Source organism: Lithobates pipiens, unplaced genomic scaffold (genome assembly GCF_037356315.1).
Source record: "Lithobates pipiens isolate NorthernLeopardFrog02 unplaced genomic scaffold, aLitPip1_a1.2 Scaffold_10, whole genome shotgun sequence".
Classification (NCBI taxonomy): Eukaryota; Metazoa; Chordata; class Amphibia; order Anura; family Ranidae; genus Lithobates; species Lithobates pipiens.
Window position 1 is genome coordinate 66568539 of NW_027507686.1, and position 144179 is coordinate 66712717.

Sequence of the window (144179 nt, forward strand, 5' to 3'; positions counted from 1 at the left end):
TGAATGTTTTGAACGCTACCATGAACTAGTTGAGTTTTAGAGTAGGGTACAGCATTGCACAGGCTAGGCACACGTTCACAGGGTCTCCCAAGATGCCATCGCATTTTGAGAGACCCAAACCGCTGGAACCGTTACAACAGAAGTGTTAAAGTTACATAAAAAAGTGTTTAAAAAAAAAAAAAAAAAAAAGTAAAAAAAACAAAAAACCAAAAAAAATATAAAATAAAAAAACCAAAAATAGTTGTCGTTTTATTGTTCTCTCTCTCTCTATTCTCTCTCTATTGTTCTGCTCCTTTGTACTGTATTCTATTCTGCAATGTTTTATTGTTAACCATTTTTTGTTTTCAGGTACGCCATTCAGCTGTAGCGTGGATTTATTTATCTTGACAGCAACAGCGTTTGCTCCCACGATACGTAAAGCCACGACTCCAGCGCTGTCGGAGGTGATTTCACCACCACAGTTAAAAAAAGAGCATATATGCCGAAGCATGGGGGCATAAGGGGTGGAGGAGCGATCTGCTCCTACCTTTTGCGGGAGGATGCCCCCATGCTTCGGCATATATATATTTTAGGCACAGATTGTGTTAAATGTGTTATTTTTTGCGATTTTTTTTGTATTTGCTTTGCAGGTATGGTAAGTCCTACTGTTATACTGTAATGTTACTTTGTTTTATTGTTAACCATCATTTGCTTAGCAGGTACGCCATTCTGCTGCAGAGCGGATTTATTTATCTTGACAGCAACAGCGTTTGCTCCCATGATACATAAAGCCGCGACTCTAGCACTGTCGGGGGTGATTTCACCACCACAGTTAAAAAAGAGCATATATGCCGAAGCATGGGGGCATAAGGGGTGGAGGAGCGATCTGCTCCTACCTTTTGCGGGAGGATGCCCCCATGCTTCGGCATATATAAATGGTGCATGTATGCCCACCATTAGAAAGTGGGTGGATGAAGGGTGGTATCTAATGGTGGGCATACCCACCGATCAATATTTTTTTTTCGTTCAGCCCACAGGCTGCATGAAAAAAAAATTACAATATATGCCCAACCAGTTCCAGCAACATACTGGTATGTTGCGGGACTTTGAGTGCTTATACCAGAATGATGCCTGCAGGTTTAGGTATCATCTTGGTATCATTCTTTTCAGCCAGCGGTCGGCTTTTATGTAAAAGTAATCCTAGCGGCTAATTAGCCTCTAGACTACTTTTACAAGCAGTGGGAGGGAATGTCCCCCCCCCCCGCACCATCTTCCATGGTTTTCTCAGGCTCTCCTGTCCCAACAGGGAACCTGAGAATGCAGCCGGTGGTTCCGCCAGCTGACCATAGAGCTGATCAGAGACCAGAATGGCTCCAATCATCTCTATGGCCTAAGACACCGGAAGCTACAAACATTTCATGACTTAGATTTTGCGGGATGTAAACAGCGCCATTGGGAAATTGGGAAAGCATTTTATCACACCGATCTTGGTGTGGTCAGATGCTTTGAGGACAGAGGAGAGATCTAGGGTCTGATAGACCCTAATTTTTAAAAAAAGAGTACCTGTCACTATCTATTGCAATCATAGGGGATATTTACATTCCCTGAGATAACAATAAAAATCATAAAAAATATATATAAATGAAAGGAACAGTTTAAAAATAAAATAAAAAAGCAAAATAAATAATAAAAAAAAATTAATAAAAAAAAACACCCCTGTACCCCCCTGCTAAGGCGCAACGTGGAACGCAAGCGTTGGTCTGGTGGCATATGTAAACAGCAATTGCACCATGCATGTGAGGTATCACCACGAAGGTCAGATCGAGGGTACTAATTTTAGCAGTAGACCTCCTCCGTAAATCTAAAGTGGTCACCTGTAAAGGCATTTAAAGGCTTTTAAAAATGTACGTAGTTTGTCGCCGCTGCACGTTTCTGCGCAATTTTAAAGCATGTCATGTTTGGTATCCATGTACTCGGCCTAAGATCATATTTTTTATTTCATCAAACATTTGGGCAATATAGTGATTTTTAGTGCATTAAAATAAAAAAAAGTGTGTTTTTTCCCCCAAAAATGCGTTTGAAAAATCGCTGCGCAAATACCGTGTGAAAAAAAAAAATGAAAAACCCACCATTTTAATCGGTAGGGCTTTTGCTTTAAAAAAACACTTCATGTTTGGGGGTTCAAAGTAATTTTCTTGCAAAAAAAAATATTTTTTCATGTAAACAAAAAGTGTCAGAAAGGGCTTTTTCTTCAAGTGGTTAGAAGAGTGGGTGATGTGTGACATAAGCTTCTAAATGTTGTGCATAAAATGCCAGGACAGTTCAAAACCCCCCCAAATGACCCCATTTTAGAAAGTAGACACCCCAAGCTATTTGCTGAGAGGCATGTCGAGTCCATGGAATATTTTATATTTTGACAAAAGTTGTGGAAAAAATACATTATTATTATTTTTTTTTTTTTTTTTGCACAAAGTTGTCATTAAATGATATATTGCTCAAACATGCCATGGTTATATGTAAAATTACACCCCAAAATACATTCTGTTGCTTCTCCTGAGTACGGGGATACCACAAGTGTGAGACCTTTTGGGAGCCTAACCGCGTACGGTACCCCAAAATCCAAGCACCACCTTCAGGATTTCTAAGGGTGTAAATTTTAGATTTCATTCCTCACTGCCTATCACAGTTTCGGAGGCCATGGAATGCCCAGATAGCACAAAATCCCCCCAAGTGACCCCATTTTGGAAAGGAGACACCCCAAGCTATTTGCCGAGAGGTATGGTTAGTATTTTGCAGACCTTCATTTTTGTCACAAAGTTTTGAAAATTGAAAAAAAGAAAAAAAATATACATTATTTTTTTTTTTCTTCATTTTCAAAAACAAATGAGAGCTGCAAAATACTCACCATGCCTCTCGGCAAATAGCTTGGGGTGTCTACTTTCCAAAATGGGGTCATTTTGGGGGGTTTTGTGCTATTTTGGCATTTTATGGCCTTCAAAACTGTGATAGGTAGTGAGGTGTAAAATCAAAAATTTACCCCCTTAGAAATCCTGAAGGCGGTTCTTGGTTTTCGGGGCCCCGTACGCGACTAGGCTCCCAAAAAGTCCCACATATGTGGTATCCCCGTACTCAGGAGAAGCAGCAGAATTTATTTTGGGGTGTCATTTCACATATGTCCCTGGCATGTGTGAGCAATATATCATTTAGTGACAACTTTGTGAAAAAAAAATAAAAAAAAATAAAAGTTTGTAATTTTCCCGCAACTTGTGGCAAAATATAAAATATTCCATGGACTCAACATGCCTCTCAGCAAATAGCTTGGGGTGTCTACTTTCTAAAATGGGGTCATTTGTGGGGGTTTTGTGCCATCTTGGCATTTTATGGCCTTCAAAACTGTAATAGGTAGTGAGAAGTGAAATCAAAGATTTACGCCCTTAGAAAGCCTGAAGGCGGTTCTTGGCTTTCGGGGCCCCGTACGCACCTAGGCTCCCAAAAAATCCCACACATGTGGTATCCCTGTACTCAGGAGAAGCAGCAGAATTTATTTTGGGGTGTCATTTTACATATGCCCATGGCATGCGTGACTAATATATCATTTAGTGACAACTTTGTGAAAAAAAAAATAAAAAAAAAAAAGTTTGTAATTTTCCCGCAACTTGCGGCAAAATATAAAATATTCCATGGACTCAACATGCCTCTCAGCAAATAGCTTGGGGTGTCTACTTTCTAAAATGGGGTCATTTGTGGGGGTTTTGTGCCATCTTGGCATTTTATGGCCTTCAAAACTGTAATAGGTAGTGAGGCGTGAAATCAAAGATTTACGCCCTTAGAAAGCCTGAAGGCGGTGCTTGGCTTTTGGGGCCCCGTACGCAGCTAGGCTCCCAAAAAGTCCCACATATGTGGTATCCCCGTACTCAGGAGAAGCAGCAGAATTTATTTTGGGGTGTAATTTCACATATGCCCATGGCATGCGTGAGCAATATATCATTTAGTGACAACTTTGTGAAAAAAAAAAATAAAAAAAAAAAAGTTTGTAACTTTCCCGCAACTTGCGGCAAAATATAAAATATTCCATGGACTCAACATGCCTCTCAGCAAATAGCTTGGGGTGTCTACTTTCTAAAATGGGGTCATTTGTGGGGGTTTTGTGCCATCTTGGCATTTTATGGCCTTCAAAACTGTAATAGGTAGTGAGGCGTGAAATTAAAAATGTATGCCCTTAGAAAGCCTGAAGGCGGTGCTTGGTTTTCGGGGCCCCGTACGCGGCTAGGCTCCCAAAAAGTCCCACATATGTGGTATCCCCGTACTCAGGAGAAGCAGCAGAATTTATTTTGGGGTGTAATTTCACATATGCCCATAGCATGTGTGAGCAATATATCATTTAGTGACAACTTTGTGAAAAATTTATAAAGTTTGTCATTTTCCCGCAACTTGTGGCAAAATATAAAATATTCCATGGACTCAACATGCCTCTCAGCAAATAGCTTGGGGTGTCTACTTTCTAAAATGGGGTCATTTGTGGGGGTTTTGTGCCATCTTGGCATTTTATGGCCTTCAAAACTGTGATAGGTAGTGAGGAGTAAAATGACATATGTATGCCCTTAGAAATCCTGAAGGCGGTGCTTGGCTTTCGGGGCCCCGTACGCGGCTAGGCTTCCAAAAAGTCGACCACATGTGGTATCCCCGTACTCAGGAGAAGCAGCAGAATGTATTTTGGGGTACAATTCCACATATAACCATGGCATGTGTGAGCAATATATCATTTAGTGACAACTTTGTGTAAAAAAAAAAAAAAATTTTTTTTTTTGTCATTATTCAATCGCTTGCGGCAAAAAAATAAAATATTCAATGGGCTCAACATGCCTCTTATCAATTTCCTTAGGGTGTCTACTTTCCAAAATGGGGTCATTTGGGGGGGTTTTGTACTGCCCTGCCATTTTAGCACCTCAAGAAATGAGATAGGCAGTCATAAAATAAAAGCTGCGTAAATTCCAGAAAACGTACCTTAGTTTGTAGATGTGACAACTTTTGCGCAAACCAATAAATATACAATTATTGACTTTTTTTTTACCAAAGACATGTGGCTGAATACATTTTGGCCTAAATGTATGACTAAAATTGAGTTTATTGGATTTTTCTAATAACAAAAAGTAGAAAATATCATTTTTTTTCAAAATTTGCGGTCTTTTTACGTTTATATCGCAAAAAATAAAAATCGCAGAATCAGTCAAATACCTTTAAAAGAAAGCTCTATTTGTGGGAAGAAAAGGACGCAAATTTCGTTTGGGTACAACATTGCATGACCGCGCAATTACCAGTTAAAGCAGCGCAGTGCCAAAGTGTAAAAAGACCTCTGGTCATTTACCAGCAAAATGGTCCGGTCTTAAAGTGGTTAAAGAAGTAAAGTCCAAAAATTAGGAATCTTTGTTCATCTGGATCTTCTGAAGATGATATCAATTTCTATACAGATGAACTGTCCTCTCCAATTTTCTCATGAATATATCGGTATATAGGTCCAATCCAGGTATTATGTCACATCAAGAAGAATTGTCCAAATATGAGGAATCTTCATCATCATGTCTGTCCACCCCTGTAAGGGGACGCAGCAGTTGGACAAACACAGTCCAGGTCCTAATTTGACAGGTGTGCAGGCGTGGATGAGTGGCCCTGAATGCACACAAATTAGGACCCGTGGCTGTGTTCCCCGACTGCCCGGCTGCTCAGTCCCATAGCGTAACATAGGCAGACTGCACACAGCTGCAGGCTGGGTGGACATCACAATATCTTTAGATGGTTTTCAGCTTAAAACTACTTGTCTTGTTTTCTTCATCATCTGGGTCCTCTGAAGATTACATCAATGTCTTTGGAAGGTTGACAAGCATGCTCACAAGCTGTCAATGTTTATGAATCCAGGCATGTATATTTTCCTTCCTGGAATGTCCAGTGCCTTTACATCTATCGCTGATGGAGGAAGGCGAGAGTGCATTTCCAAGTCCATGTTCAAGGGCTGCAAAAAAAGAAAAAACAAATGTGAGATTCTGTATTCATAGATATCTAACCTGAGTAAACATCAGGATATTTTTGCCTAGGGGTAGTGGAATAAGGTGTAATAATTTATTCTTTGCTTTGGACAGCCTCCATCTGTGCAACCGGTTCCTCACAGTCACATGCTTACCTCCTCACATATAATGTAGGACTGATAGGCCTATATTGTACATGATGATTACAGAGAGGTTAGGGTTAGATCCCCCTTTCTCTGCCCCTAGAGTTTACAAGCAATAAACCCTTAGATTGCAGGGTGGGGATGGTGTTTGCCTACTGCAAGTTTTGTTTTTTGTTTTTATTGGGCATTAACATTGACCAACATCCGGAATACAACCTAGAACCTTCTTTTAATTTCCATGCAGTGGGAGAGCAGATAGGATACAAATCTAGAAGCAAACTACATGTCTAGTCCATACCTTCCACCACATCATGATGGCTGAAGTCACATGTTGTAGACATTCTAGAGATTGTATTATGTACCATTGTACTCCTCACCTCCAGCTGTGCACCATTGGGGTTTATTTACTAAATCTGGAGAGTGCAGAATCTGGTGAAGCTCTGCATGGAAACCAATCAGCTGCCATTTTTTTGTCAAAGCTTTATCAAACAAGCTGAATGTTAGAAACTGATTGGCTACCATACACAGATGCACCAGATTTTGCACTTTCCAGTTTTAGTAACTCAACCCCATTTTGCCTGATGCATAGAAAGTTTCATTTTTATTTCCTTCTCTCATAGAAAATGAAATATTGACTGATTAGTCTCTGAGGTTTACCTGCAGGCTCCGATATGTCTGTGCCCCTACATTAGCTGTAAGGACACAGCAATTCTCCTTTCAGTGTGTAACAATCTTCTTTTCAAATCCTCATCCTATAAAGATTTGTGTACTTACTGCGCTTACTGAGAAAGGAGGGGGTCCTTTCCCTTGTTGCAGCGACTTCCATTCAATGGGCCTTATGAACGGATGGCATCTTACGTCTCTGCCGACTCCAAGCCTCTTGTTCGGACATTTGCATAGCAGCTATAAAAGAGAAATTAAGAGTTATTTTGAGTTAATTTTGCACTTTTAGTAGAAAAAAAATATATATATCCAAGTACAGGTGCTGGATGTCTGTCTGCTGAAGTGCTGATCAGCTGAGTGATTGTACATGGATGGAATTCATATTATATTCCAGCACAACAAATGAGTACACAATATACTGTACCACCATTAGATCACGTCTAACTCCCTGAGCTCTTTAGATTGGCAGTGACACTTCAAGTGGAATTACAGCCACACAAACAGGGAGGGGATTAGATTTTTTTTAAAGATTTTTTTTTCTTCTCATTAACATAATTTATCAGCACAGGGCGATAAAAGCAGTTTGATGAATGGGGTTGGAAAGGGTTAGAACCTCCCTGTTAGGTTGTGGTTGCTTTCTGTGTACCCCCTTTCTGTGTCCCCAGGACAGGATATGAAACAAAATTTCCCCAACAGGGTCACAGACAACATTAAAATGACAGCAAGTGATTTAATCCTCCCCACTATGTACAAAACAATAGTAATAGTAGGAGTTCTGCTTTAATAACCTCATACAAAGTGCACATCAAGTGATTGACCCCATGTGGCATCTTCTGAGCCCTCAGCCCCAGGATGAAGTATTACCATTAGATCTTCACCGTGGGATGAAGAAACCGAACTACTCAACAGTCCAGCTGACAACCAGACTTGGCAACACCCCCACATTATACCCCTAAAGCAGCAGCAGTAGGCCTAGAAACCTTCCGTGTGCCTCTTCAGATTTAGAAAATGTCTTGTACTTACTCCTTCTATGAAGTCCTCCAGGTGTGGGTCCATGTCCGGGGGGTAAACAGGATTTTTGAAGTTCCCAGCTGTCCTGTATACCTGTGTGGTATGGTTACAGAATGGCACAGTGCCTGTAGCCATCATATATATCACAACCCCCATTGAAAGTCGGGTTCAAACTGGTAGAATGCGCCGTTTATAACCTGCCAATCAGAGAAGAGAAATCACTTACTTAGTTCCTACAAACTTACATTCCTTTTATAGGGGAAACAATAATATATATTCATTGAACATGTATTCTAAGGGAGGCATTTAAAAGCAGCAGTACGTCCTTACTATGGCAATAGCGCTTTTTTTACCACTTGCCATCCAGCGTATAATAATATGACAGCTGCAAGGTGGATCTCTCATCCTGGGCAGCCATCATATGACGTCCCCAGCTTCCTGGCCATCTAGGGGACGATTGCTTGTCACAGAGCAGCGATGTGGATCTGTGTGTGTAAACACACAGACCCATATCATGTCAGGGGAGGGGTCGACAGATTGTGTGTTCCTTATATATAGGAACACAGATCGTCACCTCCCCCAGTCAGTCCCCTCCCCCCACCATTAGAATCACTCCCTAGGTAACACATTTAACCCCTTGATTGCCCCCTAGTGTTAACATCTTCCCTGCCAGTGACATTTATATAGTAATGTTTATAGCACTGATCGCTGTATAATTGTCAAGGGTCCCAAAATAGTGTCAAAGGTGTCCAATTTGTCAGCCGCAATATCACAGTCCTGACAAAAATAGCAGATGGTCGACATAACTAGTAGAAAAAAAAAAAAATGCCATAAATCTATCCCCTATTTTGTAGGTGCTATAACTTTTGCGCAAACGAATCAATATATGCTTATTGTGATTTTTTACCAAAAATATGTAGAAGAATACAGATTGGCCTAAACAGATGAAGAAATTTGTTTGTTTTTTAAATTATTAAATTATTATTTATTATAGCAAAAAGTAAAACGTATTGGGGGTTATTTACGAAAGGCAAATCCAAAGGGCACTTGAAATTGCACTGAATGTGCACTTGGAAGTGCAGTCGCTGTAGATCCGATGGGGACATGCAAGGAAAATAAAAAAACAGCATTTTTAGCTTGCACATAATTGGATGATAACATCAGCAGAGCTTTCCCTCATTTCAGATCTACCCCTCAGATTTACAGCGACTGCACTTCCAAGTGCACTTTGCATTTGTAGTTTGCACTTGTAGTGCAAAGTGGATTTGCCTTTCTAAATAAATAACCCCAGTTGTGTTTTTTTTTCAAAATTGTTGCTCTTTTTTTGCTTATAGCGCAAAAAATAAAGACCACAGAGGAGATCAAATACCACCAAAAAAAAGCTCTATTTGTGGGGGGAAAATTATCAAAATTTCTTATGGGTACAGTGTTGCATGGCTGCACAATTTTCATTAAAAATGTTACAGCGCTGAAAGTTGAAAATTGATCTGGGCAGGAAGGGGGTGAAAATCCCCTGTATTGAAGTGGTTAATAAATATGACATTTATAAAGCACAGTGGTGGAATTGGGACTTTGAATGCTATTACAGGGAATGGATGTTGACATAAAAAATAAAAAAAACTTGAAGGAGAGTCTAGTCTTGTGACTCACCCTAATCAAATCAGAGTTCTCTTTGCTATGTTAAGTATACAGAATTTTGTAGAATACCACAGCTTCTACACAGTGGCATGCATTTTATGAATGGTCCTAAATTCTGCAGAATGTAACAGAGAGCAGGTAGTGAGATCTGCTCTCCAGTAAAAATCATTATAACATTAACCTTGATGTAGTTTTTTTACATTCTTATATGTTCACTATTTCATATGTCCATTATAGAGCTTGTAGCTAGGCTCGCTTTAAGCAAGAGGAATAGCAAAGAACAACCACTGTGCCCAACAGCTAACCAGGAGGCAGAGCCGGTATACGCAATAGCAACCCCCCCCCCCCCATGGACATATATTAACAAATTAAGTATCAGAGGGATAGTGAATGGATTATGATATACTGAATAGATGAGATCTAGTGATGGGTAAACAGAGCGTGACTTACTTCTGTGGCCATGTATCCAATTGTTCCGGGTATGCCATCACCTTTGTATCATCAAACAGATTCATTACTGCCACTCCATAATCTACCATGCGGACATAAACTTTGTTGTCCAGTAGGATGTTGTTTCCCTTGATGTCTCTGTGAACGATGACACGCTTGTGGAGGAACTCCAATCAACAAGTTATTTCCGCCGCAATGAATCTATAAAAGAGAAAAAAAATTGATTCTGAAGGAATTACTTTTTACAGTCATTAGATTTAAGTAGAAACATTATCCATGGGCAGGGGGAGGGGGTACTTGGCTCTATCCCATTACCGGTCCCACCTTTGAGGTTATTTAGGTTATGTTAGAGTTCTGGGGCACCCGCTTACCATTTCTGGTTTTACCAGATGCGAGATTCCGGAGTCTCCTGGGAGAACCTATTGGTAGGATCCAGGCCTTAAACATCCTTGTGACAGCAATAGGCATGTGACAGAATACGCCCCCTTTTTAACTAATGACATCACCAGGCTTCTAACTCACTCCCTGGTTATCTCTCCTCTCGACTACTGCAACTCCCTCCTAATTTGATTACCTTTACATAGACTATCCCCCCTTCAATCCATATTGAATGTTCATGCAAGACTCATCCACCTTACCAACCATTCAGTGTTCTCCACCCCTCTCTTTCCTCCACTGGCTTCCACTCACCCAATTAATAAAATTCAAAGTACTAACAATAATTACAAAGCCATACATAACTCTGCGCCCAGCTACATCACTAACCTAGTCCCAAAATACCAACCAAGCTGCTCTCTTTGGTCCTCCCAAGACCTCCTGCTCTCTAGCTCCCTTGTCTCCTCCTCCCTTGCTCACCTCCAGGATTTCTCCAGAGCTCCTCCTATCCTTTGGAACTCCCTACTCCAATCTGTCTGGCTGTCCCCTAATCAATCCATCTTTAGAAAATCCCTGAAAAAACCTTCTCTTTAAAGAAGCCTATCCTGATTCTAACTAACACTGTTTTACTTCCTCCATCAGCTCATCCCCCACAGCTATTAACTTTTGTATCAATTGACCCTCCCTTTTTAGGTTGTAAGCTCTAATGAGCAGGGCCCTCTGATTCCTCTTGTACCAAATTGTAATGTAACTGTAATGTATGCCTTTATTTTGTTAAGCGCTGCGCAAACTGTTAGCGCTATATAAAACCTGTACAATAAAAAATAATAATAATATAGTGTCTACAATCTTTTTGGAAAAAAAAATACATGAAAAAAGACTGAAAAAAAAACAAAAAAAAACATATATTTTTTTCAGTATAAAACATATGCAATAAAAATTATTTATTCCACGTGTAATATCTAATGTGGAATGGGAGACTACACCTCGGGAGTCCATCACAGCAATGACATAGGATGATACCTGCTGTGCTTTGGTAAGCATGGTCCCATGGTCTCTCCCTCTTCAAAAAACATTGTTGCAGGAAGAAACGCTTGATTTCAGTTAGCTGCAGAGACAGCTGGTGCAATAAAGATTGTGATGCCGACCAAGCAGATTTTGGGCAGAGGAGACAGGGGAAGCATCCGGCTACATCTGCTGCCTGACCACGCCCCCCCCCCCATGAATTTCTTTACTAAAAGCAAGCATTTTACTGAATTAAATTGATTCATTCAGTTTGTTTTGTTGTGATTAGTTGTGATTGGCCCAGTCTGTACTATGTGATCACTGTGCGCAATCACAGCTAGCAACACAATTGTACACAATGAATGGTTTAATAGGAAGCCATCCATCATCTGTCATGTGACCTGCTGTGATTGGTTATAGCGGCCACATGGTACCGACAGTGGACCGGTACAGTGATCAGTCAGCTGTGTCTGGTAGACACAGTCGGTGAGAGATCACGCGATCAAGTCCGTTCAAGCTTGGCTTGCATACACACAGTCACACAAAAGTTCTCTGAACTTTCGACCGTAAAGAACGGGGTGACGTACAACACTACGACAAGCCTAGAAAATTAAGTTCAATGCTTCCGAGCGTGCGTCAAATTGTTTCCGAGCATGCGTAGGAATTTTGCGGGTTGGAATTTGTACAGACGATCGGAATTTCCGATCAGAACTTTTTCTGACCGAAAAATTGAGAACATGCTCTCAATCTTTTGCTGGCCTAAATTCCGCCAGCAAAAGTCCGATGGAGCATACACACGATCGCATTTTCCGACCAAAGGCTCTCATCAGACTTTTGCTGGTGGAATTTACGATCGTGTGTACAGGGCATAACGCAGGAATACTCTGCAGAACAAACGATTCAGGCAACATGGAGGGTTGGAAACCATAGTTTGCCATAAATGGGGACAATCGGGAAGCAGAATTCAAGGCACTATTGTGAGCAAATTCTACCCACGGTAATAAGTCTGACCACTTGTTATGATGGTCAGAAATATAGCAACGTAGGAATTGCTCCAAGAACTGATTGGCTCGTTCTGCAGCCCCATTAGACTGCGGGTGATACGCAGAGGAGAAATCAAGCTGAATTCCCAACTGTGCACAAAAGGCTCGCCAGAACCGGGACACAAACTGACTACCTTGTCCAAGACAATCACCTTGGGTAGCCCATGTAAACGAAAGATCTCCTGGGCAAAAATGGAAGCCAGTACCTTAGAACTTGTGGAATGCTTGTGGAATACAGTGGAAGTGGAATACAATGACACATTTTTGAGAACCTGTCAATCACCATAAAGATAACTGTGTTGCCTTGGGAGTTGGGTAACTTCACAATGAAATCCATAGACAGGTGAGTCCAGGGAGTCTCTCCATTGGGTATGGGTTGTAGGAGTCCCACTGGAAGGTGTCGTGGAGTCCTACTCTGAGCAAGCACGGAACAGGCAGCTACGGAGGTGGTTACATCAGCACGTAGACTAGGCCACCAGAATTGTTGGGCAAAGGCCCAAAAGAGTTGATCCTTCCTCTGGCCAACAGCCTTGGGAGAATGTTAAATCTGGAGCACGGCAGTACGGAGACTCTCTGGGACAAAGCAGCAGTCACAAGGTTTCTCAGGAGGAGCATGTACCTGAGCAACAAGAATTTTGTCACCCAAAGGAGAAGTGAGACTGGTGCATACTGTAGCCAGAATACGATCAGGAGGAATTACAGGAACCTTAACAACTCCATTTTGGAAGTGGAGGAAAAGTGTTGTGACAAAGCGTCAGCCCTTACATTCTTAGTACCAGGTAAGAATGAGACAATGTAATTGAAACTTGACAATAAAAGAGCCCATCGCACCCTCCTGAGAGAGAGACATTTAGCCTCAGACAAGAATGTGAGATTCTTATGGTCAGTAAAAATGAGAACCGGCACAGTGGTACCTTCGAGATATCTCCATTGTTTTAGGGCTAAAATGATCGCTAACACTAACTCTGTCACCAATCTCGTAATTGCACTCCGCAGGTGACAATTTCTTGGAAAAGTAGCCACAAGGATGTATAACGCTCTCAGAGGTAGGATGTTGAGACAGAAGGGAGCACTAACTCCAGTCTCAGACGCATCAACCTCAAGGATAAAAGGTAACGTAGGATCAGGATGTGCCAACACAGGAGCAGAAACAAAGGCAGCCTTGAGACTCTCAAAGGCCTTAATGGACTCCGGAGACCAAACTCTGTGGGTTACCGTTCTTTCTGGTCATATCAGTCAGAGGCTTGACCAGAGATGAGAAGTTATGAATAAACTTCCGATAATAGTTGGCAAAGGCAAGGTAACGCTGCAGAGGACGTAAACACACGGGTTGGGGCCACTGAAGGACCTGTCCATAATGGAATTCGCACTTCTCCAATTTACAATAGAGATTGTTCTCTCTTAGTTTCTGAAGCACACGACAGACATCTGTGTGGTGGCTCTCCAGGGACGATATGAAGATATTGTCAAGATAAACCACCACACATAATTGCAACAAATTTTGGAGGACATTGTAATAAATTCTGGGAAAACTGCCGGGGCGTTACAAAGGCCAAAAGGCATTACGAGGTACTCATAATGGCCTGTTCTGGTATTAAACGTAGTTTTCCACTCGTCGCTCTCCTTAATCCACACAATATTGTATGTCCCTCTTGGATCAAGCTTCCTAAAAAACATTGATCCCTTGAGGCGGCCAAATAACTCCATAATCAACAGAATCGGATAGGCATTCTTAATCGTGAAGTGGTTGGGACCCCTCTAATCAATACAAGGTCTCAGTTCACCACTCTTCTTCTTCACAAAGAAGAAACCAGCACCAGCAGGAGATGAGGATTTGCGGATGAAACCTCGAGAAAGTGCCAGAAGGAATGTCAGCCAAGCAAGTCTTTAACAGGAACGCAGGAGATAGTCTTTGTGTTGTTGACCAAGATGAAGGCAGAGATCCTCTGGGCTGGATGGCTTAAGTAGGCAGGGCTGACAAGCAGGATATCATCAACAGGTGAGTAACTGTGGAGATATAGCAGCTGGCCATTAGCCCACAGCTGAGCGGCCAGCTCAGAGAAGGAAGGGCTGAGCCCAGCCCTGACACAAGGATAAATCTAACATGCAAAGTTATCCACATAGTGGCAGCCAAGCAATGTATAGTGAAACTTGCCTACTATATATATGTCACCAAAAGGTAAGCTGCACCCACTCCTGGGGCCTGATGTTATGCCAGGGATGCCACCAAACAAACGAGGGACCTGCAGCATGGATTTGGGGCAACCTGAAAGTGACCTTTCCACTTTTCCTTTCCACTTTTTTCCACTTTTCCTTTCCTTTTTTCTCTCCCTCCTTTTGTGCATAGTTTTTATATAATTCATGTGTATGGGATTACTATTACACACTATGCACAGTATATTATACTATATATTATTTATATATTCTCTTGTCTCTAATGTTATTTCTTTATTATTTTAATGTTGTATTTATACGGGAAATTTAAGGTCCCGATGAAGCAGATTTTTCTGTGAAAATTGTCGACCTACACATCATGAATCTGCCATACCATAAATCCTTCACTTCCCTAAGACCCCTTTCACACTGGGACACTTTGCAGGCACTATAGCTCTAAAAATAGAGCCTGCAAAGTGCCCTGAAATAGCCACTGCTGTGTCTCCAGTGGGAAAGCCCCGAGGGCTTTCACACTGGAGCAGTGCACTGGCAGGATGCTAAAAAAGTATTTTTGCATCTTTGGTGTGTATACCGCTCCTCCACCGGTCCTGCCCACTGAAATCAATGGGGCAGCGCGGCTATACCGCCAGCAAAGTGCTGCTGCAGCGGGTGATTTTAACCCTTTTTCGGTCACTAGCGCCGGTTAAAAGTGCTGTGCTAGCGGCCGAATACCTCCGCAAACATGACGGTAAAGCGCTGCTAAAAATACCGCTTTACCGTCGACGTGTCCTGCCCCAGTGTGATAGGGGCCTTTGTGGAAGACAATTGGTAGAATTGATGTCCTTGTAAAAGTCATGTTTTTTTTAAGATGAGGCTTTAAACTGAATGTAATAAGGACATGTAGATTTTTTAACATATTTTGGCATATTTAGCCTTGTCTATGTGCTGAGCTATGTTGCCACTCAGTGTGGCTGGTGGAAACACAGGCCTATTTCTGAGCAATAGCTGATTTGTGAGCCTGTAGAAATAAACTGTTCCACATAGAGCTTGTCTCCAGCTGACTGAAAGTGCTACACATAAACTACTAATATGTGATATTTCAAAATTACCTAACTATGAATAATTATGAGTAATAAAAACATGAATCCTGTACTGAGAGAAATACACATGCTTCCATTAAGGAAAACTTAACTGAAAATGCCAGTTGATTGGCTGTTTCTAGCTCTAGTACTGTCAGTGACTTGGAGCTAGCATGCTCATATCAGGAAAGTCAAAGTGAACTCTTGATTTGCATAACTGTTCTGGTTAAGTGACTAATAAAGTATTGAAACCATTACATCTAACTAACAGCCAGACAATGAGCATTTTCAGAAGAAGAGTTTAGCAATGATAGCCTCCATACTTCCTCAGTACAGGATTGACTTAAAGAGAGTGCTAAGTTAAAAAAGAAGTGTGAGACTTAAAAAAAAACAGACTTGCATACTCACCCATGTGGCTGCAGCATCGGTCCAATGTTGAAGCAGTCCCTTCCAGCCTCTAAGACTAAGAACCGAGTGATCACATGACCACTGATTCCTCATTTCTCGATCTTCAGTGAGCAAATAGTTGTGACTGTCATCAGGTCTCTGCTCTGCCCCTCCAGCTCTCAATGGAGTACTGGGCTGTGGATGGGTTGGCTCAGGCTTTTGCTGAGAGACTTAGCCAGCTGCCACTCAGGCATCTGGGTGGATCCCAACACTATTGTCGGGATCCTTGCAAAGCCTAGACCCGCTCTTTGACATCAGCCGACAGTGAGCTTTAGCCTGCTGTCATCTGAATCCAGGTCACACAGGGGTGCAGAACAAAGTGCACTCCTGTGACCCACATGAGATGTATGGCCAGAAAAATCTTTGATCATAGTTCTTCTTTAAAAACTTTGGTTGGACAATAATACCATGTCAGCATAAACACCATTTACTAAAATATCAGTAGTTTAAAGCAGTTGGCTATTGAACAAATTGCAACCCCATATTTAAATTGTACTACATATAATATCTAAAATCCTATAATTCTTTAATTAACAGCTGCAATATCCAATTAGGTTCATAGAGGAATTCTTCGCATTGACTGGTGAAATTGGAGAATCAGAGACCAGAAAATAATTGCAGTGAACTAAATCTGCATATCTGATTGAATCTTATTTTAGGCAATGGGGGCTTTTGATATTTTATTCAGCACTACAAGTTTAGGAAAATTTCAGTGGCAGGTTGAGACTCCAGTAATAAATAATTGCACGTTCAGATAGTGTAATTTCACATTTTAATGTAGCTACATAGCATGGTGGACACTATATGAGAACCATGGGTTAGCATAAAAATATATATATATTTTTTTCTCAATCAAAGGTTTTTTTGAAGCATATTCAGTGTTACAATAAAGAATATAAAAATAGAAGTTCTTAATAACAAAGAAAGTAATGATATTGGTATAAGTACAATTCTTGCAGATATATAGAGTCTGAATAATGACATAGTAAATGCTAGATTGTGAAGTTTACAGTTAACATCAGAGTCAGTAACACTAAATATGGAATGGTATTCTCGACAAGATTGTCAGGATTAGCGTATATCGGATTGAGGAAGTTAGAAAATGGGAGGGGGGGCCCGTATTGCACCAAATTTCTTGGTTGCATTAACTTATTCAGACCTCATTCATTTATGACCTTATAGTAATCTTGGAAATTGATAGGAGTGGGTATTTCATTGGGTGAGTGATTGGTATTCAGGCGATAGAGTGAATATCAACCAGGGTTGCCATGTTTTATTGAAGTTTAAGCTGTTTTCTCTCTTCATGGCCACAATTTCTTCCATTTTAAAAATATATTGTATTCTATTTAACCAATCCTTGACTCCTGAGACTTTCGTAGATTTCCAGTAAATGGGTATGAGAGTTTTGGCGGCAGTAAGTAGGTGTCGTGAGAGTTATTCAAACAAGCAGCTGCATTTAGTTCTAGTTTGGTATCCGTGATATGTTTTATCCAGGTTATAATTTCGTCCCAATAGGCAAGGATGGGTGGGCACTCCCACCAGATGTGCAGGAAGGATCCGATGTGAGACCTACAACGCCACAATGTGTCCGAGGCTGAGTGGTACCATCTCCCGGCCCTCTGTGGCATTACGTACCATTGCGTAAAGATTTTGTAGGATATTTCCTGATATCTAGAGCTCAAAGAGCATTTGTGTGTCATAATACACGCCTTTTCCCATTGCTTCTCAGAAATCTTAATTTTGAGATCTTGTTCCCATTTCCTCTTATGTTTATAATTATCTGCATGTGGCATCTGGTTCAGCCAAGCGTATGCAAGAGATGTGGTATTCGATGCCTGTGATCCCTTGAGGCATAGGGACTCTAAGTGCGTCAATGGAAGGTGGTATTGAGATTTGTGTTTGCCATTGATCAGGAAGTCCTTCAGTTGTGTATAGAACCAAAAGCCGGGAAATGATTCACCCACCTCGGAGCGGAGCGTTGCAAATGACTTAATGTTCGGGCCATTCATGCAATGCGAGGTGAGAAGGTCCCGTGGTATATTATGCTGCAGACCTGGCGTAAAATCAGGATCGTTAGCGATGGGTGTCAGTGGCCCCGGTATGGAGGCAATTTTATATGGGCCTACTATTTTGTGCCAAATATGGATTGTATTTGCAATTAGTGGGTGGTTTATTTGTTTGTTTGTCTTGGAGTGAAGGGTCCATGGATAGAAGAGGATTTGGTATGGGTATAGGTTGTTTTCCAATTGAACCCAATCTTTATTTGGGCCATGGCAGTGCCAGTCTATCAATCTGGTGATATGCAAAGCCTGATGATATTTTTTGAAATCTGGTAATCCTACACCCCCTCTGTTTTTGGGTAATGTTAGGAGACGGAAATTGATTCTTGGTTTTTTGTCTGCCCAGAGAAAGTTTCTTTGTACCATGAGGAGTTTTGTGAAGAAGGTTCCTGGGATTCTAATGGGTAGGGCGTTAAACAGATAGAGGAGTCTGGGGAGTATTGTCATCTTTAGGATTGAAAGTCTACCGAACCACAAGAACATTTTTGGGGACCACCTACATAGGTCTTTCGTTATTGCGACTAGTAAAGGCTTATAATTAGTGTTATATAATGAGTCAAGGCTGTTTGTTAAGTATATCCCTAGATATTTAAGTGTATTTTGTTCCCACTTATAAGGGTAGTTATCTTTTAACACTGTTAGCTGTTCTTGGGGCAGGGTGAGATTAAGTGCTTCAGATTTTGATTGGTTTACTTTAAAGTTAGAGATGTATGCAAAAGTTTCAAAAATGTTATGGAGATTAGGTATGGAGATACGGGGATTAGATACGAAGAACAAGAGATCATCCGCGTATGCGGCTATTTTGTATTCCCTGTTGTTTACTGTGAATCCTTTTATATCATTGTTTAACCACTTTCAGACCGGACCATTTTGCTGGTCAATGACCAGAGGTCTTTTTACAATTTGGCACTGCGCTGCTTTAACTGGTAATTGCGCGGTCATGCAATGTTGTACCCAAACAAAATTTGTGTCCTTTTTTCCCCACAAATAGAGCTTTCTTTTAAAGGTATTTGACTGACTCTGCAATTTTTATTTTTTGCGATATAAACGTAAAAAGACCGCAAATTTTGAAAAAAAATGATATTTTCTACTTTTTGTTATTAGAAAAATCCAATAAACTCAATTTTAGTCATACATTTAGGCCAAAATGTATTCAGCCACATGTCTTTGGTAAAAAAAAAGTCAATAACTGTATATTTATTGGTTTGCGCAAAAGTTGTCACATCTACAAACTAAGGTACGTTTTCTGGAATTTACGCAGCTTTTAGTTTATGACTGCCTATCTCATTTCTTGAGGTGCTAAAATGGCAGGGCAGTACAAAACCCCCCCAAATGACCCCATTTTGGAAAGTAGATACCCTAAGAAAATTGATAAGAGGCATGTTGAGCCCATTGAACATTTTATTTTTTTGCCTCAAGTGATTGAATAATGACAAAAAAAAAATTTTTTTTTTTTTTACACAAAGTTGTCACTAAATGATATATTGCTCACACATGCCATGGTTATATGTGGAATTGTACCCCAAAATACATTCTGCTGCTTCTCCTGAGTACGGGGATACCACATGTGGTCGACTTTTTGGAAGCCTAGCTACGTACGGGGCCCCGAAAGCCAAGCACCGCCTTCAGGATTTCTAAGGGCATACATTTGTAATTTCACTCCTCGCCACCTATCACAGTTTTGAAGGCCATAAAATGCCAATATGGCACAAAACCCCCACAAATGACCCCATTTTAGAAAGTAGACACCCCAAGCTATTTGCTGAGAGGCATGTTGAGTCCATGGAATATTTTATATTTGGCACAAGTTGCGGGAAAATTACAAACTTTTATTTATTTTTATTTTTTTTTCACAAAGTTGTCACTAAATGATATATTGCTCACACATGCTATGGGCATATGTGAAATGACACCCCAAAATAAGTTCTGCTGCTTCTCCTGAGTACGCGGATACCACATATGTGGGACTTTTTGGGAGCCTAGCCGCGTACGGGGCCCCGAAAACCAAGCACCGCCTTCAGGCTTTCTAAGGACGTAAATTTTTGACTTCACTCCTCACTACCTATTACAGTTTTGAAGGCCATAAAATGCCAAGATGGCACAAAACCCCCACAAATGACCCCATTTTAGAAAGTAGACACCCCAAGCTATTTGCTGAGAAGCATGTTGAGTCCATAGAATATTTTATATTTTGCCACAAGTTGCGGGAAAATTACAAACTTTTTTTTTTTTTTTTTTTTCACAAAGTTGTCACTAAATGATATATTGCTCACGCATGCCATGGGCATATGTGAAATGACACCCCAAAATAAATTCTGCTGCTTCTCCTGAGTACGGGGATACCACATATGTGGGACTTTTTGGGAGCCTAGCCGCGTATGGGGCCCCGAAAACCAAGCACCGCCTTCAGGCTTTCTAAGGGCGTAAATTTTTGACTTCACTCCTCACTACCTATTACAGTTTTGAAGGCCATAAAATGCCAAGATGGCACAAACCCCCCCAAATGACCCCATTTTGGAAAGTAGACACCCCTAAATTTAGGGGTACACTAGTGAGACTAGGTAATAAATGGCGGGTGCCCTGAAACTATAAAAAAAAACTAACCAACCAGCGTCACCTGTAACAGTTATATGGTGATCACTGGTGAAAGGGTTAACTAGGGGGCAATCAGGGGGCTTTATGCGGTAGTATATGGGGGTCCCTGGCGCTATAAAAAAGCTGCGGCGAACCTAAATACCTACCTGCCTAACTAGCGTCACCTGTGACACTAATACAGCGATCAGAAAAACGATCGCTTATTAGACTGGGTTCACACTGGAGCGATGCGGGAACGCCACAAATCCGCGGCGGGTTCCCGCATCGCATGCCTCCCGGCGGCAGTTCACACTGCCCTATGAGAACTGCTGGGAGTGTCAGTGAAATGTTAATGACACCCCCAGATCAGTTCGCATATCGCAGTGCGATCTGCAAACTCAGATCGCATGGTGTGAACACCCATGCGATCCGATTCTGCTGCGGACCAAAAAAAGGGTCCCGTGCGAATTTGCGGCGGGTGCGGCGCAAATTCAGCCATACTATCTGTATGGCTGAACTCGAATCGCACAGAGATCGGATGTGATTTGCACTGCATTGCGGTGCGAATCACATCCGTTCTCATAAACCGCTGCAATGTGAACCCAGCCTTAGTGACACTGGCGACGGGGGGTGATCACGGGGTTAAACCTTTATTGGGGGGGTTAGGGGGGTACCTTAGAACTAAAGGGGGCTAACCCTAACTGCCCTAACAGTTATTACAGTCACAAATGACACCCGCCGGGTGATCAGGGGGTTAAACCTTTATTAGGTAATAAATGGCGGGTTCCCTGAAACTATAAAAAAAATAACTAACCAACCAGCGTCACCTGTAACAGTTATATGGTGATCACTGGTGAAAGGGTTAACTAGGGGGCAATCAGGGGGCTTTATGCGGTAGTATATGGGGGTCCCTGGCGCTATAAAAAGCTGCGGCGAACCTAAATACCTACCTGCCTAACTAGCGTCACCTGTGACACTAATACAGCGATCAGAAAAACGATCGCTTATTAGGCTGGGTTCACACTGGAGCGATGCGGGAACGCTACGAATCCACGGCGGGTTCCCGCATCGCATGCCTCCCGGCGGCAGTTCACACTGCCCTATGCGAACTGCTGGGAGTGTCAGTGAAATGTTAATGACACCCCCAGATCAGTTCGCATATCGCAGTGCGATCTGCAAACTCGGATCGCATGGTGTGAACACCCATGCGATCCGATTCTGCTGCGGACCAAAAAAAGGGTCCCGTGCGAATTTGCGGCGGGTGCGGCGCGAATTCAGCCATACTATCTGTATGGCTGAACTCGAATCGCACAGAGGTCGGATGTGATTTGCACTGCATTGCGGTGCGAATCACATCCGTTCTCATAAACTGCTGCAATGTGAACCCAGCCCTAGTGACACTGGCGACGGGGGGTGATCACGGGGTTAAACCTTTATTGGGGGGGTTAGGGGGGTACCTTAGAACTAAAGGGGGCTAACCCTAACTGCCCTAACAGTTATTACAGTCACAAATGACACCAATGCAAAAAAAAAAAAAATGCAATTGGTGTCACTGTGACTGGGGGGGCAGGGGTAATTGGGGGGGTGATCGGGGGGTGAAGGGGGGGTGTGAGTGTGCCTGGCATGTTCTACTGTGTAGTGTCGTGTTGGTGCAACTCACCGATCCTCTCTCCTCGGTGCTGGAATGAAAAATACCGACACGGAGGAGAGATTACATCACTTCCTCTGCCTGTGTTTACATTACAGGAGAGGAAGTGATGCAATGCTTCACTTCCATTCGTCAGGAGTGATCGCGAGGGGGTGGCCATGAATGAATGGCCGCCCCCTCATCCCGGATCGCTCCTGAACGGATACCGACCGCCGCTGGCACTGGGGGGGGGCCCGAGCGGGCCCCCCACCCGCGGGAAGGCAGGGACGTACAGGTACGCCCATATGCCTGCCCGTGCCATTCTGTCGACGTATATCGTCGTGCGGCGGTCGGCAAGTGGTTAAGTTAATTGTCCTTATTAGGGGTTCCAGTGCTATAATAAAGAGTAGGGGGGAAAGGGGACAGCCTTGGCGCGTGCCGTTGTGGATTCTTAGGGGTTCAGAGAGAGTATTATTCACTTTAATTTTTGCTTGGGGATTATGATAGAGGGCAGAGATCCATGTTAGCATGTTTTCATTTAAACCAATGTGGGTACATGTGGACAACATGTAATCCCAAGAGACTCTATCAAAAGCCTTTTCAGCGTCAGTGGAGAGTAGTATTCCTTGGGTTTTAGAGTTTTGGCCAAAGTGAATTAGGTTTAGGGCTTTCATAATGTTATCGCGGGCTTCTCTACCTGGCATAAACCCAACCTGTTCAGGGCCAATAATCTTTGTTAGAAGGGGTTTTAGTCTGTTAGCCAGTATTTTGGCAAGGAGTTTGAGGTCAATATTTAGGAGTGAGATAGGCCTAAAGTTTTTGCAATCTGTATGATACTGGTCGGGTTTGGGGATTACAGCTATGTGTGCCATGAGGAAGGAGTCAGAATTGGTTTTGTTCTTTGCGAGATAATTAAAGGTGGATTGAAGGGGTTTTGCAAGCAGGTGAGTATAAGTTTTGTAGTACTGTGAGGTAAAGCCGTCAGGGCCCAGGCTCTTCCCCGTTTTTAAATCTGATATTGCTTCGGTGATCTCAATTATGGATATGGGTTCTTCTAGTTTGTTTGAGTCCCTTGCTGATAAGGAGGGGATTTTGCTGTCCTCTAAGAAGGATTGAATTATGTCCTGTTTTAGTTGCGTTAGGTGGGGTGGCTTATGCTGAGATGGGAGGTTATACAATTTGGAGTAAAATTTATGGAAGATGTCTGCGATTTCTTGGGATTTATGTGTTGGTGTTCCTTCCTTGTTTTTAATGGCATGAATGTGACCGGATATTGTTGTGTCTTTCAAAGCTTTGGCTAATTATTTTCCACTTTTGTCTCCATGTTCGTAAAATATGTTTTTTTTAAAGAAAGGGGATCTTTTGATTTTTAAATCTAGAATAAGTCTCAGGGATAATCTGCTTTGTGTCAATTTTTCCTCCAGTACGATTGATTGAGATTGTTGGTATTGTAGCTCCAGAGTGGCAATTTGCTGGGTTAGTGTTTCAATTTCTCTTTCCCTTTCTCTCTTTTTCATGGCTCCCCACTTTATAAGTTCGCCTCTTATAACTGCTTTGTGTGCCTCCCAATTGTTTAGTGGGTTTCTGTCGGTGTCGGGATTGTTGCTGAAGTAGGTGTTTATAGCACTGTGTATTTCATATTTTATTGCTTGGTCGGTGAGAAGCGCTGCATTGAGTCTCCAATTAAAGGAGGTTTGATGAGGTGCATCTAGTTTCAATGAGATGGCAGTGGGTGCGTGGTCAGAGAGGGCTATAATGCCGATCTCAGCTGAGGTTAGCTTGTCAAGGTCTCTTTGTGAGATAAAGATAAGTTTAATTCTTGAGTATCTTTTATGTGGAGTAGAGTAAAATGTGAAATCTTTCTCCGTAGGGTGTGTGGATCTCCATGTATCGATCAGTGTTAGAGATTGTAGTAGGAATTTGATTCTTGAGGATCTTATAGGTGACGAATGTGTGTCCTGTGGAAGTGTCTTTAAGTGGGGAGAGAGGGATGTTGAAATCTCCTCCTAGGATGATGCAGCCTTCTGCGAACCATTTAAGCTCTTCTATTATTTTATTGCAGAATGTGATTTGGGCGGTGTTCGGGAAATACACATTTGCAAATGTGATAGGTGCACCTTCCCATGAGCCTTTGAGGAATATATATCGACCTTCTGGGTCAATAATCTGCTGTTTAAGTTCGAAGGGAGCATCTTTATTGATTAATATGTACACTCCTTATTAGGTCGTATAGACCTTATCAGTGAGTCTGGGGATGTTTTTGTCTTTAAAATGGGTTTCTTGAAGAATTGCGACATAGGGGGGGGGGGGGGGGGGGGTTGAGTTCTCTTAATAGCTTGGTGCTTTTCTCTGGTATGTTCAGGCCATTTACATTGTGGGAAATAATTGTTGGCATTTTCCCCAAAAAGGCGTACGCCATGATTGAGACTGGAGATTGGTGAGGTTAGGGACTTAAAGATCTAGATCAGTTAGATGTATTTGCAACCGGCTACAGTAAAGTGTGCTACGAGGGCGGGAGGGGGTTATAACCGAGGAAAAGGTTATGGTCAGTGGGGGGTACAGGGGGAAGGTATGGGGGAGGGGCGGTAGAGGGGATTTGGAAGGGAAGTAATAGAAGGGTTTAGGTACTCGCCAAGATGTTAAGTAGGATAGTTGTCTGCTACCCGTTTATAAATAGTGAATGAGTTTGGGATATACAGTTTGGAAGGATGAAGTAATACTTCCCCTCTTTTTTTCCTGTTTTTTCCTTCCTTTTGAGGAGGTAGTGGGAGACACGCAGGTGGCTCGGTGATAATAAAGGTATACAATATTGTCATATGTTTTGTAACAGTAGGAAATACTTTTGTGGGGGGGGCTTGTCAGGCTCCGAGGAGCCCAAGTGTACAGTTAGGTACAGATCAATTGTGCAGGATATGTCTGAGACCGTTTATACTGCTGTGTCATATATTGGGCATATATGATTGTCACTGTGTTAGAGGGAGGTATGTCTTAGAGTTTATTACTAAGCAGTTTATAAGATGCATAAACATTTCAACCATTCTATAACTTGTCATAAAAACATTAAACTTAAACATTAAACTTTACATTAGTCGCCAAAGTAGGCCAACTTTGACCCTTAACCCATAACATGAAATTGTCGAACGCCCGGATTTAAAAAAAAAAGGGGGGGGGGATAAGGAACCATGGTAGACATGAAACTGTTCTGTGTCCCTGGGCTGTTGGTTATCGAGACTCTAGGAAATAGAACATGTGGCTTGGGAAGCCAAAGAGGAGTGGACCACTGACATCAGTTAGGTCACCAGATGGTAGGGGTGAGGCGTGATTTCTTGGTTGTGAGAGGCCACAGCATTATAGGGTGTGAGCAGGCACCCGGTAGTCAGGGGAGAGTAGTGTTCTGCAACCATGGATAATTAAAAAAAAAAAGAAAAAAATGAAAATGTCTCAGTCCCCAGAGGTCTGGGTATTTGCACAACCCAACAGGTAGGCGCCCTCAGTGTTTGAGTTGAGAACCAGTACAGCGAATGAGAGGAGGGGCGGTCCACCTGTTTCTGGCTTCTTATTTCCATTTGTGTGCAAAGTAAAAATGTGTCTTGTTATATGTTGAGTATAGCCTTGTAGGCAGACAACGTTACTAACACTTTGAAGACTTCAAACAGAAGGCTTTCCGGAGTCTGTGCAAACCGATAGCATTCCAGGGGAGCAACGCCCATAACAGACTGTAAGCTACCTTGAGGCCATTGCTTTGGGGGTGAAATAAAAGAAAAGTTAGTACAAAACAGAGTGATCATGTTGGGTGCTGTCATAAGCAGCCCCACTATCATTCCAACATGTGGGTAGATCTAGTCTTGAGATGGGCCAAAGGTCACAAGTGTTTTTAATTGCCCAATGTAAGTATTTGGTTAGTAAGGTTGTCACTGGTTGTATCGCAAAATATTTAAATATCCTAAGGATTCCCTCGCTCTCGGGGTCCTAGTGGTTTTAGAGGAGGTTGGAGAATCAAAGCTGTTCCGTTCTGGCATGTTTTCCACGCTGGTAAGGGGATTGTGTGTGGGATGGTCCTGGAGAAAACTGGGGGTTGTTGATTTCAGGTGGAGTACGGAATTCGACGTACCAATCCGGTAGGTCTATTGGTGCAACCTGTAGTTCTTCACAAAATTTTAGCAGGTCATCGGGAACTCTCAGCAGGTGTTGTTTCCCCATGTAGTTTGCTTGTAGTGCAAAGGGGAATTTCCATCTGTAGTTGATACCTTTTTGTCTTAGCACTTCCAGTAGGGGTTTTAAAGCTCTTCTGTTTTTGAGTGTGATAGGTGAGAGGTCTTGGAAAAGTTGAATTGAAGCGTCTGCATACATGATCCGATCCTTAGATCTCGCTTTTTGAAGAATGTCTTCCTTCAGACCATAATTAGGCAGGCAGCATATGATATCTCTTGGGGGATTTCCGTCTTGTGCTCTGGGTTTGAGAGCCCTATGTGCTCTATCAAAGTCAATAGGGGACTGTTCAGGCCTCTCAATGAGGTTGTTGAAGATGGCAGTAAGAGCTGGTCTGATCTGGTCAGGGGGGACCGTTTTAGGCACACCCCTGACTCTGATGTTGTTTCGTCTGCTGCAGTTGTCTAGATCTTCGATTTGTCTGTTCATATCGATCAGATGTTGGGAATGTGAGTTTGCAATGTCATTCAGTCTGATCAGGGCTCTGTCCCTTCTTTTCCCTGCACGTTCCGATATCGCCATTTGTTCTGTTATTTTCAGCAATTCAGTTTTAATGTCTGTGATTGCGTCAGAGAGAGAGTTTTTAATGTCAGCTGCAATATCTGTCATGGTGGCATACGTTTGCGGTTGGTCAAGTTTGTTACCTGCGACCGAGTCTTCAGATGCTGGTAGTGAGACTTTGTCATCTTCTAAGTATTCCTCAATATTGTTCCTCTGTGGCGGGGCCATCTTAGGGGTTTTGTTGCTGCCGCTATATCTAAATTTGTTTAGGTTTCCAGGTGAGGGTTTCCTTTTAGGGGTCCCTAGAGAGCGGAGGGTATGATTGTGTGTGCTACTCCTCAGGTGTGTGGACATATTCTCCTTTGTCGGTCTGTTTTTAGTTCTCAGGCTCCTCGGATCACCGGGGTGTTGTTACATCACAGCCATGTACACTGCGTGTCAAGCCACGGCCTCCATAATTTTTAATGTGCCGTGCGATTAGCCACCTTGGTAGTGGTGGCAGGCTGCAGCTATAGGGAGAGGGTATACACTATCCTCAGGGCAGGACGGAGGTGGAGGGAATGTCCTGGGTCCTGTGAGAAGGCCGCCGTCTATGTGGCACCCTGGGGTTGGGTGAGGTGGTCCCCCCAGATGGCTCTGCTCCTTCCTTGCAGTAATAGGGTGGTAGTCAGTGAGTTAAGGATAGATTAAATTAAATATATGATGGTCAGGATATATTTAAGTGCTGCTAGGGTTGGGTGGAAGGGGAGTACCAAGATGGCCGCCGGCTATGGGGGGTAGACCGAAGCCTCGGACTATCCTGGGGGTTGCAGCCATTCAGGGGTTCCCTGCCCCTGATCAGGTATGGTCTTCCTGGTGAGGGGCAGAAGTGGGCTTCTCCGCTATCTCCCCGGAAGATTCCTGCTACGGTGGGTGAGTTAAATCTCCTATTCACCGCGTCCTGGGGATGAGGTCTGGTCCGCAGGCCTGGGGAGCAGTTCCGATCTGCGGACCTTCAGCGCATGCCGGTGGTGTCTGGCGGAGTTCCTTTGCCGCAAAATAGTGTAAGATGGGCAGCAGAGTCTGGTCCTTAGATCGCGGCCGCGGATGCTGTATGTGCCTGGCCGGGTTGTAGGCCGCAAGATGGCGCCGAGAGCTTTGTGTAGCGGGCCTCTCCGGGGTCACAGTGGCAGCGGGGGAGAGCTCTCAACGATGGTAAATGTTCGGGGTGTCCCTGAAGCTTCCCCCGGTCGTGGGTATCGTCTCCCATGGGAATTAAAGCAGGGATGGCGGTGGATTACTTAAGTCTGGTGTCATTTAATAAAGACATACCTTCAGAAAATTGAAAAAAATTTAGCTGGTACCAAAAAAGTGGAACTCCAACCAAAAGTTGACAGCTGTCATCAGACCAGGAGATGAAGGGAAATCTTTGAATAGAGACACCTGTTCTGGTAACAGATATCATTATGGGAGTCTTTGTGTGTTCCTATTTTGTGAAAACCAGTGTAAGTGTGTATGTGCCATACCTGTGGGATCCCCGTGGAAGCTGGAAGCTTGTAGTAGACATGGCTACTACAGTAATTGCATCTAGTTTCCAGGTCCCTCCCCTGCTGCTTACTGAACACAGGAAGTTGCTTACTTGGAGTGGATGCCATACAGAGAACACTTTGCATTTTCCCAATTAATGCAGTGTTCTCCGATTGAATGAGTTGACATCACCGCCCCACCTTACTATTTTGCTGGATCAGTAGTCCATGGAGGCCATCACCAAAGATCAGGTGAGTATAGCAGGAGCTGCTTTTTTCTTGTACATTACTGCCGTTGATCCGTTTTTTTTTCCAAGCCAAATCAGGTTTTAAGTAAATTGATTTATTAATATTAGCTAATATTATTTAAATAGGTTTTTATTCAATTTAAATTCTATTATCATTTTAAGTAAAAAGGGTGGATTGGCAGATCCAAATCTTGCCAACCAAAGCAGACTGGAAAAGGGAAAATAGGGAATTAGGCAAACTGCCAGTGGAAATGTTCAATTATTCTTTTATCTCTATTTGTATTAAATTAGCCTTTAAACTGACACAAAGATTTAGTAGACACATGGCACTCTGTATAATTGGTAAGCTTTGCATGTCTAAGCATTCTTAGGCTGTGTAAACCTGTCACATCTTAGGGCTCATGCTCACTGCAGCTCAAAAAAAATAAAAAGCTGCTTTTAAGGGCATTTCAACTTTTATTTCAGCTTGTAGAAGCTTGTGCTTTTTTTGTGCACATTTTTATTGAGCTTCTTCAAGCTCCTTTGAGTTTTTTTGAGAATAAGCGTTTTTTTTTTCACAAACCCTCCTAGATATTATTTTCTTAAAGGGGTTGTAAAGGTAAACATTTTTTCACCTTAATGCGTTCTATGCATTAGGGTGAAAAAAAATACCTGACAGTGCTGACCCCCCCAGCCCCCCTGGTTTACTTACCTGACCCCTCGAAAGTTCCGCGCTCGCCTTCCAACATCCTCTTCGCCGCTCAGCCTGGCTGTTGATTGGCTAGAGTGGATGGATTGAAAGCAGCGCAGCCATTGGCTCGCACTGCTGTCAATCACATCCAATGACGAGGCGCGCCGGGGGGTGGGGCTGAGTGATACAGTGAGCGACTATAGCAGCCGGCTGTATCACAGAAGCAAGCCCGCAAGTACTTCTCACCATGCGAGGGAGCTCGCATGAACGTGAGAAGTACTTGCGGGGGGAAGCAGAGACAGCCGCCGAGGGACCCCAGAAGAGCAGGTTTGGGCCACTCTGTGCAAAACGAGCTGCACAGTGGAGGAAAGTATAACATTTTTGTTATTTATTTACTGGAACAAATGTTTTTGTGTGTTTTCAAGCTTCCTTGAGCTCTTTTGAGCTGTTTTGAGCTCTTTGGGGCACTAGCTCCACTCAAAAATGCAAGTGGGGGGGAGGGTGGTTTGGTTCTGCCATATGCCTGAAAACACCTGAAAAAGGAATAGTGTGCATGGACACATTAGCTAACATGGAGGGGAGTTTCCAGACAGAAAAAAAGAGCTCAAAAGCCTGTAGGAGCCACTTCTTTTAGTAACTTTGAGCTGCAGTGTGCATGAACCATTTTCGTAGCCCTTCAGTGTAAATTACAGAGTGTTTTTAAGGGCTTGTGCATAGGACATTCATGGGATTCAGACTCTTGTCCCGGTCTGTCCGTGTCCCAGGAAAAATCACGCGAAATTGGTGTTGTCCCGGCAACCCCTCACCGGCCACAGCTCCCGGCTATGAAAACATGGCCGCGGGGATCTCCATGCGTCTAGCAGGTCTCTTCTGTGTGGAGAGGGGAGGGGCCTCTGATCCAGGCAGCTAATCGGCTTTTCTCTTCAGTGTACAAGCAGAGCAATTTACTTGTAGACTGCAGCTGATTAGCTTCCCCGGTCAGACCCCTCCCCTCTCCATTGTACACCTGCATAGAGACCTGCTAGATGTGTGGAGATCCCACGGGCACCACAGAGCTGCCACCCACTCTCCCTCAATTCTCAGTGAGCTGACAGCCAGAGGTGCAGGGGGGATGTGGAAATGCCTGGGGTAATGATGATCTGCTGGACATTCTATGTGTTGGGGGAGGGGGGTTACAGAGCACTGTGTTGGAGGTGCACCTCAAGTCCTGTACCATGTCTGCACCCTCTCACCCGCCATGTCTGCACCCTCTCACACGCCATGTCTGCACCCTCTCACTGTCTGAAACCATGAATCAGACCGAGACAGAAGTACAAATAAATCACACTTGCTTATTAAATAAAAATAAAAAGGTAAATAGAGTAAGCGTAGTCAAAGCACAGCCAGAGTCCAATAACCAGATTGGTAATCAGCAAGGCCAGAAATCAGGGATCCAAGTGTAGGAACAGCAAGCAGCATAAGGAGCCAGAAGGGATGTCAGCAAGCCAGTCTTTAAACAGGACTACAGGAGATGCTTTCTTGTGATGTGACCAAGGCGAAGGCAGAGATGAAGTGAGCTGGACAGCTTTAAGTAGGCAGGTCAGACGAGCAGGATCAGGAACATCTGGGTAACTGTGGAGAGAGATGAGAGCTGGCAATTAGCCGACAGCTGAGCAGCCAGCCCAGAGAAGGAAGGGCTAAGCCAGTCCTGACAGTACCCCCTCCTCAATGACCCCTCTCCCTCGGAGGGCCACCGGGCTTGAGGGGAAAATGTTGATGGAACTCGTGGAGGAGGACAGGAGCATGTACGTCTGAGGATGAAACCCAGGAGCGTTCCTCTGGACCGTACCCCTTCCAATGCACCAGGTACTGTATGCGCCTGCGGAACCTACGGGAGTCAACAATGGATTGTACCTCATACTCCTCATGGTTCTCAACCTGAATAGGGTGAGGACATGGCACCGAGGTGGTAAATCGGTTGCAGACCAACTGTTTCTATAAGGAAACATGACACATTTGAGATGCGCATACTAGGAGGAAGGTCCAACGCGTAAGCCACTGGGTTAATCCTGCGAAGGATACAGAAAGGCCCAATAAACCGAGGCACAAACTTCAGTGAGGGAACATGAAGTCAGAGGTTGCATGATGACAGCCTGACCCTGTCCCCAACCTGGTAGGAAGGTGCAGGCAGGCGTCTGCAGTCAGCATGTCTGTACCTATCATTAGCATGATGCAAAGCCTCCTGGACTTGTACCCAAGTGGAATGAAGACCACGGAGATGCTCCTCTAATGCAAGAATACTCTGAGGAACAAACGAGTTAGGCAACATGGAAGGTTGGAAACCATAATTCGACATTAAATGGAGACAATCGGGAGGCAGAATTCAAGGCACTATTGTGAGAAAACTCTGCCCATGGTAATAGGTCTGACCAGTTGTTATGGTCAGAAATATAGCAACGTAGGAATTGCCAGTTCCTTAGAGGTAGGCAACTTCTTAAGTGGAATACAATGACACATCTTTAAGAATTGGTCAACCACCATAAGGATAACAGTGTTGCCTTGTGAGTTGGGCAACTCCACAATGAAATGAATTGAGAGGTGGCTCCAGGGCCTCTCTCCATTGGGTATGGGTTGTAGGAGGCCCAAGATACGATCAGGAGGAATCACAGGAACCGGAACCGACTCCGACTTGGAAGTGGAGGAAAGTTGTTGTGACAAGGTATCATCCCTTACATTCTTAGTACCGGGTAAGAATGAGACAATGTAATTAAAACTCGACAAGAAAAGAGCCCATCGCGCCCTTCTGGGAGAGAGGCGCTTAGCCTCAGACAAGAATGTAAGATTCTTATGGTCAGTAAGAATAAGAACTGGCACAATAGTACCTCAAGGAGATGTCTCCATTCTTTCAGGACTAAAATGATTGCCAACAGCTCTCTTTCACCAAACTCATAATTGCACTTGCAGACAATTTCTTGGAAAAGTAGCCACACGGATGCATAGCGCTCTCAGAGTTGGTGCCGGAGGACTCCCGCGATTTTAGCGACGTCTTTGACAAAGGTCAAGCCGGTAGTTTGCCTCCACACCGGTCTTATGATTGCGCAATTGACCTTCAACCTGGTGCCATACCTCCTCGTGGCCGGGTTTACCCTTTGTCGGTCTTGGAGGATAGGGCCATGGAGGAGTATGTTGCAGACGCACTTTCTCGAGGTTTTATCCGCAAATCCTCATCTCCTGCTGGTGCTGGTTTCTTCTTTGTGAAGAAGAAGAGCGGTGAACTCAGACCTTGTATAGATTATAGGGGTCTCAATCGTGTCACGATTAAGAATGTCCACCCGATTCCATTGATTACAGAGTTATTTGACCACCTCAAGGGAGCAACGGTTTTCACAAAGCTTTAATTGAGAGGGGCATACAGTCTCATGCGCATTAAGGAGGGCAGCGAGTGGAAAACTGCGTTTAATACCAGAACAGGTCATTATGAGTACCTGGTAATGCCTTTTGGCCTTTATAACGTCCCGGCAGTTTTCCAGGAATTTATTAATGATGTCCTCCGAGATTTGTTGCAGTTATGTGTGGTGGTTTATCTCGATGATATCCTCATATTTTCCAAGTCCCTGGAGAGCCACCACACAGATGTCTGTTGTGTGCTTCAGAAACTAAGAGAGAACAATCTCTATTGTAAACTGGAGAAGTGCGAGTTCCATCATGAACAGGTTACATTCCTGGGCTATGTCATTTCCACTGCTGGTTCTCGATGGACCCAGAGGAACTTTCGCCAGTCCTACAGTGGCCTCGACCAGTGGGTTTACGTCCTCTGCAGCGTTTCCTGGGCTTTGCCAACTACTATCGGAAGTTTATTCGTAACTTCTCGTCTCTGGTCAAGCCCCTGACGGATATGACCAGTAAGGATCGGTAACCCACAGAGTTGGTCTCCGGAGTCCATTAAGGCCTTTGAGACTCTCAAGGCTGCCTTTGTTTCTGCTCCTGTGTTGGCACATCCTGATCCTACGTTGCCTTTTATCCTAGAAGTTGATGCTTCTGAGACTGGAGTTGGCACCCTTCTGTCTCAATGTCCTAACTCTGAGAGCGCTATGCATCCGTGTGGCTACTTTTCCAAGAAATTGTCTCCTGCTAAGTGCAATTATGAGTTTGGTGAAAGAGAGCTGTTGGCAATCATTTTAGTCCTAAAAGAATGGAGACATCTCCTTGAGGTACTATTGTGCCAGTTCTTATTCTTACTGACCATAAGAATCTTACATTCTTGTCTGAGGCTAAGCGACTCTCTCCCAGAAGGGCGCGATGAGCTCTTTTCTTGTCAAGTTTTAATTACATTGTCTCATTCTTACCCGGTACTAAGAATGTAAGGGCTGATGCCTTGTCACGACAATTTTCCTCCACTTCCAAGTTGGAGTCCGTTCCGGTTCCTGTGATTCCTCCTGATCATATCTTGGCTACGGTTCGCACCAGTCTTACTTCTCCTTTGGGTGACAAAATTCTTGCTGCTCAGGTCCAAGCTCCTCCTGAGAAACCTTGTGAGCGCTGCTTTGTCCCAGAGAGTCTCCATACTGCCATGCTCCAGACTTACCATTCTCCCAAGGCAGCTGGCCATCCTGGGAAGAATCAACTAATTTGGGCAATTTCCCAACAATTCTGGTGGCCTAGTCTACGGACTGATGTTACTGCCTTCGTAGCTGCCTGTTCCTTGTGTGCTCAGAGTAAGACTCCACGACACCTTCCTGTGGGCCTCCTACAACCCATACCCAATGGAGAGAGGTCCTGGACTCACCTGTCAATGGATTTCATTGTGGAGTTGCCCAACTCCCAAGGCAACACTGTTATCCTTAAGGTGGTTGACCGGTTCTCAAAGATGTGTCATTGTATTCCACTTAAGAAGTTGCCTACTTCTAAGGAACTGGCTTCCATTTTTGCTCTGGAAATCTTTTGCTTACATGGGCTACCCAAGGTAATTGTCTCGGACAGGGCTAGACAGTTTGTCTCTCCGTTCTGGCGACCCTTTTGTGCACAGTTGAGAATCCAGCTTGCTTTCTCTTCTGCGTATCACCCACAGTCTAATGGAGCCACAGAGCGAGCCAATCAGTCCTTGGAGCAATTCCTACGTTGCTATATTTCTGACCACCATAACAACTGGTCAGACCTATTATCATGGGCAGAGTTTGCTCACAATAGTGTCTTGAATTCTGCCTCCCGATTGTCTCCATTTATGGGGAATTATGGTTTCCAACCTTCCATGTTGCCTGACTCGTTTGTTCCGCAGAGTATTCCTGCATTAGAGGAGCATCTCCGTGGTCTTTGTTCCACTTGGGTACAAGTCCAGGAGGCTTTTTCGTCATGCTAATGATAGGTACAGACTCCATGCTGACCGCAGATGCCAGACGCCAAAGCTATGCATTGACTACGCTTTCTCTATTTACCTTTTTATTTTTATTTAATAAACAAGTGTGATTTAAGTCTGATTCATGGTTTCTGACACCGAGACAGAAGTACAAATAAACCACACTTGTTTATTAAATAAAAAGGTAAATATAGTAAGCGTAGTCAAAGCATAGCCAGAGTCCAGTAACCGGATCGAGTAGTCAGCCAGGCCAGAGTTCAATAACCAGATCGGGTAATCAGTCATACCAGAAGTGAGGGATCCAAGTAGAGGAACAGCAAGCGAGATAAGGAGCCAGAAGGGATGTCAGCCAGCCAGTCTTTAAGCAGGACTACAGGAGATGGTTTCTTGTGATGTGACCAAGGCGAAGGCAGAGATGAAGTTAGCTGGACAGCCTTAAGTAGGCAGGTCAGACGAGCATGATCTGGAACAGCTGGGTAACTGTGGAGAGAAATGAGACATGGCAATTAGCCGACAGCTGAGCAGCCAGCCCAGAGAAGGAAGGGCTAAGCCAGCCCTGACACTCACCCTCTCCTGTACCATGTCCATACCCTCTCCTGTACCATCTCCGCACCCTCTCTGACAGTCTCCTGTACCATCTCCGCACACTCTCTGACATTCTTCTGTGCCATCTCCACTCCCTCTCTGACAGTCTCCTGTACCATCTCCGCACACTTTCTGACAGTCTCCTGTACCATCTCTGCACCCTCTCTGACAGGCTTCTGTACCATCTCCGCACCCTCTCTGACAATCTCCTGTACCATCTCTGCACCCTCTCTGACAGTCTTCTGCACCATCTCTGCACCCTCTCTGACAGTCTCCTGTACCATCTCCACACCCTCTTTGACAGTCTCCCGTACCATCTCCGGACCCTCTCTGACAGTCTCCTGTACCATCTCCGCACCTTCTCTGAAAGTCTCCTGTACCATCTCCGCACCCTGTCTGACAATCTCCTGTATCATCTCTGCACCCTCTCTGACAGTCTCCTGTACCATCTCTGCACCCTCTCTGACAGTCTTCTGCACCATCTCCGCACACCCTCTCTGACAGTCTCCTGTACCATCTCCGCACCCTCTCTGACAGTCTCCAGTACCATCTCCGCACCCTCTCTGACAGTCTCCAGTACCATCTCCGCACCCTCTCTGGCAGTCTCCTGTACCATCTCCGCACCCTCTCTGACAGTCTCCTGTACCATCTCCGCACCTTCTCTGACAGTCTCCTGTACCACCTCCGCTCCCTCTCTGACAGTCTCCTGTACCATCTCCGCACCCTCTCTGACAGTCTCCTGTACCATCTCCGCACCTTCTCTGACAGTCTCCTGTACCATCTCCGCTCCCTCTCTGCCAGTCTCCTGTACCATCTCCACACACTCTCTGACAGTCTCCTCTATCCTCCCTACACACTCTCTGACAGTCTCTTTGTAAATGTCACTGGCAGGGAAGGGGTTAACACCAGGGGGTGATCAAGGGGTTAAATGTGTTACCTAGGGAGTGATTCTAACTTTAGGGAGAAGGGGACTCACAAGGGGAGGAGACCGATCAGTGTTCCTCTGTACTGGGAACGCACAACCGATCTCCTCTCCCCTGACAGGACGTGGATCTGTGTGTTTACACATACAGATCCACGCGATTGTTACCGGCAATCGCGGGTGCCCGGCGGACATTGCGGCCACCAGGCACGCGCACCGGCTCCTGGGTGACGCAGCGGACGCACGCCCCCTAGATGGCCGGGAGGCTCAGGACGTGATATGACGCCCGTCCAGGATGAGAGATCCCTCCTGCGGACGTCTTTTGACTATGGGCAGGGTATGAAGTGGTCAAAAAAGGAAATTTGTTTGTATCTTCTGTTTTGTTTGTTTTCTGATACCATTCACCAAACTTTTTAGACACACCTGTCTAATAGGTTTATTATTTTAGAAAAATAAAAGTATTGATATTATACTTGACACCTGCCCATGGCACAGAGCAGGAAAGTACAACATGTTTGTTATTTAAAAAAAAAAAAAGAAAAAATTATATGTGTGTGTGTGCGCCTTTGCAACCGTGTTAAGAGTGAACATTTGATAATACTTTAATTTTGCAGCATCTTCCAAACAGTGAAATAGCTGTTTTGAGAGTACTAATCCTTTAATAAGGAAGCATTCTGCATTTTTAACAAATTAAAGATGGATATACCAGAGACATCTGTATATGGTATGAAGTCTGCAGATGCAACTAACAAAGTAAAAACTGAATTTTACATGAGAATTGTTCTGTAAAGATCATAATAAGGGAAGAGGACGAAGACCTCTAATTTATGGTCAGTCTGGGAGCTGAATGTGATAATTGTCCCCAGTACAATATGTCTCCCAGTGTGAGCACTTTATACATCATTCTATGAATTGCACATATTTTATTTTCTGTCTGTATAGCTCTTATGCTATCCCCAGCTCACCCCTCCAGCTCTCTTTTTTCTTGTCCTCATTTGACTCCTCGGTGTGTCCTCTCTTCAACTCACATTGATCAGTTTGCAATTCTTCAGCACAGCCAGCAAAACAAACACAACCTGAGTACTAGCAGGTTTTATTATTATCAACCAATAAACCAATACTATATACAGATCAATGGAGGACAAAGAAGGAAGATTTGTCTAATCTCAGATTTTCTTTTTTTTTTATTGATTTTTTTTTTGTGAAGACTGATCAGATCCAATTCACAAAGCTTTTCCCATGGATGAGGAAGGATCTTTATTGTTTTAGGTGAATATGACTGTCCCTTTTTTTTGTAATATAAGAATTCTCATACTGTTGTGTTTGTTTTTTTGTATTTAACCTATAGGGGGATTTATTAAGACTGGAGAAGCCATATGGGTCTGTTTACTATAACTGGAGAGTGCAAAATCTGGTGCAGCTCTGTATAGAAACCAATTGCCAAAGCTTAATCGAGCAAGCTTAAGTTAAAAGCTGATTGGCTACAATGCAGAGCTGCACCAAATTTTGCACTCTCCAGTTTTAGTAAATGGACCCCATAGCCTGCAGCTGTTGTGCATTGCAACCAATCAGCTTCTAGCTTTCATTTTTAACGCATAATTGAGCAAGCTGAAGTTAGAAGCTGATTGGCTACAATGCCCAGCAGCACCAGATTTTTGCACTCTCCAGTTTTAGTAAATCAACCCAATAGCCTGCAGCAGTTGTGCATGGCAACCAAGCAGCTTCAAGCTTTCATTTTTAATGCATAATTGAGCAAGCTGAAGTTAGAAGCTGATTGGCTACAATGCAGAGCAACACCAGATTTTGCACTCTCCAGGTATAGTAAATCAATCCCATAGCCTGCAGCAGTTGTGCATGGCAACCAATCAGCTTCTAGCTTTCATTCTTAACGCATTATTGAGCAAGCTGAACTTAGAAGCTGATTGGCTACCCTGCAGAACTGCACCAGATTTTGCACTCTCCAGTTTTAGTAAAGCAACCCCATAGTATGTAGCAGCTGTGCATGGTAATCAATCAGCTTCTAGCTTTCATTTTTAACGCATAATTGAGTAAGCTGAAATTAGAAGCTGATTGGCTACAATGCAGAGCTGCACCAGATTTTGCACTCTCCGGTGTTAGTAAATCACACCATAGTCTGCAGTAGTTGTGCATGGCAACCAATCAGCTTCTAGCTTTCATTTTTAATGCATAATTGACCAAGCTGAAGTTAGAAGCTGATTGGCTACCCTGCAGAGCTGCACCAGATCTTACACTCTCCCGTTTTAGTAAAGCAATCCCATAGTCTGCAGCAGTTGTGCATTGCAACCAATCAGCTTTTAGATTTCATTTTTAAAACATAATTGAGCAACCTGAAGTTAGAAGCTGATTGGCTACCAGGCACAGTTTCACCACATCTTGCACTCTTCTGTTTTACTAAAGCAACCCCATAGCCTGCAGCAGTTGTGCATGGCAACCAATCAGCTTCTAGCTGTCATGTTCAATGCTTAACTGAGCAAGCTGCAGTTAGATGCTGATTGGTTGCCATGCACAGCTGCCCCCTCCATGGTGTGTATGGGTTGTATAGAGGTGTACGGCCGATGTCTCCATTGATCGGCACTCTGAGTGCTTCAGATATATTTATAGAATCTATCTCCATGCAGCATGCTCCTCTCTGACGGCTTGCATTGTTTTGCTTGGTTTAGCAGTCTAGACACAGGAATGTACCACTTACTCAACATTTCAGGGGTGTCAGCATTTTACCACCAGCTTACAATTCTTCATAAATCTCCTTCTTTCCTGATCCAATAATATACCTCTATGGATTTTAGTTTTTTTTATTAAATTGTGTTTTCTGATGTTCACCCTTCAGACTGCCTTGCGGATCCGATGGAAGGGGGTTCAGGGCGCTCCCCTCCTCTTTGTTGGTTTTCATCCTTCTGTCCCGACGTGGCCTCTGATCACTTGACAATGACAGAGGTATCAGCCAATGGGCGACCGCCGGTGAGCGCCAGTAGCGCCCTGATTGGGGCGGCGGGCCGGTGACGTACACGGATGCGGAAGAGGGGTTGAGTCGGTGTGAAGCGGCGGCGTGCAGACAGATCAGGGGAGAGGTGAGGGCAGGAGAGGAGTCCCGGGAAAGGGGGTTGGATGAGGAGACCGGGGGAAGAACGGGGTGCTGGGGCACGGGGGAGGGAGAGGAGAAGATACCGGGGAGGAGCCAGGGTGACATGGGACGTTATCAGGGGCCCTCAGGATCTGCTGCTGGGGCGGAGGGGCCCCCAGGAACAGAGGGAGGAAGGGGGTGGCAATGGCGGGTACGGTCAGGGGGCTGAGGAGGAGGAGGACGATGAGGCCAGGGACCCGCAGGAAGAAGGCATGAGTGATGAGCGCAGTCCGAGGTCCTCAGAACGGGGCTCTATGGAGACAATCAGCGCCTACATAGTCCGTAGCGGTTCCCAGCAGGAGGAGAAGGCCTGCCAGGGGCTCAGCAGGAGCTGCACCAGTGAGGAGAGGTATTGGGGGGAGGACAGTGATCAGGTGACCTCCCTGGAGGGGGGTGGTAGGGATCAGGACCCCCAGGACATGACCAGGGAGTGTAGGTTGGGGGAGATCAGCAATGATGGGGAGAGAGCACCCGGGAGGGAAGACCTAGACCCCCCAGAGGCTCTGCAGTGTGGGAGCCATGCCATAGAGGTGAAGGAGCACAGGGCAGGGTGCCATGGCACAGATCATAGAGATCAGGAGGAAGCAGACAGACCCGGGGCAGAGAAAAGCCACCTCGATATGCAGATATTTCAGAAAAGGCAAAGGAAAAACAAAGGAGTCAAAGAAAAAAAGAGAAGTAAAGCAAATGGAGCGTGCAAGGACCAGAGTGGGCCAGATGGTGACCAGAGGATGGAGGAGACTAGCTTCCAGGAGCTGTATAGGGGGCTGAGTGTGGAAGAGGAGGATAGCCAGCCAGATGCTGGAGGAGAAGGAAGTCCTTGTGTTCTGGGCAGATGTAAAACAGAGGCAACCTACAGGCTCCCAGAGAAAGAACTTAGATCAGTTGACATGGGGACTGAAAGTAATTGGAGCAAAGCAACACCGCAAGGCTGTGACTGCCTGGAGTCCAGGGAAGCGCTCTTCTCTCCTAAGGAAAAGAATGGGCTTCTGGAGGGTATGAAGAGCCATAGAGATGATCTAGAGAGCAAGGCAGATTACGGGGGATCTTCTGAATTCTATAGTTGCTACCGTTCAGAATTCAGGAGTCCAGGCAATGGTTCCAGCGGGTCTGGAGAAGGAGCCGAAATGGAGCAGGGCAATTATCATGGCACCTGCAGAGAGGTTACCTATGATTTAGGAAAGTACGAAAGGGACTGCAACTGTGAGATGGAGGACAAGAACTTCAACCCTTTAAGCAACCAACATATAGAGCCTGAGACCTGGGTTTGCTCCTCACCTTCTCATGCTAAGCCATTACATGTTGAGGATAGCGAGGAAGTTGGCAGATGGTGTTGGTGCCTCCATCTGTATTTAGGGGACACTGAAGCCACCACTCATGATGAAAATGATATCATGAATAAGAGGTCCAAAGACTCTGGTTATTCTTTAAGCAGCACCCTTCGTGTAGGGGAGAGATCAGATGAACATAATAGAAGTGATGGAGATATCCCTGAACCTCTCACTAAGAAAGGGGGGAGAGTGGTAGACACACCTGAGCTGCAAGAATGGGTGAACTGGTGGCAGGGTTGGGCTGGCTCTTGCCGTGCTGTATCTGGCCACCAAAGGGTGACAAAATCTCAGATTTTAGGATGCCGAGGAGAGGCGAGAGCAGAACGGCAGAAACAACAGGATGTGTGGGTTTTAAGGGAATGGACAAGAAGGGGATCTGGGAGAAGGGGAGGAGGGCAGAGAGTTTCGGGAGGTGATGTGTGGGTCCTGAGAAACCAAGAGGCAGGAAAACAGGGTTCTGCATGGCAGTTAGAGGAGGAGGATGTATGGGTTCCCAGAGAGCCAAGAAAACAAAAGGGGGCATATTTTGTGACAGACAATGCAAAATGGGGTCCCCACAGTGCAAAGCCAGGGGTTTCTGATAAAGGGGAGTTGTGAGAAAGAAAGGGTGGTGATATACCTCAGCAGTTGGGGGGAGGCATTGAACTGTTATGTGTGCGTGTTGTGTGTGTCTGTGTTTCAGTGGGCTGGGGTAGGGGAGGGTGTCAGGGGAAGTTACTTGTTTAATCTGTCACCTTGTGGGGGGGAATATGACACTTTGGGGTGCACTCTGACTCACTGCAATAAACTGATTACTGGTGCTGCTTTCCTTTTTCTATTTAAGGTGCTAAATCCAGGTGCTATAAGGAGGTGCTGTATACTGCATGCTGATGTGTTTTTTTTTTTTTTTTTTTTTTTTTTTAATCATGTGTTTGGGGCTTTGAAAATATTTTGCCTTTTTTAAAGGGTCCCCAACACAGGAAGGGGTACATCAGGGCTGTGCCGTGTGCTTTAAATGGGGCAGGGAGGGAATCATTTTGATAAACTAAATTGGTGCTGTTGCTTTTTTTGGCGACACATGAAATCTACCTGTTTTACTCTATGAACAGATCCAACAATCAAGGTAAGTGCCATCGGCTGTATAATACTGGCGACAGTAAATTCCCTTGCGTGGTGCATCTTGTCATCTATCGTGAAAGAAGATCCCACTAACACATTTGTTCAGCACTATTTTATGTCGCAGTATCTGCACTTCCATGTCGACAGGGGGCAGCAATGCTAACTAGCCTGTGATTTGTATGAGATTACTATTTCCCTTATCGGAGGTGATAACCGTGAAAAGACATCTCTACAAATATTTCCTGTTATGCAGTTCTTGTTCCCTGTCTCTTACCCAGGGTTTGCTGCATGCCCGTTTCCACAGGTATCTGTACATAGCATTGTGAATGAATATATTGTGCCCTCTTATGCATTTACATTAGTGTGATCACATCCTTGTGTTCAAGCATGTCATATTCCCCTATCGTTGTGAATTTCTAGAACAAAATGTCGTTTTTACTAATGTGTGTGTTTTTTTTTTTTTTTTTTTTTTTTTATTGAACCTTTGCAGGGCATAGAACTGTGTGTGACTTTTAACTGCAGGGGTTCATCTTGCCGCCATCATGAACGCCATGTTACTTACACCTTTGTGGTGCCTACTTGCAGTATCCCTGCTACCCCCAGCTTTTTGTAAAGAAGGCAGCAAAAAGTTACAAATTGGGGTGAAGAAAAGGGTGGAAAATTGCCCCATTAAATCTCGTAAAGGGGACACCCTCAACATGCATTACACAGTAAGTACATCGATTTGGGGATTTATTAGGGAAAATAGTAGAGAAACAATCAATGACAATGTCAATATCCATGGCAAGTACCATGTTGAACAGAATGTATGGTCATTATTTATTTTTTGTGTGTATGGAGCTATTGAGCCCTGCGCTACTTTAGCAAATTTGTACCCAAACAAAATTTTGATATTTTTTTTTTGTACAAATTGAGATTTCTTTTGGTAGTATTCGATTGCCGCTGGATTTTTTGCGGAAAAAGGTGGAAAATTTTTGAAACAATATTTTTTAACTACTGCTATAAAACATAAATATATATATTTTTCATAAATTTTGCCCAAAATGTTTTGTTTTTTAAAAGAAACAAAAAAAAAAAATGGTATATAATCTGGAATTTTAATGTGTTTTTTACTATGCATGGTGGCGATCAGTGACCTAAAAAGGACTGTGATACTGAAACTAACTGATTAATTGACAGTAATTGGTGCTAAAACTACACTGGCTGGCAAGGGGTTAACATCTAGGGTGATCAAGGGGTTAAATATGTGCCTAACAATGTGTGTACAGTGTGCTGCTTTTTACTAATGCCTTCTAAGTTTCTCTTCCCGCTTTGCAGAGATGAGAAACTGAGATCTTTCCCTGTGTACAGAGTTCTGTGTCGAATGTCAACACAGAGCTTTGGGCTGTGAACGTACACAGCCGATCAGCATGTCCTGGCTATGAATCTTTGGCTGGGACTTGCTGATAGGCTCCCGCTGTGCACAATCACAGCGGGAGCCGGGTGGGGGTTGCACGTACCCTAAACCTGGAAGTAGGCAGCGACATACCAGTATGTTGCTTTGCCTGTAACGGCTGCTCGCCCGCAGTACACATTTTGCGTATTAAAAATGTTATTACAGAAATCAGCCTTGTGGGGTGAGAGTCTTAACTGCATGGTACACTTGGCCTTGGGAAACTTGTCCACTCTTCCTTGTAAAAGTACTCCAAATCTGTCAGATTTTGAGGGAATCTCCTGTGCACAGCCCTGTTCAGGTCATCCCACAGATATTCAATTCAGGTCCTGGCTGGGAAATGTAAAAAGGTCTGTTAGGACTGTCTATAACTCCAGTCATATATATGGGGGGGGGGGGTGCTTTGTCTACCTGACCAAAGGGTTTACAGGGAGATATATCGGGCATTGGCAGCAGTAGTGTTGCATCAAACCACTGTGTTTGTACAAATGTGGTCAGAAGGCAACCTTACCTGTTACAAATGCCAAGGCCCTATTTATGTAGCACAACACATAAGTTGGTCATGCCCCTTCAACAGAAGCTTCTGTCAGGCTGCCGTACACACAGGCCGAATGTTGGCTGGTTACTATTAAACCGTTTGCATGCCACCTGATATTCGGCCCATGTGTGGCGCCCTTAAAAAATACGTACATTTGGATCGGAAAGGAAGCACCTTGTCAACTGTAAGGCCTCTTTTAGGTTGGTAGAAAACAGAATGGATTTTAAACTTGGTGTTCCATACGTAAAGCAGCAATTCGACCTTCTAACTACTGTTTTTGAGAGGGGGGGGGGGGTGCATTACAAATGTGCATTGCTCTTTGAACGTTTCAGAAATCTGAAGAAAGTGGAGCGCAATTAACATGATCTAAGTTCTTTCTGCAGCATTAAGCAAAGAGAAATCAGTGACGCATTGGATACTCCACACTGCGGTGTGCTTTTTTTTTTTTTTTTTGATATGCAACTGTGAGCAGTCTGCTATAAATAGCCCCCTTGGAGAAAAAGTGAGACCCTTTTAAGACCATCTAAAACATACCCCCAAAATTAAGAGAAGTGTGGGAGTATAAATAGTCATACTCGCCTATGTGGCTGCAGCATTGATCCAATTTTGCAGCTGCCCCTCGATGTCTGTAAGCCCAAGAACAAGGCAATCGCGTGACCACTGACATTGCTTAGTTCTCAATCTTCACTGAGCGCAAAGCAGTGACTGTCAGTCATCAGCTCTCTGCTCTGTCCCTCTAGTGCTCACTGGAGTGCCAGGCTATCCAGAGGTCGATAGAGACCAGTAGTATCTATAGCTGATCTGTGTTGACAATGTAACTATGCTGGAAAAGTATCGCTTTCTAGTGATTTACATGCTGGATTCTACTACACACATTATCGCGTTAGGTGCGGGGAAGGAAAACGCACACGAGAATGTTGTGTTTAAAAAATTTATGAAAAGGGAACATTTTGTGTTCTGTTTAGCATGATGGCAAATTGTGTAAAGAGAATGGCTGGTTAATTTGTGCAAAGACAAGAAAAAGGATATAAACTTGGAGTAAGCTCCTTCTAGAAAATATAATGAGCGCTGGCTAAATAGGGTTTTATATGCATATGTTTGTATAGGCACCAAATAAAATCGTATAACAGACTGCTTAAAGGGGTTGTAAAGGTTTGTTTTTTATTTTTTAAATAGGTTCCTTTTAAGCTAGTGCATTGTTGGTTCACTTACATTTTCCTTCGATTTCCCTTCTAAATGTTTTTTTTTTTTCTTTGTCTAAATTTCTCACTTCCTGTTCCTCCTCAGTAAGCTGTTCTAGCTGACTAAACACCGCTCGGATGGTGGTGTGAAGCTTACTGAGGAGAAACAGGAAGTGAGAAATTTAGACAAGGGGGGGGGGAACATTTAGAATGGATATAGAAGGAAAAGGTAAGTGAACCAACAATGCACTAGCTTAAAGGAACCTATTTAGAATACAAAAAAAACAAAGCTTTTACAAACCCTCTGGATCCCCCTTGGGCGGCCGACATCATGGACTCGCTGGACAGGTAAGTGTCCTTATTAAAAGTCAGCAGCTACAGTGTTTGTAGCTGCTGACTTAAAAAAAAAAAATAATTGCATCCGGAACACCACTTTAAAGCCGAATTTTACTCCTAGCAGTTTAATAACAATTAATGTTCTTTACCAAAAGAACATACATTCCACATTAATATGCTAACAAAATTAATGTGTGCTGTAAATTTCTCCTGTTCCTGAAGCCCAGAACAGTCACTTCCTTATTGGAAAGTCCTTCTCCTTGGTCTCAAACTGGCACTTTCCTAAATGTAAAATATGTGCATTTACAGCCTTGATTGTATGTCTTGGCTCAGTTAGAGAATGAAGGCTGACAGAAGTTTTACAGGCTGCCCATGAGGGAGAAAGGAGAGAATATTGGGGATATAGGACCTTTTATCCTTGTAAGTTTAACTCTTTTGTGTTTCCCTGGCAGCAGATCTTGTCCTGTCACCTCTCCTGTTTCTTTATCGTACATCATAGGACACAGAGCCTTAAGTATTAGTGGGTTATAGCTACCTTCAGGTGTTGACACTGGCACACCCAATACTGGAAGTTTAATCCCCTATATAACCCCTCCTCCTTCCAGAAGTACCTCTGTTTTTTTCGCCAGTGTTTAAAGGTGTTGGCACAAGTTAAGATGTGCTCTACGGAGCTCCAGGAGGGATCCATGCTGGATTTAAAAAGCCTCTACAACCGGATCCATCCCACCACTGCAGCTCCAGGACGGTACCCGGGCCTCGAATTGAAGAACGTGGTTTTGCCTGTAACGCTCCTCTTTGAGGGCTGGACCCTAGGAACCAGGACTCTTTTTGGTCTTGCTACATTACCTAAAGCTGTCCTGAGAGATGCTATACATGGTCCAAAGGAGTGGAACCCCTATTAAAAGGGCTCCAGTCTTTTTGAAGGTTTAACCACGCTGCCCGCTGTGATGAAGTTTGGATCTGTCTGTTTACAGCAGTATCCTGCAGGGAGGAAAAGGTAAGAGGAAAGCATAGGAACTGCAAAGTCCACCTATGACTTGTCTTTTAATTATATTGTAAAATGCCTTAACTCCTCTAGAGGGAGTAATAGTGTCTCTAGACCCTGTTTAAATCAGTGCTAATACAGCGTGTGTCTCAGCAGCTGGGGGTGGGGGGTCTCCTATCCCCCTAAATGGGGAAACTGAGTGGATAGGGATACATGTTATGTTTAAATAAGCCTAAATCTGAAAAGCTGATAAAAAGGCAGTGTAAATCCCCCCTCCCCTCTGAGGTGAATCTTGCTAAAGCACAGGAAAGGGCGTGGTGCATAGACAATCAGGCTCGCACCTTAAAAAGCTTAGAGCTGATACTCTGGGAAACAGTGTCTATTAGAGCAGCTAAAGCAGGGCTGATACAGGACACGGAAGCGCTGGTGCACATGAGGGGTTTACACAGGCATTTGCAGTACAGGAAAAAACGTATTTAGCATTAGATCATTCTATGTTACCGCTGTTTTTTCCTACTATTGTTCAAATAAATAGAACAGTTCTTGGAGTACCTTTTTGCGCTTTGCACTATGGCTTCAAGGTCACACTTCAGCCCCCTGTATACGTGACTGAAGATGCATTTTCCTCTGCCCTGCAGAACTTAGAAGGAAGATTAGCGGCATTAATCGCATCCTCCATTAAAGAGAATAAAAAGCTTGCTAGATCCCTCTCCCACTCCAAACCCCTTACCAGGGGAACAGTGGGGACAGGATGAGTTATTACCCTCAAACGGTCGGGAAAAACAAACCGATTTACCTCTCTGCGGAGGAAACAAAAGTTGAAGCTTCACCTTCACAATCCAGTACAAATCCTTACGGACATGGTTTGCTCCACTTTCATGCTTCCACTAACAGAGTCAGCTGAAAATCTGGTTTCTTCATTGGGTTCCTTGAAACCTTCACAAGTGCATACGTTTCCAGTCCACACATTACTAGAGAAGCTTATTTATACCGAATGGGATTATCCGGATAAGCATTTTCTTCCTCCAAAGAGATTCACGGTCCTCTATCCTATGGAGGAAAAATTCACCAAGAAATGGAAAGTTCCAGCAGTAGATGCTGTGATTTCCAGTGTGAATAAAAGTTTAACTTGTCCAGTGGACAATGCACAAATGCTAAAGGATCCAACAGATAAATTTGGAATTCCTGTTAAAATCCTTTATTTAGCAGGTACTGTTGCTCAGCCTGCAATTGCAGCTATAGGCATCTGTCAGCCCTTAAAAGACCAGTTCACAGAGGTCCTTTAACGAGCTCCCTGCACAACAGGCCAGTGAATTGGCCGATTTACCAAAAGCATTATGTTTTGCCATAGATGCTATGAAGGATTCTATTCACCAGGCGTCTCTCCTTGCACTTGTGCTAGTACACATGCGTAGGACCCTTTGGCCAAAGGGTTGGTCTGCCAAAGCATCCTGAAAAAACTTACTGTCTAGTTTCCCATTTCATGGGGAGTGACTATTTGGCGATGATTTTGGTAAATACATCAAAACAATTTCCAGTGGAAAGAGTACTTAAAAAAAAAAAAAAAAAACTATATATATATATATATATATATATATATATATATATATATATATATATATATATATATATATATATATATATATATATATATATATATATATATAATATATTACAGTCAAAAAAGGTATAACTGTCCTTCGTTCAAACAAACTTTCTCTCCTGTGCCAAGCACATCTGCTTCTAGGCAGTGGCGAAGGCTTCCACCGTCAAATTCCAGAGGAAAATCGCAGGGTCAGGCCCAGGCTCAAAGGAAGACCTGGAGCCACAAGACTACAAAGCTGAATACGAAGACCTCTTCATGAAGAGGCGTCTCCCCTCACCACGGTGGGGGGAAGACTTCTGCATTTCGCAGAAGTCTGGCAAAGAGAAACTCCGGACCAATGGGCTCTCTCCACAGTGACTCTCTAGGATATAGACTAGAGTTTCGGGAGTTTCCACCATCTTTCTGAGATCAAACGTTCCCAAGGATCCAGGGAAAACACAATCCCTGTTTCAAGCATTGAACTGATTTGTTGACTCGTGCCCATTCTGGATCTAAAAAATCGAAATCGCTACCTAAAAATTCGATCAGGTCAGTGGTCTCCATCCTACAAGGCGGAGAACTTCTGGCATCCATGGACATCAGGGACGCATATCTGCATGTCCCTATATTTCCCGCTCACCAAAGGTTTCTGCGATTTGAAGTGGAACAGCTGCACTTTCAGTTTGCGGCCTTACCCTTCGGGCTAGCCACAGCACCATGGGTATTCACAAAAATACTGGCCACACCTCTAGCCAGGATGAGGGCACAGGGCATAACTGTGTTGGCATACCTAGACGATCTATTGTTAATAGACCAGTCAGTGACTCGCTTAAGGCAAATTGTACGCATTACAACCAGTTACCTGGAAAGTCTTGGTTGAATCCTCAACCTAGAGAAGTCTTCCTCAAAACCAGTAAGTAGGCTGGATTACTTAGGCCTGATCATAGATACAGCCCAGAAAAGGGTGTTCTTGCCTCCAGCAAAGATCGGCTTCATACAAGAACCGGTACGGATGGTCAGGTCAAAAACAAATACTTTAATTCGCCTTTGCATGAGGTTATTAGGAAAGATGGTAGCCTTATTTGAAGCAGTCCCCTATGCCCAGTTCCATTCAAGACTGTTGCAAAACAGAATCCTTTCTGCTTGGAATAAGACGATCCAAGCTTTGGACTTGCCAATGCGGCTGTCCCCAACAGGGCCAGATTAAGAACTTCGTGGGCCTGGTGCTGAAGATTTTTGTGGGGCCTTTAATAAACAATAAATAAACAAAAATGCAAACTATTTTTGTTATAACAAATTAAATTAGAGAGAGAGAGGGAGAAAGGGAATGAAAGAGGTGTGAGGGGTAAGGGAGGGAGGATGAGAGAGAAAGGGGGGGATGAGAGAGAGAGAGGATGCATATGAGCATGTGTGGGAATGACATCAAAGCAGCCTGGCCAAGGCAAGTGTCCGAAGGCACAGAACCCAGAAGGAAGACCAGGTGAAGATGGAAGTGCTCGGGCCCCGCCAGATTGATCACAGCACAGCACTGGAGGGCTCAGTCTGACAGGTAAGTGTACCCTAATGTGCTAATATGCTGGGCATAATTGTACATTGTGGCATAACCTACCCCAGGACCTCTAAAAAGTAGTAATGTTAGAAAAGTTTACTACCGCTTTAATATCACAGGCGCCTGTCATGGGGCCCCCTACCTGTGGCCCTTGGGCAGTGCCTAAGTGCATAGTTGTCAACATTTCAAAAATATTTTCAGGGACGCTTTTTTTACAAGTGCTATATCTGGAGTAGCTGACATCCCCCGTGTTCCTCTATACATCACAATAGTAATTACAAAATTAAATAAGTACTAATAATGGGGCAGAACAAATATGAGGACTGTGAGATTTCCTTTAGTTGAACTAACAAAAGTGTGCCCATTCTAGAGCTGGTAACATTGAGGATATTCAGTATAATTTTAAAGAACAGTTTTTGTGGGTAAGAGGCATAGGGGAGGAGTATGAATGGTATAAAAGTGGGAAGTATGTGCAGGTGAGGGAGAGGAATGTGGAGGGTCTAACAGTGGGCAGTATGTACATGAGAGGAGTGCAGAGGGTATGGCAGAAGGCACTGTGTACAGGAGAGGAGTGTGTAGGGTATGACAGTGGGCAGTATGCACAGCAGAGGAGTGTAGGGGGTATGACATTGGGCACTATGTAGAAGAGAAGAGTGTGGAGGGTATGACAGTGAGCAATATCTACAGGAGTGTGGAGGGTATGACAGTGGGCCCTATGTACAGGAGAGAAGTGTGGAGAGTAGGACAGTAAGCAGTAATTACAGGAGAGGAGTGTGGAGGGAGGGTATGACGGTGGGCACTATGTATAGGAGAGGCGTATGGAGGGTATGACAGTGAGTAGTATGTACAGGAGAGGAGTGTGGAGGGTATGACAGTGGGCACTATGTATAGGAGAGAAGTATTGGAGGTATGACAGTGGGCACTATGTATAGGAGAGAATTGTGGAGAGTATGACAGTGGGCACTATGTATAGGAGAGGAGGATGGAGGGTATGACAGTGAGTAGTATGTACAGGAGAGGAGTGTGGAGGGTATGACAGCGGGCACTATGTATAGGAGAGGAGGATGAAGTAATCTGGGAAGGAAAAATGGAAAGGTTTGTGGAAGGATGTTTAGGGGCTGCGTAGTGGTTAAGCTGGCCATACATGGATTGAAATTACACCAATTAAGCAGAGACCAGCCATAGTCGATCTATGTATGGGCTAGCTGGTTTTACACAAGTCAACCTATTAACCGACTTGAGTACAACCAGCCTGTCAAGTTTTCCCCAAAACAATCAGTGCTGCCAGCTATAGTTAGCAACACTAATCATTGTATTCACTGGCAGAACACAATAACACTGCGGGAGTGATCGCCCCATTCACAGGTCAGCAGGTGAGAGGGTGTGTGGGGACAGGCTGGGGAGAGATACTAGTCAGTCCCTGGGTAGGCACTGGTTAGTATCAGAGCCAGATACACACAGGTTACACACGCCACCATCCTTGGAGCGAGAGCAATAATTCTAGCACTAGACCTCCTCTGTAACTCTAAACATGTAACCTGTAAAAAAATGTAAAGCATCGCTTAGTACACAACAAAAAATCGTGCTAACTTTAGCGTTTTTTTTTTAATGAATGAAACGTTTGAAAAATTGCTGCGCAAATATCGTGTAACATTGCAAAGACCACCATTTTATTCCATAGGGTCTCTGCTAAAACAATATATAATGCTTGAGGGTTCTGAGTAATTTTGTAGCATAAAAAAAATGATGATTTTTACATGTAGGAGAGAAGTCTCAGAATGGGCCTGGGTGGCAAGGGGTTAATTATCATAAGTAATATAAAAATAATTATTATAAGCTATGTGAGTTCATCCTCTGAGTCTGCTGCAGAGTGTTCCAGCTTGTATTTATACTGACCGCACTGTATGTAGCTTATGACAGTATCCATAGATGATAGCAGCCCCATATTTTAACCAGTGCTGGAGTGGGTCTTTAGCTACCTACTTCCCAAATATGGGGTCTCTGTGACTGATCCCCGAGCTACAATCCTCGTACAAGTCTATCTTTAAAAAAAAAAAAATTGATTTTTTTTTTTTTTGGGCAAATGGGCCTATCTTGAGAAAGGGGCCTGGAGCTGCAGCTCCAATAGCCCCTATGTTAATCCGGCCCTGGTCCCCAAGAGTGTCTCAAAGCCAGAATTTGCTGAAGGGAAAATCCTTCAGACCAATAATCTGAAAAGTAGTAACGACAGATGCCAGCCTCTCAGGCTGGGGAGCGGTACTAGAGGAGATGACTGTCCAGGGACAGTGGTCAAAACAAAAAAATTGTCCAGTCCGGATTCAATCCGACAATGCCACGGCTGTGGCCTATATCAATCACCAAGGGGGCACCAAAAGTCTCTCAGCTCAGAGAGAGGTGAACCATATCCTAACTTGGTCAGAAAGGAATGTCCCATCCTTATTGTCAGTTTTCATTCCAGGAGTAGAAAATTGGCAGGCAGACTATCTAAGTCGCCAGCAGTTATTCTCAGCGGAATGGTCTATTCACCCCAAAGTGTTTCGGGCTGTTTGCCAAAGATGGGGGACTCCAGACATAGATCTTCTAGTGTCCAGATTCAACATGAAGTTGGTCAACTTTGTGTCCAGAACAAGGGATCCACTTGCATATGGAACAGATGCGCTGGTAACCCCGTGGGATCAGTTTTCACTGATCTACACTTCCCCCCCCCGATTCAGTTGCTGCCTCGAATTTGCAGGATGAAACTGGAAAGAGAGCCAGTAATTCTGGTAGCACCACCATGGCTCAGAAGGTCATGGAACGCAGAGATCGTTAATATGGCAGTGGAGGGTCCTTGGCCTCTCCCACTAAGGCCAGACCTGCTATCTCAGGGGCCGATATTCCATCCTACTTTTACGAACGATTAATTTAATGGCTTGGCTATTGAAACCCACATTCTGAAGAAGCGTGGGCTTTCCAGGTCTGTTATCTCAACTTTAACCACTTTCAGACCGGACCATTTTGCTGGTAAATGACCAGAGGTCTTTTTACACTTTGGCACTGCGCTGCTTTAACTGGTAATTGCGCGGTCATGCAATGTTGTACCCAAACAAAATTTGCGTCCTTTTCTTCCCACAAATAGAGCTTTCTTTTGATGGTATTTGATTGCCTCTGCGATTTTTATTTTTTGCAATATAAACGTAAAAAGACCGCAAATTTTGAAAAAAAAATGATATTTTCTACTTTTTGTTATTAGAAAAATCCAATAAACTCAATTTTAGTCATACATTTAGGCCAAAATGTATTCAGCCACATGTCTTTGGTAAAAAAAAGTCAATAATTGTATATTTATTGGTTTGCGCAAAAGTTGTCACATCTACAAACTAAGGTACGTTTTCTGCAATTTACGCAGCTTTTAGTTTACGACTGCCTATCTCATTTCTTGAGGTGCTAAAATGACAGGGCAGTACAAAACCCCCCCAAATGACCCCATTTTGGAAAGTAGACCCCCTAAGGAAATTGATAAGAGGCATGTTGAGCCCATTGAATATTTTATTTTTTTGCCTCAAGCGATTGAATAATGACAAAAAAAAAATTTTTTTTTTTTTTTTTTACACAAAGTTGTCACTAAATGATATATTGCTCACACATGCTATGGGCGTATGTGAAATGACACCCCAAAATAAATTCTGCTGCTTCTCCTGAGTACGGGAATACCACATATGTGGGACTTTTTGGGAGCCTAGCCGCGTACGGGGCCCCGAAAACCAAGCACCGCCTTCAGGCTTTCTAAGGGCGTAAATTTTTGAGTTCACTTCTCACTACCTATTACAGTTTTGAAGGCCATAAAATGCCAAGATGGCACAAAACCCCCACAAATGACCCCATTTTAGAAAGTAGACACCCCAAGCTATTTGCTGAGAGGCATGTTGAGTCCATGGAATATTTTATATTTTGCCACAAGTTGCGGGAAAATTACAAACTTTTTTTTTTTTTTTTTTTTTCACAAAGTTGTCACTAAATGATATATTGCTCACGCATGCCATGGGCATATGTGAAATGACACCCCAAAATAAATTCTGCTGCTTCTCCTGAGTACGGGGATACCACATATGTGGGACTTTTTGGGAGCCTAGCCGCGTACGGGGCCCCGAAAACCAAGCACCGCCTTCAGGCTTTCTAAGGGCGTTACAGTTTTGAAGGCCATAAAATGCCAAGATGGCACAAACCCCCCCCAAATGACCCCATTTTGGAAAGTAGACACCCCTAAATTTAGGGGTACACTAGTGAGACTAGGTAATAAATGGCGGGTGCCCTGAAACTATAAAAAAATAACTAACCAACCAGCGTCACCTGTAACAGTTATATGGTGATCACTGGTGAAAGGGTTAACTAGGGGGCAATCAGGGGGCTTTATGCGGTAGTATATGGGGGTCCCTGGCGCTATAAAAAGCTGCGGCGAACCTAAATACCTACCTGCCTAACTAGCGTCACCTGTGACACTAATACAGCGATCAGAAAAACGATCGCTTATTAGGCTGGGTTCACACTGGAGCGATGCGGGAACGCCACGAATGCGCGGCGGGTTCCCGCATCGCATTGCCTCCCGGCGGCAGTTCACACTGCCCTATGCGAACTGCTGGGAGTGTCAGTGAAATGTTACTGACACCCCCAGATCAGTTCGCATATCGCAGTGCGATCTGCAAACTCGGATCGCATGGTGTGAACACCCATGCGATCCGATTCTGCTGCGGGCCAAAAAAAGGGTCCCGTGCGAATTTGCGGCGGGTGCGGCGAATGGCTGAACTCGAATCGCACAGAGATCGGATGTGATTTGCACTGCAGTGCGGTGCGAATCACATCCGTTCTCAAACCGCTGCAATGTGAACCCAGCCTTAGTGACACTGGCGACGGGGGGTGATCACGGGGTTAAACCTTTATTGGGGGGGTTAGGGGGGTACCTTAGAACTAAAGGGGGCTAACCCTAACTGCCCTAACAGTTATTAGTCACAAATGACACCCGCCGGGTGATCAGGGGGTTAAACCTTTATTAGGTAATAAATGGCGGGTGCCCTGAAACTATAAAAAAATAACTAACCAACCAGCGTCACCTGTAACAGTTATATGGTGATCACAGGTGAAAGGGTTAACTAGGGGGCAATCAGGGGGCTTTATGCGGTAGTATATGGGGGTCCCTGGCGCTATAAAAAGCTGCGGCGAACCTAAATACCTACCTGCCTAACTAGCGTCACCTGTGACACTAATACGGCGATCAGAAAAATGATCGCTTATTAGGCTGGGTTCACACTGGAGCGATGCGGAAACGCCGCGAATCCGCGGCGGGTTCCCGCATCGCATGCCTCCCGGCGGCAGTTCACACTGCCCTATGCGAACTGCTGGGAGTGTCAGTGAAATGTTACTGACACCCCCAGATCAGTTCGCATATCGCAGTGCGATCTGCAAACTCGGATCGCATGGTGTGAACACCCATGCGATCCGATTCTGCTGCGGGCCAAAAAAAGGGTCCCGTGCGAATTTGCGGCGGGTGCGGCGAATGGCTGAACTCGAATCGCACAGAGATCGGATGTGATTTGCACTGCAGTGCGGTGCGAATCACATTCGTTCTCATAAACCGCTGCAATGTGAACCCAGCCTTAGTGACACTGGCGACGGGGGGTGATCACGGGGTTAAACCTTTATTGGGGGGGTTAGGGGGGTACATTAGAACTAAAGGGGGCTAACTCTAACTGCCCTAACAGTTATTACAGTCACAAATGACACCAATGCAAAAAAATGACATTGGTGTCACTGTGACTGGGGGGCAGGGGTAATTGGGGGGGTAAAGGGGGGGTGTGAGTGTGCCTGGCATGTTCTACTGTGTGTGTAGAGTGTTGGTGCAACTCACCGATCCGCTCTCCTCCGTGTCGGAACGAAAAATACCGACACGGAGGAGAGAATACATCACTTCCTCTCCTGTGTTTACATTACAGGAGAGGAAGTGATGTCACGGGGGATTTCCATTCGTCGAGAGCGATCGCGAGGGGGTGGCCATGAATGAATGGCCGCCCCCTCATCCCGGATCGCTCTCGAAGGAATGCCGACCGCCGCAGGCACCGGGGGGGGCCCGATCGGGCCCCCCACCCGCGGGCAGGCAGGGACTTATATATACGCCCATATGCCTGCCCGTGCCATTCTGCCGACGTATATCGTTGTGCGGCGGTCGGCAAGTGGTTAATCAATGCAAGGAAATCCAGAGCTGTATATTATAGAGTTTGGAAAGGTTTCCTGGTGTGAATCCAAGGGTTGGTACTCTCAGAGATATATTATAGGCAGAATCCTTGCCTTTCTACAATTGGGCGTAGAGCTGAATTGGCCCCAAGTACTATTAAGGGCCAAGTCTCAGCCTGATCAGTTTCTATTGCAAAGACTGCTTTCTACGCGTTCTTTAGTCTGGGGTTTTATGCAAGGGGTGATGCGGATTAATCCGCCAGTTAAATCACCTTTTAACCCCTTGGGACTTTGAATTTAGTTTTGTCAGTGTTACAAAACCGCCATTTGAACCATTGCAGCATGTTCCCTTAGTCCTTCTGACTAGGTAGCTGTTATTTTTGGTTGCTATATCCTCAGCAAGGTGGGTTTCAGAATTGGCTGCTCTTGTAAAGAGCCATATTTGATTATTCATGAGGACAGAGTGGTGTTATGCCCTCGTCCAGGCTTTTTGCCAAAAGTGGTTTCAGGCTTTCATCTGAATGAAGATCTTGTCCTGCCATCGTTTTTTTTTTTTCCCAAAACCATCTTCCAGGGAAGAAAAGTCACTACATTGTCTTGATGTAGTGAGGGCAGTGAAAATCTATTTAAAGAAAACTGCTCCGTTTCGTAAGATTGATGTCTTATTTATTCTGCTAGAAGGTCCTAAAATAAAAGACAGGCAGCGTCGAAATCCACTGTTGCTAAGTGGATTCGGCAAGTTATAATTCAAACTTATTTAGGGGGGTAAGATTCCCCCTATTCAAGTTAAGGCCCACTCTACCAGAGAGCGGTTAGTGCTTCTTGGGTAGTGCGTCACCAGGCCTCCTTTACTCAGATCTGCGTGGAACACCTGTGCATCCCTGTAATGGTACGCTGTTTATGCCCTGTGTGGACAAGGCCTTAGGCCCCTTTCACACAAGCAGACCGATCGGGTTGCCTGTTTGTTTTTTAGACCTACACCAGGCTGGGAAGACTGAATCTGCAATAGGCAAGCAGCTTGGTGTGAAGAAATCAACTGTGGGAGCAATAATTAGAAAATGGAAGACATACAAACCACTGATAATCTCCCTCGATCTGGGGCTCCACTCAAGATCTTGCCCCATGGGGTCAAAATGATCACAAGGACGGTGAGCAAAAATCCCAGAACCACATGGGGGGACCTAGTGAATGACCCGCAGAGCGCTGGGACCAACGTAACAAAGGCTACCATCAGTAACGCACTACGCCGCCAGGGACTCCGATCCTGCAGTGCCAGACGTGTCCCCCCCTGCTCAAGCCAGTACATGTCCGGGGCCCGTCTGAGGTTTGCTAGAGGGCATTTGGATGATCCAGAAGAGGGAGAATGTCAGATGAAACCAAAGTAGAACTGTTTGGTAGAAACACAACTTGTCATGTTTGGAGGCGAGGGAATGCTGAGTTGCAACCAAAGAACACCATACCTACTGTGAAGCTTTGGGGTGGCAACATCATGCTTTGGGCCTTTTTCTGCAAAGGGAACGGGACAACTGATCTGTGCACATGAAAGAATGAATGGGGCCATGTATCGTGAGATTTTGAGTGCAAACCTCCTCCATCAGCAAGGGCATTGAAGATGAAACGTGGCTGGGTCTTTCAGCAGGGCAATGATCCCAAACACCGCCTGGGCAATGAAGGAGTGGCTTCGTAAGAAGCATTTCAAGTTCCTGAAGTGGCCTAGCCAGTCTCCAGATCTCAACCCCATAGAAAACCTTTGGAGTGAATTGAAAGTCCGTTTTGCTCAGTGACGGCCCCAAAACATCACTGCTCTAGAGGAGATTTTGCATGGAGGAATGGGCCAACCTACCAGCAACAGTTTGTGACAACCTTGTGAAGAATTACAGAAAACAATTGACCTCTGTCATTGCCAACAAAGTATTGAGATGAAATTTTTGATATTGACAAAATTACTTATTTTCCACCATAATTTGCAAATTCTTTAAAAAAAAAAAAAAAAAATCAGACCATGTGATTGTCTGGATTTGTTTCCACATTTTGTCTCTCCAAAGTTGAGGTATACCTATGACAATTACAGGCCTTTCATCTTTTTAAGTGGGAGAACTTCTACAATTTGCTGACTAAATACTTTTTTGCCCCACTGCATATTATAGAGTCTGGAGTGCTTATGTTTCCTGGTGTGAATCCAAGGGTTGGCACCTTCAGAGATTTATCATAGGCAGAATTCTTGCCTTTCTACAATTAGGCGTAGAGATGAAGTTGGCCTTGAGTACTATTAAAGGCCAAGTCTCAGCTTTATCGGTCTTATTTCAAAGACCGCTTGCTACACATTCTTTAGTCCAGGGTTTTACCTTTGAACCCTTGGGACTTGAACTTGGTTTTGTCAGTGTTACAAAAACAGCCATTTTGGACCGATGCAGCATATTCCCTTAGTCCTTCTGACAAGGAAGCTGGTGTTCTTGGTTGCTATATTCTCAGCAAGGAGGGTTTTGGAATTTGGCTGCTCTTTCTTGTAAAGAGCCATACTTAATTAATCATGAGGACAGAGTGGTGTTAAGCCATTGTTCAGATTTTTTTTTTCCAAAACCTTGTTCCAGGGAAGAAAAGACACCACATTGTCTTGATGTGGTGAGAGCGGTCAAAGTCTGTTTTAAAGACCACTTCTCAGATTCGGAAGACTGATGTCTTATTTATTCTCCCAGAGGGTCCTAACAAAGGACAGGCAGCATTGAAATCCACTGTCGCTAAGTGGATTCAGCAAGTTATAATTCCGACTTATGATTTAAGGGATAAAATTCCCCCTTTTCAAGTCAAAGCACACTCTACCAGGTTGGTTAGTGCTTCTTGGGCAGTGCACCACCAGGCATCCATGGCTCAGATCTGTAAGGCCGAAACTTGGTCTTCAGTACATACATTCACCAAATTTTATCAGGTGAATGTAAGGAGGCATGAGGATATCGCCTTTGGGCGCAGTGTGTTGCAGGCAGCAGTATAAGTCCTCAAGTCTGGGATTACCCTGCGTGTTGTCTCTCCCTCCCCTCAAATAGCACTGATGGGACGTCCCTTTAAGTTAAAGTGGAGGGCCACCCTGAAAAAAGAAAATACATTAAAAATTAGAAAAAAATCATAAAAATAAAAAAATGAAAAATTTTTTTTTTTTTTTTTTACTTACCAGAAATGCCTGTTGCTAGGCACATCATCCTAATCTGCCTCTTCCTCCTCCGGAGATCTTCTCTCCTCCGTGCGGCGTCTTCTGGGTAACGGGTCGCGCTGTGTTCTGGGAACTGTGTGTCCCAGAACACAGCGCGTCCCATTCACTCGCGCATGCGCAGTAGGAAACGGGCAGTGAAGCCGCAAGGCTCCACTGTCTGTTTCCCTTACCCAAAATGGCGGCGCCGGGACCCGAGACCGAGGGACAGGTCAGCCTCGGGCGGCCGACATCGTGGGCGCCCTGGACAGGTAAGTCTACTTATTAAAAGTCAGCAGCTACAGTGTTTGCAGCTGCTGACTTTTAAATTTATTTTTTTCAGAACTGGCCCTCCTCTTTTAATAATTATAGCGCTGTGTCCCATTAAGAAAATAGGATTTTTATAACCGTTTACCTGTAAAATCCTCTTCTTGGATTACATCATGGGACACAGAGGACCCTCCCCTCTTTTTGGGGTTTAGATATATTGCCTTGCTACAAAAACTGAGGTGCTCCTGGAAAGAGGAGGGGTTATAGAGGGAGGGCACTTCCTGTATTGGGTATATCAGTGTCCATCACCTGAAGGTGCCTATACCCATTAAGTTAACTATGTCTGTTCCATGATCCACTCCAAGAAAACAATTTTTACAGGTAAACTGCAATCTCCCAGCCTGACGGATTATAGGAGATCTGTGCAGGGAGACGCTGCAGGCGGAGGGAGGGGGAAGAAGAGATGCCGCGCAGGGTGGCCATGGGTGCAGGGGTGATCTGACTGACGGGGGGGGACACATCTGGGCCCCCCAAGCCCCATACAGCACCTGAAGCCCTTGGGAGTTGGAGGAGGGATGCCTGCTAATGATGGTCAGAGATGGGGGTAGTTTTTGGATGGAAGGGTGTAGCGGGGGTGGAGAGGCAGGGGGCAGGCAATCGGCGGTATAGGTGGGGTGCGGTCACATTAGGCATTAATAACTGATCAGCGGGTTGTAATCCATTGGTCAGAGTTATAGAATTGTTCAGCTGAGTCTAAACATTTCTGATGTAGGCTTATGGTCATTGACATGACCATAAGCTCATAGGAGAGGGAGAAAGGAGGTCCATACGCTGTACTGACTTGGCCTCCTGCGGGCACTTCTGTAGGTCCGTACAGACTTGGCAGTGAAAGGGGTTAAACCGGGGGTGCTCTAACCTTTTGATGAGTGAGGGCCACTTAAGTGACTTGGTAACCGGTCGGGGGCCACAATGAGTGGAGCAGAAGGGTAACAGTTTATGTCCTCTCCGCATATGCAGAGCGGACACGGATACAGCCCACTTTAATCTATGGGCCCTTGGATCCCATCTGCCCAGATAGAAGGGGATGGATCGGATTGGAGGTAAGTGGGGTGTAAACGGCCACATATCTGTTTACATCTGCGGCTCAATAGAGGTGAACGGAGGGGGTCAGACCGGTACGGTCAATGGGGCGTAAGGCTGTTTTCACATTGATGCACTGTGGTTTACCTACACAGAGGGTGCAGACAAGTGCACCTGTGGCTTTCGTGCAGGTTAGCTGTACTTTGCCATTGACTTCTATTATATCCTGCAGGTGTGCACTTTCTGAAAGAACACTAAACTTGCCGGTAATAACAGAAGGAGGTCACGGGCCACATCAGAGGGCTCTGCGGAACACATGTGGCCCCCGGGCCACGGGTTGGGCACCCCTGAGTTAAACAGTCTAGGCACTTATTTTTGTGTTTTACATAGCTGTTTTATCACAGTTACTTAACTGTGTTTTGGGGCTTATATTGAGATGTGCAATCATACAATAGCAGGCAAAATCAAACTGTATATAAAATGTAATTAATAACCAATAGCAGGAAAAATTGTAATTATATTGAATTAAAAAAAAAAGGGCTTAGTTACTAGTATGATATAGATGCCCTTTGGCAAGGAGTATTGGCCATTTCCAGCGACTTGGCAGTTTATCAATCCAGACGCTTGCACGTGGAAACTCTGTTGAGGGACTACTTTATTGCAGTTTTGGCTTGGTTATAAACAGAAATGGTATCACTGACCAATTGTAAACCTTTGCACCTTTTTTAAAGAAAAGAGCATACAATCCTGTAAGCTTAGTCAGATTTGGGGAGAAAAATGAATAAAGGACATTTCTGCAGTGTTTGGTTATCGGAGTACACAACCACATAGCCCCTCATCAGGCTTAAAACAAAGGCGCACGCCCAGCCCTGTGGGAGTCAATAGAGCCACAAGTCCAGATAAAAATCTAAATTCCCTTTTTATGTAAAGTGACCACCAATGGCCAATGGAGAGGGGAAATGCGTAATGCCAATAGCTGACAGATGACCAATGATCCCAGACCCAACAGTAGGCTACGCTGCCCAGCAGTCTCAGGACAGTAGAAGTGTGTAGATTACTGGCTGCCAGGGTCGGTGAGATGGTGTCAGCCGGAAGTCTCATGTCCCAGAACTGGATGTGATGTCATACACCTGGCGAAAGAGTGCCCAAACGTCGGCTAGTGAGAGCAAACTGGAAGTCTTGAGCACTCCATATCAAACCAAAGAAGATTAGTTGGTCATCATAACATGTTTCGGGGGCTTGCATGTTCTGAGCAAGGGGCAAGCCCCTGAAACATGTTATCATGGTGACGGGCTTCTCCCATTTTGGTTTGTGTGCTCTTTAAGACTTCTTTTGATCTCAGTGGGATCATGTGTCATGCTTCAGCTTTTGCAATGTGTTTCTCTGCTTCACTGGCTTGATGATGTATCCGTCTGGGCGCTCCTGCATGACATACTTTTTAACTTCACGTTAATGTGAATTTAGATTTTATCTATTCCTGGGCTTGTGGCTCTATTGACTGCCATAGGGCTGGGAGCGCTCCTCTTCTCCTCATTGCTTGTTCGATGTTTATTTTTTTTTTATTTTTTTTTCCTTTTAATCAGGCTTGGATACATTCCTATGTATTAGCGAGTCATTGATGAGGTAAAATGATTGAAAAAATTGTTGTGAATGATTGACCTCCCAATTGATGGTGCCTGTATAGTTGGCAGAAGAATGAATCTATCTTTTTAGGGTGGCATTGGGAGCACTGCTGTAAGGGAGGCATTCTTCCAACCGACCACCAATGTAAGGGGCATTTTTCTCAGACCCCCCCCCCCCCCCCCCCCTCCAAAACAATATATTGGCTTTAGCAGGAGTTCCTTGGGACCTGGAAATTATTTCAATGGCTCTACTTAAGTGGGGGGGGGGGGGGGGGGATTTGAGTGAGACTGCTGTAATCCTGATTTTCTTTCTTCTTTTTTTTTTTTTTTCTCAGGGGAAGCTGGAAGATGGCACGGAGTTTGATAGCAGCCTACCCAGAAATCAACCTTTCACTTTCACTCTAGGCGCTGGACAGGTCATCAAGGGATGGGACCAAGGTCTGCTAGGGTATGTTGTCTGGCCATGATCATATGTTTCTGTAATAATTCTATAAGGCTACGTATCTAAGTAGGGGATGCACCAATAAATTTGAGAAAGTGTGGCAGGGCTGGTTGGATAACAAGGACACTTTGAATTAATTTCCTAGGTGGGGGGGGGGGGGGGCGACCCCCCAACCAAATGGCTGGTTTAGGGGGCAGGGTGCTGCTCTAAGTCTTATTGGCCCCTTACTTTTCTCCGGGGGTCAGGAACACCATTACTGATGGGTAGTAAGCTTTCTGAGGGGTACAGCTGGTGTACATGGTATGTGATTTGGTGTTATTGGAGGGCTGCACGGGAGAGGTTTCTGGGGGGGGGGGGGGAGGGATGTGGGGCATATGTTTTGTATTACATGTGTTAAACTGTTAATAAACACAAATTTGCAAAAAATAAATAAAAATGAGTGCCAACATAATAACATTTTAAAAAAAACAATGGGGAAGGCGTCTAAGTGTAGTATTAAAACAGTATCATTTATTGCACAAGATTAAACACTTACAAGATATAAGTGGGAGTAATGCTCGTCATAAGTATGAAATCCTGGCAGTTCTACTGCGTCCCACAGGCTCCTTGCATGATCTGGGTAGCTGGGAAAGGTGTGATGTTGTGCTGAATAGCTGTACATTCAGAAAAACCAGGAGGTAGTCAGCTCCATGCTGTCCAGCTTGAACTGGAAGAGGACATGTCACCAGCAGGGGGCGGAAGGAAGGGATTAGGGCTGTCTCCATGGAATTAGAGGCTACGCACCCAGAGCTCACCGCTCCTTCTACTGGCCTGTTCTCTGGACGAGTGAAGCATTAAATACACCCTTCTGGGCATGACGTCCGCAGCCGTAGAACTACAAACGGTTAGTAGATCATAAATAGCTGGGTTTACAAAGGTTGACAGCTGATATAAAACGGAGCACATATTGAGCTAAAGGCCAAAAGTGGCCAAAAAAACGTAAACTAATGCTTGGCTTCCACTAGTACTATTTATAATCTATTTTTCTAAAATTCCTTCATCCCTTTGCCTTTGGTCTGCTGATGTCATGCCCAGGAGGGTGTGTTTTAATGCTGCTTTCCTTCAGAGAACAGGCCAGTAGAAGGAGCTGTGAGCTCAGAGTGCATAGCCTTTCATTCCACATACAGTCCTAACCCCTTCCTCCTGCCCCCTGCTGGTGACATGGATATGACTACTTCCTGGTTTTCCTGAATGTACAGCTATTCAGCACAACATCACACCAGAACGAGGGATGAGCTCAGGCGTGTTCGCAAACAGCGTGTGAAGAGCCCGCCAGGAAGTCGGCACTGCGGATCGCTAATCACAAGCTGTAAGACATTGTGCCGATGCACGGCTGTAGAGATTGGGAAATGTCTCACTGCCTGTGATTAGTGCTCCGCAGTTCCTAGCGGGCTCTGCACATGCTGTTTTGTGAACACTCCTGAGCTCATCCTCTAAACAGAACCTTTCACAGCTACCCAGATCATACGAGAAGCCTGTGGGATGCAGTAGAACTGCCAGAACTACATACTTCTGACTAGCATTACTCCCACTTATATCTTGAGCAATAAATGATACTGTTTCAATACTACACTTAAAGGGGCCCCCCCCCCTTTTTCCTTTATATATTTGGCAGAGTTGGTGGACACGCTCTGAGGTTTGCTGCCTCTTCTTCTTTTTTTTTTTTTTTTTTTTTATTTATTAAATCAAGCCTTTTATCTTGGTTCAAATTTGTTTTTACTTAAAGACTGACTAATCAAATTATTGCAAACTAAGGGCATTGCCTCCTGGAATGCAGGATACCCAATTTACCTTCATTTCAACATAATAGAAAGTGAATATACAATTATAATGCATTCATGTGTATTCCTTCTTGTAATGATATAAATCCCGTGCTTGAGTGCAGTCAAATATTTAATGAAAATGTCAAAGTTGTAACTTGTTGAGCCTTCACAAATTCTCAAAAATCCGTGCTTTGTATCTATTCACCTCTGTGCTCCCCCATAAGAAATGTGCTCACCACAGAGTGTGACCTCGCAGTTGAGCTTAAAAATGGTCACCCCGGGCTAACAGATCATGCTTTCCTCCTTGTTGCTCCATTGATGTGCCTCCATTATGACTCCATATAAGAGAGAAAGTGCTCCAAATAGTGCTTATGTCATCTTTCCAAGATTATGGGGCTCATTGTGTCTCATGTATTGACAGACTTCGCTTAGTGCTCATGTTGTTTTTAACCTCTTGCCGACCAGCCATCATAATGCGTCAGGTTGGCTCTTCTGTGCAAACCGCCGTAGGTCTGTCTGTGCAGAGAGGCTAGCGGGTGCAAGCCCGCGGACTCTTTGTCCACATGCGACCCACGATCGCTGTGTACAGAGTAGAGGTCGACCGATATGGGTTTTTCTCTGGCCGGTGACGATATTTAGAAATCATGGCGGCCGATGGCCGATATATGATGCCGATTTTTTTTATTTTTTTTTTTTTTTTTTTTTTTTTTTTTTTTTTTATCCCCCTTCATCTCATAAAACCTAACAGACACCTTTCCCACTGGGGCGTTTTTTTTAGGTGCTTTTGGGCTAAAAATAGCGCCTGTAAAGTGCCTGCAAAACGGCTCCCCTGCAGTCTGTGTGAAAGACAGAGTGCTTTCACACTGAGGCGATGCAAGCAGCACGTTTTGGAGTGGTGTATACCGCTTCTCCACCACTCCTGCCCATTGATATTAATGGGCACCACTGCCCAAGTGCATGCAATGCGATTTGGCAGCGGTGCTTCACGGGCGCATTTAACCTCTTCTTCGGCCGCTAGCTAGAATTATATGCGCCCCACTAGCAGCCGAATAGCACCACTAAAATGATGGTAAAGCACTGCTAAAACTAGCAACATTTTACCATCAATGTCTGCCCGCTCCAGTGTGCAAGCAGCCTATAAAATAAGAACAAGTACTCAAAACTTTTGGACGAAAAAAAAAATGGACTAACTTTACTGTTTTTTTAGTTTTTTTTTTTTTTTTTTTTTTTATCGTTTAGTGTAGTTCCCCCCCCCCCCCCCCCCCCCCCCAAAAAAAAAATGCATTTGAAAGACCTCTGCGCAAATGCCGTGTGACATAAAATGTTGCAACAACCGCTATTTTATTCCCTAGGATCTCTGCTAAAAAAATATATATACTTTTTGGGGGGGTCTAAGTGATTTTCTGGCAGAAAATACAGGATTTTTACTTGTAAGCAACAAGTGTCAGAAAAGATTTAATCTTTAAATGGTTAAACTGAGAACTCTACACACTGAGATGACTTCATTCATTCAAGTGTAAACATTGTATCTTTCTGTTCTTTTAGTGGCAGACTGCCCAGAGAGGAGGAAAGACGTTTCTATGACAGCTCAGGCAACTTGCACTGACTTGTATTACAGAAGTCATTTCCAAGTCCCGCTGTTCTAAATCGGCCTTTTTATCAGCTCAATCGGCCGATGCCGATTAATTAAAAAACGGCAAATATCGGCCGATATATCGGTCGACCTCTAGTACAGAGGCAGAACAGGTAAACAAGGCAATTCCCTGTTTTTTGCCTAGTAACATGTTAGATCTTCTGTTCCAGTCGTTGGGAAGAGAGATCTGTCATGTCCTAGGTAGCCCCCCCCCACAGTTAGAACACACCTAGGGAACACTGTTAACCCCTATATTCACATGTTATGTTGGCACTCATATTTATACAGGTGAATTTATACACAAAGTGGTTGGATACATTTTATTATCCCTATCGCAGCATTATTTCTTTTAACCATAGAATTCAAATTCCTAAACAAATTTGGAAGGGAGAAGAACAGATTGGTCAGAGAAAAGCATGTGGTCGACGCAGGCTGAGACCTTATGTTGGGTCCTCCTGACAGACAAACCTTGTATGTCAGGATTTAAATGAACCATACATAAGGGCTGAATGTAAGAGCAGAGAGAAGGGGCAACAGAGGACACCCCTGTCTAGTTCCATTCGTTACTGAAAATGGGGACAACCGGACACCAGTTGACAGTCAAATGCCTTTTCTGCATCTGTAAAAAAGGTGTAATACTGCACTGACCAGAAATTATACTGATGTATAAAACTAAAAAATTAAATCTTAACTGCTGCAACTAAATTATGTGAGATACCCACACCAAACCAGCAATGCAAAAAATTAGCTGCGCTGAAAAATTACAAACAAAAAATTGCCTCAAATTACTAATAGAACTAATGAGACGTTTAAATATTGAATATAAGTGAAAACATTCAAAGCAATCGGTGAAAAGACAAATAGAATCCAAAAAACAGTCCACACTCTAAGTTCCACTGGATGTAATTGGTTCCTTAATGGTCTGTTTGCTGGTGACACCACACAAAAGCACCCAAGAAGCAGTGACAAATTCCGATAGCAAAGGTCCTCCACCACTATTCACACTGCCGCTTACCAGATTTGAAGATCTCTTTTTAGGGAGATCTCCAAAAGCTTGTGACTCCTTCCCCAGCCGGGGATTCTGTGTAAGATTTGCTTCAAAACCATAAATGTACCAGTGTGAAAACGAAATATAAGTGTATGTACGCTAGATATTAATCTCCAGTTCAAATGTGTCATGAATCCTAAATAAATACGTATTTAAATACCAAAAATGCAATATGTTTTTTGATAATTTTAAATATTTGATTTAAATTTTTGAGACATTGGCACTGGGGATAATTGGTTATATCTAGCACCTATATGTTATAGATGGCATTGGGATCACGATGGCTGCCACAGCATCTCAACTCTTTCCCTGTACATCCTCACTTAAAGTATGTATTCTACGTGGACTCGGCTCACCCTGAAAAGGTGTTCATTCCGCAGAAATTTGCTCAATAATATCCCATGGAAAGTAAGTTTACTAAGAAATGAAGTATGCCTGCAGAAGATCCAACAGTTTTCTACCTCAATAGGACCTTAACAGTTCAAGTGTCCAGTATTTTTAAGGATGCGTCAAACAAATGTCTGGAGGCCTTCTTTAAATCCTTCATTGCTCTAGTAGTGTAAGCCTTACAACCTGCAGTGTCGGCTGTAGGAGTGTGTCAAAGCCTCAAGATTTAGACTTTTCAGATGATGAAAGAGAGGGCTCCTAACTGCGAGAATACCAAGTCAGGCAGATAACTGTAGCATTTTCCTGTGCCCTTAGTTTTTCAGCAGATGCCTTAAAATGACTACATTCAACAACTTTCTCATCTGTGTATCTTATCCATATATTGTGTAGTATCTTACAGCTACAGTTTTGTTTAGCGGAGTTGCCTTTTAAGAAGCAAGTTGAACCATTACCTTTTTTAAGGGGAACACTTGTTCGCTCCTACCTTGGATGATTACATCCAAAAGACAACTGTGGACAAGAATACCCTGTTGCTTAAAAAGTTAGTTTTGCAGTACAAAAATCTATTATCTCTACTTCTAAAAATCATTCCTTTCGTCAACTACAAACTTCGGGGTTCTAGGCCCAAGTCCCAATCCTAGTTCCACAGAAGAAGACTCCCAAGCCCCCTTGGAAAAGAAGGGGCACCACCAATCGCTCAGGTTGAAGGGTTTTTGACAAAAGAAAATGGGGACGATCGGGTCTGCAATATTGTGGCTTGAGGGGTTGGCATTTCAGTGCCTTTGCCCTGCGCACTTCATGATTTCAAATGTTTCTTTGAATCCACAAACGACTTTTTTTTTATTTCTTTATTTTTTTCTCAAGCTCTTGATCACCTACTGTCTAGTTCCGGAGAGCAAAGGATTGTGCAGTTTCTACTGAACATTTTCACAGTTCCAGAACTGACCTGTTGGTGTTCGCCCCATTCTGGAACTCAAGACTCGACTGCAAAATTTTATATATGAAATCAGTTCATTCAGTATTGCCTCCTTTCAGCCCCTCAAGCTATCCGACCTCTGTGGATATCAGGGATGATTATCTTCATATCCCGTTTTTACAACCTCGCCAACTATTCCTGCATTTTGTGATGGAATGCTGAATTTTTTTTAGCCTTGCTGTTGGGTCTGCACTGCTCCCAGAGTATTTACCAGTGTTGGCATTGGCCTTGGGGCTTCAACATGCTCAGAGTATTCCTGTCGTAGATTACCTAAACAACTTGCTCCTAAGGGAGCAGTCCATTCCACTCCTAGATTTTAGTGGACCTTGAACTGTGCAGACCCTGGAGAAGTTGGAATGGGTTCTGAACTTTCAAGTCTTCCTGAGTCCCTAGTGGTTGGAACATTTTGGGCTTGTTTCTGGACATAGTTCAATCAAGAGTGGTCATACCTTAGGACAGATGCCTTGTTTGATGCATCTTTGCATGGGATTTGTGGGAATGTTAGCCTCCTTTTGATGCTTCTTTGTGTAATTTCACTTCAGGTATCTCCAACTTAATGCCTTATTGCCATGGAACAAGAGAATGCAGTTGTGGAACTCCCATAGCACCTACTCCCAAGGATTGGATTTCTCAGGGGAGCCCCAGGAGTTGTAGTCTAAATCAAGAATAGAGAAGAGTGACAATGCTGCTCTTCCATACAGTATGGTGGGTGAGCATTGTCACTAGAACAGGAAGTGCAATAGTAGTTTTTTTTTTTTTTGAAAACTGACAATTTTATTTAATTGCAAAAAGAAAAACGAGAGGGGAATAGAAACAAGAGGGGATCAACAAAAAGATGGGGAAAAAAAGAATAAAAAAGAGAACAAAGCATTTCCAATAAAGAGCACAGGATGATGCATAGTACAATAATAATCACAGCATCAGATTGTCAGTTAATCCAGCATCCCGACTAGGGGTAAGACTAGGTGGTGGTTCATAAAGTGTATGACCCCTGACATCATAGTGAGCTACTATAGAGTAAAAGGGCCGCAATAGCGGATCTCCTGTGCCGGGTCTCTTCAACAAATAGCAATAGGAGCATTAGAGAAGGGAAAAGCTAAGTCGGGAAAAGGAGAGAAAGAATAGAATAGAATAGAATAGAGAGAGGGTCTAAGAGGGTTAAGGCAGCCTCCCGCCCCAAGAGCCCAGGGCTGTCCCAAAAAACAGCCACCTCAGGCAGTATTGGGCCCATGAGAAGAGAGCCGTGTATCATTAGGCTGGGGGAGTCTCCAATAGGACCCAAGGCTCCCATATTATATCATGCTTATCAAGGGTGTCATTCAGGGAGGCTGTCAGGTATTCCATTCTCTTAACATCTCTGATCCTGGTGTGCAGTTCAGATAAGGAGGGGGGTCCGTCTGTTTCCATTTTAGGGCCACCAGGCAGCGGGCTGCGGTTAATACATGTGACAATAGCTTCTGTGACATTTTAGTGAAGGGGGCGGGTGGTAGACCTAACAGATAAATTTTGGGATCTAAGGGCACCTCAGCGCCGAAGATATATCGGAGCAAGGATTGCACCATCAGCCAGTATGGGTGAAGTAAGGGGCACTTCCAGTAGATATGGAATAGCGTTCCCCCTATCTTTATGGCAACGCCAGCAATGGGAATCAGTCAGTGGGTATATGGAGTGGAGCAGGTCCGGGGTCTGATACCAATGGAATAGGATCTTGTATTGGTTCTCCTTGTAGAGCGTGCAGATGGAGCTTCTGGAAGCCTGCGACCAGATACGCTGCCAGGTGCTTAGGGGTATAGTTTCACCCAGGGCCTGCTCCCACTTGCCCATATAGGCATGTCGTGGCCCGTCCGGTGAGGGGGACGTGATCAGAAGCTGATAGGTGCGGGAGATCATACCCTTTGGGGAAAAGCCCTCCAAACATATTTTTTCAAATTCAGTTAAAGGGGAAAAACAAAGGTTGGCCACAAACGATTGGGTATAGTGCCGTAGTTGCAGATAACTGAAGAAGGCCTGTTTGGGTAAATTAAAAGTGTTTTGTAGGTCCTGGAAGGATTTAAAAAATCTAGTTCTGGGGTCTATCAGGTGGCCATAGTGGAATAGGTCTCTGTCCATCCAAAAGTGGGACATCTGCGAGGTCAGGCTGTCCGGGATATTTGGCGTGAACAGAAATGAGGTCACCGGTGAGGAGGTAGTGGTAAGCGGATACGACAGTTTCCCACATCGCCAAAGCGTGCGCAGCAGCGCCATGGGGCCCAGGAGGTGCGCCCCCCCATGTTTTATATCGGAGCTCCAAAGCATGGAGTTCAGATGAACGGGGGCTAACCACAGTTTCTCAATCTGCGTCCAGCGATTAAAGGCGTGGAGAGTACACCAGGAGGCCACAGGGCGCAACTGGGCAGCCAAGTAATATTTGGCTATATTGGGGAATGCTAGGCCGCCCAGTGTACGGGGGGGGGGGGGGGATACAGAACAGATTTGCTAATCCGGTGTCTCTTATAGTTCCAGAAAAAATTTTGACGGTCACCCTGGAGTTTTTTAAAAAAGAAGGCAGGGACAGGGATGGGCAAAGTCTCAAAAGGATACAGAAGTTTGGGTAAAATGGTCATTTTTAGTGTTTGCGAGACGACCAAGCAGCGACAGCCTCGGAGATCTCCACTTGGTTAAGGATGCTTTGATAGATGCAAGCAGTTGGGGAAAGTTGGCTGCATAGAGAGTCGTAGGAAGGCGTTAGATGGACCCCCAGGTATTTTAGAGAAGACGTCCTCCACGCATAAACGATTGTGATAATACCGATATAGTTTGGGGGGGTTATTAAGGGGGAGGGCTTCTGTTTTGGAGCTATTGATTTTGTACCCCGAAAGAGCACTATATCTATCCAGTTCGGGAGAGAGATATGGGGCTGCGTAAGAGTAAGGAGAACATCATCAGCGAATAGAGAGATCTTGAAATCGCGAATACGGACCGGAATCCCATGGATGTTCGGGTTTTGTCTGATGTGGGCTGCTAGGGGTTCAATACACAGAGCATAGAGGAGGGGGGAGAGCGGGCAGCCCCGCCGGGTCCCGTTAGAGATCCGGAAGGCAGGTGAGATGGCAAATTGGGTGCGTACACTGGCCGAGGGGGATGAGTACAGGTGCATTATGACTCTGAGGAAGGGGCCCTCGATGCCTGCCCGTCGGAGTGTTGCGAACAAGAAAGGCCAACTCAGCCTATCGAAGGCCTTTTCCGCATCCAAACTGAGCAGTAAAGCCTGCATCTTGGCCTTGTTCGCAACATCCACTAGATCGATGACCCTCCTTGTGTTGTCCCCAGCTTGGCGAAGGGGAACAAAGCCCACTTGATCTGTGTATGAGGGACGGCAGAAGAGTATTTAATCTGCCAGCTAGTGTTTTCGTAAATATCTTTAGATCGGTATTGAGGAGTGATATTGGTCTGTAATTAGACGGGAGGGTGTGGTCTTTGCCCACCTTAGGAATGAGCGTAAGATAGGAGGCCTGCGTGTCCCTTGGGGCAGGTGTGGATGAGAGGAACAAGTTAAACAGGGTCGTCATATGGGGCAGTAAATGTGGGAGAAAAGTCTTATAGTACCGGTACGGAAGGCCGTCCGGGCCCGGAGCTTTGTCATTGGGTAAAGATTTTACCACGTCCCCGATCTCCTCCTCCGTGATTGGGGAGTTAAGGGTCTCAAGAGCCGCAGGGGAGAGGACAGGGAGGTCACAGTCCCTCAGGTAGGAGTCGATATCTCGGGACAAGTCAGATGAGGGAGGGGTATGTGGGACATTCGGGTCGTTGTAGAGAATGGAGTAATAGTCATGAAATATTTGGGCGATGTTAGCGGGATGGGACTGGAGAACGTCTTTGAGGAGGGCAGGTGACGAAGCCGCCGCCCGTTCGCGAAGTTGTCGGGCTAAGAGTGTGTGTGGCTTGTTGGCCTTGTCATAGTATGTTTGTCGAATCCGAAGGAGGGCCTTCTCTACCTTACCCATGTCTATGTCCTTCAGCCCAGCCCGAACACTGATAAGCTCCCTAAGAGTGGCCAGGGATGGGGAGGTGAGCAGCCTCGCTTCCAGACTTGGAAGTCTATCCAGGAGTGCTCTACGGGCGGCGTTGGTGTTTCTCTTTAAGGCCGAGGAGAGGGATATGCACTGGCCCCGAAGGACTGCCTTGTGGGCCTCCCAGAGAGAAATAGTAGTTTGATTACCAGGTGAATATAGAAGACATGCCGTAGCCATGTCTAAGGAATGATGAGCAGCAATAGGTTTCGTTTTTGGATTTGTTAACCGTTTTTAACCTTTTCACACTTTGGACGTACCACGCGTGTCTGCAGTAGAAGCAGTGAACCTGCTTTATTATCTACAGGCTCTGAGCTTTTGATGTAGGTGACTGTGGAGTTCGCCCCATTCTGGAACTCGAGACTCGAGTGCAAAATTTTATGTATGAAATCAGTTTGTTCAGTAGAAAGCAAGTGCTGCTTTCTGCTGCCTCCTTTCCAGTGATTCCCATGTTCTCCCACTCCTCCCAGGAGCTTAAGACCACAACAGATACCATCAGGATGGCAAGCTGAGAGCAGGTCATGGAAATCTGTTTCCCAATTTCCTCTGCAGTATTGTGAAAAAAAAGCCAGATGTATAGTTGATCAAGCTCAGCTAGCTGGAGTAGAGAGCAGGAGAAACTACAGGGTCTAATACACCCCTGTGTCTCCATAAAGAGGACCTGTCACCTGCCCACTCTATTACAAAATGGATTGTTTGCCCCCTTGTGATGGTAATTAAGTAGGTTAAAAAAAAAAAACTTCCACTGGCTTATATACACCCCCCCCCCCCCCAACATTGGCTCCTGCTGTTATTAGCCAAATCTTTTGAGAAGGGAGTGAGGGGGCATGGTTGAGGTGGGCTCTGTTTCTATGGACATACACAGTGGCCCCCCCCCCCCCCCACTTGGGAGAGCTCTTGGGGGGGGGGGGGGCACATGCAGTACAGGAGGAGGGGGGCACGCTGATATCGGAACCCAGAAGAGGAGGTATGGGACTGTTCTGCACAATACAATTGTTAATTTAGATTTTATGGTTTAGAACCATTTTGAGTAAAAATAAATAAAATTAAAAAAAATATATTATGCTCTAGGGGTGTTAAGGTATTTTAGTCAAAAAATTTTAATTTCAACGAGTGCGAAACAAAAAAATTGCTCTAGTGGGAAACTGTTTAAGGCGTAATTCTATTTTATGGATACTTTTTAATTTTACCCTTTGACTGATATCACTTAGTTATGGGTTTATTGGTTACTGTTGATTGGGGGGGGGGGGGGGGGGGAGGGTGTATAGATGGTAGAATTTGAAATGCAGACTTTCAACTTTAAGGGGTTTGCATGTAAATATCAAGTACAAATTTTAGAAACTGCAACCATTTTTCTACAGTCACGTGTGCCCCTCCCATTTTCAGGGGCTCAAATGTACTTGGACAAATTAATATAATTATAGATGTTAATCTTTTGCAAACTCTAATCTGGCTTTTCTAGTCTTCAGGCTTATGAATGGTTTGCACCTTGTGGTGAACCCTTTGTATTTGTTGTCGTGAAGTCTTCTTCTCTTCATTGTAGACTGACAATGATACTCCCACCACCTGGAGTGTCCTTCACTTGTCTGGATGTTGTGAATGGGTTTTTCTTTACCATAGAGTGGATCCTGCGGTCATCCACCACTGTTGTCTTCCATGGACATCCAGGCCTTTTTATGTTGCTGAGCTCACCAGTGCGTTCTTTCCTCAGAATGTAACAAACTGTTGAGTTGCTGCTATCTCTCTGATGGATTTGTTTGGTTTTTGAAGCCTTATAATGACCTGTTTCACTTGCATGGACAGCTCCTTTGGACGCATGATGTAGGTTCACAGTAATAGATTCCAAATGCAAATACCACACTTACACTCCAGACCTTTTACCTGCTTTATTGAGAAGGATATAATGGAGTAGCCCACACTTGGCCATGAAACAGCTTTTGAGTCAATTGTTCAATTACTTTTGGCTGCTTGAAAAAAGGGGGGTTGGCTATTCTTAAGCACTATATTTCTTAAACCCTTCCTCTGATTTGGATGTTCATACCCTCAAATTAAAACAGGAGTGTGCACTTCCAGCCAGTATCCATCATATAACTATAGCTTGAATGTTTTTGGAAAATACATGGGGGGGGGGGAAGCATTGTCCAAATATATATGACGTGTGTGTGTGTGTGTGTATATAAAAACATCATAATAAAAAAAACTGCTTTGCATACAAGTGTAGCTTAAAATTGTAAATGCCAAGATTTGTAAAGGATTGGTTTACGTATGATAAAATTGACCTTTTAGCTAATCCGATTTTATATCTGAGAATTCCTAAAAGACTATATATTGATTAAAAACATTGGCTGTCCTCCTCCCTTTCCTCCCCTTCTTCTTCTTCTTCTTTTTTTTTTTTTTTTTTTTTTTTTTTTTTTTTGATAAATACATATTTTAATTTGACAAACTCTGTATAAATGGTAGTAAATGCATTTCATCAGTAAGAGTGCCATTTTGTTTCTACTGCTTTTAAATTTAGTTTTGACTGAAACCTGTAGAAGGTAACAATCGTGACAGAAATCCTAAACAGTAGCCAGTACAGCCCTAAGCTATGTAGCTGTGTTTATATCTCCCACAGAGTTCACCTGGCTGATGTGCCGCATTCCTGCCCAGATAGCCCACATAGTTCTGCCACTAGACTGATAAGTGAACGCAGCATAAACCCTCAGTAATAACATGTCAAACTCCTATATGGCAGCGCAGCTTGCGTACGTATTGTTTGTATCACTCTGTGAAATCCCATGAATGCATAACACTAGAAGAGGACCTGTCCATCCTATTGTTAAACTTGTCTCTTGCAAAGTAGAAGCTTAAAAAAAAAAAAATTATTACACAGCTTGTCATTAAAATCAGGAAAAAATGTTAACGTAGATCTTCACTCTCAATCACAATTTTTTCTTTTTTTTATTCAGTTCCTTCCTGGTTCCCATACCTAGACTATTCATGTCACACATCTCAGGAGGCTTGGGGGGGGGGGGGGGAGGGGGGGTTCTCAGCTAAGCACACCCTCCTGCCTGCATGCTTGAGCTAAGGACTGATGGATTCCAGGGAGTAAATGGTCCATTACTAATCTGCCGTTACTTAAGATGGCCACGACCAGAAATGCCGGGGGGTATTATTCATTGTGATTTCTCAGAAAAATAAAGCATGCAGACATGAATAGATGAGGGAGTTTGCTTTGAACATTAAAAATGAATTAAATAGCATTTTTGGTTTGTGGTGCTCATATGCAGTGTTGGTTCTACTTTCAAAGTATGAAGTATACCTGCTATAAGATACTCCTTAGGGACTCATTCACACTGGTTTAGAGATGGTGAAGGATGAACGTCAGAAAGGGACGTTTCGCAAACCGCGAACGCGGCCAAAAGTTTGCGAACCGCAATGTTCGCGGCGGACCCCATTGACTTTAATGCCAGGCGAACCTTAAAAACCTCCAGGTCATATTTTCAGCCACAAAATACTTACTAGCTGTGCACATAGTCCCACAACATGGACACTGACATAACAAAAGTATTAAGTGAATCTGGGATCGACAACGACGAGCATTCTTTCTTTTTTTTATCTGTGAAATTTTGACAAATCAGGAGCGCATGGAGGAGTGGCAAGGTCAGGGCAGGCTATGAAGGGGGTGCAGGAGATGATCAGTGCCACAGTCAGGGCAGTGCAGTCCTGTGCCAGTGTGCCAACCTGTGCTTGAGCCCCTCCCTCTGCCTGGCCCTTACCCCCACCTATGCAGGGCTCCACTGCGGTGGTCCGGAGGTGCCAGTCCAGTGCTGATCCTCAGCCATGGTGCTGGCACTGCCTGCTGATTGACTTCTCTGCTGCTATCTCCCTCACTGACACCAGCACCGCGATAGAGACTGAGAACTGACACCACACCAGCACCGAGATAGAGGGCACTGATACCAGCAACTCTCTTCAAACAGGAGGGTATGGGCATATAGTACAGTGTGCTTTTTTTGTACAAGGAAGTGAGCCAAAGGTAGAAAAAAGGTCCGTGTGCTCGATTAAATAAATTGTTTATAGAGATATATACATGGTCTACTGGTCACATGTGTTGAATTCCTCTGAGATCCATGCCTCATTCATTTTTATAAATGTGAGGTAGTCAACACTGTCATGAGCTAGGCGAGTGCGCTTATCGGTCACGATCCCCCCCCGCTGCGCTGAACGTCCTTTCAGACAGGACACTGGACGAGGGGCACGCCAACAGTTCCATTGCAAATTGTGCAATCTCTGGCCCGAGGTCAAGCCTGCCCACCCAGTAGTCCAGGGGTTCATCACTTCTCAGAGCGTCCACATCGGCCGTTAACCTGATGTAGTCGGACACCTGACGGTTTAGTCGTTCCCTAATGCTGGAACCCGGATGACACCTGTCGGGTCGGCTGAAAAAATGACCTCATATCAGAAGTCCCCAACACATCTCCAAACCGGCCTATTCTTGCAGGCGCTGTTGGATTGGTACCCACACCTCTTTCTCTGGGAGTGGGAATTCCTCCTCTGCAAGAGCACGCAAAAGCAGAATGAAGCAGTTGTCGAAGCAAGGTCTGTAAGTGTTCCATTCTGACAGCCCTTTGTGATGGTGGTAATATTTCCGCCATTTTGTGTTTGTACCGGGGGGTCTAAGTATGTTGCCACCCAGTACTGGCCCTTGACCTTTATGCTTTTTATGCGGGGGTCCCTGTTAAAACACTGGAGCATGAAGGCCCCCATTTGCACTAAACTGGAAGCGGTGTGGTGGCCTGGCTCCTGCTCATCATCCAGGATGATGTCCTCCTTGTTCTTGCTCCTCCTCGTCCGCCCCGCCACCATCCTCCTCTGACTCCTGTTGTTGACTTGTCTCAGAGTAGCCCCCCTGGGAATTCATCCAGCATTGCGACTTCCTCATCTTCCTGCTCCTCCATGACTTGATCAATGACACGACGCAATACACGCTCCATAAATAAGGCATAAGGTATGATGTCACTGATTGCTCCATGGCTGCGACTGACCAGTTTGGTGATCTCATGGCGGCAGAAGTCTGCATGCGTTGGGCATGAGCAGCCACTGGCGTGGTGAAAAAAACCAAGCTCCCCAGAACCTGTTCTGCCGCAGAGTTCATACATGTAGTCGTTAACTGCACGTTTCTGCTGGAGCAGCCTATCAAGCATATAGAAGGTTGAGTTCCATCGCGTCGGGCAATCGCAAATAAGACGTCTGACCGGCAGATTGTGTCGCCGCTGAATGTCAGCAAGGCGATCCATGGCCGTGTAAGATCTTCTGAAATGGGCCGAGATTTTCCTTGCCTGCCTCAAGATGTCCTGGACCCCAGGGTATTTGACAACGAATCGCTGCACGACCAAGTTTAAGACGTGTGCCATGCATGGCACGTGCGTAATTTTGCAATGCGCTAAGCAGATTGGCATCATTGTCACGCACCACTTTACCAACTGTCAAATTGAGTGGTGTTAGCCACTGATCTGCCTGTGAACGCTAAGCTGAAAGGAGTGCAGGGCCAGTGTGGCTCTTGGCTTCCAGTCACAAGACGCAGCACGGCATGGCAATGTCTCACCTGGCATGTGGAATAGGTTCTGGGGAGCTTGGGCGGTGCAGCGGAAGAGGAGGAGTCAGCCGAGGAGGAGAGGGAGGTGGATGGAGTAGGAGGTGGATGGAGTAGGAGGAGGAGAAGAGGCAGGCCTGCATGCAATCCGTGGCAATAAAACCAAATCTACACGGGTGCCAAGGGTTACATGCTTGACGGCAGTCAGAAGGTTCACCCAGTGGACAGTAAAAGTTTTTTTATATACCTTCCCTGCCCGTGTTTGCTAGACCACGTGTCTGTGGTCAGATGTATCTTGGCACCGACCACTGTGTGCCAGAGATGCATTCACTTGCTGCTGAACATGGCCATATAGCTCTGGTATGCCCTTCTGTGAGAAATACTTCCTTCCTGGGACCTTCCATTGTGGTGTTCCAATGGCCACAAATTTTCGAAAGGCCTCCGAGTCCACGAGTTTATATGGCAATAGTTGGCGGGCTATCAGTTCTGACAAGCCAGCCGTCAACCGTTGGACAAGAGGGTTATCCGGCGTCATCTTTTTTTTATTTTATTTATTTATTTATTTATTTTTTAACGCTCGAACATTTGGCCCACTGAAGCCTGCCTTTTTCCAGAAAAATGTGAGGATGGCATGATTGGAAGGTGGAGTGGAGGACAATTGTGAGAAGGAGAAGTAGAAGACTAGGCTAGACGGTGAGAGCCTGGAGTGTGGCTTTGTGGGTTCCGTTGCTCCCACTGGGCTCGGTGATGGCAGCTCATGTGCCTTCTTAAGTTGGTCGTACCTAGGTGAGTTTTGGGCTTACCGCGACTTATGCGTTGGCTGCAGATGGCAACACTATTGTCAGCAGTGGACACGTCAAAAAAAGCCCACACTATGGAGCCATGTGCCGGCATCCTGGGAGCGCCAGATGTGACCGTACATGGTTGATGCCTCGCTCCTGATACATTAGCAGTCTTTGTCCCTCCTGTGCAATCTAAGTTCTGCCTGCTTCTCCTCCCTATCTGCTGGTCCATATCTCCCTCTGAACTCCCCTCCTCTTCCTCTCTTGTGGGCACCCACGTGACCTCACTAGACATCCCTTCCCCACCGCTATAATTAGAGATCTCGGAGTAGGCAGCAACACCGGGGACCAACCTCCTCCTTGGGCTGATCTGGGTACTGTCGTCAGACTGCTGAGTGGCGGCTGTTGCTACCTCCTCTTCCTGATCCAATGCCAAGAGTGGCTGCGCATCAGTAATGTCTTGTAATGGATCGGAAAATAATTCCTGTGACTCAAGCGGAGGGTATGTGGTGGTCTTGGTGGTAGTGTCTTTGGGGGTGCACACAGCAGAGAGTGAAGAGGGTGCAGATCGAGAGGATGAGGAGGGTGCAGAAGAGTAAGGCTGAGTGAGCCACTCAACCAAGTCTGTAACTTTTTTGATGTAATCGCACGCACCTTCTGCAATTTGCCACTTTGGCTAAAGCCTGTTGCTCCTGCCCTACCCCTACCACCCCTGCGGAAGGGCCTGCCTCTTCCTCTGCCTGTCATTTTTTTAAATCTTTTTTAAATGACTCTGTGACAAGTCACTAGAGAAGTGCAGTATGTATGTGGAAGAAGGTGTATATAACACCCCGCTTCAATCTGTCATTTTTGGGGGCCACTGGTCTATCACACCAGTTATACTTTTTTTTTTTTTTTTTTTTTATTGCATTTTCACTCTTTTGTAGTATCGCTGCAGAACCGTTCAGCAGTCACAATGCTGCACAGTGGAAATGCACTATACTATGCTTTCTATATGTGCAAGTATTTTATACATGTGTTACACCACTATATACTGCACACCAAATAGTACACCTATACCAGTCCTAAAAAGACCTTTGTGGACCTAATAGTAGCTAGCTAGTAAATTAGACTGTCCCGTCTCCAAAAACCAAACTGTCCCTCCCTACACTGAGAAACGACAGCTGCAGAATCGGTCAGCAGCACTGCATGCAGTACACTATATAATATGCTTTCTATATTTGAAAGAAAATATATTATACGTGTACACCTATAAAAGGACCTTTTGTGGACCTAGTAGCTAGTGATTTGCAGACTGTCCCTGCTCCACACAGAGTCCTGTCCCTACACTGACAAAAGACAGCTGCAGAATCGGTCAGCAGTGCACTCAGCAATCAGCAGCACAGCAGTCAGCAGCAGTGCACCAGAACCCTATATACTCTACATCTATACCAGTCCTTTTAAAAGGACTTTTGTGGACCTAATAGCTAGCGATTTGTGTCACTACAGTCTGTCCCTGCTCCACACAGCAACCTCTCCCTACAATAACAGACAGAATGTAAAATGGCCGCCAGATCAGGTCTATTTATAAGGTAGGGGGAATGTCCAATTGTCCATGTGCTGAAATGTCTCAGTTGGCTGTCCTGTACCCCAAAGAAAGCTCTATTTGTGGGAAGAAAAGGACGCAAATTTCATTTGGGTACAACTTTGCATGACCGTGCAATTACCAGTTAAAGCAGTGCAGTGCGAAATTGTAAAAAAACCTCTGGTCTTTAGGCTGACAATTGGTCCGGGGCTGAAGTGGTTAAGCATCATGGCCATATTGGAAATCATGCGCCGAATGTATGAAAGCGGTACTACAGTTTTCTGGTTTCTAAACCCGTGACAAATTCAGGTAGTTATGTGACACTTTTTTGCATTCTATTTAGTGATAGAGGAGTCTATAGGTTGATGAAGGCTAGGTTCACACCTATGCGGGCAGCTGTGGGTATGGGAATCGCAGAGATACCCGTAATCACACACAGTGAGAACACCTTCGGAATGGCACCCCCATTTTATGTAAAATAGCAGTGACCATGTGATTTCCCTGCATGCATTTTTTTTCTGCAGGAAATTCAGTCACGGCAGCCCATTGAAATGAATAGGTTGCCGTGCCCGCACAAACGTGCCCCACAGAAACGCATAGATGTGAACCTAGGGTAAGAGTGAGAGGTACATTATTGTTAACTAAAAGTTTAGTTCACCCTCAAATGTATCCTTTAATCTATAGGTCTGTATGTCCATGTAGATGTTTACAAATGTAATCTGTGCCAGCAGCAGTGTACATGAGGCCGAAGACTAAATGTAAAGGGATTACTTTTTACAGCCTAAGCTGGATCTAAATTGTAGAAATAAATATAGATTTTTGTGACAGAATATTGATCACTGCCTTTTTCTTGTGCTCACTTGACATTAAAATCATTTGCCTAGGAACAAGTTTTGCGGTCTCTGACAACAATACCAATACAGTGCTAAATGCCTGTGAAGCTGAGTTAATAGGGTTCATTTACTAAAATCAAATAGGCTGTTCACTTTGAAATAAAGTGTGTGTTTTTTTTTTTATTTATTTTTTTCCTTGCATGTAATTGGATATTCTTTGCAAAGTTTCTTTTCATCCCATTCACCAAGCTTAAGGATAATTCCCTTGCAGGGTCAACAGCCAGTTTGATTTTAGAAAATTGACTATTGACATTCAGCTTTTTCATCATCATTACAGAGCTGTGTGCATGGTAATGCTACCGCTTGTTTCAGGGAAGGGTTAAATAGTAAGCAAGTAATACCATTTATTAAAGGTTTTCTCGCTGTGTGCCTCCTGGAAAAAACGGATTCATTTTTTTTCTAGCTTGCTTAGTATAAATGTCAGTGTATATACTGCAAATCACAATAAAGACATAGAATTGCTTTTTTAAAATTTATTTTTTATTTTACTTCTGCAGGATATACAGACCTGTACAAAAAAAATTGTCTTTTTAATACGGTATATAAAACCATAAACTGATTTACAAAAAAAAAAAAAAAATGATGTAAACTCAGACCACAGAAGCCACATCTTTCATTGAAGCAATACTTGCGAACTTTACAAAGCACACCATCCTAGTGATTCTTCTCCTTTTTCATGTCAGGTTTTATGTAAATATTTCTTTCATTATCTGTCTAACCACAGCAGCCTGCACCATATCAGCTCCTGGTATCCTGTTTCAGAGCGGAGTATTTTGCCCTTCCTGCTATAACCCCACGCATGTGCGGCACTTCTCATGTAAGTGGCCAGACCCCATGTTTTACATGGCGTGCAACTGCTGGAGCTCTCGCCGGAATAAAATGGATACCGCCAAGCAGGGCCGGATTAACATAGGGGCTATTGGAGCTGCAGCTCCAGGCCCCTTTCTCAAGATAGGCCCATTTGCCCAAAAAAAAAAAAAAATTTTTTTTTTTTTTAAAGATAGACTTGTACGAGGATTGTAGCTCGGGGATCAGTCACAGAGACCCCATATTTGGGAAGTAGGTAGCTAAAGACCCACTCCAGCACTGGTTAAAATATGGGGCTGCTATCATCTATGGATACTGTCATAAGCTACATACAGTGCGGTCAGTATAAATACAAGCTGGAACACTCTGCAGCAGACTCAGAGGATGAACTCGCATAGCTTATAATAATTATTTTTATATTACTTATGATAATTAACCCCTTGCCACCCAGGCCCATTCTGAGACTTCTCTCCTACATGTAAAAATCATCATTTTTTTTATGCTACAAAATTACTCAGAACCCTCAAGCATTATATATTGTTTTAGCAGAGACCCTATGGAATAAAATGGTGGTCTTTGCAATGTTACACGATATTTGCGCAGCAATTTTTCAAACGTTTCATTCATTAAAAAAAAAACGCTAAAGTTAGCACGATTTTTTGTTGTGTACTAAGCGATGCTTTACATTTTTTTACAGGTTACATGTTTAGAGTTACAGAGGAGGTCTAGTGCTAGAATTATTGCTCTCGCTCTAAGGATGGTGGCGTGTGTAACCTGTGTGTATCTGGCTCTGATACTAACCAGTGCCTACCCAGGGACTGACTAGTATCTCTCCCCAGCCTGTCCCCACACACCCTCTCACCTGCTGACCTGTGAATGGGGCGATCACTCCCGCAGTGTTATTGTGTTCTGCCAGTGAATACAATGATTAGTGTTGCTAACTATAGCTGGCAGCACTGATTGTTTTGGGGAAAACTTGACAGGCTGGTTGTACTCAAGTCGGTTAATAGGTTGACTTGTGTAAAACCAGCTAGCCCATACATAGATCGACTATGGCTGGTCTCTGCTTAATTGGTGTAATTTCAATCCATGTATGGCCAGCTTAACCACTACGCAGCCCCTAAACATCCTTCCACAAACCTTTCCATTTTTCCTTCCCAGATTACTTCATCCTCCTCTCCTATACATAGTGCCCACTGTCATACTCTCCACACTTCTCTCCTATACATAGTGCCCGCTGTCATACTCTCTACACTTCTCTCCTATACATAGTGCCCACTGTCATACCCTCCACACTCCTCTCCTGTACATACTACTCACTGTCATACCCTCCATCCTCCTCTCCTATACATAGTGCCCACTGTCATACTCTCCACAATTCTCTCCTATACATAGTGCCCACTGTCATACCTCCAATACTTCTCTCCTATACATAGTGCCCACTGTCATACCCTCCACACTCCTCTCCTGTACATACTACTCACTGTCATACCCTCCATACGCCTCTCCTATACATAGTGCCCACCGTCATACCCTCCCTCCACACTCCTCTCCTGTAATTACTGCTTACTGTCCTACTCTCCACACTTCTCTCCTGTACATAGGGCCCACTATCATACCCTCCACACTCCTGTAGATATTGCTCACTGTCATACCCTCCACACTCTTCTCTTCTACATAGTGCCCAATGTCATACCCCCTACACTCCTCTGCTGTGCATACTGCCCACTGTCATACCCTACACACTCCTCTCCTGTACACAGTGCCTTCTGCCATACCCTCTGCACTCCTCTCATGTACATACTGCCCACTGTTAGACCCTCCACATTCCTCTCCCTCACCTGCACATACTTCCCACTTTTATACCATTCATACTCCTCCCCTATGCCTCTTACCCACAAAAACTGTTCTTTAAAATTATACTGAATATCCTCAATGTTACCAGCTCTAGAATGGGCACACTTTTGTTAGTTCAACTAAAGGAAATCTCACAGTCCTCATATTTGTTCTGCCCCATTATTAGTACTTATTTAATTTTGTAATTACTATTGTGATGTATAGAGGAACACGGGGGATGTCAGCTACTCCAGATATAGCACTTGTAAAAAAAAGCGTCCCTGAAAATATTTTTGAAATGTTGACAACTATGCACTTAGGCACTGCCCAAGGGCCACAGGTAGGGGGCCCCATGACAGGCGCCTGTGATATTAAAGCGGTAGTAAACTTTTCTAACATTACTACTTTTTAGAGGTCCTGGGGTAGGTTATGCCACAATGTACAATTATGCCCAGCATATTAGCACATTAGGGTACACTTACCTGTCAGACTGAGCCCTCCAGTGCTGTGCTGTGATCAATCTGGCGGGGCCCGAGCACTTCCATCTTCACCTGGTCTTCCTTCTGGGTTCTGTGCCTTCGGACACTTGCCTTGGCCAGGCTGCTTTGATGTCATTCCCACACATGCTCATATGCATCCTCTCTCTCTCTCATCCCCCCCTTTCTCTCTCATCCTCCCTCCCTTACCCCTCACACCTCTTTCATTCCCTTTCTCCCTCTCTCTCTCTAATTTAATTTTGTTATAACAAAAATAGTTTGCATTTTTGTTTATTTATTGTTTATTAAAGGCCCCACAAAAATCTTCAGCACCAGGCCCACGAAGTTCTTAATCTGGCCCTGCCGCCAAGTGCTGATGTCGGCCTGACGCCTTTGTGAAGGGTTTGACAGCCCACGGAGTGTGCCGTAACTGGCGCAGAAAGGCGCATGCACAAATGTCACTGCAGGGGACAGAGATCATTTTCTCCCCGACGGTGCAGCTGTAGGGAAAACAAAACCGAGTTATATGTAAGTTAATGCAGTATGCTTTGAATGAAGAAAAGTGTTATAGGAGAGTTAACGACCACTTTAACTTCTCAGAGAAGGAAAGGCATAAGGTACAAAATGGGACCTGTGCAAAGTACAGAAACTGTACAGACTGTAAATACCCTTTGCAATTTTTGGAAATGTTCGATCAACAGGAGGTAGAGATGAAAGAAGGAAAATGAAGGAGGGGGGAAGGGGAAAGCAAGGTGAGGCAACAAAGGTAATAGGCCAATGAAAACTGTAGCCAGAGACCTTCAAAACGACACAGCATGGATTGTGGTTAAACAGTAATGCCCTGCGCATCGACCCAACGGCTCTAAATTTTATCAAATTTGATAGGACAATTCCTACAAGCATAGGTCAGTTTAATTAAAAATTGGGTCCTGTTAATAGCAGCTTTCCAGCCACTCACGGAAGAGGGGGGCTGAGGATTTCCATATAATTGCCTATTGGAAATCTACCAGCTCTTTTAGGCTTTATATGATATGCATGTTTTCTTAATTTTTACCAGCAGGGTGTGCCGTTTTCCCACTGTACCATCAAGCTCTTTGTGTGGCGCTTTGTTACTGTTAAACGGCGCTTTTCTAAATTTGTACCATCTGATACCTGGGGGAAATGTGAGGGAGGAGGAGGGATGGGGTAATCGTTTGTGACTCAGGTTTTTAGACAGACTTTTATCAGTCTGGAAACGAGACCTTTTATTAATAACCTAATCTCCTAGATGTAGAGATTTCCATATTTGTGCACACCCTTCTATAAATGCCTCCTCATATCTAATGTAAATTAAGTGAAAACCATGTCTCTCATTATACATGCCCTGTCTGGGCTTTGTCACGTGACACTGGAGACTTCTTTAGTGTCAAAGAGATTTAACGGATTAATATGTATGATTTATTGTGACAGACTAGGCTTAATTTGCATTCATTTGCTATTCTGAGTGCCTGTGTTCTATCTCCTCCACTAAAGAGGACGGATCTCAAATGCTTTTTAATTAGCACCCGTCTACATTTCATTGATCTGGCTTGGTTTTCCATGCCGTCTGTTGTAAGTGGTCTAATTTGTGGCTGGAAACTGTTTATTGTTCGCTCCATGCAGTCTGGTGTAAGTGAGCACAGACTGTTCTGTCACCTGCATGGTGTATGGCTGACATAGAGGCCTCTTGTGTGCCTAGTACAGGCGGCAGAGGGAATGGCACAGATTCTGCTTTATTTGTGAGGGGAGAGGGACTAGCATTACTGCTATTTCTAAAATGCTGTTTTTAAAGTGTGCCTATAAACCGCAGACATAAAAAATGTAATATATTGCGGCTTAGTAGTCCTTTGGCTGCATTAGTTTTCTTTCATGCTTTCTCTTTATATTTCACCTTGAGATCCTGGCAGTAGCACACATCTGTCCTAGGGTTACAAAACTCACGTACTATGTCTGAGGAGATACGATGTCCCCCCTAAGACGGGAAATGTCAGTATCGGTGCTACAGTACACCACCCTTCTCATCTGTGTAACATGGGGGGGGGGGTTTGTAATTGAGTAAAGCTGAGCCGGTCTGATGAAAAACTGCATGAGATAAAGACTGCACTAGATTTCTGCCAGGATTAGCGATTTTATTTATTTTCCCTTCTTAAACCAATATACTAAAGTTCTATTTAACTGACCAAAAGCAGCAAATAAGACATTCACTGTTGGAGTTCACACGTACTTTTAATGTCGGTGGTTTTTCAAATCCTCCCATGTATAGCTTTTGAATGATTAACCTCCTTGTGACCACGCTGTAGTCGAATGACTGCTACAGCGCAGCTGCAGTTTGCTGGAGGGCCATCATATGATTTCCTCCAGTGCTCACGCTGCCTGTGCGCTATCTCCAGTGCACATCAGCTGTGATTGTTGTCCTTCATGGCTCTTTACCACATGATCTGTGTCCAATCACAGCTGTTCAAGAATGTAAACAGGATATGCCGGTTATCCTCCCTTCACACTGACAGTGTGCAAGGAGAGGGAAGCCAAAAAGCAGCAAATCCACATAGGGGACATCTACACCGATAATCTGGGCACTGATCATCCGTGTCCTGATTATCAGCACAGCCCTAACCGTGCCCACCAGTGCTGCCAGTCTGTGATGCCTATCGGTGCAGCCTCATCATCAGCGTACATCAGTGAAAGAGGAAAAATTACTTATTTACAACATTTTATTTTAACAGATTATACAGAAAGGGGTACAGTGTTGCATGGCTGTGCAATTGTCATTCAAACTGCAACAGCTCTGAAAGCTGAAAAATGGCCTGGGCAGGAAGAGGGTGAAAGTGTCCAGTAGGAAAGTGGTTAAAGAGGACCTCCCAGGTAGACCTAAAATACACACATGAATGCAGCTTTCTATTCATTAATACATCATTACATTTTTTTTTTTTTTTAATGCAACATGTGTATCAGAATTTTAAAATTCAATCAATACCCAATAGTAGTAATAACCTATAGTAGTACTCTAACTGGGAGAGAGGAGCAGGGATGGGAGCCAATCGGGTGTGCTGCATGCAAAAGTGCTGAAAAGGAACCTGATTGCTCTCTTCCAGAGTGAAAGATTACCTCATCAGTCTTTTTGCTTCCTTGCTGTCCATATAGCACATGGGGTGGGGAGAGAAGACACCATTGTATCCTTTCTACAGTCTAGAACTCTAACAGAGCAAGTGCTGTCATCTGCTTGGCAGGGTTGTGTAAATCTCAGAACATTATGGGCAAAAATGTATCACGGATTCGCCGAATGACAGTGGCGGAGCTGCAAGACCCACCGAGAAGATGGATGCGGCAGACTACAGGGGGCAGCGGTGACTTCGCTGGCTCCTGTGTCAGGTAAGTGACACATAATGGACTACTATGTGATGCATAGTAGTCCATTATGCTTTGCCTTTGCAGGGAATGAAAGAGGAAGTAAACTCATGAGAGTTTACTTCCTCTTTAACCTGTAAGCAGATTTTTCGTCCTTGGTGTGGTGGCTGCATTTGTGAGGGTCGTCTCCCCTAACCCCCCCCCCCCCCCAAGTTGTTGTGTTTTTTTTTTTTTTTTTTGCTTTATTTTCAAGTGACAAATCCTGCAGATAATACACTTTCTGTCCCTAGATGGCTACATCACTCATCTATCTTTCGAGAGAGATGGATATGTCTATCTGTTGTGCTCATAAGTTTACAAACCCTGGCAGAATTTGATTTCTTGGCCATTTTTCGGAGAATATAAATAACACAAACTTTTTTTTTTTCACTCATGGCTAGTGTTTGACTGAAGCCATTTATTATCAATTGACTGTGTTTTACCCTTTTTAAATCATAATTGCAACAGAAACCACCCAAATGACCCTGATCAAAAGTTTATATACCCTGTTGATTTTGGCCTGATAACATGCACACAAGTTGAAACAAAGGGGTTTGAATGGCTATTAAAGGTAACCATTCTCACCTGTGATCGGTTTGCTTGTAATTGGTGTATGTGTGTATAAAAGGTCAATGAGTTTCTCGACTCCTGACAGACCCTTGCATCTTTCATCCAGTGCTGCACTGACGTTTCTGGATTCTGAGGAAAGCAAAAAGAATTGTTAAAAGATCTGTGGGAAAAGGTAGTTGAACTGTATAAAACAAGAAAGGGATGTAAAAAGAGATCCAAGGAATTGAGAGTGCCAGTCAGCACTGTTCAACCTCCAATCAAGAAGTTGAAAATGAGGGGTTCTGTTGAAACCAACCCACGGTCAGGTAGACAAACTACATTTTTAGCCACAACAGCCAGGAAAATTGTTCGGGATGACATGTCAATTTGCGGCGCTGCTCTGATTTCCAAAAGTAGTTTCTGTACTACTTTTGGCGATTTCGGCCTACAATTTCCATTGACATCTGTGGAGAAACCTGCACAGATGTCTTTTGAAATCGGGACTGACATGCGGGAATGAAATCGTGCAAGTTCAGCTGAACCTAATCTTAGGCCAAAATGTGTTTTGCTACATATTTTTTGTTAAAAAACAAAACAAAAAAACTACTACTAATAAGCATATATTGATAATGAAAAGAAAAGTTTAGCGTTACTTATCCAGCTAGCTCAAGTAATCAAATATAGTACAAGCACGTGATGAATGATGACACAAATGAAAAGCGTGACCATAATGGTGATAACCCCTCGGAGGCCAAAAAAGTAAAGGGACAAATATGACTTGTATTCTTCTATAGTGACATATCACAAATTAGTGAACCAATAAATATACTCAAAAACATGCAGTTGGAATAACCGTAACAGCTCTGCTTTGCAGGAAGGAAAAAAAAACCTGCACATTGCTGCTGTCAGAAGACAGTCTATTTGGTAATGTCTGGAGCCGATCGTCAGCTGCTGGCACCCAATCAGTGGGCCGCACCCGTTAATTGGATCGTGCTGCAGCCAGTCACAGTACAGCTGGGGTGGTAGGGGGCGTGCTCCCTACCCCGGTGCATGGATCATGTACTGGGTACATGATCTTGTGCATGAGACACCTTGCCGCGGCATTTTTACAGTATATGGTCAGCAAGTGGTTTTTCAGAACAGCTCTCATCCTTCTGAATTTTCATTCTGTCCTACAATGATTGTTTTTTTTATTTTTATTTTTTTGTTTTTAAACTTTTTGCTACTTGCAAAAAAAAGCATTTTTCACAAAGGCAGGCATACTGGCAGTTCATGACTTTGTATCTACTGTAGTAAATTTATTTTAAACTCGGATGCAGTTCACAATTTATCAAATTCCCATGGTCCTTTATAACCCAGCTCCTTTACACACAGCAGTGGCTGATATCTTAAAATCAGGGTGGCAGCGTCTGCACTGGCTACTAAAAAAGACAGTAGTTAGACTGGCGAAGACATATATAAATTTTTTTTTATTATATACACCATGTTAACCAGTTGCCGACCGCCGCACGACGATGTACGTCGATAGCATGGCACGGGCAGGCATATTGGCGTACATGTACGTCCCTTGCCTCCCGCGGGTCGGGGGCCCGATCGGGCCCCCGCCCGGTGCCTGCGGCGGTCGGTATTCGTGCGGGAGCGATCCCGGATGAGGGGACGGCCATTCGTTCATGGCCACCCCCTCGCGATCGCTCCCGACGAATAGGAATCCCCCGTGACATCACTTCCTCTCCTGTAATGTAAACACAGGAGAGGAAGTGATGTATTCTCTCCTCCGTGTCGGTATTTTTCGTTCCGACACGGAGGAGAGCGGATCGGTGAGTTGCACCAACACTCTACACACACAGTAGAACATGCCAGGCACACTCACACCCCCCCTTTACCCCCCGATCACCCCCCCAATTACCCCTGCCCCCCAGTCACAGTGACACCAATGTCATTTTTTTTTTTTTTTTTTTTTTTTTTGCATTGGTGTCATTTGTGACTGTAATAACTGTTAGGGCAGTTAGAGTTAGCCCCCTTTAGTTCCAATGTACCCCCCTAACCCCCCCAATAAAGGTTTAACCCCGTGATCACCCCCCGTCGCCAGTGTCACTAAGGCTGGGTTCACATTGCAGCGGTTTATGAGAACGAATGTGATTCGCACCGCACTGCAGTGCAAATCACATCCGATCTCTGTGCGATTCGAGTTCAGCCATTCGCCGCACCCGCCACACCCGCCGCACCCACCGCAAATTCGCACGGGACCCTTTTTTTGGCCCGCAGCAGAATCGGATCGCATGGGTGTTCACACCATGCGATCCGAGTTTGCAGATCGCACTGCGATATGCGAACTGATCTGGGGGTGTCAGTAACATTTCACTGACACTCCCAGCAGTTCGCATAGGGCAGTGTGAACTGCCGCCGGGAGGCATGCGATGCGGGAACCCGCCGCGGATTTGCGGCGTTTCCGCATCGCTCCAGTGTGAACCCAGCCTAATAAGCGATCATTTTTCTGATCGCCGTATTAGTGTCACAGGTGACGCTAGTTAGGCAGGTAGGTATTTAGGTTCGCCGCAGCTTTTTATAGCGCCAGGGACCCCCATATACTACCGCATAAAGCCCCCTGATTGCCCCCTAGTTAACCCTTTCACCAGTGATCACCATATAACTGTTACAGGTGACGCTGGTTGGTTAGTTATTTTTTATAGTTTCAGGGCACCCGCCATTTATTACCTAATAAAGGTTTAACCCCCTGATCACCCGGCGGGTGTCATTTGTGACTAATAACTGTTAGGGCAGTTAGGGTTAGCCCCCTTTAGTTCTAAGGTACCCCCCTAACCCCCCCAATAAAGGTTTAACCCCGTGATCACCCCCCGTCGCCAGTGTCACTAAGGCTGGGTTCACATTGCAGCGGTTTATGAGAACGGATGTGATTCGCACCGCACTGCAGTGCAAATCACATCCGATCTCTGTGCGATTCGAGTTCAGCCATTCGCCGCACCCGCCGCACCCGCCGCAAATTCGCACGGGACCCTTTTTTTGGCCCGCAGCAGAATCGGATCGCATGGGTGTTCACACCATGCGATCCGAGTTTGCAGATCGCACTGCGATATGCGAACTGATCTGGGGGTGTCAGTAACATTTCACTGACACTCCCAGCAGTTCGCATAGGGCAGTGTGAACTGCCGCCGGGAGGCATGCGATGCGGGAACCCGCCGCGCATTCGTGGCGTTCCCGCATCGCTCCAGTGTGAACCCAGCCTAATAAGCGATCGTTTTTCTGATCGCTGTATTAGTGTCACAGGTGACGCTAGTTAGGCAGGTAGGTATTTAGGTTCGCCGCAGCTTTTTATAGCGCCAGGGACCCCCATATACTACCGCATAAAGCCCCCTGATTGCCCCCTAGTTAACCCTTTCACCAGTGATCACCATATAACTGTTACAGGTGACGCTGGTTGGTTAGTTATTTTTTTATAGTTTCAGGGCACCCGCCATTTATTACCTAGTCTCACTAGTGTACCCCTAAATTTAGGGGTGTCTACTTTCCAAAATGGGGTCATTTGGGGGGGGTTTGTGCCATCTTGGCATTTTATGGCCTTCAAAACTGTAACGCCCTTAGAAAGCCTGAAGGCGGTGCTTGGTTTTCGGGGCCCCGTACGCGGCTAGGCTCCCAAAAAGTCCCACATATGTGGTATCCCCGTACTCAGGAGAAGCAGCAGAATTTATTTTGGGGTGTTATTTCACATACGCCCATAGCATGTGTGAGCAATATATCATTTAGTGACAACTTTGTGTAAAAAAAAAAAAAAAATTTTTTTTTTTGTCATTATTCAATCGCTTGAGGCAAAAAAATAAAATATTCAATGGGCTCAACATGCCTCTTATCAATTTCCTTAGGGGGTCTACTTTCCAAAATGGGGTCATTTGGGGGGGTTTTGTACTGCCCTGCCATTTTAGCACCTCAAGAAATGAGATAGGCAGTCGTAAACTAAAAGCTGCGTAAATTGCAGAAAACGTACCTTAGTTTGTAGATGTGACAACTTTTGCGCAAACCAATAAATATACAATTATTGACTTTTTTTTTACCAAAGACATGTAGCTGAATACATTTTGGCCTAAATGTATGACTAAAATTGAGTTTATTGGATTTTTCTAATAACAAAAAGTAGAAAATATCATTTTTTTTCAAAATTTGCGGTCTTTTTACGTTTATATCGCAAAAAATAAAAATCGCAGAGGCAATCAAATACCATCAAAAGAAAGCTCTATTTGTGGGAAGAAAAGGACGCAAATTTTGTTTGGGTACAACATTGCATGACCGCGCAATTACCAGTTAAAGCAGCGCAGTGCCAAAGTGTAAAAAGACCTCTGGTCATTTACCAGCAAAATGGTCCGGTCTGAAAGTGGTTAATTTAACATGTTACATTCTCCTGTCATACTTAATTCAGGGGATCAGATCACTGTTTTATTTAACCACTTTCAGACCGGACCAATTTGCTGGTCAAAGACCAGACCACTTTTTGCGATTCGGCACTGTCGCTTTAACTGACAATTGCGCGGTCGTGCGATGTGGCTCCTAAACAAAATTGACGTCCTTTTTTTTTCCCACAAATAGAGCTTTCTTTTGGTGGTATTTGATCACCCCCTTATTTTTTGCGCTATAAACAAAAATAGAGCGACAATTTTGAAAAAAACGCATTATTTTTTACTTTGTTATAATAAATATCCCCCAAAAATATATAAAAAAAAACATTTTTTTTTCCCTCCGTTTAGGCCGATACGTATTCTTCTACATATTTTTGGTAAAAAAAAATCGCAATAAGCGATTAGTGATTGGTTTGCGCAAAAGTTATAGCGTTTACAAATAGGGATAGTTTTATAGCATTTTTATTAATAATTTTTTATTTATTTTTTTTACTAGTAATGGCAGCGATCAGCGATTTTTTTTTTTTTTTTTTTTTTTTTTTTTTTATTTATTGTGACTGCGACATTGTGGGGGACCCATCGGACATTTTTGACACATTTTTGGGACCATTGCCATTTATACAGTAATCACTGCTATACAAATGCAGTGATTCCTGTGTAAATGGCAGTGAAGGGGTTAACCAGTGGGTGGCAGTGTAGGGGTTAAGTGTTCCTAGGGGTGTGTTACTAACTGTGGGGGGGTTGGGCTTTCATTTAGTGAACACTGACCTCTGCTCCAATCACATGGAGCAGAGATCAGCGTCACTAGTTGCTAGGCAGAATGAAGAAATGCTGTTTACAACGGCATTTCTTAATTTAGCCGCTCTGTGAGACGATCGCGGGGACGCCCGCGGCGATCGAGTCCGCGGGTCCCGCGACCGGACTCACGGGGGTCCCGACCAGTGCGGGAGCGCGCTGCCGGCGGCGCGCTCCCGATGGCAGGGCGGCAAATTTAAAGGGACGTACATGTACACCCATTTGCCTGCCCGTGCCATTCTGTCGACGTACATCGTCGTGCGCTGGTCGGCAAGTGGTTAAAGAACATTAAACAATCCAAGAATTGGGGCTAATGCCTTATATTGGCAACTCTTGGCTTTCCATGCTGCAGAAAGCCACTGCCACATATAGCCTCCCTTTTGTTGGAAAAAAAAGTGGATTGGAAAATGTTTCAGCTGAACAATACCTGCATCCAATCGGTAGAAGCTATTTCCCTGGTTTTGTGCAGCACTCTTCATATTGTGAACACCACTCCTCCCACCCTTCATGTAGCTTCATATCTGACTCCCAGCTAAAATACCCTATATAGCAGGGATATGCAATTAGCGGACCTCCAACTGTTGCTGAACTACAAGTCCCATGAGGCAGAGCAAGACTGACGGCCACAAGCATGACACGCAGAGGCATGATGGGACTTGTAGTTTTGCAACAGCTGGAGGTCTGCTAATTGCATATCCCTGCTGTATAACCGCTTCCTGGGTATAAATATACACACTGTGTGTGTCTTTATTAGGTACACCTTAGTAGTACCGGGTTGGAACTACCTTAATTCTTTGTGGCCTAGATATTCTACAAGGTGTTGAAAACATTCCTCTGAGATTTTGGTCCATAGTGACATGATGGCATCACGCAGTTGCTGCAGATTTGTCAGCTGCACATTCATGAGGTGAATCCCCCGTTCCACCACATCCCAAAGGTGCTCTATTGGATTGCGATCTGGTGACCGTGGAGGCCATTAGCGTACAGTGAACTCATTGCAGCTTTAACTCTGCTGGGAAGGCTGTCCACAAGGTTTAGGAATGTGTCTTTGGAAATGTTTGACCGTTCTTCCAGAAGTGCATTTGTGAGGTTAGGCACTGATGTTGGACGAGAAGGCCTGGCTCAGTCTCTGCTCCAATTCATCCCAAAAGTGTTCTATCTGGTTGAGGTCAGGACTCTGTGCATACCAGTCAAATTCCTCCACCCCAAACTTGTTCATCCATTTATGGACCTTGCTTTTTGCACTGGTGCACAGTTATGTTGGCACAGGAAGGGGCCATCCCCGAACTGTTCCCACAAAGTTGGGAGCATGAAATTGTCCAAAATGTCTTGGTATGCTGACGCCTTAAGAGTTCTCTTCACTAGAACGAAGGGGTTAAGCCCAACCCCTGAAAAGCAATACCACACCATAACCCCCCTCCAAATGATTTGGACCAGTGCACAAGGCAAGTTCCATAAATACATGTACTGTAATGTGTGTCCCACATAATGTGTTCTGCTTCCCTTGTGTACTGTGCCCTCCTGTCCCAGTGTACTTTACCTGCTGTACACTGTTTATGCCAAGTTGGAACCAGAATTGAGCATCTGCAGAAAAAGCAAGCACAAGTTTTTTTACATTAGATGTTTTAATATAGATTTCATTATTTTAATGCCATTTCTAAAAATATTTGTTATATCAACAGCTTGCTGATCACACCAGTGTTCCGTGAGCTGTATATCTTAACATTAGTTCATGGGTTCCGAGATCTCTTCCTGCAAGATAAAAAGGTTGAGACATCCTGGTCTGGGGTCACTTTACAGTTTAACCGTAACGTAAAGCAATAGAGCCAAAGCTTGGTTGTACTTCCCCTGTGGATCACAAAAGCGCAGTTCGTTCTGCACTCCTGTGACCCGTTTTCAGGCAACAGTGGGCTGAAGACTGCTGTCAGCTGATGTCACAGTGCCGGTCCAGGCTTGGGAAAGTGTGTGACCATATGGTTAGGATATGCCCATATGCCTGGACCGGCACCTGGCTCAGCCTCTCAATGAGCCACTGAGAGCCTGAGCCGGCCGCTTCCACCCCCTCCCAACCCAGTGCTCTAGCACCTGATAGTCACCAGCTCTCTCCTCAGGGAGCTCTGAGAACCGAGTGATTGCCTGTGTTTGATCATTCTTCGGTTTTCAGTCTTGGAGCCAGTGGGACTGATCCACCTAGGCAAGTATGATTCCCCCCCAAAAATAAACATACTTCTCGATTTGGTGATCCCAAAACCAAAAATTTCTTCCCCAATCCACCTTTTCTTAAGTTTGAAGGGTCTTGGATGCACCATTGTATTTCAGTGGAATAAGCAGCATTTTATTGTCTCTGCCCTTTTGCTATATGTTTTTAGTAGGTCTAGCTGTGATTTAGGTTTGACTATGGAAGTGTCTTAATCATAACCTTTAAAACTGAGGCTGGTTTGTTTTGATAAATGTCTTTGTTAACAAAGTTTTATATTTCTGAAGCATTTAGCATCCCTTGATCTCCACCATATGGTCAAGGAAAACATGCCTGATTAGTATATGGACCATATTACGTCACAGATATAGTAAACCTCATGTAATACTGAAGCTTTGCTTTATTTTGCAGAATGTGTGAGGGGGAGAAAAGGAAGCTGGTTATTCCTCCAGAGCTGGGTAAGAATTGTATTTTACTTGGAAGTGGAAAGGAATGGGGGCACCTTGCTGAATAAGCCTTAAATGTATTTTATTTTATTTTTTTTTGCTTCAGGATATGGAGATCGAGGTGCACCACCCAAAATACCAGGTGAGGTGAACAGTATATGCTCAAGTACTTTTCTTTTTTTGTAAATCCGGGATTTCTCACTATTTTAGCCCCCCCCCCCTTCTTCCCCCCCCCCCCCCCCCCCCTATTATTGGATCCTCTGTTCTATTTGCCATTCTTGGTCCTTTTACACTCAGATATTGTGTTCCATGAAAATGTTTGATTCTAGCAGTATGAAGCTATAAGTCTATAGAACCTTCCTGCACTTCCATCAGTAAAGGTCACCTGAACAGAACATCTTGATTGCTGCTTTGATCGAGGGTTTATATGTTATTACAGTAGAATAACCTCTAAGAAACTGACATGTATATAATCGTTTTTTTTAAGTTGAGGGCAGCAGGCCGTGACACGAGCATGACAGTGAGTAAAGAATAAGAAAGCAGAACCTGAAATTGCCTCCTAAGCAGCAAACCTGGGAAACTGTAGATCTGGTTATCATTGGTTATTTAATATCTATATGAACATGGATGGAAGAAACAAGTATATCACTCTCAGGAGCTATAAGAGGTTATCGGCAATGCAAAAAGTTAAATGAGTGTTAAAGATTAGAGCTCAAGTCCACAAAGATTTTTTTTTTTAGTGCCATCGGCACAGATGACTCACAAATCGGCAGATATGAAAACCATAATGAAGGTTGAGTATTTATAAATTCTCCATAGCTACTTTTGCAAATGATGGGAAAATGGCAATGAAAACTTGTGATGCTACATACAATACTTAATAGAAACCTCCATCCCATTGCGATCACACATTTAAATGTCATAATTTTAATTACAAATGTGTTCAGCAAAGAGTAAAACATTTTGTAGCCTCCTTTTTCTAATTCCTTTTTATTTTTATTTTTTATTTTTTTGTTTCGTTAAGCGTGTTTTCTTCTTTCTAAATGCCACCTATTGTATCAGTCTATTTTATGCCTGGTCTTAAATAGTTCAACTGAATAATATATTGGCTCGCCACAGCATGAATGTTACATAAGCAAACTATACAGTCTTCATTAGCAAAGCATTGCAAAAGCCAACGTGGAAGTTTATTGACCCATAGTAGCTAGAAAAACTTCAGTTTATCAGTGAGAGGGGAATTTCAGGTGGCTGCTTTAGATTTTTTTTTTTTTTTTTTTTTTTTTTTTTAATCTTTGCATGTTGAATGTTATCTTAAGAAATAAATAACGGTTACCGTTGTGCTGTTGGCCTAGGTGCTTTTGCTAATTTGCATTTATTTTTATTTTTTCCAGGAGGAGCCACTCTTATATTTGAGGTGGAGCTGTTAAGCATTCAAAGAAGATTGGATTTGTAATTGGGGTGGCGGGGGGGTGTCTCATTCCTTTGTACGGGGTCCTGTTTGTGCTGGAAGGCAGCGTCTCACACAGTGCTGAATAAAAAACACAGACACAAATTCGGGCTCTGTTCATTTGCATAATTACATGTTGAGATTAGACTTTTTCCAGATGAGCAATTAATAAGCCAAGGCTTAATGCAGACTGCATTCCTGAAATCCTTTGTGTTATCCTTTTTTTTTATTTTTATTTTTTTGTCCTTTTTTTAAGTTATTTTCTCTTTTTTTATAGTTTTCAATTTTTTTTTTTTTTTGTTGCAGAACAGGAAATATAGAAAACATTAAACAATATAAGGCTCAAATAACATGTATTTTGATCAAAAGTAGGGCTGTGGAAATTAAAGATGAATTCCTTGATTTTTTTTTTTTTTTTTTTATCGATCAAAATTATTTTGATCGGTACTCACCTCTACGCCAGCTTCCGTGTCTTCAGGGAGTTCCGTCGAAAATCCGGTGACGTCATGGACCACAATGTCACTAGACTCCTCCCCACTTCCCCAAGTGCCTCTGTCTGCTGACGAAGGGAAGGGGGAGGAGTCCAGTGACGCTGAAGTTCTGATTGAACCTAACACGTACGGGGGAGGAGCTACGCATTAAGTCACCCGCTGCTGCCCTACGGAACTAACATTGTTGGCTTTACATGCTGTGTTTATCTTTTTTTTTTTTTTTTTTTTATTTTTTTTTTTACCAAAATAAAGTTTGAGTATATAAGCAAGAATGAAATTATACATATGCACAAAAACCAGTGCAACAAGCACCAACCAGTGTGTAGGAAAAACAAAATATACATCTTATGTCTGACATACAAAAACGAAATGCCCCATCTGCCGCACATAATGTCATCATACACGAATGTAGTCAAGAACAAAAGCCCAGAGGGTCTGGGGCTCAGGCATCGCCTGAAAGGGGGGGGGGGGGGGGGTCCGGGCTCGTCTTCAGTGTGTAAAGTGTGCCTCAACTTGAGCAGCTATAGGAGCTCCCCATCCACCTGTCCCATATTTTACGGAACTTCTCTGGGCACCCACGGTTGGAATAGATAACTTTTTTATATGGTAAAACACTGTTCACAGCCCTCTTCCACTTCTGGATCGTAGGGGAAATAGGCCTGAGCCACAGCAGGGCTATCTGCATCCTAGCAGCGAAGAGGGTCTCCTGTAAAAATTTCCTAAAGTGTTTGTCCTCCTCAGGAAGAAGGCCAAGGATACACTGCCATGGGCATAATGTGAGGGGGGGAGCCCATGTGGTCATGGAGGAACTTAACCACCTGTGCCCAGTATCTTTGAACAGGCGGGCAGGACCAAGTCTAGCTTAAATTTGGACAGGCGACCTGGGGTAAGATATGTGCGGTGGAGCATATAGAGATGTGTCAGCCTATCTGACATTTTAGGAGATACCACCGTAGACACTGTCAGTATGTCTCCCCATTGGTCATCCTCCATACTCCCAACATCAGCTTCCCATCGTGCTTTCAACTGGTAAGCTCTAGTTGTGGCCTGAGGGGGTAATAAGAAGCTTATAGAAACAAGATATCAGTTTCCCTGAGTCATCCCCAAGCACCAGGTCCGTTAGGGCCGTGGAGTCAAGAGATGGAGAGGAACACCCAAATTGAGTCTGAGCTGCGTGATGGACTTGCAGGTATTGGAATAGCATATGGTTGGGAAGGTCATATTCCTCCTTAAGCGCCTGAAACGTCTTTATGCCCTGGGCCCCGTATAGCTGAGACAGATATACTATTCCCCTACATATCTATACCTTGTAATCTGGCACACTCAGCAGCTCGGGCAGGGAAGGATTCTCCCACAGAGGTGTGTGTGAGCGTGCAGGATGGGAGCTTCAGTTAACTTCTGTGCCCCTCGCCAAATTCTGCTATGGTGTAGAAGCATGGGTTGTCCAGCCTCCGATCGTGAAAGCCCCCTATAATTACAAAATAAGATCTGGAAGGGGAGCGCCACCGCACCGGTGATCGCTGTACACAATAGAATGGAGTATCGAAACCTATCATAGGTGTTGATATAGTAAAAGTGGGATAACTGGGAAGCCATATAATAGGCTGTCAGGTCGGGTAATGCCGCTCCCCCCAAATGGACAGGACATTTAAGAGTCTGCCAGGCCAATTTATGCCTGGAAGAGCCCCAAATAAATGAGTTTAGGATCGATTCCATGTCACGGAATATATGGGCTGGGATAGATATTGGAGCGTGCCAGAAAATATAGAGCAATTTGGGGAGGAGGATCGTTTTCACAAGTCCCAGACGTCCCATGACCCCAAGAGGAAGTCTAGACCAGACCTGGGTCCTGTATTTTAAAAAGGAAAAGAGTGGTTTTACATTCAAGCGGACGTAGTCCGCAAGGGAACGGGAGCACTGTATTCCCAGATACTTAATCCGGTCCGTACGCACAAGGGGAAGCGCCGCTTGCGTCGACGCGGGGGCAGTCACATCTATGGGAAGAATTTGGGATTTAGACCAGTTAATTCGGAGCCCTGAAAAATTACCGAATCTTTGTATCAATGCCAAAACCGCTCTTAATGAAGGCCCGGCATCTTCTAGGTACAACAGCATGTCGTCAGTGTATAGGCTGAGAACCTCCGACAACCGCCCCCTACAGAGGCCCCGAATATCTGGGTGCGCTCTGATGGCAATAGCCAGAGGCTCCACAGCCAGCGCATACAACATAGGCGAGATAGGGCATCCCTGGCGCGTACTGCGTTATAATGGAAAGGGGTCAGAGATCTGTCCATTCACCAGTATGCGAGCAGTGGGGGCCTGATAAAGGAGCTGAATCCAACGCACAAATCTAGGGCCGAAGCCAAACCTGTGCAGGCACTCCCACAAATATTCCCACTCCACTGAATCGAACGCCTTAGCGGCGTCCAAACTAACCACTACTCTGGCACCAGGGTTATCATGGAGGGCCTGTAGGTTCACAAAGAGCCTCCGCAGGTTAAGCGCTGTATTTTTCTTAGGCATAAAGCCAGTCTGGTCTGTGTGAATAAGGTGAAGGATTACTTTATTAAGTCTAAGGGCAAGAATTTTGGCTAATATTTTAATATCTAATTGCAATAGGGAAATTGGACGATACGATTCGGGGCAAAGGGGATATTTGTCTGGTTTCGGGATTAGGATGATCAGGGCCTCACTCATGGTACGGGGGAGGAATCCGGTATCAAATACATGGGAATAGAGCATGTGGAGTTTGGGGATCAATACCTCCTGAAACTGGGAATAAAATTCCCGAGGGAGGCCATCGGAGCCCGGGGCCTTGGCCGGCGCCAAGCACGCCATGGCCTCAGCTATACATTCCTCAGTAATGGGGGCATCAAGGAGTTCAACCTGAGAATCCGTGAGAACGGTGAATTCTATCTCGTCCAACAGGGCCCGCAGCTGTTCCGGAGAGCCACTGGCTCCCAAAGCATAGAGATCCTTATAGAAGCTTCAGAATTCCCGAGTTATCTCTACTGGGTCAGACAGTTTCGCCCCCATGGCAGAGGTCAATTGAACAACCACTGGGGGACTATGGTCCAATCGGGCCATGTAGGCCAGTATCCTCCCCGCCCTCTCTCCATATTCATAGGTTTTTTGCTTACTATAAAAGATGGTTTTGCCAGATCTTTCATAATGTAAGTGGTCTGTAAGTCTAGAATGTAGGCGCAGCCTGGCAGAGTTCGAGGGCGTGGGATCTGCCACAAACTCCCTTTCCAGCTCCCTCAGCGTCTCCTCAGCCCGCTGTATAACCAGCCGCAAGGAGGCCCTGTGGCGGCTAATGCGAGTTGACAACATCATGCGAGCATGTAACTTAAAAGCCACCCAAATGAGGCCGATCCCGCATTGGTCTGGAAATAGTAGGCCCACTCCCTTTGAACAGCATCTAGATCGGGAAGGACCGTCAGCCAAAACGGATTCAGCCTCCACAGGCGAGCAACGGGGACAGTTGGTAGACCAATACAGGCCCAATAGGGCGAGTGGTCTGATAGGGTCCTGGCTCCAAAACCCACGTCCCGTAGGTACGGAAGTAGAGTAGGGGAGAGCAGGATCATATCTATACGGGACATGGCATTGCGTGCTGGTGTAAAGCAGGAATACGCTTTTTGGGTGGGGTGTTTATATCTCCATGTATCCATCAAGGCAAGCTCAGATAGGAATCTTCCGAATCTAGTGAATGATGGGCAGGGCAGGTGCGTATCAGACTGGGTGCCCCTATCTAGGGTGTGATTGATCACTGAATTGAAATCACCCACCCATATGGTAGGCAGCGTAGGGTGCTGCAGCATATATTCGACTCCCTCCCGAAGGGCCCCAAAGTGGAAAGGGGGGTATATAGAAGGCCAACAGGAGGAACTCCAGACCCCCCACCGTGACATGCAAGAAGAGGTATCCCCCCCGCCTGTCCGATCTCAGACTGTGTAGGTGGAACTGGGTATTCTTAGCCACCAAAACGGCGACCCCCCCTGGAATTGTTCGTATAGGGAGTATGATACATCCAGCCCACCCACGGCCTCTTGAGGGACATCTGTAACTGCCCTGTCATGTGAGTTTCAACCAACACAACAATGTCTGCATGCATCTGCTTAATACATGACAGGACAGCCACACGTTTCTGCCTGGCCCTCAGTCCCCGCACATTCCAGGTGACCAGTTTAAGGGTACCCATCTCTATCTGTGTATATTATACAAAACAGGCGGATTATCTGTAGGCCACTCAAAATTGAAGCCCGCAAACCCGTCTGCACATAGGGAGACAGCCACCCCCACCCCACCCCCCCCCCCCCTCTCCCAGGACCTCTCCCACACCAGATAAAACAAGACAGAGCAAACAGTACAGCAGATCAGCAGTCAGACACAATGATAAAAATAAGAACAGACATATAATGCAAATCTACGGCTAGCATCCAATCTCCTAAGTTTATCGCTAACAGTATTGACTGGAGGCTTTCCATTTTGAAGGCTTCAATCTGGATTCTCTTGTTGAGACTTTGTAAATCTAACACTGGGTGCAGATCCCGTGTGTTTGTTTTTTTTGAGCAGTATTTTTCTCTTGTCTGGTGATGGTAGTCTGGTTGAAAATTATTTCCGGGTAAAAACTCTATGAATCTCCATTTGTGTCCATGCATCTTCTATGTGCTCTGCCCAAACCTGTATGAACTCCTTGAGCCTGGCTCCCACTTTCACAGGAAGGGCAGCCCACCTTCGAAAAGATTTCTGATGTTCCCCTGTCGGGTGGTCTTAGATTTTTTGAGTCTCAAAAAGGATTGGCTGCGTGCTTCTCCAGTTTCTCTAAAACTCTCTTCATGGTCTATATGGCTTTGCCTCTCTGTACCTTTCTGGGAGGTTACGCTTAAAGGAAGGACCCTTCTGCTGTTTTGGTCTCCTGTCGAAAGGGGTCAGTCCTGATTTCCAACATGTCACTTTTGAAATTGCTGAATCCAATTTTGATCTGAAAAGTTTAACTCGTCATATGGAATTTTGCACCAATTCATTTTTAATGCTGCGTCCACCACCCACGTACCTGAATCTGCAGCCAAATGGTAAGCTGAAGCAGGTTACTTTTTTGTTTTTTGGGGGGTTTTTTTAACCTCCTTTTTTTTTTTTATATCGGAATAAGGGAGTAACAAATTCAGGCTCTAGTTTCTGGAGCTTTTTCATAAAAGAAATGGTAAAATCATGTGTATTCTTCCCTTTTTTGTTTCTTCAAAGCTGTAGGATGGAACATAATTTGTTCTGTTTAACTACCTCCCGTCCGAATATAGTAAAATGACAGGTGCAATGCGGCTCTTGTTGTGGGACGATATGGTGTCATCCCACTCTCGCTGTGCTGTGATCGTGGTGTGCTCTGTCCCTGAAACATGAGGCATCACGAATCTCGGTAAAGAGCTAATGATGAGGCTCTTTACCCATGTGATCAGCTGTGTCCACTCACAACTGATCACACGTAAACAAGGTAATCCCGGTTATCGGCATTCCTCTCACTGACAGCGTGTGAGGAGACGACGCGAACGGCAGCATTTCCTCACCGGGGAGATCTGCACAGATAATCGGGGCACTGCTCATCTGTGCAGCCCCAGCAGTGATACCAGTCAGTACTCTTACCAGATGAGTTGGACACATCCACCCTATAGTAGTGTGTCAAACGAGCTTGTGGGGGGCTCCAACGGCACACCCTGATGCAACCAGCCGGATGATGTTTCCCCTCGGAATTCCTTGTAATCTCCAGTTGGAAGAGGTAGATGAAGTTTCCGAGCCGTGGGTAGCTTTAAGACTTAGCACCAGATATCTTGCAGGGATTCACCATAGGGGGGACAAAGCATAAAAGATGCCTCACATGGTGAAATACAACCAATGATGGTTTATTGAAAATAATCAAATTAAAAATGGAACTGATAGTCCATAAAAATCACGTGATACATAAAAACAAAAATTAACAATGTGGGGAGCAGAAAAATGCAGGCCCTACGCGCTTCAACCTCTAAGTCGTCTACCCTGCCCCAGTAGATGACTTAGAGGTCGAAACGCGTTGGACCTGCATTTTTCTGCTCCCCACATTGCTAATTTTTGTTTTTATGTATCACGTGATTTTTATGGACTATCAGTTCTATTTTTAATTTGATTATTTTCAATAAACCATCATTGGTTATATTTCACCATGCGAGGCGTCTCTTTTATGCTTTGTCCCCCCCATGGTGAATCCCTACGAGATATCTGGTGCTAAGTCTTAAAGCTATCCACGGCTCAGAAACTTCATCTACCTCTTCCACCTGGAGATTACAAGGAATTCCGAGGGGAAACATCATCGGGCTGGTTGCATCAGGGTGTGCCGTTGGAGCCCCCCACAAGCTCGTTTGACACACTACTATAGGGTGGATGTGTCCAACTCATCTGGTAAGAGTATCCACCTTCTTTAATCGTTCTACAATCTGTTCTCAAGAGGTTCTGAGGTCTGAGAAGGTTGAGTCATTTTTCTATGAATGCCATCTTACAACTTCAGAAGTCCCAAACATACCACTTTGAGGTCTATGGACATTGACTTTGAGATTGTCTATACCCCCCTTGGGCTTTAGTGGACTCTTTTGTCAATATTGTATAAATTTTTTCCACTTTATATGCATATTTTCACTTATTGATATAGGTGTCTTTAAGTGCTGCACTTATTTATATATTTTTAGTTTAAACTTGGTTTGTTTGTGTGCTAGCAGCTTGGCTGTGTTTTTCACAGGAATATTGCAGTTTCGCCAATTTGCGAATTCACTATTTAACATTTTTACATTAGTGCAGTTTTTCCTTTATACCAGTCAGTGCCACCTCCTCAGCGCACATCGGTGAAGGAGAAAAATTACTTATATACAAAATGTTATAAACAAAACAAACTTTTTTTATTTTAAAAACTGTTTTTTTTTTTGTTTTTTAAGCAAAAAAATAAACCCAGTGGTGATTAAATGCCACCAAAAGAAAGTGTTGCATGACTGCGCAGTTGTCATTCAAAAGTGCGACAGCGCCTATAAGCTGGATATTGGCCTGGGCAGGAAGGGGGTAGAAGTGTCCAGTAGGCAAGTAGCTAAAAATGGTTATTGGTGTACCCTTTTCACACATTGTGTTGAGTGATACTGCTCCTAAAATGTAACATGCATTGGGGTTCATTTACTAAAACTGGAGAGTGCAAAATCTGGTGCAGTTGTGCATGGTAGCCAGTCAACTTCTTTTTTTTTTTTTATAAATATGACTTTATTCAACTCCAAACGAAGGGGCACACAGGTCCCACAGTACATAATAAACAAAGTACATCAGGGCATAAGGCAGGAGGAGAGACGTAACATAAGTATCCTAAATACAAATATTCCTTCTTACAGCCCCATAAACAATATGAGACCGACCGACCGTGGTCATCTCCACCCTCTGCCCTGCCCACATCCACCTGTAACCCGTAGGGAGGGGGCCCAGCGTTCCCAGTTTTCACTTTTTACCAATAATAAAAGGGAAGATAGAGGGGAAAGAAAAAAATAAAAAAAAAGGGAGGAGGGGAAAAAGGGGTAGGAAAAGACATGGAAGAGATATGGGAGGGCTCCATGACGAAAATATCTTGCTAGGGCGCCAACAGTCGACGGCCCTCCAACGAGAATCGAAAAACACACCAAGCGTCCCACGTCTGTTTAAAGGTTTCTTGTTTGTTCAGAGAGGTTAGGATCAAATCCTCCATCTTCCTGATATCTTCAATTCTTCTAACCCAATGTATAACCGTAGGAGGGGTACGCTGCTTCCAATAAAGAGGGATACATGATTTACCAAATGCCGCAGAAGTGACTTTTTATAACGTTTTATTGGAATCTGTGAATGGTGGAGGAGGAAAAAGGCTGGTCCGTCCGGGATAGGATAGTCCGTAAGTGCTTGTATTATATGACGGACCTCTGTCCAGAAGTTCGTCAAACCCGGACAGGACCAGAAAACATGGAGCAGTGTGCCCTCCTCAACTTCGCATCGCCAGCATCTATCAGAAACAGATGGAAAACACCTATGCAACTTAGCCGGTGTCATATACCACCTAGTTAAAAGTTTAAAATTCGACTCCTGTGTCTTTGTACACGACGAGGTCGTAAGAGCTAGGGTAATAATGTGCTGACTCTGCGGGGGGGAAAACGAACAACCAAGATCCCTTTCCCATTTAGACAAGCAAGGCAGGTGAGGGTGGTCCAGCTGCCCATTCAGAAGGTTGTAAGTCCGAGAGAGGACGTGGGCCAACGGGCCCTCTTCCCTACATAGGGTCTCAAACTCCGTCATGGGGCCCGCGAAAGCCTGAGGATCGGGTATGGAATGCAGAAAATGATTTAAGCGCACCGCTTTCCAGAAAGGGAGACAAAACAAACCTGCCTGGTCAGTCAAATCGGCGATAGATGGCCATTTCCCGTCGATAACAAATCTGGACGCATGGTCCACATGTAGTTCACTAAGTAATTTATAATCTCCTGGGTAGATCCCTGGTTCAAAATGCGGATGACCTAGGATCGGGTACAAGGGGGAAGACAGTGACGTGATTTTGTTCTGAGAGGCGATCATATATCCCACTCTTAGAGAGACCCCTATGGTAGGATGCGATCTCAGTTCTACCGGCAACGCCCGGAAGCACCACATGGCACTTCTCAGCGGAATGCGGGACTGAGATTGCTCCACTTGCACCCATAATTTGATAGCACTGTTGCGATTCCAATCCAGAATCCTTCCAAGATGGGAGGCCACATAATAACGCCGTATGTCAGGTAACGCCAACCCTCCCTGTTGTTTAGAGAGCGTCAACTGTGACCACCGAAGTCTGGGTTTCTTGTGCGCCCAAACAAATTGCATGATCACAGATTGTGCCTGTTTAAAGAATGAAGAAGGGATCTTAATGGGAAGAGCCTGAAAGAGGTAATTAAATTTAGGAAGTATATTCATTTTTACCAAATTACATCTCCCAAACCAGGAGTGGAGCCCAGAGTGCCACTTTTGAAGCAAGGTACGTGTTCTGATAAGCAGAGGAGGGAAGTTCAACTTGAACGTGTTCGCGACGTCCGGTGGGACATAAGTGCCCAGATATTTAAGTGCGGTGGTCATCCATCTAAAACGAAAATTCGATTGTAAATCCCGAAGTAGCCCTGAGGGGACAGCCACCCCCATAGACTCCGATTTTGAGAAATTAATCTTCAAATGCGACATCTGCCCATATGTCTGGAATTCCCGAAGAAGATTCGGCAAGGAAGTTCTTGGGTTTGTCAAGGAAAACATCATATCATCTGCGTAAGCAGAGATCTTACATTCATTCCCACCCATGCGCAAACCCGTAATATCTGGGTTACGCCGGACCGACGCCAGAAAGGGTTACAGGGACAATGCAAATAAGAGGGGCGATAGCGGGCAACCTTGTCTGGTCCCATTACCAATATCGATAGAAGAAGAGAGCACCCCATTTACCTTAATTTGCGCAGAGGGTCTTGAGTATATTTTACTAATCCAAGTAAGCATCCGTTCACCTAATCCTACGTGACGGAGGACCGAAAACATAAAAGGCCAATGGACCCTATCAAAGGCTTTCTCCGCGTCTGTGTTCACAAAGACACACGGAGTGTTCGACACCTGAGCCTTATGTATCAGAGCCAGGACCTTGATGGTATTGTCCCTAGCCTCTCTAGAGGGAATGAAGCCCACCTGGTCTGCATGAATGAGAGATTGCAGATAGTGTGCTAAACGCATGGCAAGAATTTTAGAAAATAATTTTAAATCCAAGTTAAGCAAGGAAATGGGCCTGTAGCTTCCGCACAGGCTCGGGTCCTTATCTTCCTTGGGGATCAAGGAAATGTGTGCTCTAAGGGTATCGAAAGCAAAGTCTCTATCGGAGCTCAGAGCATTAAACCAGTCGACCAATCGTGGGCCGAGAATGGGGAGAAAGACTTTATAATATTGCGCGGTGTATCCATCCGGACCCGGCGCTTTACCCAATTTCAGAGAGCCCACAGCCCCCTGCACCTCCTGCAGGGTAATTGGTTCTTCTAGTAGTTCCCAATCCTCCGGCGACAGGGAGGGCAAGCCAGCTCCAACCACATAACTATCTATCTCCTCCTGCCCCGTCCCCGTGTTTGGGAGATTATAAAGCTCAGAATAAAACCTCCCGAAGGTCTCAGATATCTGCTTCGGCGTCGAGACCAACTTGCCGGCAGCATCTGAAATCTGTGATATAAAAGCAGCCGACTTCAGATCCTTAACCGACTTGGCCAGAAGCTTCCCGCACTTATCTCCAGATTCGTATGTTAATTTACGACAGAACTGGAGTGCAGCCTTCGCTCTATAGTGAAGAAGATCATTAATCTGGGAGCGAAGCATCCCCAGTTCAATCTCTAGAGATCGTGAGGGAGCATGTTTGTGTCGTGCTTCAACTCGGGCCAGATCCTGAAACAGGCCAAGCAACTGTTCGTTTCGCGCGCGTTTAATACATGTCCCATGTTTAATCAACACCCCCCGAAGAACTACTTTATGAGCTTCCCAGATCATGCCCGGATCAGAACCCTCCAGTTCATTCTCCTGAAAATAGAGTTCCATTGCTCTAGTCACATCTACAAGAACATCTGGTATCTGAAGGAGACTCTCATTCAGTCGCCAGAATAATGACCTGGATGAGGGATTTCCCGAGAGCACGTAGGTGATCACAACAGGGGCATGGTCCGACCAGGTAATGTGGCCAATAGAAGAAGAACTCACTAAATGTAGATGATCATGGGGAATCAAAAAAAAATCTATCCGTGAATAGGATTTATGGGGGGAAGAGTAAAACGAATAATCTTTCTCTCCAGAATGTTGAAGTCGCCAAACGTCCATTAGCTGGGCCGACTGTAGGCATTTAGTCACCCGTTTCCTAGCCGAGACTGGGATTGAAGAAGAGGAGGTAGAGGAGTCCAAAACTGGGGAAAGGGGGATATTAAAGTCCCCTCCCAGAATCAATTGGCCCTCCTGAAAGTCAGCTAGACTACGCAAGGTACGCTGTATAAAAACATCCTGATGGTCATTAGGAGCATATACCGTAGCAAAAGTGAAAAGAGACTGCCCAACCTGGCCCTTGAGGAAGAGAAAACGCCCCTCCGGATCCGCCATCAGGTCACGGTAGGCCCATGTCATCTTATTAGATATCAGAATAGAGACCCCTTTAGTTTTAGAGTGAGAGTTAGTCGAGTGATATACTTGAGGAAAGGCACGGGACTTCAAGATCGGCAGACTAGAGGTTTTTAAAATGGGTTTCTTGAATAAACGCAATATCTACGGAATTGGTCTTCAATTCTCGTTGCAAGATCCGTCGCTTCTCCGGGGAATTCAGTCCCTTGGCATTTAGCGAGAAAAACTTAATAAGATCAGCCATCCCGTCCCTACCATGTCAAAAGAACAAAATAAAGAAACAGAGAAAAAAAAAAAAAAAAGGGGGGGGATTTAAATAGAGGGGGGTAGGAGGACCCTACCGTCCACGCACAAGGCGCGACGGAGACGGGCTTCCACTTAAACTAAGGATACAGCACAAGAGCGTGCTTTGGCACTTACCTACCCTATCTGGGCCAGAAGCGCCGGCCTATTCGGGGGTGTGGACAGACAGGGCAGAGAGTGAGCTCCCGGAACTCGGTTCCCCCCACTCAGCATACTATAATAACCTACAACTATCGGCATGTACGCCTAGAAACAAAAAATCAGCATCAAAAAATAAAAAAAACAACACATAAATGCAAAGAAAAAAACATAACCACATCAAAACAAAGAGCCATCCGCAGCCCCGGTGGACCATTCCGTGCCCTCCTAATCTAGGGTAGACACCAGAACGAACCCACCGGCGCGATCCCCACCAAACCAGAACGGGATCCCCCCAGCCACCCTGTCACCCCCCCCCCCCCCAGGTCACCTAAAGAAGAAAACCCCATTACTTCTCCTTAAAACCAACCAGGTATCCCTTTCTTTCCATACTGAAGGACTTCCCTACAATAAGCGTTGCTAGAGGAGGGGGGGGGGGAGGGGAGGAAAAAAAAAAAAAAAAAGGTTAATCCATCGGCAGGGGAGCAAGGGGGGCACCCATCCGTCTACTCGCGTTGGGGATCTCTAGATGTCGCTCTCCGTCGCTCACCCAACTACGGACGGTGGTGGGGGGGAGGGCCCTGATGCTGACGGGTTCCCGATCTACCTGTGGGTCGTGGAAGGGGTAGCAACCAGTCCGGTACCGGGCACGGTACTTCTCCAAGATATTCAAACAGAGCTGGCAGATCCGCAGGTGTCTGCAGTTTGAACGAAGACAACTCCTTCCGAAAAGTCACCGACAATGGATATCCCCAGCGATAGGAAAAACCCCCCCACTTCGCTATATCCAGCAATGGTCTGAGCAAGGCTCTTCGACGCAGTGCAGCCCTGGAGAGATCTGGGAGAAGCTGGATCTGTGCACCATTGAACTCCAATGCGCCATGTTCCCAGGCACACCGGAGGATCATCTCCCTCTGCACATAACGATGGAAGCGGCAGATCACATCTCGTGGTCTCATAGGATCCACTGACTTAGGACCCAAGGTCCTATGCACCCTGTCTAATTCAAAATCCATGTCAGGGTCTGCTACTATTTCACGTAGAATAGACCTTACCACTTCTCCCAGATTGTCTGTTCCAGAGGACTCTGGGATACCACACAGCCTGATGTTAGAGCGGCGGCTCCGATCCTCAGCTTCCTCCAATTGGAGATGTAGGGCAGTCACCTCTTCCTGGCCAGTCAACTTCTAACATCAGCTCGTTCCGTTAAGCGTTGACAAAGGCAAAACCCTGGATGCTGATTTGCTTCTTTGCAGAGCTGTACCAGATTTGGCACTCACCAGTTAGTAAATCAACTCCCATTGATTGATCTCTAGAGGGGAATGGAGAGTGTAATAAAGGCTAAGTAATGCCTATTGAACCCCCCCCCCCCCCATTTTTTATATATATTTTGCCACATAAAACCTAACGCCATCCTTGGTTAAAACGAAACTCCTGCCAGAAAGGTAAATACAAATTTGAAATGCACATATGTGGGCTATTGTACTTGTCAAAACACATATACAGGTGTGTGAACCCATATTCTTACACAAATTGGTGTCAACACTCTACCCTACTTTGCTACATGCACAATAAAGGATCAGCAGTACACTGATGAGGGAGGTCATCTGTGCTCTCGCCTCCTGTAGGCATGCTTTCAGTGTTAGGCCTGATTCACACCTATGCAGTTTGCATATTCCAGGTGTATTTTGTATTTTTTCAATACACGTTTTGGATCCATTGAAGTCTATGTAACCAAAAACCAGAAAGTCCCTGGCTCTTTTCCATAAAATTGTCAATGTTCCTTGACAATGCTGTGACTGATACTTACCTGGCACTGTGACTTGCTTTTACGTATAACTAGTACTGTAGGAAGCTAATATAAAGCAAAATGTAGGTATTTATTCCAGGTGTCTGCCTGTCGTTCAGTTTTATGGTGCCATTTTAAATGTTTTTTTTTGTTTTGTTTTTTATGCATTTCTATTATTTAAAACATGCAGTCTGCCTTGAAAATGAAAAAAGAAAGCAGATCCCTGCTTGTTATTTGATGGTGCATGTTGGAGCTGGCAAAGCACAAGTCTCTCACTTTTAAAAGTGCAAAAATGTGTTAAACCACACCGAAGGGATTCTGTATCAAACACACCTGTGCAAATTTCCTTTAGATTTACCATAACCATATAATGATATATTTTAAGATATATATCCATCTCTTCAGGCGCCGGTCATGTGTACGATAATGGTGGTCTCTGCGGTGGGTTTGCCGTGAGATCACCGTTATCGGCGGTGGGAGAGGTGTCGCTCCCGCGCCCTCCACCGCTTACCGGAGCCGTCGGTAGCGGCGGAGGCAAACGGGACCTGCCTTGTCTGTGGTATGGAGACGAGTGAGGCTAAGATGGCCCCCACCCGTATCCCATAGCAGGGCGGAAGCAACGTCACTTCCACCCATGCCTCTTAAAGGCACATTTTTTTCAAGGTAATTTTTTTAAATGACAATTTTCATTTTTTTTTTTTTTTGTTATTGCATATATGAGATTTGAGGCAAATGTGAGATCTGAGGACTTTTTGACCCCAGATCCCATATTTAAGAGGACCTGTCATGCTTTTTTTTCTATTACATGGGATGTTTACATTCCTTGTAATAGGAATAAAAGTGATCCATTTTTTTTAAACGCCCCCTCCCAACGAGCTCGCGTGCAGAAGCGAGCGCATATGTGAGTAGCGCCCGCATATGAAAACGGTAGTCAAACCACACGTGAGATATTGCCGTGATCAGTAGAGTGAGAGCAATAATTCTAGCCCGAGACCTCCTCTAACGCAAAACATGCAACCTGTAGAATTTTTTTAAATGTCGCTTATGGAGATCTTTGAGAGTAAAAGTTTGACGCCGTTCCACGAGCGGGCGCAGTTTTGAAGCTTGACATGTTTGGTATCAATTTACTCGGCGTAACATTATCTTTCACAGTATAAAAAAAAATTGGGCTAATTGTATTGTTGTCTTATTTATTTATTTAAAAAAGTGAATTTTTTCCAAAAAAAGGGCGCTTGTAAGACCGCTGCGCAAATATGGTGTGAAAAAAAAGTATTGCAATGACCGCCATTTTATTCTCTAGGCTGTTAGAACCCCCAAACATTATATATATTTTTTCTAAGTAATTTTCTAGCAAAAAACATTAAACACCTAGTCTGAAAAAGAGGCTCGGTCCTTAAGTGGTTAAAGTGGAAGTAAACTCCCCCATCGTTTCCAGCCAAGGAAGCTGCCATCTTTGCCTCTGTTTAATCTTCAACTGCTATGGTGCTGCACATGTGATTCGTTATGACACCAGCCATTGGATGGTTTGATAGTTTGGCTGAGAGCACAGCCAATGTTCAGTTAGCATTCCCGGCATGCCTTTTTTTTTTTTAACTGTTAAACCCATGGGTTTACTTCCACTTTAATGATATATAATCATCTAATGATAATTTATGAGGTCAAACCGAAACACTTTCAAATTGTATGCAATCAGGCACGCCCTTACACTACATGGTTGAAGGTAAATCTCAAGGAAATTGTACAAAAAAAAAAATTGTATAACGTGTAGCCAGCTTAACTTGTGCTGCATGAGCTTTCTAAGCCCCTGTACACACGGTCGGAGATTCTGCCAACCAAATCCGTCGGATTTTGTCCGTTTAGATTTAGTCTGACGGATTGTGTCCGAAACTGTTGTATACACACGGTCGGACTAAGTTGTCGAAAAATCAGATCTTTCAGAACGTGATGACGTAATTTCGTTGCGATGGGACTACATTCAGGCTAGTAACCAATAGCTTTGATGTAGGAATTTGATCTGAGCATGCGTGGCACTTGGTCCGATCAAAATTCGCTACACATGATCGGAGTATGTCCGATCGAACCAGTTGGTCGGGAAATATTTCCAACATGTTGGAAAATTGGGTCCGACGGCTATTTGGACGGAATCAGTCCGATGCATACCACACACAGTCGGATTATCCGACGACACGGTCCGATAGGACACATTCCGACGGATTCTCCGACCATGTGTACAAGGCTTAAGACTGCAAAACGTATTCCCTAGGTTACTACCTGGGGAACTATAATGTAATGTGCTTAGTCCTATTAAAACGCACCACCAACAAAGATAAGGTGGTAGCCCTGTAAAACCTACATTGATGATAAATGCGTAGGGCTAGTTTCCATCCAAATACAACCTGGTATCCTCAGTGTTTTGTGGCTTGAGAAGTTTGTGTGAGTGTACCTCAACATTAATACCTAGATTTTGATCGTCCATAGCTGGTGCAGCGGAACATGTATGAATTTTGCATGGATGCGTCTGCAATGACCCACAGTACCAATCCTTTTCTCGAGTTATTGTACCCTTATCAAGTTCCATCTTTCCATGGTCCACTCTGACAGCTGGATCTGCTGGTGTGTAGCCAACTTTTTAAATGTTAGGACAGCTGTGTTTTCTCACTAGCTCATTCAGAGGATGCTTACTGAATGGCATCATAAGTGTATGAAATCACACACTTGGAACAATGAACGAGCCATATTAACCACTGTGTATGTAGAGCACTACCTTCTTCCCAATACATTTCTTCCTGTATTAATGCATTTCCATCATAGCTAAATTCTTATTCCTCTCTGTCAGAAGGATTACAGCAGCTGCCATCCTAAATAGGGATTGCTTCAATAACAAGTTGAATACCTAATCGTCAAATGCAACTGAATTTCAGTTTATTTAAGAACATTTTGGTGTAACTCTTTTCTAGCTATTTTTGCATGGCAGGTGAGGCCCATGCTCTAATTGCTACTAAATTAGACAAATGTCAGAACATGTGGCACCTCCTAGAGGCTATTAGAGGGCACTGCAACCTAAGGCATTAAGGAGAGAAAAAAAATATATATAGTGTGTTTCTATATGTACATATATTTAGGTCCATATATAATTGGACACAGGCACAATTTTTTTTTCAGGTATTTACCAAAACATATTAAGCTTTAGCAATAAAATGGATATTGTCTGAAAGTGCACACTCTCAGGTTTAATTTGAGGGTATCTACATCCAAATCGGAGGAAGGGTTTAGGAATTCCAGCTCTTAATAGCTAGCCACCCATTGCAAGGGACCAAAAGTAATTGGACAAATTGAATCAAAAATGGTTTCATGGCTAAGTGTGGACTACTATTTTGTTATTTCTTCATCAATTAAGCAGGTAATAGGTCTGGAGTTGATTCTAAGGCTCCATGCACACTGGAGCTCATAAACTGCAGTTTTTGGAGTTTGGGCGTTTGGGCGTTTTCCACTCTGTGTTAGCCTATATGTCCATGCACTCATGGACGTTTTTTTAGCTTTAATGAGCAGTGGAGTTTATGGGCTTTTTTGTGAACGCCAGAACTTCGCGTTTGAAGTGCAGTTTTTCATCGCCAAAAAATGACAAACGCAGATAAACGCTCATAAACGCATGTTAATTAGTTTTCCGCATTCTATTTTTTCAGTGCATTGTGGGAGTTTTGAATGCACTGGGATTTTTGGAGTAGCCTCTGTGTATTTTTATTGAAAATGCCCATAAACGCTAAGGCTACTGCTACTAAACGATCATAAACGGTAGTACAAAACGCTGTTAAAAGCACGTTTTTCAACCAGCGTTTTCTGCCAGCAATCTGGCATCCAGAAAAAGCTTTTTTGAGCTTCAGTGTGCATCGAGCTGGATATGCACTATACAATTTTATGTAGATTATTTTTTTTTTTTTTCCTTTAGATTTTCCAAAACCATATAATGAGGTCAAACCTCAAGCGTTTCAATTTTGTATGCAATCAGGCAGGCCCTTGCACTACATGGTTTTGGTAAATCTAAAGGAAATCAAACAAAAGTTGTATAGTGTGTATGGGGTTTAAGTGTGGTATTTGCATTCGGAATCTATTGCTGTGACCATTATGCGTTCAAAGGAGCTGTCCATGCAAGTGAAACAGGCCATTGTAAGGCTTCAAAAACGAAACAAATCAATCAAAGAGATGGCAGCAACATTAGGAGTAGCTAAAGCAACAGTTTGGTACATTTTGAGGAAAGAATTCACTGATGAGCTCAGCGACATAAAAAGGCTTGGACATCCACAGAAAACAGTGGTGGATGATCGCAAGATCCTCTACTATGTTAAAGAAAAACAAATTCACAGCATCCACACAAGTGAAGGACACTCTGCAGGAGGTGGGTGTATCATTATCTAAGTCTACAATTAAGTGAAGACTTCACCAGAGCAAATACTGAGGGTTCACCACAAGGTGAAAACCATTCATAAGCCTGAAGTATAGAAAAGCCTGATTAAAGTTTGCCAAAAAACATCTAAAAAAGCCAGACCAGAAAAGCATTCTTTGGATGGATGAAACTAAGATTAATCTGTACCAGAATGACAGGAAGAAAAAAGTTTGGAGAAGGCTTGGCACAGCTTATGATCCAAAGCACACAATGTCACCTGTGAAACACGGTGGAGGCAATGTGATGGCATGGGCATGCATGGCTTCCAGTGGCACTGGGTCATTGGTGTTTATTGATGATGTGACAGAAGCACCTGGATGAATTCTGCAGTGTTTAGAGATATACTATTGGGCCAGATTCAGCCAAATGCAGCAAAGTTGATTGGACGGCGCTTCACAGTACAGATGGATAATGATCCAAAACACACTGCAAAAGCAACCCAGGAGATTTTGAAGGAAAAGAAGTGGAATATTCTGCAATGATGAGTCAATCACCTGATCTCAAACCAATTGGACATGCATTTCACTTGCTGAAGGCAAAACTAAAGGCAGAAGGGCCCACAAAGTACAACTGAAGACAGCTGTGGTTAGAGCCTGGCAAAGCATCAGAAAGGAGGAAAACCCAGTCTTTGGTAATGCCCATGGGTTCCAGACTTAAGCGGTCATTGTCAGTAAAGAATTCTCAACAAAATATTAAAAATGAACATTTTATTTATGATTACCATATTTATCGGCGTATAACATGCACCCCAAGTTTAGGAGGGAATTTTAAGGGAAAAAACTTTTAGGGGGGAAGTTTAAGGAAAAAAACGTACATTTAAATGCCCATCAATGCAGCCTTATTAGTGTCCATCTGCAGCCTTGCCCAGTGTCTTTGCAGCCTTGTTTCACTGCAGCCTGGTGTCATTGCAGCCTTGCTATTTAAATTTGGTGCCGATCTCCGCTGATTGCGAGAGGAATGGAGCCGAGCACCGCTGACATACACAAAACCGAGTGTGCTAGGCTCGGCTCCTCTCGCAGTCCCACTCTATGATGGACATAAAACGGGTCCAATGGCAGGTCTGGGTGGGACTGTGAGCGGAGCCTAGTGCCACTGAAATATACAGAGCCAAGTGCAGTAGGCACAGCTTCGCTCAGTCACGCACAGTCCATGTTTTATGTACATCATAGGGTGGGACGTATATATATTATACACACGCGCTTATCGGGCACTTTATTAGGTACCCCTATTCAATTGCTTGGTAACACAAATTGCTAATCAGCCAATCACTTGGCAGCAACTCAATGCATTTAGGCATCTAGATGTGGGGAGGATGACTTGCTGAAGTACAAACCAGGCATTGGAATGGGGAAGAAAGGGGATTTAAGTGACATTAAATGTGGCATGGTTGTTGGTGCCAGATGGACTGGTCTGAGTATTTCAAAAATGACTGATCTACTGGCATTTTCACGTACAACCATCTCTAGGGTTTAGAGAGAATGGTTAGAAAAAAAGAAAATATCCAGTGAACGGCAGTTGTGTGGATGAAAATTCCTTGTTGATGTCTGAGAAAAATGGACAGACTGGTTCGAGATAATAGGCAACAGTAAAGCCGCTTACACACGGTTGGATTTTCCGATGGAAAATGTTCAATAGGAGCTTTTTGTCGGAAATTCTGACTGTGTGTAGTCTCCATCGGACATTTTCCATTGGAATTGAGATTTGGATCTCAAATTTTCCCACAACAAAATCCGTTGTCAGAAATTCCAATCGTGTGTACACAATTCCGAAGGACAAAGTTCTACACATGCTCAGAATCAAGCATAAGAGCCGCACTGGCTATTGAACTTCAATTTTCTCGTCTCGTCGTACGTCACCGCGTTCTTGACGTTCAGAATTTCTGACAACATTGTGTGACCGTGTGTATGCAAGACAAGTTTGAGCCAACATCCGTCTGAGAAAATCCCATGGATTTTGTTGTCGGAATGTCCAATCGTGTGTACGCGGCATGACTCAAATAACGTTATAAGCAAGGTATGCAGAATAACATCTCTGAATTTGCAACACATCGAACTTTGAAACAGATGGGCTACAGTGGCAGAAGAGCACACCTATCAGCTAAAAAAAACAATTTGCACAGGCTCACCAAATTTGGACAATAGAAGTTTGGAACAACTCTGCCTGGTCTGATGAGTCTCGATTTTCAGCTACGACATTCAGATGGTAGGGTCAGAATTTGCATGGTTCCATCATGCCTTGTATCAACAGTTCAAGCTGGTGGTGGTGGTGGTATAATGGGTTGGGGGATATTTTCTTGACACACTTTGGACCCCTTAGTACAAATTGAGCCTCGTTTAAATGCCACGGCCTAGCTGAGTATTGTTGCTGACCATGTCCATCCCTTTATGACTAGTGTACCCATATTCTGATGGATACTTCCAGCAGGATAATGAACCATGTCACAAAGCTCAGATCATCTCAAACTGGTATGGCCTCCACAGTCACCAGATCTCAATCCAATAAATGTGGGATGTGATGAAACAGGAGATTCGCATCATGGATGTGCAGCCAACAAATCTGCAGCAACTGCATGATGCTATCCTCTGAATATGGGCCAAAATCTCAGGAATATTTTCAACACCTTGTTAAATCTATTCCATGAATAACTAAGGCAGTTCTGAAGGCAAAAGAGGGTCAAACCTGGTACTAACAAGGTGTACCTAATAAAGTGGCCTGTGACTGTGTGTATATAGATTCAGTTGTGTTCAAAATAATAGGATTTTTATAAAGCTTACCTGTAAAATCCTTTTCTTTTGAAGTACATCATGGGACACAGAGCCATAGTAATTACTATGTGGGTTATAGTCCACCTTCAGGTGCTGGACACTGGCACACCCTAAACAAGAAGTTGACTCCCTATATAACCCCTCCCATACCGGAGCATCTAAGTTTTGTAGCAAAGCAATACACGTGTATACTAGAAAGAGGGGCAGGACCACTGTGTCCCGTGATGTACTTCAAAAGAAAAGGATTTTACAGGTAAGCGGTTATAAAAATCCTATTTTCTTTAATTGTACTTCATGGGACACAGAGCCATAGTAATTACTATGTGGGATGTCCCAGAGCAATGCCAACTGAGGGGAGGGAGATGCAACAAAAGTAGGGCACCATGAGATCTGAGGACTTATACTGCTGCCTGCAGTGCACTGTGCCCAAAGGTGACATCCTCATGTCTTTTTACATCCACCTGATAGAATCTGGTAAATGTATGGATTGAAGACCAAGTTGCGGCCTTACAGATTTGAGCCATGGAGGCTTGGTGATGCACTGCCCACAAAGCACTAACCGCCTTAGAGGTGTGCGTTTTGATTTGATAAACCATAAGCTAGGATTACTTGTCGAATCCATTTAGAATAGTAGATTTCCATGCTCCCCGTCCTCTTTTAGGACCTTCAGGCAATATGAACAAAACATCCGTTTTCCGAATCTGAGCAGTCATCTTTAAGTAAACTGCTCTCACCACATCAAGAGAATGTAGTGATTTTTCTTTCATAGAACAGGGTTCTGGAAAAAAAATTAAGATAGAACAATATCCTGGTTTAGATAAAAACCTGATACTACCTTCGGTAAAAAGTTAGGATGAGGACGCCATACTACCTTATCCTTGTGAACAATAATAAAATGGCTCTTAACAAAAAAAAGCAGCCAATTCTGATACCCTTCTTGCAGCAGATATGGTTACCAGAAAAAATTGTTTGCTTGTCAAAAAAGGACCAAGGGAATATGTTGTATCGGTCCAAAAAAAGTCTGTTTTGTAATGCTGCAAAAAACGAAATTCAAGTCTCAAGGGTTCAGGGGTGACCTAACCAGGGATTAAGCCACGTTAACCCCTGAATAAAGTTACGAACCAATGAAAGTGAAGCAAGTGGTCGTTGAAATAATACCGATATGGCTGAGACCTGTCATTAGAAAGCACTCAAGGCCAGCTTTATTTCTCACCCCATCTGCAGAAAGTCAAGGATTCTACTTTTGACCTATTTCCTGGGGTGCAACCCCTGGTTTCACACCAGGAGACATATGCTTCCCAGACTCCATAATATATAATTATGGAAGCCGGTTCCCTTGCATTAACCAAGATAGAAACCACTGAATCTGACAGCCCACGTTTCTTCAGAGTGTGAGTCTCAATAACCAAACCCTTAAATTTAGCGTTTGCAAAGTAGGATGGAATACCGGACCTTGCGAAAGAAGGTCTGGCCGTGGCAATAGGGTCCATGGGTCCCCTACTATTATCTTTACAATCCCTGCATACCAAGATTTCCTGGGCCCCGCTGGAGGCCACAAGAATCACTGGCTTCCCTTCCTGCTTGATCCTGCAAATAAGTCGTGGATGCAGGCAGAATAGGAGGGAATGCATAAATCAGTGAGAACCGATTCCACGGGAATAGCAAGGCATCTGTTCCGCATCCTAGCGGATCCTTTGTTTTTGACACAATCTTTGTTGAACCTGGACGTAAACGGATCTATGTCTGGGATCCCCTATCTTTGACATATTGACAGGAAGATATCGGGGTGAAGGAACCATTTTCCCGGGAACAACTGCTGACAACTCAAGTAGTCCGTCTGCCAATTTTCTGTTGAATGAAGACCACCGATAGGCAAAGTACATTGTTTTCTGCCAAGATAGGATATGATTCACCTTTCTCTGGGCCACACAACTTCTTGTGCCCCCTTGATGATTATTATAGGCCATTGCTTTGGCATAGTTGGTTTGAATCCTGGCAGGACAATACCATAAACTGAACGTTCAGGCCCTCAGAACCAAGTGATCTGCCTGAATTTCTAGAATTATAATAGGCAAGGTAATTTCTGATCTGAGCCACATTCCCGTGGTAACTGAAGGAAGGATTTACCCCTTTGCAGATTTTTGAATATTTGACCATAAACTGAGGCTCCGGCATACCCAGCCTACGGTACCTGGTATTTCTAGGTGGTACATCCAGGCCCGACCCTGCTTAGCCTCCAAGATCAGACAAGATCGGGCGCTTTCAGGGTGATGTGGCCATAGGCTTTGGAGTCGGACACATTGGGAATCTAGAGCTTGAACCCTATGTAGGATAATGTTTTGCAGCAGTATCGAATGAAACCAAGCATAAGGAACGACCTTGAATGAAGCCACCATCTTTCCCAATAACGTCATGCAAAGTTGAATAGAAGAAATCATCTTGCTTCAACCACCTAAATCAGTTCCCTTATGGCGCTGATCTTTGCCTGGGGCAAGAATACCCTTTGACGTAGATTGACGCCAGAAGTTCTCCTCCTTGTAGGATGGAGATAACTGATTGGATTGACTCCATGAGAAAAAAGAGTGGTTATATTCAGGAATTGAATTTAGATTTTTGAGATTTTTGGATTTAACCAAACCCCAACCTCTGCTCTTACATGAGGGCCACCATGATCACTTTTTGCCAAAAGATGGTCCAGTGCTTGAAAGTCTTCTTTTTCTCTGGATCCCTAGGAACGTTTGATCTGAGAAAATGGGGAGACAGGAACTCTCGGAACTCCAGTTTGTACCTTGGAGCTATTGAGGAAGTCCCCCATTCGTCTTGATGTTCTTCCTGCCAGATCCTTGAGAACTTCAGAAGAATTCCCCCTATTGAGCAAGTGGGGGCACCTCCTCATAAGGAGGCTTCAGTATCTTGTACGTTTCCTCCCCCAAGACCTCTTGTCCCTGGGGTTAACCCTGAGGATTACCTTCTGAACCTGACGGCGGAAGCCATTGTGACTGCCTGGAGGCTGATGCCCCTAGCACAGAAGGAGCTTTAAAAATTAAAATACATTTACTCCTTTTCTTAAATGGCAAAATGGGTAGTTTTTCTACTAGAATTTCTTTGGATGTATTATCCAAAACATCCCCAAATAGCTGTTTCACTGCAAAAGGAAGACTAGGCAGGAGCTTCTGCATGGTGCTTAGCAAAGGGCGCAGGGCCTGAAGGATAGAATCTCTCAAAGCAACTATTGCAAACATAAAGCTTCCAGATCCTGGGCCTGCTGAGCAGGATAACCTTGAACACCTGTTTACACTGGTCTCTCAATGATTAAGCAATTACTCTCAGCGCAGGCTAAGACACTCAATCTGCCAGAGAAAAAAAAGTGTTTTTTGTTTGTTTTGTTTCTTAAATAGGAATTCCAACTTTTTATCTAAGCATTTGAGCATTGTCTGCCAGACAAGTCAAACTCTTATTCACAGAGGATATAACAGCGTCAATTGCTGGTATAACCTACTTGGTGAATTTCCTCCACCATAGGATAAAGTGTGAAAACTTTTTAGGAGAGAAAATAATGCTTATCTGGGTGATCCCCTCATATACAAAAAAAAGCTTTTCCAACTAGGAATGGACAGGAAAAGGCATGCACAGATTGAGGAGGCTTTAGCAAACCCAAACACTCAGTTAAGGGTACATTAAATGTGGAGAGGACCATTCAGCAAGAAATTGCACCATCAATCTTAAGATTGAAACCACTGATTCTCCCGTATTTGACAACTCAGAAGAGGAGTCATCAGCTTCACCACAGTCTCCCGAGGGAATTCATCTTCTCCCACCACTCGTTCCTCAGTTTGAGAGTAATGGGCAATGGAAGAGAACCTGTCACATTTTGACCCATACTGGGATGCGATTAAAGTCCCTAAACTTTTTTTTAAACCTATCATGGCTGGGGAAAAAATATATTTTTAGTAAAATAAACAGGGGCTGCAGTGTTGAAAACAGTTGCAAACATTTCATGGCCCCAATGCTCACTCTGACCAGCCACCCTCTCTCAGGGGAGGATGCCATTTGTAGAAATGAGTAGGCTTTCCGGAGCTTAAGGGAGAACCTATTAGCTCTTTTTTGGTGGTGTTTCAACCCCCCCTTCTGACCTTAGCCCGATGCACAAAGCAGAGGTACTACCAGAAGAAATCTCATCAACTGCTTGAGCAATAGTCAGCCACTGTCGCTGCTATTAATGCCTTGCCTGATGCAAATAGTAAATGTGTCAAATAGGAAACGCCTGTGTCACCAAAATCTCTTTCATGCTCTTCTTTGCTCTTATTGTGCAGCCAGCACAAATTGAGTTTTTTTAAAACACACTCCCGTGTTGAAGGATGCTGTGCGAAGCCCCGCCCCCACCTCACATCATGCCCTTTCTCTTTCAAAAAAGGAGTTTTCCGGCGCAAGCACGCGCCTCCGATCTGACGGGATCAGCTTGTGAGTGAGGGAGGGATGGCGTGGAGGAGACCTGGAAGCCACCGCCAAGTAGGGGTGGTGAAAGAACAGGGCATTGCCGATAGTTTTCAGTTCTCCCTTATACTCAGCCTCATGAAGAGGGGAAGAGTTCAGCCCAGGTGGGGGTGTCTGGAGGAAGCAAACCCCCCCAAACTTACTGGAGGTCTGCCTGCTACCCGGAGGAAAAAAGTCTGCTGCTTCTGTGACACAGCGTGATCTCTGAGCAAAGCATGAGAATGTACATGCTCCATACAGCCCCCAGTAGTGACACTTAGGCATGACATCATTTACTTTAAAGGAGACATTTCATAAGAAAATTAAAAAATTCCTTAGAAAACTCCACTTACCTTTCCCGCTGCAGGGTTTTCTGTGGTAAAACCAACAGTCCCAATCTTCACCCTTCACAGTGGGTTCCGTTAACAAACCATCAGGAACCGGGGACCCTTGGGGAACCCACAATCCTGTACCTGTAATAGCACCCCCTGTAAAACTTTATGGCCTTGATACCAAAAGTACTGGATACCAGGGTTCAGCTCTCTAAAAAGAGAAGTGTTTACAAGCAAAACCTTGTTTCTTCAGATACGAGGCCCGAGCACCATTCAAATTGGCCTAAAAGACACTTTGAATGAATCCGGCTGCATAGCTAGCCCCAGCAAGGATTTCTCCAGTGGAAAAAAAAAACTGAGATGCTCTTGGTATGGGAGTGTGCCAGTGTAGTGAAGGTGGACTATAACCCACATAGTAATTACTATGGCTCTGTGTCCTGTGATGTACGATTAAAGAAAATAGCAGTTTGTTTAAAAAAAATGAGTAAAGCTCAAAATCCTTATAATAGCTTTTATTTCCATAGACGCAAATGCATTGGGAACACTTCACAGTCTGCCAAATCAAAACATAAAGAAAAATGTTTAAAATTTGTTATTACTTTACAGAACGTGAAGAAAAAGGAGTATGGGACTTTTCCAAAAAATAGCAGTGTTTGCGTTCTTGTTTACAAACTCAAACATTTACTGTATAAACTGAAAAATGCTTGAAGATTTACTGTATTTTTTGCTCCATAAGACTACCTGACCATAAGATGCACCTATGTTTTGGAGGAGGTAAACAAGAAAAAAAAATATTCTGAACCAATTGGTGTACTAAAATACTGTATAACAGAATAATGTTTCTACAGTGACAACCAATGTAAGGGGGCACCCTACACTGATCCCCAATATAACTGGGACATTTGCACTGACCTCAACACAACAGGAGTGTTTACATCAACCACCAGACATTTACACTGACCAGCGATGCAACAGATGTATTTACAGTAACCCCCCATCTCTCTGCCAATCTCTGCATTCTTATCTCCCACTCCGTACAACTCTGCCCCTGCCTTTGTCACAAAGTTTTGAAAATTAAAAAAATAAAAAATAAGTTCCCTTTTCTTTCATTTTCCAAAAGAAAGGAGAGCTGCAAAATACTCACCATGCGTTTGGGATGTCTACTTTCGGCGAATACCTTGGGGTGTCTACTTTCAAAAATTGGCTCATTTGGTGAGTTTTATGCTATCTTCACATTTCAGGGCTGCCCTTAGTGGTATCCTCGTACTCGGGAGAAGCAGCAGAATGTATTTTGAGGTGTAATTCCACATAACCCCATGGCATGTTTGAGCAATATGTAATTTAGTGACAACTTTGTGCAAAAAAAAAAAAAAAATTGTAATTTTCCCAAAACTTGTGGCAACATATAAAATAGGATGACAGAGTTCATTGTCATTAAAATGCATGAACAGCGAGATCTGCTCGTATCGTGCCCTGGTCATGGAAGCAGAGAACACGGTCATATGGTGAATTGGGTCAGTGGACCAATATGACTGCAACTCACTTTTTTTTTTTAATAATACCCTTGAGGAGGGATAGGCCCAGAAAGGTCTTAAATTCGGAAACCATAATATGTTTCCATTCTCTGGCAAGGGTCAAATGGGGATTAGCGGCAATGAATTGACCAGCATACAAATTGCTTTGGTCCACAATAGATCTATAGAGATGTTCAGTGAAAAACAGTTAATAAAATTCAAGTGATGTAAAATCAACTGTTTCCACCTGAATTCCGGGTTGGCCAGTGAATGGGAGAAGTACAGGTGCTGCAGAAGTGGTGGGCTCCCAATTAGGATTAGCATATGCAGTGGGAAGGGCACTATGGGCTCTATGTGCCTGTCTTTGTCTTATTGGTGCAGGGAATTACTTGTGCTAGCCACCGCACCAGCTTGAACTGCACTTATGGGACTTGCCACATCACCACGTGATGCTGCAGTGCTGGTTTGTCTACGACCAGGATGTACTAGGCCGCTGGTGCTTGCCAGTTCACCAGAAGGATGAGTGGCACTAATACTGGCTCTCTCCTCCATATGAGAGCCCTGCGGTTTTTGCACCTCAACAACACAAGAATTGGGTGGGGTACTCCTGACCTTAGCAGTGGCCACTACTTCATCGTTAGAAGTATCTGTCAGGATGCCGCTGCTCTCTACTCTACGCTTGATACTGCACTTGGCTTGGCTGGGTGGAGGGGCCAAACGCAGGTGCTAGTAGGTGCCTGGGCTGATCCTGCTAACGCCGCATTTTTGGGAACACTAAACTACTGGGGACACTAGTATAGTTCTGATCAGATCAAAGATATTGATCCGTCTAGAAACTATACTAGTAAGGGAGGTGCATGGTGGGTGTGTGGGAGTCCTACTGGCACTAATCTGACGCTGCCTGGGATTGACGCTAACCCTGACGGACGCTAAAACCGATGTTGCCCACCAGGCGATCAGGGGGTTAAACCTTTATTGAGTAATATACGGCGGGTACTCTGACGCTATAAAAAACGAACTAATATAATGATTACTGGTGAGAGGGGGTGAAAGGATTAATTAGGGTGCCAGGGGGTTAAAACTTTTATTAGGTAATATATGGGGGTACCCTAACTCCATTAAAAGACTGACGGAGAAACTAACCTTTATTAGGGGGTTAATGGGCAGTACCCTAGACCTACTACTAACTGCCTTAACGCTGTTTAGTGTCACAAGTGACACCAGTACAGTGATCAGTGAAAAATCTGAAAACTGCACTTGGTGATACAGTGACAAGGAGTGAGAGGGTTAACTGGGGGGAGATCAGGGGGTAAAAAGTGTGCCTGCGTGTACTGTCAGTGTAGTGTTGGTGCAACTCACTGTCAGATGTTCTCTCTTCTCTCTTGAAACACCCAATAACAGGACAGTATGCGACCGGTATAAACTACGTGGCATGTTCACAAATACCAGGAGCCTGGTGGATAAGATGAGTGGACTAGAGATACTGTTGAACGAGGAGGATTTGGATTTTGTGGGAAGTTCAGAGACCTGGTTCAACAGCTCTCTTGATTGGCTGGCAACAATTCAAGGGTATTCCCTTTATCGCTGGGATAGAGAGTGTAAAAAAGGGGGAAGGGTATGCCTATATACAGGGCCGTCTTTAATATTGATTGGGCCCTGGGCAAAAATTTGCTCAGGGCCCCCCTCCCCCCATGCAATTTCGCTCTCCACCTTCTCTGAGACATACAATAAATAGCAGCTAGACTTAAAATCAGTTTACTGTATCAGATCAGGCAGCGATTGAGATTGGTTGCCAGAGGTTACAGCATATTATTACTGCTTACTGACTGGTTGCTAGAGGTTACAGCACTCCTTAAGGCTCACTGATTAGTTGCTAGAGGTTACAGCACATGATTTCGGCTTGTTGATTGGCTGCTAGAGATTACTGTACAGTAATACTGGTTGCAGTAGGTTACAGCACATCATCTCCTCACTGCAGGGGGTATGATATACATATGCATGCTACCTTATTTACATATCAATGCTGTTGACCTCAGCTATTTACATATGCATGTCACTACTATTTACATAAGAATGCTGGTTATTTACATGTAAACACAGGGTCTGCAGGTGAGTCATCTGTACACAACAACAGGACTAAAACCTGAAGGGACAAGGGAATGTAAACTGGGATAGTTGGCAAGTATGAGGCAGCTGCTTTGGGCCCCACAACAATGACAGGGCGGCTGCCCCTTTTGCCCTGCCTTAAAGACGACCCTGCCTATATATCAAGAATAATGTACAAGTGAATGTGAGAGATGACATCAATAGGGGAGCCAGGGAGGAGGTAGAATCCTTATGGGTAGAGCTTCAAAGGGATGAAGCTAAGGGGAAAATAATTCTGGGAGTATGCTATAGGCCCCCTAACCTGAGTGAGTAGGGGGAGGCTGACCTATCACAATTTGGATTAGCAGCAAGGATGGGAAGTGTTAATGGGGATATTAATTATCCAGACGTAGACTGGGTGGATGGAACCATACATTCGTATAAGGTTCACCAGTTTCTAAATGTCTTGCAGGACAATTTCATGGGTCAGATGCTAGATGCACCAACTAAGAAATAAAGTATTTCTAGATCTACTGATTACCAACAATACAGACCTGATCATGGATGTGGAAATACGGGGCAATTTAGGAAAGGATCACAGGTCAATTAGCTTCAGTATAAATCACACAAATAGGAGACACAAGGGGAACTCAAAGACACTGAATTTCAAAAGAGCCAACTTCCCTAAACTACAAACCTTGCTAGAAGATATAAAATAGGATAAAATCTTAGGAACAAAGAGCACGGATGACAGATGGGTTTGCTTTAAGAGCATATTAAATAAGGGCATTAGCCAGTGCATCCTATTGGGAAATAAATTTAACCACCTTAGCCCTGGAGGATTTGACAGCTCAATGACCGGAGGATTTTTTACAATTTGGTACTGCGCTGCTTTAACTGGTAATTGCGCAGTCTTGCAATGTTGTACCCAAATGAAATTTGCGTTCCTTTTTTTACCACACATAGAGCTTTCTTTTGATGGTATTTGATTGCCTCTGTGACTATTATTTTTTGCGATATAAACGGAAAAAGACAGAAAATTTGGAAAAAAATTATATTTAAAATTTTTGTTATAAAAAAAAATGAATAAACTCAATTTAAGTCATACATTTAGGCAAAAATGTATTCAGCCACATGTCTTTGGTAAAAAATGTCAATAAGCGTATATTTATTGGTTTGCACAAAAGTTATAGCGTCTACAAACTAGGGTACATTTTCTGGAATTTACGCAGCTTTTAGTTTGACTGCCTGTCTCATTTCTTGAGGTGCTAAAATGGCAGGGCAGTACAACCCCCCCCCCCCCCAAATTACCCCATTTTAGAAAGTAGACACCTCAAGGAAATTGCTGAGAGGCATGTTGAGCCCATTGAATATTTTTTTTTGACTGTGAAGTGAAGTGATTGAAAAATGGAAAAAAAAAAAAAATTACACAAAGTTGTCAAAAATAATATATTGCTTACACATGACATGGTTATATGTGGAATTACACCCCAAATACATTCTGCTGCTTCTCCTGAGTATGGGGATACCTTGTGTGAGACTTTTTGGGAGCCTAGCTGTGTACAGGACCCCGAAAACCAATCACCGGCTTCAGGATTTCTAAGGATGTAAATTTTTGATTTCACTCCTCACTACCGATCACAGTTTTGAAGGCCATAAAATGCCAAGATAGCACAAGATCCCCCCCAAATGACTCCATTTTGGAAAGTAGACACCCCAAGTTATTTGATGAGAGGCATGTTGAGTCCATGGTATGTTTTATATTTTGCCACAAGTTGCATCTTTTTAAAGATGGGTAATTTGGGGGGGGGGGTTGAATTTTATGCACAACATTTAAAATCTTATGTCACACATCGCCCACTTTTCTAACCACTTGAAGACAAAGCCCTTTCTGAAACTTTTTTTTTTACACGGAAAAATTTTTTGGGGGGAAAAAAAAATTACTTTGAACCCCCAAACATGTATATTTTTTAAAAGCAAAGGCCCTACAGATTAAAATGGTGGGTGTTGCAAATTTTTTTTCACACAATATTTGCGCAGCAATTTTTCAAATGCAATTTTTTGGGGAAATAACACACTTTTTTATTTTTAATGCACTAAAACACACTATATTGCCCAAATGTTTGATGAAATAAAAAAGATGATCTTACGCCGACTACATACATACCAAACACAACATGCTTTAAAATTGCACACAAACGTGCAACGGCGACAAATTACATACATATTTAAAAGCCTTTACAGGTTACCATTTTAGATCTACAGAGGAGGTCTACTGCTAAAATTACTGCCCTCGATCTGACCTTTGTGGTGATACCTCACATGTATAGTGCAATTGCTGTTTACATAGTTTCATAGTTAGTAAGGTTGAATAAAGACACCAGTCCATCCAGTTCAACCTGAGTGAGTGTCTACCCCTATTCCTGTACATTGCACACTCACATTGGTCCCTACCCTCAAGGAGCCCACAATCTAAGGTCCCCACTCATATACTAAGGCCAATTTTGGACAGAAGCCAATAAACCTACCTGCATGTCTTTGGAGTGTGGGAGGAAACCGGAGTACCCGGAGGAAACCCACGCAGGCACAGGGAGAACATGCAAACTCCAGGCAGGTAGTGTCGTGGTTGGGATTTGAACCAGCAACCCTTTTTACTGCTAGGTGAGAGTGCTAACCACTACACCACTGTGCCGCCCACTATATGATACCAGACCTGCGCTTGCCTTTCCGCATGAGCACGGGGGGACAGGGGTGCTTTTTTATATTTAATTATTTATTTTGCTTTTTAATTATATTTTTAAATGTTTCCTTTCATTTTTTTTTTTTTAATCATTTTTATTGTTATCTCAGGAAATGTAAATTTCCCTTATGATAGCAATAGGTAGTGAAAGGTACCCTTTTTAAAAAAAAATAAAATGGGGACTATTAGACCCTAAATCTCTCCTCTGCCCTCCAAGCATCTGACCACACCAAGATTGGTGTGATAAAATGCTTTGCCAATTTCCCAATGGCGCTGTTTATATCTGGCGAAACCTAAGTCATGAAATGCTCGTAGCTTCTGGTTTCTTAGGCCATAGAGATGATTGGAGCTATTCTGGTCTCTGATCAGCTCTATGGTCAGCTGATTAAACCACTGGCTGCATTCTCGGGTTCCCTGTTGGGACAGGAGAGCCTGAGAAAACCATGGAAGATGGGGGGGGGGCCTTCCCTCCCACTGCTTGCTTATAAAAGCAGTCTAGAGGCTAATTAGCCGCTAGGATTGCTTTTATATGAAAGCTGACTGTTGGCTGAAAATAATACCAAGATGATACCTAAACCTGCAAGCATCATTGTGGTATAACCAGTCAAAGTCCAGCAACATACCAGTACATTACTGGTCCTTGTTGGGCATACATTGTAATGTTCTTTTTTTCATGCAGCCTGTGGGCTGAACGAAAAAAAAAAAATTGATTGGTGGGTATGCCCACCATTAGAATACCGCTCTTCATTCACCAACTTCTAATGATGGGCATACATGCACCATTTTTTTTTAAATTGTGGTGGTGAAATCACCTCCTACAGTGCTGGAGTCACGGCTTTATGTATCATGGGAGCGAACGCTGTTGCTGTCAAGATAAATAAACCTGTGCTGCAGCTGAATGGTGTACCTGCTAAGCAAATGATGTTTAACAATAAAACAGAGTAACATTACAGTATAACAGTAAGACTTACCATACCGGCAAAGCAAATACAATAAAACATAGTAAAAATAAAACACTGCAATCTGTGCCTAAAAAAAATATATGCCATCAATAACTTGCGATGCCACAAGTTTGACAAAACATGGGAAACCTGGTGTAAAAGCTTTAAACCTAACTCGTAGAGTAATACCTTGATTACTTTAACAGCCTCAGGCTGGAGTCAATGTCTTGTACTGATAAACGTGTAACTGTTACTGAATCTGATGTGCAAATCATACTGTGTGTAGAGATTTCTGTTTTTGTTTACTTTGTTTTTTGTTTTTGTTTTTGCTATTTTTGAAACAACCCCCATGTATCTTGATTTATTGTATGAGATATATGTTGAATATCAATAAAAACCTATTGATCAAAAAAAAATATATATATATATATATGCCGAAGCATGGGGGCAATCCGCCCCTAATCTAAGGAGCAAATCACTCCTCCACCTCTGCCCCCATGCTTTGGCATATACCCCCTTTTTTTTTTTAAATCAATGTTTATTAAGGAAAAGTACATACAATATAATGCGGTAATCATTGTCTAGGATAGTGTATATAGTATTTGCATACAGAATAGCACTATGCAGTTGCTAGAGATGATTAAACATAGCATCATGAGTAGATCAAGGTCGCATCCCATATTTGGTTCACCAAGAATATCCCAATTGGAACCTTCAAAGTGAGTGCTTCTGTTTGAAGTACACTTCCTCTCCAGTTTAAGAGAAATAATACTAGAAACAAAGGAAGAGAAAGGCATAGATATAAGAAAAGCAGGAAAGAAGGATGGAGAGAGGAATGGGGAAGGGAAGTGGGAGGATGGGGAAGGGGTATATATCCGCCTCAGAAGAACTTTCCAACACGGTTTTTATAACACTGAGTAGCTGAATTACATAGGTTGAGACATAATTTCCACATAAGCAGTAGTGTATTTGAAGGCAACCCAGCAGGCCCATATCTTTTTTGCAAGATTAGATTTGCCTCTAAGGGAGAGAGTTGTGTCCTCCAAGAGGTAAATGTTATCCACCTGTAGTAGCCAACGACGAAGCGTTGGGATGGTCCTCGTTTTCCAAAACTGTGGGATGAGGATTTTTGCAGTGTTAAGGAGATGGGGCGTAATTGATCTTTTGTATGGGCTTGCTGGCGTACCTGTACAATGGAATAATACATACCATGGATCATTGGGGACCTCCCAGCCCTGGATCTCTCTAATCCAATATAGAATAGTGAGCCAGAATGGGTGGATCCGTGGGCAATACCACCAAATGTGAGCATGAGTAGCCCTCTTCCCACACTCCCTCCAACACATCGGTGAGATCTGGGGGAAAACCTTATTTAGCAGCACGGGAGTGTAGTGCCACCTGGTCAGGAGTTTATAGGCCACCTCAGGCATTTTCGAAGCTCCAGAGGAGGTATGGGCCAAGGTGAGAATAGTCGTTTTTTGGGTCGGAGTTAGTTCTTTTTGGAAATCCAGTTCCCAGTTGCGTATAAATGTAGGAGTTTTGGTGGAGGCAAGGGACAACAACGCATGATAAAAATAGGAAATGGGTTTCTCTATTGGATGGACGTCAGAGAATGCGGCTGCCAGAGGCGTCAGCTCAGTGAGTGAGCGTAAGGGCTTTGGAAATGAGTTGACGAAAGCCACCAGTTGACGGTGTTTCCATTGGTCCATATAAGAAATGGGAGAGTCACTGATTATGGTAGAAAGTGGTAGTATACCGGATGGGCCGGCGACCTGATGCAGGTAAGTTTTAGATCCCAGATGCCAGGAATGAATTTGTGGGTCCATGTTACCAGGTGGAAAATAGTTGTGCCTTGTCAAGGACATCAGGGATGAATTATATGGCCACCCGTGAGCCCTACATAGAGAGTACCAGACCATGAGAGAGGAGTGTGTCAACGGAGACTGACAAAACTCTGTATTTCCTTGGTATCCTTGGTATCCACATCTGGGTGGAGAGAGCCTGGCCAATACAATGGAGCGAAAGTATAATCTGAAGTCCGGTAGTGCCAGGCCCCTGTCACTTTTGAGTCTAATGAGTATGGATCTGGGGAGTCTTGGTGTTCTCCTATTCCAAACATATTTATACACCATGGAATTCAATATCATAAAGAAACCCACCGGTATATCCAACGGGATCATTTAGAGCATGAAAAGCACCCTAGGTAGCAAATTCATCTTGACTATCCCAATTCTCCCCAACCAGGAGTGGTTCAACTGGGACCATTTCTGAATGTCTGATCAAAGTGCATTAAGGAGGAGCAAGAAATTTGTGCGAAAGAGAGTCAATGGGTTGGACATAAGATAAATACCTAAATATTTAATTTGCCTTGTCTGCCAATTAAAGGGGAAGGCGTATTTCAAGTGTGTCGCAGAGCATGTGGGGACCGATATATTTAGTATTTCCGATTTGGACATGTTCATTTTGAAATTGCAAACCACGCTGTATGCTGAGAATTCGGACATGAGATTTGGAAGGGTGATTAGAAGTTGTTGAACGTAAAATAATGTATCATCTGCATACACTGCGTATTTATGTTCTGCCTGGCATACGGTTATGCCGTGGATGTTCGAGTTTCGTCTAACAATGGAGATTGCAAATAAAATTGGGGATAGTGGGAATCCCTGGCGTGTGCCATTATGTAAGGTAAAGGGATCACTTAGTGTTCTGTTGATCTTAATTGAGTGTCAGGTTGGTGATAAAGCGCCGAGATTTGGGAGCGTAGGGAGGGACCGATTCCAAGGTGGGACAATGTTGCCATAAGGTACTCCCAATCCACCCTATCGAATACCTTTTCAGCATCAGTGGAAAGTAACAGGGTGGTCTGGAAGGTTCGTTGCACATATGCCATCAGGGAAAGAGTACGGAGGGAGTTATCCCGCGCCTCCCTACCTGGGATGAATCCTGTCTGGTCCCTCGATATCCACTGCGGGATCAGGGAGAGCAGTCTGTTTGCAATGGCTTTAGCATATATTTTGGCATCAATGTTCAGTAACGAGATAGGGTGGTAACTTACACAGTTGCTAGAGTCTTTCCCAGCTTTGGGAATAACTGTGATATGAGCGTGAATAGTCTCTGGACAGAGATCACCGCCGGCAGAGGTCAGATTGGCGTAGTTAGTCAAATGGGGAACCAGTATGTCAGCATAAGAGCGATAGTAGGCGACCATGAAGCCGTCAGGTCCTGGCACCTTACCATTAGCCATATCTTTTAGGGCGCAAAGGAGCTCTGCAGGGGTAAACTCACCCTCTAATGAGGCTAGAGTCTCGGGTGGGAGCCTAGGGAGATTAGCACGGGCCAGGTAGTCCCCGATGAGTTTCAACTTGGCCTCCCTATCAACATCAGACGGCCTTTTTTTTTTTTTTTAACTGTGGTGGTGAAATCACATCCGACAGTGCTGGAGTCACAGCTTTATGTCTTGTGGGAGCAAACGCTGTTGCTATCAAGATAAATAAACCCGTGCTGCAGCTGAATGCCGTACTTGCTAAGCAAAGGAGGGTTAACAGTAAACTCTGAGTAACATTACAGTATAACAGTAAGACTTACGATACCTGTGCAGCAAATACAATAAAACATAGTAAAAATAAAACACTGCAATCTGTGCCTAAAAAAATATATATGCTGAAGCATGGGGGCAAGCCGCCCCTAATGTAAGAGCAAATCACTCCTCCACCCCTGCCTCCATGCTTCGGCATATACGCCCTTTTTTTTAAACTGTGGTGGTGAAATCACATTAGACAGTGCTGGAGTCACAGCTTTATTTATCGGGGGAGCAAACGCTGTTGCTGTCAAGATAAATAAACCCTTGCTGCAACTGAATGCCGTACCTGCTAAGGAAATTATGGTTAACAATAAAACAAACATTACAGTATAGCATACCATACCTGCAAAGCAAATACAATAAAATGTAATAAAATTAGAGAGAACGATAGATATAGAACAATAGTGAGTGAACAGTAGAGCAGACAATAGAGAGCGAACATAAGAGAGAGAACAATGGAGAGATGAGAAAAATACAACCACAACTATTTTTGGCTTTTTTATTTTATGTTTTTATGTGTTTTTTTTTTCTTCACATTTATAAAAACTGTAAAAAAACTGTAAACTGAACGTCGCAGTTAGGGTCTCTCAAAATGTGATGGCTATCACATCTTTCGAGACCCCAAAACCCTGTGTTAGTGTGCCTAGGACTGTGTGGTGCTGTACTCTATGCTAATACTCCACTAGTGTGTGGTAGCATTTGAAACATTCACCAATGCATAGACCAGGTTGGTCAGGACAGGAGGGACAATAAAAGTGAGTGTCATGCCTAAATCCGCATTTTCTGCAGACACAACATCTTTTTTGGGGGTTACTTTGGGTAGGGGTACCAGGGAGGACAAAATGAAAATGCCTCTCATGCAGCCGGCTCACTGCATCAGGGCTCTGATGAACTCTTCCTGGAATTTAAGGAAGGATCCAGTCCATCCTGAAGCTTTGTATAGCACATGAGCATTCAGCAAAGCCAATTGAAGTAAGTATACAGACACTTTTTTGTACCAGCGTCTGGTCTTACGGGCAATTAGGTATGGTGCCAACAACTGGTCATTGAGGTCCACCCCTCCCATGTTAAGGTTGTATTCGTGGACACAGAAGGGCTTCTCCACGACACCAGTCGCCGTAGTAATTTGGAATGTCGTGTCTGCGTGAAGCGAGGACAGAACGAAAACATTCTGTGAATCCTTCCACCTTACTGCTAACAAATTTTTACACCTCAAGCAGGCTCTCTTCCCCCGTCTAAGTCGAGATTCTACAAGCCGTTGGGGGAAGCCCCGGTGATTAGATCGCACTGTGCCACATGCGCCAATTCCATGACCAAAAAGGTGACTAAAAAGTAGTATGCTTGTGTAATAATTGTCCACATACAAGTGGTACCCCTTTCCAAATAAGAGTGACACCAAGTCCCACACTATCTTTACCATCTCTCCCTATGTTATCTGCGGCTCTACGTGACTATCTCTTCCCATGTAAACCATAAATCTATATGTATAGCCTGTGGCCCTGTCACAGAGCTTATACATCTTGACCCCGTATCTGGCATGCTTGCTGGGAAGATACTGTTTGATAGATAAGCAGCCAGAAAACTTAATCAGGGACTCATCAATGCAGACAATTTGATCGGGAGTAAAAAAGGCTGCAAAACATTGGTTGAAGTGGTTTACGAGGGGCCGAATTTTGTAGAGCCGATCAAATCCAGGGTCACTCCTCGGACGACAGAGTTCATTGTCGCTGAAGTGCATGAACCGCAAGATCTGCTCTTATCGTCTCCTGGTCATGCAAGCTGAGAACACAGGCGTATGGTGAATTCGGTCAGTGGACCAATATGACTGCAACTCACTCTTTTTGGTTATGCCCATGAGGAGGGATAGGCCCAGAAAGGTCTTAAATTCGGAAACCGTAATTGGTTTCCAATCTCTGGCAAGGGTCAGCTGGGGATTACCAGTGATGAATTGACCAGCATACAAATTGCTTTGGACCGCTATAGATCTATAGAGATCTTTGGTGAAAAACCGTGAATAAAAATCAAGTGACATAAAATCAATTGTTTCCACCTGAATTCCGGGTTGTCATCTTGGTGTCAGTGGGATCCTACTCGTGCTTGCCACCTTGCCAGCTTGAACTGCACTTATGGGACTCGCTACATCACCAAGTGTTACTGCAGTGCTGGATGTATGACCAGGATGTACTATACCGCTGGTGCTTGCCAGTTCACCAGAAGGAATAGCGGCGCTAGTACTGGCTCTTTGCTTCATATGAGGGACCTGTGGTTCTTGCACCTCAACGACAGCAGAAGAAGATCGGGGGTCTGGTACACCTGACCTTGGCAGGGACCACAACTCCGTCATCAGAGATATCTGTCAGGGTGCCACTGTCGTCTACAGGATCGCATTCTAAGCCTGAATCTGACAGATGAGCGACTTCCTCTTCCCTGTCTGTCATGCTCAGAAACGTGTAGGCTTCTTCACTAGTGTACCTTTGATTTGACATTTTGTTCTCTAAATTTACTGGTACACTAGTGAGACTCACAGGTAAAAAAGCTCCTGACTGTCAGCGACTGATTCAAATGCTATAAAAAAAACTATACGATCACAGCGATCAAGCCTGACTCTGCGAACGATGCAGTTATGTGTTTTGTAAGCGATTAGTTATCGATTGATGCTGTACTTGGGTGGGCTGGGCTGGGCGGAGGGGCTAAACGCAGGTGCTAGCCAGGGCCATCTTTTTTTTTTTTTTTTTTTTTTTTTAGGGAACATGTTTATTGTATGTTGGGATAATACATTGGGTGCTCTCTGAGCTACAAAGGGATAAAAGGAAATCCTTTCCGTACAAACTGACAAAAGGTAGAACAGTTTTCACAACAGCGTGTACCACATAATTGGAAATATTTCTGGGTTTAATACAAATGACATATCCTCTAATAATCTACAGCTAACTTTAATAACATCATACAGATAATGAATTAGGCTAAAATGCACTATAATATTTGGTTTGGAACGGTATCCTTAGTACATCACAAAATACGTTTTGATATCCCAAAGAAGCAAGACTTGCAAGTAGGCATTTTAACATTACTAATCTACAGCTACAAAGTTCTACTCTTGATAGCATTTACCTCCTGGGGCAGTATACCGTATAGGATAAAAGCAGAGAGTAGAATCAGTATAACATATACACAGAAGTCCATATTGTAAAGGCTATAAAGATGTGTTGCACATTGTACAGATGCCTTGTGCTTCTTCAAACTGTACAGCTTATGTGGCATATCTTTTGGTCCACTGTCTGGCTATCCTGTCATGCTCTGCTCTGTTGGTCAAATACTGAGTGGCTATGCTTCCAACCAGGGGGTCAGCAGGGTTACAGTCTGTCAGGCCGCGTACACACGGGCGGACTGTTCGCCCAACTTTGTCCGTCCAACAGTTTCGGCAAACAGTCCGCTCAAAATTAGCATGGACGGACATGGCCACACACGACGAACGAACAGTTTGCTGAAACCGTGCGCGATGACGTGAACGGCACGTACAACGGGACGAAAAATACGACGTCCTATACACTGCATTATAGCTTTCGGCGTGAAAATCCTTTCTGAGCATGCACGCAACTTTGTTTGACGAACAAGCCTACACATGAGCGGACTGTTCGCTGAAACAAGGTTTCAGCGGACAGTTTTTCGGAAATTCCGAAAAACCTTGTCCGTCCAACTGTCCGCTGAAACTGTCCGCTGAAAGCCCACACACGAGCGGACTGTCCGCCCAAACACTGTTCAGCGGACAAAGTTGGGCGAACAGTCCGCCCGTGTGTATGCGGCCTCAGAAGGGAACAAATAGATAGCAAAACGTTTGATATAGTCAGTGCTGGACTCCAGTTGTCCTTCAGAATATCCAAGCAGATGACTCCTTGGCTGTTGATTTTACAGTGATAGATTCTGGTGCGGAACGTAACCTTTGGTGGCTTAAAAGGATAATCAGAAGAAAACGTGATATCCAAAAAAAATACTCCTCCTTCATATACAGATCCTGGGGGTCCCAGAATCGTTGACCTCCATTCATATATGTTGTCTCCCTTAGGACCGGCACTGCAGTTTGGAGGTGGATCAAGGGTTATTTCAGCTAACTCCTTCTGAATTCTTTTAGCACTAGTAAACAGCTTTGCAGTGGTTTTACTGGACAATTTGGTATTTTTCTTCTGTTGAACTGCTGAAGGTTTCCTTTCCTCTTGCTCCTCTGGCTCAGGGGCTGGCGGGTCCCTCTGATCAGCATCCGAACTTCCACTGCTGGTACTAGGACTTTCATCATCTGACCTTTGCCGATCACTGGACATGTTGGTAGACGTTACTCAGTCCTGATATAGAACCTCAGGATCGCTCTCCGTCCCTCTTCTCACGTCGCTGGATAATGTGCTGGGGAAGGGGGATCCTGGAGACACCGAGCCGGGGGGGAAACGAGCAGGCTCCGGCCGGCTGCCGAACATTGAGAGTCGGAAGAAAGAAGAAGGAGGAGGGGGAGGAGGGAATGGGGAGCTGCTTGTAATACGCCTCTGACGGCTGCTGGTGGCGCTGACGAGTTCGGCGGTGGGCGGGGACAGCGGAGGAGGAGGCGGGGAGGCCAGGGCTCCCACCCCCTCCATGCAGTTTCGCTCTCCACCTGTGTGTCGTTACAGCTCACCGATTAGTTGCTAGAGGATACAGCACATGATTTATGCTTGTTGATTGGTTGCTAGAGATTACTGTACATCAATACTGCTCACTGATTGGTTGCTAGAGGTTGCTGCACATCATTACTGCTTACTGATTGGTTGCTAGAGGTTACAGCACACCATCTCCTCACTGCCTGCACACCATGGACTAAAGAGGATCCTAGGACTCCTGGGATCAGTGGCAGTGGTGGTGGGGGGGGGGGGGAGGTGTGTGTGTGTGTGTGTGTGTGTGTTTGTGTGTGTGTGTGTGTGTGTGTGTGTGTGTGTGTGTGTGTGTGTGTGATCAATTTCCAGCATGCCCCTTTATTTCCCTAGTGGCTGCATTCCGTATAGGTGATGGTGAATATGACCTCAGGGGGGCATGATATACATATGAATATTGCCTCTATTTACATATGAATGCTGCCGGTCCACCGCTATTTACATATTAATGCTGGTATTTACATGTAAACACAGGATCTGCAGGTCAGTCATCTGTACACAACAATAGGGCAGAGCTGGGCAGCATTAGTAACAGAACTTTACACTGAGATATCAGGACACAGCACAGGACTAAAACCTCAAGGGATGAGGGAATTTAAACTGGGATAGTTGGCAAATATGGGGCAGCTGCTTTGGGACCCACAATAATGACAGGGCCCAGGGCAGTTGCCCCTTTTGCCCTGCCTTAAAGATGGCCCTTGTGCTAGCATCTATCTGGGCTGATCCTGCTAACGCTGTGTTTTTGGAAACCCTAAACTGCTGGAAAGACTAGTATAGTACTGGCACTAATCTGACGCTAAAACCTAACTGATATCACCAGGGGGTTAAACCTTCATTGGGTAAAATACGGTGGGTGCCCTGACGCTATAAAAAATAAACTAGCTAAACTGCGTCACCCATGACAATTATACTGTGATCACAGGTGACAGGGGAGGTAATCAAGGGGTTAAACCTTTATTGGGGGCGTTAGGTCTAGGGACCACCCCTATCTTTTGCCTAAGACTAATTACTCTAACACTGATTTTTTTTTCACTAATGACATTAGTACAGCGATCATTAAAAAAATCTGATTGCTGTACTGGGTGACACAGTGACAGCTGGTGAAGGGCTTAACTGGGGGGGGTGATGGGGGGTGAATTGTGTGCCTACGTGACCTGGTGTCAGTTTAGTGTTGATGCAGCTCACTGTTTGATGCTCTCTTCTCTGGGTCTGGAACGAAAAGACACGAGGAGAGATAACATCACTTCCCCTGTCATTGTTTACAGTTACACGACAGGGGAAGGATATCATTCGTCAGGAGTGATCACCAGGTCCAAGCCAGATTTCATTGGTCTGGGCATGGGGATTGATCAGCTCCTGATCGAATCAGATTGGTGGGGGGGGGGGGCACGCATCACGTATAGTACCATGATTTCACGCAGCCGGACCAACCTTCCACAGTAAAACTGCAGCGGCTGGTCCGGAACCGGTTAAAAGAGCGAACAAAAGTCTTGGGTGGCTTAACTCCAATGTAAAAATGCACATAAAAGCAAAGTAGAAAGCCTTCAAAAAATACAAGGCTGTGGGATCATCATCAGCATTCAGACTTTACAAAGAATGCAACAAGATATGTAAGAGTGCAATTAGGGTGGCTAAGATAGAACACAAAAGACACATAGCGGAGGAGAGTAAAAAAAATCCCAAGAAATTTTTTAGCCGGTTCTTGACCGACTCACGTGTATTTACGGGGGTAAACACACACATTTCTGTGCTGTCAGAGGAGAGGAGACATGTTGTTTGTTCCTACTATGTAGGAACAGCGATATGTCTCCTTTCCTACTCAGTCCTATCTCCATACAGTTAGAACACATATTTAACCCTTTGATCTCCTCCTTGTGTTAACCACTTCCCTGCCAGTGTCATTTACACAGTAATCAGTGCATTTTCATAGCACTGATTGCTGTAAAAGTTTCAATGGTCCCAACAATCGCAGATCACCGCCATTACTAGAAAAAAAAAATTAAAAAATGCCATAAATCTTTCCCATAGTTTGTAGACGCTATGACTTTTGTGCAAATCAATCAATATACGCTTATTGTGGCTTTAGGCCACTATATAAGAATATAAAGTGGCCTAAACTGATGAAGAAATTCATTTTTTTAAACATTTTTGGGGATATTTATCATAGCAAAAAGTAAAAAATATAGTTTTTTTTTCAAAATTGTCGCTCTTTTTTTGTGTATAGCGCAAAAAATAAAAACTGCAGAGGTTATCAAATAGCACCAAAAGAAAGCTCTATTTGTGGGGAAAAAGGACGTAAATGTTGTTTGGGTACAGCACTGCATAAACGCGCAATTACCAGTGCCAAATTGTAAAAAGGAAGGGGCCTTTTTTGGCCTCATAAAGAATGAGGAAGGATATCTGGTTACAAAGGATGGGGAAATGGCGAAGGTATTGAATTTATTTTTCTCCTCAGTCTTCACAAGAGAATCAGGGGGCTTCAGTAATCAAAATTGCAGTGTTTGTCCTCATGACACATCACAGGAAGTACCCTTATGGTAACTTTACATTAATAAATCCCCGGGACCAGATGTCTTGCACCCGAGGGTACTTAGGGAACTCAGACAAATAATTGCTAGACCATTGTTCCTAATTTTTACTGACAGTTTACTAACTGGAATGGTACCAGCTGATTGGAGAAAAGCCAATGTAGCACCAATATTTAAAAAAGGCCCAAATACATCCCTGGGAATTACAGACCAGTTAGCCTAACATCAATAGTATGCGAGCTCTTGGAGGGGTGATAAGGGACTATATACAAGATTTTAGTAATGAAAACAGTATCATTTGCTGTAATCAGCTTGGATTCACGAAGAATTGTTCTTGCCAAACCAATCTATTAACCTTCTATGAGGAGGTGAGCTGCCATCTAGATAAAGGAAGGCCTGTAGACGTGATGTATCTGGATTTGCAAAAGCATTTGACACAGTTCCCCATAAACATTTACTATACAAAGGTCGGTTGGCATGGACCATAGGGTGAGTACTTGGATTGAAAACTGACTACAAGTGCGAGTTCAGAGGGTAGTGATAAATGGGGAATACTCAGAATTGTCCGGGGAGGATGAAGAGGGGTCCCCCAGGTTTCTGTGCTGGGACCAATCCTGTTTAATTTGTTCATAAATGACCTGTATGATGGGGTAAACAGTTCAATCTCTGTATTTGCGGCTGATGCTAAGCAGGGCAATGAATTATCCGTAGGATGTAGAAAACTTGCAAGAATATCTGAACAAATTAATGGGTTGAGCAACTACATGGCAAATGAGGTTTAACCACTTTCAGACCGGACCATTTTACTGGTCAATGACCAGAGGTCTTTTTACAATTTGGCACTGCGCTGCTTTAACTGGTAATTGAGCGGTCATGCAATGTTGTACCCAAACAAAATTTGCGTCCTTTTTTTCCCCACAAATAGAGCTTTCTTTTAAAAGTATTTGATTGGCTCTGTGATTTTTATTTTTTGCGATATAAACTTAAAAAGACCGAAAATTTTGAAAAAAAATGATATTTTCTACTTTTTGTTATTAGAAAAATCCAATAAATTCATATAAAATCAATTTTAGTCATACATTTAGGCCAAAACCCCCTCAAAATTACCCCATTTTGGAAAGTAGACACCCTAAGTAAATTGATAAGAGGCATGTTGAGCCCATTGAATATTTTTTTTTTTTTGCGATTGAATAATGACAAAAAAATTTTTTTTTTTACAAAAAGTTGTCACTAAATGATATATTGCTCACACATGCCATGGTTATATGTGGAATTGTACCCCAAAATACATTCTGTTGCTTCTTCTGAGTACGGGGATACCACATGTGGTCGACTTTTTGGGAGCCTAGCCGCGTACGGGGCCCCGAAAGCCAAGCACCGCCTTCAGGATTTCTAAGGGCATACATTTGTAATTTCACTCCTCACTACCTATCACAGTTTTGAAGGCCATAAAATGCCAAGATGGCACAAAAAACCCACAAATGACCCCATTTTAGAAAGTAGACACCCCAAGCTATTTGCTGAGAGGCATGTTGAGTCCATGAAATATTTTCTATTTTGCAACAAGTTGCGGGAAAATTACAAACTTTATTTATTTATTTTCACAAAGTTGTCACTAAATGATATATTGCTCACACATTCCATTGAAATATGTGAAATTACACCCCAAAATAAATTCTGCTGTTTCTCCTGAGTACGGGGATACCACATGTGTGAGACTTTTTGGGAGCCTAGCCGCGTACGGGGCCCCGAAAACCAAGCACCGCCTTCAGGCTTTCTAAGGGCGTAAATTTTTGATTTCACTCCTCACCACCTATTACAGTTTTGAAGGCCAAAAAATGCCAAGTTGGCACAAAACCCCCACAAATGACCCCATTTTAGAAAGTAGACACCACAAGCTATTTGCTGAGAGGCATGTTGAGTCCATGGAATATTTTATATTTTGCCACAAGTTGCGGGAAAATTACAAACTTTTTTTTTTGTTTTCACAAAGTTGTCACTAAATGATATATTACTCACACATGCTATGAGCATATGTGAAATTAGACCCTAAAATAAATTCTGCTGCTTCTCCTGAGTACGGGGATACCACACGTGTGGGACTTTTTGGGAGGCTAGCCATGTACGGGGCCCCGAAAACCAAGCACCGCCTTCAGGATTTCTAAGGGTGTACATTTTTGATTTCACTCCTCACTACCTATCGCAGTTTTGAAGGCCATAAAATGCCAAGATGGCACAACCCCCCCCCCCCATGACCCCATTTTTGAAAGTAGACACCCTAAGCTATTTTCTGAGAGGCATGTTGAGTTCATGGAATATTTTATATTTTGCCACAAGTTGCGGGAATATGACAAACTTTTTTTTTTTGCCCAAAATGGTCACTAAATGATATATTGCTCACACATTCCATGGGCATATGTGGAATCACACCCCAAAATAAATTCTGCTGCTTCTCCTGAGTACGGGGATACCACATGTGTGGGACTTTTTGGGAGCCTAGCCGCGTACGGGGCCCCGAAATCCAAGCACCACCCTTCAGGATTTCTAAGGGCGTAAATTTTTGATTTCACGCCTCACTACCTATCACAGTTTTGAAGGCCATAAAATGCCAAGATGGCACAACCCCCCCAAATGACCCTATTTTGAAAAGTAGACACCCCAAGCTATTTGCCGAGAGGCATGGTGAGTATTTTGCAGCTCTCATTTGTTTTTGAAAATGAAGAAAAAAAAGAAAAATGTATATTTTTTTCTTTTTTTCAATTTTCAAAACTTTGTGACAAAAATCAAGGTCTGCAAAATACTCACCATACCTCTCGGCAAATAGCTTGGGGTGTCTCCTTTCCAAAATGGGGTCATTTGGGGGATTTTGTGCTATCTGGGCATTCCATGGCCTCCAAAACTGTGATAGGCAGTGAGGAATGAAAT

The 144179-nt window shown here is 44.1% G+C and overlaps 2 protein-coding genes across 3 annotated transcripts; one reads left to right on the forward strand and one right to left on the reverse strand.

Moving 5' to 3' along the window:
• Positions 1 to 39180: 39180 nt before the first annotated feature.
• On the forward strand, positions 39181 to 97391 carry FKBP2 (FKBP prolyl isomerase 2). 2 transcript variants are annotated; one of them, XM_077455788.1, is made up of 6 exons: positions 39181 to 39329; positions 42302 to 42521; positions 62110 to 62222; positions 95805 to 95851; positions 95946 to 95981; positions 97231 to 97391. In XM_077455788.1, the coding sequence occupies exons 2-6, from the start codon at positions 42354 to 42356 to the stop codon at positions 97290 to 97292; spliced, it is 426 nt and encodes a 141-aa protein (XP_077311914.1). In that variant the 5' UTR covers positions 39181 to 39329; positions 42302 to 42353; the 3' UTR covers positions 97293 to 97391. The 2 variants fall into 2 exon arrangements, with proteins under 2 accessions (XP_077311914.1, XP_077311915.1); XM_077455789.1 differs by lacking the exon at positions 39181 to 39329 and adding an exon at positions 41540 to 41562.
• A 39585-nt stretch (positions 97392 to 136976) lies between these two features.
• Positions 136977 to 138530, reverse strand: LOC143931866 (ubiquitin-conjugating enzyme E2 E3-like). The gene is made up of 2 exons (XM_077455790.1): positions 137864 to 138530; positions 136977 to 137421 (listed from the first exon to the last, which is right to left on the reverse strand). Exons 1-2 carry the CDS (start codon positions 138367 to 138369, stop codon positions 137304 to 137306), a joined length of 624 nt encoding a protein of 207 aa, XP_077311916.1. The 5' UTR covers positions 138370 to 138530; the 3' UTR covers positions 136977 to 137303.
• Positions 138531 to 144179: the final 5649 nt, after the last annotated feature.

Coding starts and splice junctions, on each gene's coding strand:
- LOC143931866 (XM_077455790.1), bottom strand. CDS start 138,369: ATGTCCAGTGATCGGCAAAGGTCAGATGATGAAAGTCCTAGTACCAGC. Junction 137,422..137,863: donor TTGCTATCTATTTGTTCCCT/TCTGAGGCCGCA, acceptor GTGTGTACGCGG/CCTGACAGACTGTAACCCTG.
- FKBP2 (XM_077455788.1), top strand. CDS start 42,354: ATGAACGCCATGTTACTTACACCTTTGTGGTGCCTACTTGCAGTATCC. Junction 62,223..95,804: donor TGGGACCAAGGTCTGCTAGG/GTATGTTGTCTG, acceptor TTTATTTTGCAG/AATGTGTGAGGGGGAGAAAA. Junction 95,852..95,945: donor GGTTATTCCTCCAGAGCTGG/GTAAGAATTGTA, acceptor TTTTTGCTTCAG/GATATGGAGATCGAGGTGCA.